Raw genomic sequence first — 144,179 nt, forward strand, 5'->3', positions numbered from 1 at the left:
CCTTACAGATCCAAGTAGGGGCATCACCATTAATGCTCCTACGCAAATCTAACCCTCTGGGCCCTTTCTTTCAATCTTCATGCTAAAGTATCAATTACAGGCCCAGTTGCAGCATATTACAAGCAGTATCTCCACAGAGATGAGTAACATTGTTTAGGAGCTAAGAGAAGAGATTGCTTTACTGGAGGAATGAATTGACCATCTTGACACTAAATTTGATGATCTAATTCAATATGGTCATGTTCTTTATATGAAACATAATGTCTTGCAAATACAACTTCAACAGGAAGATTTGGAAAAGAAGGAAAGGTGTCAGAATTTTCACCCCAGGGTTGTCCCTGAAAGTGTTGGAAAATGCAAACATATCTGTTGAACCTATTTACTACACTAGCCCCATCCATACCATAGACTGGCATATGGATTGTGCTCATTGGTCCCTGGACCCTAAATCCCCTGCGGGCGTACGTCCTTTATACATTATTGTCCGGTTGAACTACTATGACAACAAGGAAACCTTACTTGTGAATACCCAAAATAAATCGACCTCTGATTATCTTTGCAAAAAAAATCTGATCTTCAGCGATCCTTCTCCTATACTATTGCGTGCAGTTTTCCTTTCAGATTGATTGTCACCAAGGAGGGCTCCTGATCTAGCATCAGAGAGCTCCAAGGTGAAGATGTTCTAAAAAGTCTCAGAATGCCACCTCTCCTGGAAGAGGCCTTCACCATTCATCTTGCTAGACCCCATCCATCCACAACACCAGGCAAGAGCTGGTAAAAAACAGAAGACCAAGACCTCTCCCAATATGAACAGTCTTGGTGAGACATGAGCTTGATACATCTTTATGTAAGTTATAACTATTCTGCATATATCTCTTCATTCCTCTATGGGTACCCATGCATCTCCATAGGGACTAATGTGGTTTAATTTCTATTGTACTTTTTTTCCCCAAGATATGTTTATTATTTTTTTTGGAGGCTTTACATGCAGAACAGCACAGATCCAAAAATCATAGAAAAATCTTGCACAGTAAAAGGGAAATACATAGAATCCATCTCATAGAGGTCTACAGGAAGCAGAAAACACACAAAAAAGGGGGGGGGGCATCCTTGATAGTGGACAAGTGTGCAGCTTTTCAATCCAATCTGAAAGGGGGGAGGTTTCTCACATGTGGACAACCCAAAGGCCTGGTATGGATTCTGGGGGGAAGCAGTTTTTTCAGACTTTTCTATTGCTGGCTAGGGATGAGCGGAACACCCCCCGGTTTTGTTCGCACCAGAACATGCAAACAGGCAAAAAATGTGTTCGAACACGCGAACACCATTAAAGTCTATGGGACACGAACATGAATTTTTTTTAAAAACTGCTGTTTTCTCGGGAGCAGTGATTTTAATAATGCTTAAAGTGAAACAATGAAAGTGAAATATTCCTTTACATTTCGTACCTGGGGGGGGGTGCCTATAGTATGCCTGTAAAGTAGCACATGTTTCCCGTGTTTAGAACAGCCTCTGCACAAAAAGGAATTTCTAAAGGAAAAAAAGTAATTTAAAACTCGCGGCTATTCATGAATTGTCGGGTCCCAGCAATACAGATCAAAGTGATTGAAAAAACGGAACCTCGAACCAAAAAAAAAAGAGTGGGGGTCCCCCCAAATTCCATATCAGGCCCTTCAGGTCTGGTATGGATATTAAGGGGAACCCTGTGCCATTTAAAAAAAATGGCATGGGGTTCCCCCGAAAAATCCATACCAGACCCTTATCCGAGCATGCAACCTGGCAGGCCGCAGAAAAAGAGGGGGGATGAGAGAACGCCCCCCTCCTGAACCGTACCAGGCCACATTCCCTTAACATGGGGAGGATGTCCCCATGTTGATGGGGACAAGGGCGTCATCCCCACAACCTTTGCCCGGTGGTTGTGGGGATCAGAATCTGGAAGCCCTAGAAACAAAGGGGACCCCCAGATGCCGGCCCCCCCTATGTGATTTGGTAACGGGTACTTGTACCACTACCATTTCACCCAAAAAAGTGACAAAAAAGGTAAAAAAACAAACACACACACCGCTTGGGACAATTATTTTAATAAAAAAAAATATCCAGCACCGTAAATCCTTCTATGAGCCGGACCCACCGCTACGAACGATACAGCCTCCTCTGAGGCTGCCGGACAAATAACGTGCTACCCGTTTGACATTTCTTATATAACCGAAGGCTGGGCCACCCGTGACGTGGAAGGGTGACCCCGCCCCCCTGTAACGCAATGGTGGTTTCCCGCGGTGTCACCGGTGACCACGCCCCCTCTAACGCGTCACAGGGGATTCTTGTGGGGGAATAACTGTTGGTGGTAAGCTGCCTAGATCCAATTTGTCACAGATCGATGAGAACAAAAAATATGACAGCTGTCATACCTGACCTTTAATGATGCAGACTCCAGGACTGACATCTTGATCCTCACTTCAGTACATAGTAAGAAACTAGCATCCAGCCAGTGAATTCTCAACTCTTGTGCCACTTAATCATTAGGTAATGAGTCATGGATCAGAATGACAAGCCTAAACACTGCACTTTTAAAAAGCATGTTAGCAGTGGTAGCTTTCATTGAAAAAGAAAAAGTAACCTCTGAATACGTGCCGCTCTGGGATTGATCCTTTGCAAAGGAATTTTCACTTTGAAAGATAATTTATCCTTAGCTCAGTGATTGAGGTGAAGCTCTGCTAACTTTCACCATCAAATCATGCACACGCAAACATACGGGGGTTGATTTACTAAAACTGGAGAATGCAAAATCTGATGTAGCTGTGCATGGCAGCCAATATGCTTCTAACTTCAGTTTGTTTAATGAGGCTTTGACAATAAAACCTGGAAGCTGATTGGTGTCTATGCAGAGCTGCACCAGATTTTGCACTCTCCAATTTTAGTGAATCAGCCCCACCGTTTGGCTATTATGTTCAATGTAAATTTTCACTGTATTTTTCAAGCTAAGGGGAAATTCCCTTACAAAGTAAAGCATATGCTGTTAGTAAATCAACCCCTATATCTTTGTTAAAGGGGTTGTAAAGGTTCGTCTTTTATTTTCTAAATAGGTTCCTTTAAGCTAGTGCATTGTTGGTTCACTTACCTTTTCCTTCGATTTCCCTTCTAAATGTTTTTTTTCTTTGTTTGAATTTCTCACTTTCTGTTTCTCTTCAGTAAGCTTTCCACCATCATCCGAGCGGTGGAAAGTCATTTAGAACAGCTTACTGAACACCTTACTGAGGAGGAACAGGAAGTGAGAAATTCAGACAAAGAAAACAAAGAAAAAAAAAACATTTAGAAGGGAAAATCGAAGGAAAAGGTAAGTGAACCAACAATGCACTAGCTTAAAAAAAATTATTTAGAAAATAAAAAATGAACCTTTACAACCCCTTTGTTACAAGAAGGTCATGCAAAGTTAACAGAATGTTTTCCTTTAGTAAATCAATCACACTGTCTTCAAGCACTTTAAGCCTCTGTCAGAATATTCATATCTAACATGCTACATGGTATGATGAGTGCCTGATTTTCTGATGCACTAAATGGTTCTTCCTGCCAGCACTTATGTCACTACTGTGTCCTGCAGTGCAGTATGAGTGGCAGACCAAACTACAACTGCACGGCAGGGTACACTGACAGAAGTGACTTAGTAGCTTTACACAGCTGTCAGTCTCACTTTCAGTAATTTGTCAAGGTTCTGCTTTACACTAAACAAAGTATCTTGTTATACACTCTTTTAAAAGGTGCATCTGTTTTTTAAGTGAGTGCATACATTCATACTGAAAGCCTTTGCATACTTTGCACACATAAATAAGGTCCATTGCATTGTTGTAATTTCCTTTCTACACGTTAACCCTTACAATAACACAGCAAATTCCAAATAATTCTAACCAGCTTTCCAGTGCAAAAATGAACTCCCAGTCACAAAAAGTCTTGTCACAGGCACACTGCCTCATTTCTCTGCAGTCTGCAGCACACAAATCAAGGAGCACAGTGGACTGGCAGCAGTTTTGGGAACTGGAACAGGGTAGTTGTTTTAGAGCTGGAACTGGGAAAAAAATAACCCTTTCAAACAGACTGAGTGAAACAGGTATTAGAAATTAGTTACTGATAAGCTAATATGGATGAAAATGAATTGCACAATGATTGCAGTTGAACTGAGCTGCTAGCATGAATTACTGTCTACCATTCATAGAGAGAATCAACGATCTTTCCTGTGTAGCACACAACAGGCAGCCAAGCTCTAAACCGTAAGGATGGAGGGGGAGGAACTGCAGAGGGAGTGAGCACTTCTACACAGGACCCAGTGACATGGATTCAAACACTGAGATTGAAGCACGCTATTCTACTCTCCCTCTATGCTTATTCTGTTTTATTCAAGCCAAAGGGATAAAAATGTTAAGTAACGTAATGACATCTGTAAAGGAAAACTACAGGAAAAGAGTTGTGTGCCTTTAACTTTGAGTACAATCCTACTTCTGCAGCATTTTGTTTTGGCATGGATTCTGATATCCATAAAAGGATGCTTTTGTGTGCACCTATATAAGTTGATTAGTCTACCGGAATTTATACCTCTTTATGCGTTATATCGGAAGCAATCACGAGCTGGAAGAATGCCAGGAACTAAAGTTGATGATTACCTGTATAGGAATAGGTCTGCACTGGAAACAAATGTGACACAGGAACCACTTCTGAACCCATCTTCTGATTATGATGATGAGTTTCTACGCTTTCTTTGGAGGGAATATCTACACCCAAAGGAATATGAATGGGTTCTCATTGCTGGATATATTGCAGTATTTATTATTGCTCTCATTGGAAATATCTTAGGTAAGTAAATGGTATTTGTATTATTTCTGTTGCTTCTAATGATGCATTTTCAGAATTATTAATTAGGCAACACAGAGCTTTGTAGAGTGCAGTAACTTATAACAATCAATCACAATTCACCTTTTTTTTTTATTGGGTGTGCATTGTATGTCCTTGGTGTGAGAATTATTTTGATAAAATAGTTAATTCTGTCATAAGACAGCTTATACATACTTTTGAACTTCATTGGAAAATATCTGATCCATTACAGGCTACAATTTAGTTGATCTAGAGTGGCTCTGTCCACAGCACAGTGGTGCTGAAATCCACCAGACCTCTACTACTCATGCTTTTAATGCACTCATGATTATCCAGGTGCATGCTGATGTCATCTTTAAATCTAAACTTGTATAATAATTTCCCACTGAACTGCTCCTTAGGCTCTTGAAGTGAATAATTGCTTCGGCTGGAAATCTAAAACATGAATTTGTTAAGTTACTAGTGGATTTCGACATTAAGTATTAGAGATACCTGTAAAGTGCTTTCATTGTTTCCTAGCAGGAGATTCATTTTGGTTCATACAGCAATTCCATAAGTGCATTTTAGAGTCTGTACTATATTTTTCCTAGCCTTTGCTGACAACTTAAGCAGCCCTCTTTTCAGAAAATAGTACTGATGGTTATGGTTTGTAATTAAAATGATTGACTTCTCTAGCTGTTTGAACGATTTGCTGAATATGTTAGTCACCTTCTGTCAAGGTGAAATGGAGGTATAACCTCCATTCTGGATAACTGTTGCTAAAATATTTTACCTGTGCTTATTCTTAGACTGCAGGAAGACACACATTTACCAACATTTACCAATCAAGTCACAGATGCATGTGAGCTGGAAAGCTTCAAAGTATTATGAGAACAATATTCTTCTTTAGCATTTCCTTGCTGAACATAAATGTGCTAAAGTGTCTGCCAGGAGAAAACTCTTTAAGAAGCAGGGGCGGACTGACAACTCATGGGGCCCCCGGGCAATAGGAGATTATGGGGCCCCCGGGCAATAGAAGATTATGGGACCCTCGGGCAATAGAAGATTATGGGACTCCTAGGCAATAGGAGATTATGGGGCCCCTAGGCAATAGATTATGGGGTCACACAGTATACACACACACACACACATACAGTATACATACACAGTATACACACACAGACACACAATATAAACACACAGTATACATACACATAGACTACACATTCACACACTGAAAAGGTACTGGAGATTCTTGAAATAATAAAAAAAAAAAAAACACACACATTTTTACATACTGTGCCTGGTTTTACTGAGGCTGGCAACCCTGATGGGGCCCCCTAGTGGCATGGGGGCAGTGCCCGAGTGCCTGGATGGTCAGTCCACCCCTGTTAAGAAGGACACTATTTCTGCACACAAATATGCTTCCTAAGTGTAATATACTAAATAACAGTCAGGTCATGCCTGCCAATAACTGCTATAAATATTACTCTTAGGAGGAAACTAATAATGGAATATTACAAACTTTGGTCTAAAATAGTTACAATATGATTAGATTAGTTGCCTAAGGCACCAAGATGTAAAATTGCATTTTTTTCAGTAATATTCTAAACTAAACAAATATGAGTCTAAATATTACCCTCTGTAAATGCAACCTTTTAAAATAAATGATGAATAAATATACTACAAAACCTGTAAGCTAACTATAGGAACACAGCACGATCTGTTATTGATCAAATAATTAGAAAATATCTGCAAATATTGGATTTGACATTAGCTGATCCATAAGACTCAATCCAATGAACACCTTACTATTCACATAATGGTAAAGCTTAAAAGGAAAATATGCATAGAATTCCCACAATTTTATGTTTTCATTGCTTCACATGAGTTTCTCTTATAGTTAAAAATAATAAAAAACAACTAGAGTTAAACGTGGGGAAGCAAAGCTACAGCAATACCAGTAGTGAACTTCGTTTTCTTTTTCAGAGTTGGGGACAATTCGTTTTTTTCCACACTTGTATAAGGAAATCCGTTAATTTGTTAAAATGAAGTATATGGAATAATACTGGCATTAAAAAAAAAAAAATCAATACAGTAAGAAAAACACAAGCAGACTGCCAAGCAAAATCACAAAAATGGATCAGACAAAGCACTTACCATGTGGATTTTTCATAATAATTTGTCTCTAACAAGTAGGCTGAACTGCAGCATTTCCTTTTTGATTCAATAGTGGTCACACAGAGCCATCTAGTGTTGTGGACATATTATTATCCTTCGTTCTCTGTATGAGCACCAAGGGTGCATTTACTGCAAACTGTCAATATGTATTTGTGTAGTTAATCATATTGCTGCAACATTCCACTGCAAAAATCCATATGAATGGAAGGTACAATTATTGCCAATAAGCTTAGATACCGGTCTGTATTTTATGAAAGACCTTGTTTTATGTTAGAATGGAATAGAACACAGGTATAAAATAAGGTTTGCAGAATTTCACAGACCTGCAGAGTTGCATATTTCCTTTTTTTTTTGTCCATTTGTTGTACTTAAGATTTGATTTAAATAAGCAACCCTTCCAATCTACAAAATGATTAAATTAATAAATCCTGACAGATGCCTCCACTGTATTCAACACATGTAGGTGATTCCTTTAGATTTAAAGAGTAATAACAATTACAAATGAATGACCAGGTCATCCTTTTATTTTTCTTTATCAATGGTATAATACAGTCATATCCCAGACATTCTGCACACATCACATTGTGAATCGCTGGTCAGGTCATTGATGATCATCGCTGGTCAGATTCACTACTTAAACAACAACGTCTATTTTTTATTGAGAGATGCTTTCTGTAACATTTAGCCCTGGTTCACATCAGTGAGGCTTTGAAATCACACTACTTCAGTGCAACTTCAAGGCTGACAATCAGTGCGATCTCATGTGCAGCTTGCTGACATCTGTGCGACTTCATTTACACAGATGTTAATGCAAGTCGCACATGAAATCGCACATAAATGGTGCAGGAACCTTTTTCAAAGTCACTGCAACTTGAGTCGCAGTGATTTTAATAGTTCCATTTCCGAAAATGGGTTGCGACTTGTCGTGTAATTTTAAACTGGCAAGTTGCATGACAAGTCGCACTGGTGTGAACCCCATCATCACTGGCTTTGATTGACAGCATTGGGAGCCAATTGCTTTTGGTGCCCCAGCAAAGCCAGCAAGACTCGGAAATGAGGGGAGTAAAGATCTGCAGACGTGCACAGTGCTGAATCGAAAGGGGTCTCAGGTAAGAAAAGGGGGGCTGAGGGGCCGATGCTGACACCTAAACATTTTTTACCTTACATACATAGTACAGTTTTTTTTTTTTCATTCAGCCAGCTTAGATACCAGTCTGACCTGACCTTATTTCCCCATCCATACATTCATTTTTGAAGGCGGGAATCCTCCCCAATGTGTCATTGTTTTCTAACAACGTGACTTCCCCACCATTAGAATACACTGATAAGCACTGCAGATCATTGGCTGCATGCGCTGATCAATTAAAAATTTACCAGCAGGACTTTACATTGAAAGTAGATCCATTGATCAAACAGAAACAGTCATACATGGATCGAATGTCGGCCAGTTGTATGTATGGCCAGCTTTAGATCACTGCTGTTTTAAAGCAGTTCATACAAGAGCAATTGATAGCAATTTGACCCCTTATCCAACCTCAGGCCTAACCCATTCTGCCGTTTGATTCAAATTATAAGGTGAAATATATAGATCAGACAAATAATCTACATCTCTCTCACCTTTCAGCTCAGCCCAACAGGATGTGGCTGGCCCTGCCCAGCTTTTTTATTGGCAAAATGACATCACAAAACATATGCATTCAATTGGTTTGCTTACACATTTCACTCCCAGTTACCCACCCCTCACCCTCCCCCTCGCCCACCCCTTTACACGCCCTCATGTGAGCACATGTAAGTCAGTAGCACATGGCAGACATTCCAAAGTTCTTGGGGGCCATCTTATTCACTTGATGGTGGGGGCTATGGGAGGAGCTGGTTAGGAGCAATGGGGTGGAAGTCCATATTTGGAAGTTCTCTGGTCAGGGACATAAATTCCTCCAGTGAGATGAAGACAGGAAGAGGGGAAGGGTTGAACACGTTTGAAACATAATGGAGAAGAAATGGCATCTGCTCTCATCTTCAGTCCTTTGTCCTTCATATTTTCAATGCTGAGTTCATAACTTTTCCTTGTCAAAATTATCTTTATTTGGTGATTGTAAAGTTACATTGTACATGTAGCAAACTTTTGGTATAGTGAACAAAAGGTTGGCATTCCATATTCTCAACAAATTATATCATCTTTAGAGTTAAATGCAAAATAAAACAAAGAAGAGTATAACCAAATACTTCTGGCGACAACTGGAGAAGCTTGAGTATTTAGATGTGGAATGCATACAGTCTGTCCAAGTTGCCTCGTTTCCAGATTAGCCGTACATTAATGGCTACAAGTTTCTGTTTAACACAACCTTAAACATATTAATTATAAGTTACAAAAGTATGCTACCATCTCTGCGTCGATTGTAAAAAATAAGAGGATATAGTCACATACAATAACTAACCGGGGGAAGGGAAAAAGGGAAAAAGGGGATAAAATAATAGGGTCGGCAGGGATGGGCTTGGCTCTGTCGTCAATATATACCTTATATAACAAATGTGTTTATTGAGCAAGCTACCATGGCATCATTACTCCTTCGTTAAAGTTTCCTGGTGCTGTGTATTGCGTCCACGGGTACCATATATTTTCAAACCTGGCGATCGTGTCCGTGTCCAATGCCTCCATTTTGGCATGTGACATCGCAGTATTCATTCTATTTTTTGTTTCCTTCACTGAAAGATTTGGGGTTTTCCAGGCTTTAGCAATGGTCTGCTTGGCCGCAGTAAAGAGTTGTGTTAGTAGTTTAAATTGTGCGCGTAATAAGTTACTGGGCTTTAAATTCAAAAGGGCTCATTTAGGGTCTGGAGGAATTTTCAATTTGGTCAGGATGTTTGCTATCTCGAAAATCTTTTTCCAGAACTTCTGTGCTTTAGGACACGTCCACCATGTATGAAAATATGTACCCGCGGTTGTACAACCCCTAAAGCATTGTCCAGAGTAACTCGGTACATATTTGGCTATTCTATCAGGCACCAGGTACCTGGTTAACACCTTATAATTCGTTTCCAATGCTAATATGTTGGAGGAGGCAGATTTAGTGTTTTGCCATATCTGGTTCCAGTCAGAGGTATTGAGTACAATATTTAGGTCATCTTCCCATTTCTGTACATATGGGAGTTTTGCCATACTAGTTTGAGTCGTTGCCTGGAGATATAGGGTCGATATTGTACCTCTTGCGTGTGGATTTTCCTTGCAAACTCTTTCAAATGGAGACATCAGGTTTTTCGGTGTCACAGGGATCATGAGTGACTCTACAATTTTTTTTATAAAATTCATAACTTTTAAAACTTAATTTCATATATGACAAATCTAATCAAGGAAAATAAACACTATTGTGGTACATATTTTCACACATGCATATATAAAAAGAAATATAAAAACAAATCAAAAGAATATAAGCAGAGAAAACATTTTAGTGGTTCTAATAAAAGAATTAGCCTAACTTAAAAATAGTAATTTTAGAATAATCTATCACAGAATGACAATAAAGGGCCCGAGGCCAGAAGGGGCCCAGACCCAGCCCCATGAGAGGCCACTTGAAACGGGCAGCTGTAAAAATATACTGCTAACGGGGCACTGCTCCCTGCCGGCCCCTCCTTCCCTCCCGTCTGTCCCAGGTGTTTGTACTGTATGCATCGTGACATCACCTGGGACGGACAAGAAGAGAGGAGGGGCCGGCGGGGAGCAGCGTGCCATTAGCGGTATTATTACAGGCATCGGGGGAGTGAAGCTCAGTAAGTATACAGACACCAGGGTCGTCATCAGAGGGAGGGGGGGCGAGTAGAGATGTATGGGGCCCTGGCCCCAACAGGACCACAGCAAGGGCCATGATACTCTCCCCCAACAGTGTAGTGTCCCCCATTGTGCTTTCCCTCCCCCAGTGTCCCCCTGTGTGCTTCCCCCCCAGTGTCCTCCTATGTGCTCTCCCCCAGTGTCCCCCTGTGTGATCTCCCCCAGTGTCCCCCTGTGTTCTCCCCCCTCCAGTGTCCCCATTGTGCTCTCCCCCCAGTGTCCCCATTTGCTCTCCCGACACAGTGTCCCCCTGTTTGCTCTCTACTCCACACTGTCCCCCTGTGTGCTCAGTGTCCCTCTGTATGCTCCCCCCTGTGTGCTCTCCCTCTTCAGTGTCCCTCTGTGTGCTCCCCCCCCCCCCCAGTGTCCCCCTATGTGCTCTTCCCCCAGTGTCCCCATACAAAAAATTGGGTAGTGGCGCTGAAAAAACAATAGAAAAAAAGTAGCTAAAAATTCACAATCGTTGTACAAAGAAAGGAACCTCATGAAGATAAGATGAACAAATAAATATGAAACAATAATAAATTGATAAAACCTTGGAATTGGACTGGAACATGAATAAAATAAGAAAGATGCAGTCCTATGCAAAAGCAGATGGCGTCAGTCTGTAATCCGGGGCAAAGCCTTCACAAGTTGGGGAGATGAGAGCAAAACTCCAATATGTAAAAGAGAAAGAGAAAGAGAGGGCGCCTCCAGATTAGTAAACATAAAAGCTTTATTCATACAAAGGTGCAGCATCCACTTACAGTAAAGTAGTAGGAAAACGGCATGTTTTTGGAGTCCCTTAGGTGATGTCTTTCCGCGCTCGATGGTGGAGATTGCCTGTGTCTCTGTCCATTGTCCGATCTATCGATCCTGCAGTGAAATCCAGCTGGATGGGATTAGGAGAAAACGTAGGCCGCGGTGACGTCACTGCGGCCTACGTTTTCTCCTAATCCCATCCACAACGCTGCAGTATACCAGCTGGATTTCACTGCAGGATCGATCTATCGGACAACGGACAGAGACACAGGAAATCTCCACCATCAAGCGCGGAAAGACATCACCTAAGGGACTCCAAAAACATGCCGTTTTCCTACTACTTTACTGTAAGTGGATGCTGCACCTTTGTATGAATAAAGCTTTTATGTTTACTAATCTGGAGGTGCCTTCTCTTTCTCTCCCCCAGTGTCCCCATGTGTGCTTTTCCCCCAGTGTCCCCCTGTGTGCTCTCCCCCAGTGTTCCCCTGCATGCTCTTCCCCCAGTGTCCCCCTGTGTACTCTCCCCCAGTGTCCCCCTGCGTGCTCTCCCCCAGTGTCCCCCTGCGTGCTCTCCCCCAGTGTCCCCCTGTGTGCTCTCCCCCAGGGTTCCCCTGTGTGCTCTCCCCCAGTGTCCCCCTGCATGCTCTCCCCCAGTGTCCCCCGGTGTGCTCTCCCCCAGGGTTCCCCTGTGTGCTCTCCCCCCAGTGTCCCCCTGTGCGCTCTCCCCCATCCATACATTCATTTTTGAAGGCGGGAATCCTCCCCAATGTGTCATTGTTTTCTAACAGCGTGACCTCCCCACCATTAGAATACACTGATAAGCACTGCAGCTCATTGGCTGCATGCGCTGATCAATTAAAAATTTACCAGCAGGACTTTACATTGAAAGTAGATCCATTGATCAAACAGAAACAGCCATACATGAATTGAATGTCGGCCAGTTGTATGTATGGCCAGCTTTAGATCACTGCTGTTTTAAAGCAGTTCATACAAGAGCAATTGATAGCGATTCGACCCCTGATCCAACCTCAGGGCTAACCTATTCTGCCATTTGATTCAAATTATAAGGTGAAATATATAGATCAGACAAATAATGTACATCTCTCTCACCTTTCAGCTCAGCCCAACAGGATGCGGCTGGCCCTGCCCAGCTCTTTTATTGGCAAAATGACATCACAAAACATATGCATTCAATTGGTTTGCTTACACATTTCACTCCCAGTTACCCAACCCTCCCCCTCACCCACCCCTTTACATGCCCTCCTGTCATCTGCTCCCATCTTCAGTCCTTTGTCCTTCATATTTTCAATGCTGAGTTCATAACTTTTAAAACTTAATTTCATAAATGACAAATCTTATCAAGGAAAATAAACACTATTGTGGTACATATTTTTCACACATGCATATATAAAAAGAAATATAAAAACAAATCAAAAGAATATAAGCAGAGAAAACATTTTAGTGGTTCTAATAAAAGAATTAGCCTAACTTAAAAATAGTAATTTTAGAATAATCTATCACAGAATGACAATAAAGTCATATTGATAGTGGCTTAATTTTGTAGTAAGCCATTATCCAGCATGCAGCCATTGAAATCTTAAAAATCGAAACTTATCTCCTGCACAGGGGCGGACTGACCCATCGGGCACTTGGGCACTGCCCGAGGGCCTGAGGCCAGAAGGGGCCCAGACCCAGCCCCATGAGAGGCCACTTGAAACGGGCAGCTGTAAAAATATACTGCTAACGGGGCACTGCTCCCTGCCGGCCCCTCCTTCCCTCCCATCTGTCCCAGGTGTTTGTACTGTATGCATCGTGACATCACCTGGGACGGACAAGAAGAGAGGAGGGGCCGGCGGGGAGCAGCGTGCCGTTAGCGGTATTATTACAGGCATCAGGGGAGTGAAGCTCAGTAAGTATACAGACACCAGGGTCGTCATCAGAGGGAGGGGGGCGAGTAGAGATGTATGGGGCCATGGCCCCAACAGGACCACAGCAAGGGCCATGATACTCTCCCCCAACAGTGTAGTGTCACCAATTGTGCTTTCACTCCCCCAGTGTCCCCCTGTGTGCTTCCCCCCCAGTGTCCCCCTATGTGCTCTTCCCCAGTGTTCCCCTGTGTGCTCTCCCCCAGTGTTCCCCTGTGTTCTCTGCCAGTGTCCCCCTGTTTTCTCCCCCCTCCAGTGTCCCCATTGTGCTCTCCCCACAGTGTCCCCTTTCTCCCCCCCCTTATCAGTGTCCCCCTGTTTGCTCTCTACTCCACAGTGTCCCCCTGTGTGCTCAGTGTCCCCCTGTATGCTCCCCCCTGTGTGCTCTCCCTCTTCAGTGTCCCTCTGTGTGCTCCCCCCCCAGTGTCCCCCTATGTGCTCTTCCCCCAGTGTCCCCCTGTGTGCTCTTGCCCCAGTGTCCCCCTGCATGCTCTTCCCCCAGTGTCCCCCTGTGTGCTCTCCCCCAGTGTCCCCCTGCGTGCTCTCCCCTAGTGTCCCCCTGTGTGCTCTCCCCCCAGTGTCCCCCTGTGTGCTCTCCCCCAGTGTCCCACTACATGCTCTTCCCCCAGTGTCCCCCTATGTGCTCTCCCCCAGTGTCCCCCTGCATGCTCTTCCCCCAGTGTCCCCCTGTGTGCTCTCCCCCCAGTGTCCCCCTGTGTGCTCTCCCCCAGTGGCCCCCTGCATGCTCTCCCCCCAGTGTCCACATGTGTGCTATTCCCCAGTGTTCCCCTGTGTGCTCTTCCTCCAGTGTCCCCCTGTGTGCTCTTGCCCAGTATCCCCCTGTGTGCTCTCCCCCAGTGTCCCCCTGTGTTCTCCCCCCTCCAGTGTCCCCCATTGTGCTATCCCCCTTCCAGTGTCCCCATTTGCTCTCCCCCCACAGTGTCCCCCTGTTGCTCTCCCCCACAGTGTTCCCCCTGTGTGCTCAGTTTGCCCCTGTGTGCTCCCCCTGTCTCCATGTGCAGGTGTGGCTTGAGTGTGGGCGGGGACACAGGGGACCCCATGATCTTCTATTGCCCGGGGGCCCAATGAGTTTTCAGTCTGCCCCTACTCCTACATGCGGGTTTCAAATCAAGGGCTCCATTGGAAATATAGGATCAGGATTCCAGCCCAGGAGCTTGCATGGCTACAAATAAGTTAGTGCTAATTATGCCGGCTACCTCTAACAATTAAAAAAAGGATAAAGAATAAGTAGATTGTCCTACTTTTTTTTCCATCGCATGCCTGCCATCCATTGCAGCCTTCTGGTCTTCATCTTACCTGGTTAATGTCTGAAGCACACATCCTGAAAGGGCAGACATACATCTTTATTCATTACAGATGATTACTTTTGGGAATAAGCTGCCCCTCGCACTGAACACATTGCATGTTTGCAGGGCCGGTGCAAGGATTTTTGCCAACTAAGGCGAAGGTGCATATAGAGGGACTACAAATCCCAGCAATACATTATATAAAATGCAGTGCAGAATACCAGCAGTTACAGAGGACTACAAATCCCAGCAATAATACATTATACAGGCTGCTTTTTTTTAAAACAGGAAACTTTAAAACAGGTTCCCCTTACCTGTTTCTGAAGCCTTGTAAGTCGTGGCGGCGGCTCTGCGTGCGTGTGTACGGCCTTTGTGGTGACTCGTCCTTCAGATGCCGACCGCAGCAGCAGCCCACACACACTGCTCCCCCCAGGACAAACCACTCCCCCTCCATTAGTACAGACCCCCTACCCCCCTCCATTAGTACAGACCCCACCCCCATAAGTACAGACCCCCACAGAACAAACTACCCCCCCACAGGACAAACTACCCCCCTCCATTAGTAGAGACCCCTCTTTAATTTGTACAGACCCCCCCACAAACCACCCCCATTAGTACAGACTCCCCCACAAGCCACCCCCCCACAATTAGTACAGACCCCCCCCACAAACCACCCCCCATTAGTACAGACCCCCCTACAAACCTACACCTTTCATTAAAGCGGGAGTTCACCCCCAAATCAACTTTCTGACATTAGTTCCAGCATACTGCTAACATCTGCAGTATGCTGTTTTTTTTTTTCTGCTACTTATCGTTTTGTGAGCCCTTGTTATCCGGCTCCGAGCGGGGAATCCTGCGAGGAGTAGGCATTCCTAAGCGAAGAGGAGTTGATTGACGGGCTGCTAAAGCGCGTCACGGCTTCCGAAAATACCCGAAGTGACACTAGAGTGTTTACGGCGCCTGCGCCTGCCATGTAGAGCTGACTGCGCAGGCGCCGTAAACACCCGAGTGTCACCCGAGTGTATTTTCGGAAGTCGTGGCGCGCTTTAGCCGGCCGTCAATCAACTCCTCTTTGCTTAGGAACGCTTATACCCGGAAGCAATCCCCGCTCGGAGCCGGATAACAAGGGCTCATAAAACGATAAGTAGCGAAAAAAACAGCATACTGCAGATGTTAGCAGTATGCTGGAACTAATTTCAGAAAGTTGATTTGGGGGTGAAGTCCCGCTTTAATATAATAATGGGTGATCCTGAAATGGCTAGAGTGGTCCTGCCATCAGACCCCCCCCCCAGGACAAACCCCACCCGGGCGGCAGCTGGAGAACAGAGGATGTGAAGTGTATTTTCACTGGAGTGGAGCAGTCACCGTCTGTCACCCTTCTACACAGTGTGCGCAGCCCTCAGAGCCATGGGGTATTCACTTACATGGCGCAGCACGGCTGTGTCAATTATTGTAACAACCTGGCTGCCATGGAGACGGCCGAGTACACAGTAACCGGACTGCTCACCGCTGGTACTATAAAAGAGTGCAGAGCTGCGCCGCCAGGGTGGAGAAGATGAGGACTCATGAGAGGACAGCACAAATGACGGGGACGGGTGCCTCGCCATGGACACAGAAAAATAGAGGAGGAGGGAGAGAAGCACATATGTCTGTGCAACTGCCACAGCAGTTATAAGAAGACTCCACTCTCACTGTTGTATGTTCAGTTTGTTATATACATTGCATATTGTGACAAATGGAATGAGAATATCTAAAATTCCACATTGGCAGGGCCGGACTTACCATTGGGCTTGACTGGGCTCAAGCCCATGGGCTTCAATAATATGCCAGTCATTTAAAGTGGTTGTAATGTAAACCCTCGGACACAACATTGTCTTAAAAAATAGCCCATAACACAGGCAGCTGATCATTTGCATGACCTCACCGCGCTTCCGCACATTAGCCCCTCTAAACCGGTATTTAAAGCTTGCCTGAATGCAGTCTGTGAGAACTTCCCCTCTGTCCGGCACAGAGAAGAAGTCTTGTGGTGTTTAGCTCCTTCCACTCTTCCTGATACTCTCCCATGTGACTAAAGAAGACATCACAAAAGGGGAGTGAAAGAAAACAGCTGCCACAGACACAGCAACCAATGGTTACGGCGCAACGGCGCATGCGAGAGATTACCGACAGGGACACAGTATGTATTGCATTGCGATGAGCTGTTATAACATAATAATTGAAAAACTGCAAAAATCGGCCGGGGTTTACTTCAGAATCGTGATCTCTATTTTAATTCTCAGTTTATCCAGCATTGTGTAGCTCTATTACATAGCTTGTGTATGTATCATTTTGTTCTATTTAAAGTAATGTATAGAAGGTATGGCCCGAAAGTGACTCAAGCCCAGGGGCCCCCACCACCCTAAGTCCTGCCCTGCACATTGGGTGTCGTTGTAGACAGTAGTTATGGCTGAGCCCCCTGGCTACTGGACTCACCAAAAAAATACAAGTAGCCAGTATGTAACACAGCTCACCAAACTGTCCTTCAAACAGCAATATCAATTTAATTGAATTATCCTAAAACTAGAAAGTTCTAAATCTCAATTCACTGCCAATGCACACATGACCACCTAGTATTGGTGCCCCACAACTTGTTTAACTGCTCTTCATTGGAGATTTTTTTGAGAAATCTGAAGCAAATTTTATTTTAGTAAGAGTGTAATTGTGCATAAGCAGTTAAAAAATTCTAGCTCCACCAAATCATCAATTAGGCCAAGAACCATCATTTAAAAGTGTAATGTGCACAATTAATACAGTAACTTCCTCTGTATGAATGCACTTAAGAATGTATGGGAATGCCAAGCAAGTAATCACATTGGCAAGAGAGGTCAGTTTTCCTGAAACTGATTGGCGATTTCCAGAAAACTCCAGTGCCTGTGATGTAGAGAACAACACCCTAAAGTAAAGACTTTTTTGAAAAAGATTATTCTTTACCCATATTTAATTGCATATACAGTAGTTTGCTGAAAAGAATTGGTGTCCTTCTTTAAGATGCTATGCCACTAATATTTCTAGTATATTCCCCTAGGAGATTTATTGATTAAGGTTTACAGGAAGACAGGAATCAGCATATTAAAGAGATCCATTGAGAGCTAATTTGAATCAGCAATTTATCATTTTGTAAAAATGTATTACGTTTTTGCAGTTTATAAATGTGCCTCAAAGAGTATCCCCTAACCTGCTTTTAAGTTATTTTCTGATTAGTAAACAAAGCAACCTTTAGATGAAAGCCATAGGGAAATATCCTGCCCTAAATGTAAGCCTCTTCTTATATGTCATGACACTAATTCTTCTGTCCATGAAAGTATAGTTTATGTAAAAGTTTATGTTGAACAGTAAAGCCCTGTACACACGATCGGATATCTAATGGAATCTAATCGGATGAATTTTTTCATCAGATATCCGATGAAGCTGACTTTCATCAGTCTTGCCTGCACACCATCAGTCAAAATCCGACCGTGTCCAACACGGTGACGTAAAACACTACGAGGTGCTGAGAAAAATGAAGTTCAATGCTTCCGAGCATGCGTCGACTTGATTCTGACCATGCATGGATTTTTGACCGATGGACTTCCACACAGACCATTGTTTTTTTCAATCGTTTTTTTATCCATAGGAACATTTTAAAACATGTACTATTTTTTTCACCGATGGAAAAAAACGATGGGGCCCACACGCGATCGGTTTGTCCGATGAAAACGGTCCATCGGTCTGTTTTCATCAGACAAACCGATCGTGTGTACAGGGCTTAAGAGTAACTGATCATATTACAACCAGTCTGTTTCAAGAGTAAGAAATCGTCTTAAATATTACAATGTAACAGGACCATGAAACAATCAAACAGTGCCTATCCACACACAGTATTTGGCTTAAACATACGCCCTACATCTGACTAAACGCATTAAAGGGAGTTCTCCATTGGGTATCAGACCAAGTTGAAACAATGTTTAACGAAGTAAGGTTTACCTACATTCTGATACAGTGTGTGGATATGCACTGCTTTGTTGCAGCATTGAATTTGCTTGTCGAGCCAGTATTCAACGTGACCAGCACCTGCTAACAGTAAGGCGAGTCAGCTGGGATGACAGATTAAGACATCTGAGTGGTATCACGTTATTTTTTTCCTATTTATTGCTTTTAACATAACAAGTATACACAAGGCCCAATGGGCCACACACAAAAATAAACTTTTTACATTTCTTCAGCATTGGCTCACTCCTCCTCCATCCAGACCCCCACTCAGTGATAAGATCAAGATATTAATAAGGCCACATTTTTTTAGTAACAGTCAATGGTACATTTAGATATGTCAAACAGTTACATACATGTTAAATCCTACTGAAGGTGCATTCTATTAGGTGCCACTCAATCCGCCACCGTAGTTTCACTATTCATCCAACTGCACCACACCTTATCAATTTTTTGTAGTATGCCCCTGCTAATGTATGTATAAAGGTGCAGCCCTATTAACCACTAGGGATGAGCTTCGAGTTCGAGTCAAACTCATGTTCGACTCGAACATTGCCTGTTCGCCTGTTCGGCGAACAACACACAATTTGAGGCGTTCGTGGCAAATTCGAAAAGCCGCGGAACACCCTGTTAAAGTCTATGGGAGAAATCTAAAGTACTGATTTTAAAGGCTAATATGCAAGTTATTGTCCTAAAAAGTGTTTGGGGACCTGGGTCCTGCCCCAGGGGACATGTATCAATGCAAAAAAAAGTTTTAAAAACTGCCGTTTTTTCGGGAGCAGTGAATTTAATAAGGCTTAGAGTGAAACAATAAAAGTGAAATATTCCTTTAAATTTCGCACCTGGGGGGGTGTAAAGTTAGCATGTGAAAAAGCGCATGTTTCCAGTACTTAGAACTGTCACTGCACAAAGTGTAATTTTTTAAAGAAAAAAGTCATTTAAAAACGCTATTTTTTTTTTTTTTATGAATGAATCCTCTCTGAATTTCCGGGAGCTGACAATTCATTATAGCCGCAAGTCAGTTTTAAATTACTTTTTTTCTTTCAGAAATGACACTTTGTGCAGTGACAGTTCTAAGTACTGGAAACATGCGCTATTTCACATGATAATTTTACACTCCCTCTAGGTACGAAATTTAAAGGAATATTTCACTTTTATTGTTTCACTTTTAGCATTATTAAATTCACTGCTCCCGAAAAAACGGCCATTTTTAAAACTTTTTTTGCATTGATACATGTCCCCTGGGGCAGGACCCAGGTCCCCAAACACTTTTTAGGACAATAACTTGCATATTAGCCTTTAAAATTAGCACTTTATATTTCAAACGTTCGAGTCCCATAGACTTTAACGGGGTTCTAAAGTTCACACGAACGTTTGGTGTGTTCGCAAATTCTGGTGCAAACCGAACAGGGGGGTGTTCGGCTCATTCCTATTAACCACACCCTTCCACGCTGATACAGATGGAGGATTGGGCTTTTTCCATGATAACACTATAGTTTTCCTAGCGTAATAGATTAGTATCGTCAGCAAAGTACGAGTTACTCTTTTTAGAGCTAGATTGTCTACCAGTCCCAAAAGGCAAACCTCTATCGTGGGCTGTATATAAATGGCGGTTACGTTGGCTATAAATTCTGTGACCCCCTTCCAAAATACTTGGATGGATGAGCAATTCCAAAAGATAAGCATGAAATGGACAGCGAGGGAACTGCACCACCAGCAACTAGGTGACTGAGAAGGGAACATCTTAGCCAATCTAGATGGAGTAAGATATATAAAATGCAGGAAGTTACATTGAATGAGTTGGTCCCTAGCCGAGACCAATCTAGTAAAATTAATGTCCCATACATCATCCCCGTCCATCTGGGGGAACACCTCACCCCACACCGCCCTACACTTTGCGAGGAGATCTCCTCCCTCTCTGAACAGTTGTTTATATATTGTAGACAAGGCCTTGTCCAAAGTGTCCTCCCTCAGTAAAGACTCTAAATCACTCATTTTCAGGGTAATACCAATATCTCCAAATTGGGCATTGTATGCAAGTCTGAGCTGAATATAACAAAACAAGTGAGTGTTGGGAAGATTAAACTTGGCTTTCAGGGCGTCAGACTGTAGAATTTTCTTACCACCCACTATGTCTTTCAGAGTCTTAACCACTTAACAACCGCCCACTGTATATATACTTCCTGTTTTTAAAGATGGATATCTCGGTAACGGCAGCAGCTGCTGCCACAACCGAGATATACATTTTTAGTGTGAGCGGTCCTGTAAACGATAATGGCGGTCACCGCAAGATCGCCGTTATCGGTGGAGGCGATCGGGTCCTGCTGCCTGCTGTGTGGGGATGCGAGTGAGGGCAAGATGGCCCCCACCCATCCCCATAGCATTGCTGGGCGAAAGTAACGTCAAAACGTCAGTCCCGCCCATGCGTCTTAACCACTTAACGACCGCCGCACGCCTATATACGTCCGCACAATGGCACGGACAGGCAGAAGGGCGTATATATACGCCCTTGCCTTCTAGCGGGTGGGGGGTCCGATCGGGACCCCCTCCGCTGCGTGCGGCAGTCGGGTCCCCTCGGGGAGCGATCCGGGATGACGGCGCGGCTATTCTTTTATAGCCGCTCCGTCGCGATCGCTCCCCGGAGCTGAAGAACGGGGAGAGCCGTATGTAAACACAGCTTCCCCGTGCTTCACTGTGGCGGCGCATCGATCGAGTGATCCCTTATATAGGGAGACTCGATCGATGACGTCAGTCCTACAGCCACACCCCCCTACAGTTGTAAACACACACACAGTGATCCTTAACTCCTACAGCGCCCCCTGTGGTTAACTCCCAAACTGCAACTGTCATTTTCACAACAAACAATGCAATTTAAATGCATTTTTTGCTGTGAAAATGACAATGGTCCCAAAAATGTGTCAAAATTGTCCGAAGTGTCCGCCATAATGTCGCAGTCACGAAAAAAATCACTGATCGCCGCCAATAGTAGTAAAAAAAAAATAATTAATAAAAACTATCCCCTATTTTGTAAACACTATAAATCTTGCGCAAACCAATCGATAAGCGCTTATTGCGATTTTTTTTACCAAAAATAGGTAGAAGAATACGTATCGGCCTAAACTGAGGAAAAAAAAAATGTTATATATGTTTTTGGGGGATTTTTATTATAGCAAAAAGTAAAAAATATTGTATTTTTTTCAAAATTGTCGCTCTATTTTTGTTTATAGCGCAAAAAATAAAAACCGCAGAGGTGATCAAATACCACCAAAAGAAAGCTCTATTTGTGGGGAAAAAAGGACGCCAATTTTGTTTGGGAGCCACGTCGCACGACCGCGCAATTGTCTGTTAAAGCGACGCAGTCCCAAATCGCAAAACCTGGCCTGGGCATTTAGCTGCAAAATGGTCCGGGGCTTAAGCGGTTAAAGACACATTTTTTGTTGTCATTTTTTTAAATTACAAAATTTCCATTTTTTTTTATATTTAAGTCTAAATATGAGATCTGAGGTCTTTTTGACCCCAGATCTCATATTTAAGAGGACCTGTCATGCTTTTTTCTATTACAAGGGATGTTTACATTCCTTGTAATAGGAATAAAAGTGATAATTTTTTTTTTATTTCAGTGTAAAAAATTATAAAATAAATAAAAATAAATAAGAAAACAAAAACATTTTTTTTTAAAGCGCCCCGTCCCGACGAGCTCGCGCGCAGAAGCGAACGCATACGCGAGTAGCGCCTGCATATGAAAACGGTGTTCAAACCACACAAGTGAGGTATCGCCACGATCGTTAGAGCGAGTGCAATAATTCTAGCCCTAATCCTCCTCTGTAGCTCAAAAAATGCAACCTATAGAATTTTTTAAACGTCGCCTATCGAGATTTTTAAGGGTAAAAGTTTGATGCCATGCCACGAGCGGGCGCAATTTTTAAGCGTGACATGTTGGGTATCATTTTACTCGGCGTAACATTATCTTTCACAATATAAAAAAAAATTGGGCCAAATTTATTGTTGTCTTATTTTTTAATTAAAAAAAGTGATTTTTTTTCCCAAAAAGACCGCTGCGCAAATAAGGTGTGAAATACGGTGTGACAAAAAGTATTGCAATGACCGCCATTTTATTTTCTAGGGTGTTAGAAAATATATATATATAATGTTTGGGGGTTTTAAGTAATTTTCTAGCAAAAAAAACTGTTTTAGTCTTGTAAATACCAAATCTGAAAAACACCTTCAGTCCTTAAGTGGTTAATATTACATTTAGTCCAGATGATTGGATCAGGGTACTCACAAAAGTGTGTTAATTTGGGATTTTTCCAAAGTGGTGTGTAAGGAGAAATCTCAGACGTGCTACCCATCCTGGTCACTGCTACCAATGCCCTACTGGTGTCAAGCATGGATATTCTGAGCCTATACAGAGCCCTGATACCCCGATGAGGGAGATGCGTCAGTGCCTCATAAGAACCAACAATAGCCACCCCTAGTGTATTGGCAGTGTCATCCTCAGGTAGAGTAAACCACCTGTGAACGAATACTAGCTGGCCCGCTAAGAAATACCTGTGGAAGTCCGGGATTGCCAGTCCCCCTTGCTTCCACATCAGTTGTAACACCCATAGTTTAATTTGGGGGTGTCGCCCCTGCCACAGGAAAGTGGTGATGAGTTGATCTATTTTTTTGAATATATATCTCGATATCCAAACAAGGGAATTCTGAACTATATATAAAAATAGAGGTAAAAATTTCATTTTTTACTAAATTCACCCTACCTATGAGTGTCAAAGGTAGATTCTGCCATGCCTGTAGCCTGGATTTTAGTTTAATCAAAAGTGGATCGACATTCAAGGCAAAAAAATCTGATACAGAATTGGAGATACTTAACCCCAGATATTTGATCACTTCTACCCGCTGCAAAGGACCATCTGCGGGTATCTCACATCTGGGGGATGGCGTCCTGAGTGCGAGAATCTGGGATTTTCCCCAGTTCACTTTTAGACCCAAAAAATGTGCAAAGGAATACAGGATGTCTAAAGCTGCCTGATTTCTTGGAGTCTCGCAAAAAAAGAACCATATCGTCCACATACAGTGCCGTTTTTTCGGTCAAACTCCCCACCATTATCCCCTCTACCTCCTCAGAGGCTCGCAAGGCTGTAGCCAAGGGTTCAATAATGATAGAGAAAAGACCCAGGGATAAAGGTCATCCTTGGCGAGTGCTCCTATACACTCAAAAAAATTCCCATAGCATAGTTAGCTTTATGGCCGCTGTGGGGGAATGATATAGAATGTCGATTCTGGAAATGAGGACCGAAACCGAATACCTCCAGTACCACCCTCATGTAATTCCAGTTCCACGGAATCAAAGGCCTTTTCCAGATCCAAAAAGACCAGTATCCCACCACTGGAAATATCTGGGCCCAACTGGGTGTGGGTGAAAACCCTGCGCAGATTAGTATCCGTGGCCTTTTTGGGCATAAAACCTGTCTGGTCAGGGGAAATAACATGCTGCAGGACCGACATAAGTCTTGTAGCTAACAGTTTAGTCAGTATTTTGAAGTTCATATTTAATAAAGAGATTGACCTATATGAAGAACATTGCAGGGGGTGCTTATCTGGCTTGGCTCATAAAAGGAGAGGGGGAGGCTTCCCTTCCAAAAACAGTCTTCATATAATTGCAGTAGTCTGGGTGTCAGGGTCTCTGAGTGGTGGTGGTACCTCATAATTGGTAGACCGTCAGGGCCAGGAGCCTTATGTTCGACTCGAACATCGTATGTTTGATTGTTCGTCGAATTACGAACGCTTTGGGCCTTTTTGCGCCAAATTCGAGTTACGTTTCACAGCCCATAATTCACTGTGGCATCGCAGTGCATTGCTGGCTGATAATTGGCCAAGCATGCGGGTCATAGTGCATGCTTGGCCAATCACAGCTTACAAAAAACTGAGAGCCATAATTGGCCAAAGCCAGGGTGGCTTTGGCCAATTATGGCTCAGGGGGTTTGCCTGCAGGTCGGCCTTGTGTAGTGTGTTACGGTGGTTAAGAGAGAACAGAGAGACAGCATTTTTGCAGGTAGATAGAGCAGGCAGGCAGGCTAGTCAGTTAAAGTACAGTGTGTAGAGGATATATATGCATCCCAGGTGTTGTATATATATTTATACACTGTATAGTTTAGCTAGATCAGCTCTTCCTAATTTACTGGCAGGCAGGTGATTGTGCTAGCTGCAGTATTCTTACGTGGTGTATTGCTTTTGTCCTCTGCAGTTTTCACCTAAAGCTACCTAGTGTGTGTACTGCCTTTGTCCTCTGCAGTTTGCACCTAAAGCTACTTGGTGTGTACTGCCTGTGTCCTCTGCAGTGTGCACCTAAAGCTACGTGGTGTGTGTACTGTCTGTGTCTGTGCTATTTTTTTCAATGATTTTTATCTATATTGCAGGGACCAGACATTACAGGGGTGTGTCTGTTTTGTTGCATAAGCCCTTACCTTTCTCCATAGAAACGGTAATTACAGATCCTGGGGGAAGATACTTGGTGGTAATAATTGAAGTTTACTCATGCAAACTTCAATTATTACCACTAAGTATCTTCCCCCAGGATCTGTAATCACCGTTTCTATGGAGCAAGGTAAGGGCTTATGCAACAAAATAGACACACCCCTAGCATAGGACGAAAAAGTGGCGCGTATGGCTCTGTGCATCCAGGGAGGTTTTTATGGCCAGAATTTTTATTGGCCCAGATTCACAAAAGAGATACAACGGCGTATCTCCTGATACGCCTTCGTATCTCTGTTTTAGGGTCTTCCTAACTATGCGACTGATTTAAAGAATCAGTTACGCATAGTTAGCCCTAAGATCCAACAGGTGTAATTGAATTACACTGTCGGATCTTAGGATGCAATACCTCGGCCGCCGCTGGGGGGAGTTTACGTCGTAAACCAGCGTCGGGTATGCAAATTAGTAGTTACGGCGATCCATGACGGTTTTTCGCGTTCGCTACGTCGCTGCTAGTCTAGTTTCCCGTCGAAAAGTTAGTCATCGTTTTAGCTGCCCTAACTTTACACAGCTCACGTATGTGCTGTATAAAGTATGGCCGTCGTTCCCGCGTCGAAATGTAAAATTTTTTTGTTCTTGCGTAAGACGTCCGGGAATACGAAAGTACGCTATGCACGTCGCCGTTCGAAAAAATGCCGTCACTTCGCGCAAAGCACGGCGGAAATTTCAAAACGGAGCATGCGTAGTAGATCCGGCGCGGGAGCGCGCCTAATTTAAATGGCACACGCCCCTTTGAATTACACGGGCTTACACCGGAGGCCGCCGGCGTAAGTTTTCATGCAAGTGTTTTGTGAATCAGGCACTTGTGATGAAAACTTGCGGCGGTGTAATGTATCTACGATACGTTACGCCGCCGCGATTCTACGTGAATCTGGCCCATTATGTGGGGATGTTGGGCATGCAAAAATGTCAGCACCAGAGCTCCCTTGTATTTGGAATTCAAACCCCTGACATTCCAGGAGCTGATTCTAATATTGCAATTCAGAAATGTGCCACAAGATGGAGACCTAGGAGCACAGGTGAGTTCCAGAGTAACACAGAGACATACAGCTTGCTTAACCACTTACCCCCCGGACCATATTGCTGCCCAAAGACCAGAGTACTTTTTGCGATTCGGGACTGCGTCGCTTTAACAGACAATTGCGCGGTCGTGCGACGTGGCTCCCAAACAAAATTGGCGTCCTTTTTTTCCCACAAATAGAGCTTTCTTTTGGTGGTATTTGATCACCTCTGCGGTTTTTATTTTTTGCGCTATAAACAAAAATAGAACGACAATTTTGAAAAAAATGAATATTTTTTACTTTTTGCTGTAATAAATATCCCCCAAAAATATATAAAAAAACATTTTTTTTCCTCAGTTTAGGCCGATACGTATTCTTCTACATATTTTTCGTAAAAAAAAATCGCAATAAGCGTTTATTGATTGGTTTGCGCAAAAGTTATAGCGTTTACAAAATAGGGGGTATTTTTATGGCATTTTTATTAATATTTTTTTTACTAGTAATGGCGGCGATCAGCGATTTTTTTTTTTGGTATTGCGACATTATGGCGGACACTTCGGACATTTTTGACACATTTTTGGGACCATTGGCATTTTTATAGCGATCAGTGCTATAAAAATGCATTAGATTACTATAAAAATGCCACTGGCAGTGAAGGGGTTAACACTAGGGGGCGGGGAAGGGGTTAAGTATGCCTGGGTGTGTTCTTACTGTGGGGGGGGGGGTGGCCTCACTAGGGGAAACACTGATCCTCGGTTCATACAGTGTATGAACCGAAGAAAAGCATTTCCCCTGCTGACAGGAACGAGAGCTGTGTGTTTACACACACAGCTCCCGTTCCCCGCTCTGTACCGAGCGATCGCGTGTGCCCGGCGGCGATCGCGCCCGCCGGGCACACGCACGGGAGTCGGGGGCGAGCGGGGGGCGCGTGCGCGCGCCTCCGGCGGCGCGCGTGCGCCCCTAGTGGCGGCTAAAGGGTAGGACGTCATAATACGTGATCTCGCCTAGGAGAGCCACCTTGTGGACGTATTATGACGGTGCGGCGACGGCAAGTAGTTAAAGGGGTTGTAAAGGCAAAAGTTTTTTTACCTTAATGCATCCTATGCATTAAGGTAAAAAAATCTGACAGCATCGCCCCCCCCCCCAGCCCCCGTTTTACTTACCTCACCCCTCAAAAGTCCTGTGCGTGTTCTCGTCCTCCTGTTCGGTTCCCTTAACCTCTTAACCGCTTTCTGCCCTCCACACGCAGATATACGTCTGCAGCATGGCACAGGCAGGCAAAGGACGTATATATGCGTATCCTTTAAGATAGCAGCATTGTGGACACACAAGCTCCATGACTCCGACCGCTGGCATACCTGTGATTGTGTCACGGTGAGGAAGAACAGGGAAAGGCTTATGTAAACTAGCATTTCCCCAGTCTTCCTAGTGACTGGACAGTGTTTACAGCTTCCTGTAATTGGAAGCTGTGATCACTGTCCTGTCACACACAGCCCATCCCCCTTACAGTTAGAAGCACTCCCTAGGGAACACTTGACCCCTTTAGCGCCACCTAGTGGTTAACCCCTTTACTGCCAGTGGCATTTTTTACAGTAGCAGTGCATTTTTATAGCACCGATCGCTGTAAAAATTACAATGGTCCCAAAAATGTGTAAAAAATGTCTGAAGTGTCCGCCAGAATGTTGCAGTCATGATAAAAATCAAAGATCGCTGCCACTACTAGTAAAAAATTATAATAAAAATGGCATAATTCTATCCCCTATTTTGTAGACGCTATAACTTTTGCGCAAACCAATCAATATACACTTATTGCGATTTTTTTTTTACCAAAAATATGTAGAAGAATACGTATCGGCCTAAACTGTTTGAAAAAAAAATGTTTTATTTATTTTTAGGGGATATTTATTATAGCAAAAAGTAAAAAAAATATAGATTTTTTTTCAAAATTGTCGCTCTATTTTTTATTTATGGGGAAAAAAGGACGTCAATTTTGTTTGGGAGCCACATTGCGCGACCACGCAATTGTCAGTTAAAGCGACACAGTGCCGAATCGCAAAAAGTGGCCTGGTCTTTGGCCAGCAAAGTGGTTCGGGGCTTAAGTGGTTAAACAGTCACATTGTAGCAAACCCCTGTCTTTCCAGCAAAAAAGAAAACAGAAAAAAAAAAAAACACACTAGCCAGCAGACTTGATACCCCCCCCCCTCCCAAATTAAGAAAAATTGAATGTTGTCTTGTATAGTTATTCCATACGTCCCTTAAGAGGGAACTAAAGTGTCAAACAGCGTGAGCCCTGGCACTACGCTCCTTCTGTGAATACTCAGTTTAGCAGAGAGAGCATCCATCTCCATGTATATTGTAGACATGAAGCACCAAGCAGCCATACATATGCTGCAACATGTGAAGAGAATGTTTTGCGCAATAAAAGCAAGGTCTGAACATATGCATCCCCTAGCAAGGCACACCGCTATTAAACCTACTGGGAAGGGTAACATGGGACAGGATTATAGTCAAAGCATATGTGCCCGCCAGTGTGCAATCAGCCTTCACTGCACCGGATTGTGGTACATAAAAAAAAAAGCCATACCTGTCTCCAGCAAAAGGAGAAAAGAGGGTGAAAAAACAGAATATAACAAAAATTAAATGATGATGTACTACAATCCAGGGTATGCAGCCAATCTGAGACATCCGAGGGGACCTCAAAGAATTTCACAGAGCCCTGGTGTTCAACACAGAGCTTACTGGCGTACAGCATACTATACGTGAGTACCTTTTCCCGAAACCTCTTTCGAACCTAGTATTCTCAAACCAGAGCAGTGTTTTTTTCCGGGCTTCAGCAAGGATGAGATCTCTATCTAATTTAGAAACCGCACAAGGAATGGTCTGGGGACCCTATGAGCGCGCTCCACAAAGTATGCTGAGGAGACTTGCTGTAATGTGAGGATTTCTTTAAAGAAGTTTTCAGCAAAGCTGGCTGGATGTGAAGACCCACCATGTGCACATTATTGCGGCGCAGTCTGTTTTTGGCATCTTCGGACCGTTCCATTATAGGGTTTTAACCGTGCGTTGTAAGTCAGCGATATTCTGGGAGGTGGTAGCTGCAGTATCCTCAATATCCAAGAAACGATTCTCAGCATCAGTGACACGGCCTCTAAACTTGTCCATGTCTTGTCTTATAAGGCCACATTCCATGGCCAGTGTATCTATCTTCCCCATGACCATGGTTTTACTCTCCTCAATGGCCGCCAGAATGGCTGCAGTGGAGGCAGTAGCTGCTGATTGCTCCATACTTGAGGGCTGCTGTGGGTCTCCTTCATCCTGCTCCATGTCCCTTAGAAGCTGCAGAGCTGTCTGTATGGCCGCGGCTCACTCCGCTCCGGGGGAAAGATGGCCACCACCGGTGAGCTCTGTGGCGATCAGCTGTTTCTTTGCTGATCGCCTTCTGGATGGCATTGATGAAATCAAGACGTCACCCCAATCACAATGCAGCTGTCGGCCGGCTAGAATGCCACTTGGTGCAGGAGATATGACCAGGATTCTATACACAGGAGCCGGAGCTCTTTCCCGCACATCTTCTCTCCCTCACATCCAGACACCCCCCCTGTTATCATGTTATTTGATGTTTTGTCTACTCAGGACCATGAAACCATGCTAATGCTCAGTATGCAGGACAAATAACACCAAATATCACCAAATCCTGGGCTGTTCCTGAAGCCCGTACCACTCTCCCAGCCTATTCGCAGTTGCCCAACAGGGCTGTCCCTGGAGCCTGTGGAAGCCCAGCTAGGCTGTTTCTGGAGCCCGCAGACCCCCACTCAGCCTCTTCACAGCCGCCAATTCAGTTCATGGGTGGGGGGGCAGAGACTAGAGGTCAGCTGACTGGCGAGAAATGTGAAGTGGGAGGGGCTGGAGGAGACCCCCATCTCCTGATTTCAGCATAGGTGTCACTGCTGCGAGATACCACAGAGCTGGAGATACAGTGAAGCCGGAGACACAGTGAGTAACAGCACTGCCACTCATCCCAACTCCCCGCCAGCACTGCCACTCACCCCCCCCCCCCAACCAAGAAGCAAGAGAAGGAATAAAATAGAGAATACATAGAAGGGAGAGGAAAAGAGGTAGGGAGGGGGACAAAGAAAAAGGGAGTGAAAGAATAAGAGAAAGAGCTAGAAAGTCGGCTAGAGAGAGGGATAGGGAAAAAAAACAATAAATTTGGATAGAGAGGGATAAAGGGAAAGAAAGGAGAACAAAGAGAGAGAGAGAGTAGTACATCCTAAAATGTACCAACAGGGGTTTTAATACTGTATGAGTGGAAAGGACTCAGGGAGCACTAAATGTCCGTAGGTTAGGGGCGCAAATTACATGTCTTGCCTTGGGTGCTGACAACCCACGCTACGAAAATAATTTTACTTTTAGGGGGTCTCCACAACTTGGGAAATGTTATTAAGGGGTCGCGGCACTAGGGGGTTGAGAACCACTGCTCTAGATGGTCATGGCTGTGTCTGAAGTAAACTGAATGACAATACAGCTTAGTGATGAACTAATTATTCTTATCTCATAATTGTATTTAAAATAGGTTGTTAGAAAATAAATGAAAATATTCACAGCTTTTTCATAGCTTCATTTTCCAGGCCTGAATGAGGCCCAATCCTATAAATCATTTCTGTAGGGCCCTCCTGTGTATAGTTTAGGATGCAGTTTTATCATGTGCCATTTGTCCTGATACCACCTTATTGGACGCTATTTAAATAATATCAAACATATATTTTCTGTGGGGTTTTCCTCAAGAAATGTTCTATTGATCTATATATACATTATTATACTGTCAGGTTATTTCTAAACTATATCTGCTATTTAACGGTGTGCCATAATCTTGCCATTGTTGACTCTATCTATGCTCTATTCAGCTCTGTCCTATGTTCTTTGTCTGCCCAACTAACTGTCAATTATTCTCTCTATTAAGAATAATAAATACAAAAAGCTAAGGTTCTATTGTACCTCTTTAAGCAGTATCGAGTTGGCCTTTAGCTAACCGATTTGTTGAAGTCAGCTATCTACAAAAAGCTTTTGGAAAAGTCTTTATAATGATTTACCCATTACAATGTTTTCTTATTATTAGTTTATTTTTACAAATGTGATATTATCTTATTGTGTGCTTTGGTGGTCACTGACTGTATGTGCGGGCTTTTGAGATTATTCGATCTTGTTCCAGATTGCCACCTGGGCAGGTCTCGTCTATATGTGTGGCTCGTTTTGTTTGTCCCTTTTTGCATAGTGTGGCCGCATTGGATAACGCCGTGCTATCCATTCACACGACGTTATCATTAGTGACCACTGGGTGGAGACATCATCCCCCATGTGATCACTTCCTCCTGTACACAGCGCCGCTCTCATTCCACCACACGGCGCTTGTGTATGTGAGAGAGCTAATGCGGCCAGCTCTTATGACGTCACTCGGTCTATTTAAGCTCCGTTCGGACAGGTGCTAAGTGCTGCAGCCTCCCGGGAGACTTGTGGATCACCCACGCCATTGTTACCTCCGCTTCAGGTAAGCCTTATACCCTATTGCTTACCCCTCTGGCTGCCATTTTTTTAGAAACTTGAATATTGATGGGTTATTATCAATATCATTGTTTCTTTCTCTTTTACTTTTGCAGCGTTTAACCTGGCTATCTCAGGATAGCTGTACTACTACTTGAGATCCACAATCTAGTGTGACTCTATGTGAGCTGTGCGGAGGGACAAATCTATTATTTATTTCCCTTGGCGTGTTTGGGATTATTTGTATCTATGCTGGGTAAGCTGTGGCCTTACTATATTACCCGTTATTTCTGAATCCTTTTATGCTAGCTACCTGTACCTTAGTCCCCCTTTTTTTAGATCTTCCTAGCTCCAATTCCGCTCTAGGTATTCTGATTATCCAACTATAGTATTTATTTCAATGTCTGTGGGTTGGTAAACTCCCTGTGAATACCCATAACTAGACATCTCTATCTAATTGCTGTTTTGTATTTGAGTGAGTATGCTTGCTCTGGGTTAATTATATTTTCTGATGATTTTCTGTACTTATTATTCATAACTCTCTTAATAGTATATATCCCTGTCCCCGCTATGCATTTATCAGGGCAATTTGTAGCCGCCATGTACCTTGGTTTGCCCTTCACTTTGGTGTCTCTCTGGACCTCCCTCTTTTGGTCGGCCTCTGGTCTCGCATGTTCTGTTTGTGCCCACCAAAATACACGCTATATTCTTTTTGCTATAAATATAAATAATGAATGTATTTTTTGTATGTTACTTATGCACTGTTCTTTGTTATTTTAGCAAACTTTATTAAAGGCTTTTTGAAGAAGCGCTCTAACATGGCGCGAAACATGTCAAAGACATATCTGTATATATAACATCTCACAGACATCAAGTTTACGGTTCCTCGTTCCCCTCCAGGATATATTACATTTGCTAAATGGGTGGAGGTTCATACCTCCGGAAGTGTTTTCTAATGGTTTTCAATACTATTATTACTGTATATACCTACCTCTGGGTCTTGAGGGACTGTTATGATGTTGTAAAGTTTGCCTCTATACAGTTCTATAAGAACTGAGTTTTTATATTTGTATAACTAATCTATGTAATAAATTTCTTTTATTGAAAAATTCTATTTCTCTTTTGACTATATCTCGATCAGAGTACAGTGCCCTAAAAGTCCATGACTTGCCCATTTTTTTTTTTGTTTTTCTGAAATTATTTAGGACGTGGCACACTGAACATTTATATGTATCCGCATGAGAACTACATGCGATGATACATTTGAATCCCCCCTTTTCTGAACCTTTTTCATAGCTTTATCTTGCTCAATTTTTACAGCTAACCGCTGTCAGTCACAGTAGCATACCACCCACATGTCTGTTTTTCTAAGTAATGATTTACCTGTCGAGCACAGGCAAGAGATGGGAACATCTCCTAGGAATTCTGCTAATAGAAGACCAACAGGATAGCAACAAGTCATTTTATAGAAACCTGCTTTTCAAATAATGGAACTTTTGATGCACAAAAATAAGTATATGTTTTTTTAGATGTCAGAAATAAACATTTAAAACATAATGCATGAAAGAGAGTTGGCAAAAGTGTGCAATCATTTTGAACTCCATGCAGATGTAAAAGATTACAAATAATTCTGCTAGGTATACTATAATGCACATTAATAAATGATTGCCTCCAGCATTGGTGTCAGTTATCGCAATATTAATCCCCAGCATTGGTGCTAGTTTATGAAAAAATAACCCCCAGCATTGGTGCCAGTGGGCTAGATTCACATAGATTAGCGGATCTTTAGATCCGCGTAATCTATGTGATTTATGATCCGCCGGTGCAATTTTGCGAGGCTAGTGCAGTATTCACAAAGCACTTACCTCCAAACTTGTGCCGGCGGATCGTAACTCCCCCGGCGGAATTCAAATTCCGCGGCTAGGGGAGTGTACAATTTAAATCAGGTGCGTCCCCGCGCCGATTTAACTGCGCATGCGCCGCCGGCGAAATTTCCCAGTGCGCATGCTCCAAATGACGTCGCTAGGACGTCATTGTTTTCAGTGTTAACATAAATTACGGCCATCCGTATTCGCGACCGACTTACGCAAACAACGTTAAAATTCAAAACTCGGTGCGGGAACGACAGCCATACTTAACATTAGCTACCCCTCAAATAGCAGGGGTAACTATCCGCCGGAAAAAGCCGAACGCAAACGACGTAAAAAAAAAGCGACGGGCGGGCGTTCGTTTCTGAATCGGCGTATCTCCCCATTTGCATATTCGTCGCAAGTAAAACACGAAACGCCACCTAGCGGACAGAGGAAGATTGCAGCCTAAGATCCGACGGTGTAAGTCACTTACACCTGTCGTATCTAAGGGAGATCTATGCGTAACTGATTCTTATGAATCAGTCGCATAGATCCGACCGTCAGATCTCAGAGATACGACGGCGTATCAGGAGATACGCCGTCGTATCTCTTTGTGAATCTGGCCCAGTGACTGCAATTATAACATCTACATTGGTGGTGGTAAGTGGTGTTATGCCATTTAATCCCCCCTTCATTGGTAGCTTCTTATGCCTCGTACACACAACCATTTTTCCCATCGGGAAAACTGCTGTGACAGCTTTTGGCCGGGAAAACTGTCCGTGTGTATGCTCCATGGCAGTTTTCCCGACATGTTTTCTTTTTTCCTACCACGATTCCCCGCGGTCCAATGGGAAACACTGCGGTGGAGCATACACACGGCTGGGTTTCCTGGCCAAAGCTCTCATGGCAGTTTTTCTGCCAGGAAAACCGGCGGTGTGTAGGGGAAAAAGCTGCTGAGCCGGTTCTCGACTTTCCCGGCGGGAAACTGATTGTGTGTAAGAGGCATTACATTTCCTACATTGATGGCATTTAAATTAAATTAGGTTCAAATCAGTTAAAACAAAATTCACTCATTTTAACAGTGGAATCTTGACAGGCTGCCATTCCTTCAATGTAAACATTCTAAACAGTTAAAAACTGAAACCCACAGTGACACACACTACTGCAGTTCTATATTCATTCATATCTCATAGAATTTATTTTTTAAATGCAACAGTGTACCTGAATTCAAACTTTGTCCCCCCACCCCCCGCTTCTTCCTATTATAACTGGATGTGATTGACAGAAACAGCTGTTGTCTCTAAGCCTATGAGAAGGGATAGAGCAGAGAGTAGCTAGTCTCATGCCCACAGCAGGATTAAGATTGGGCTCAGGTAATTATAAGGGGGGCCTGGGGGAGGGTGTCAAACTGCACTCAGAAGGTTTCTTACCTTAAAAAAGACAATCCATTAAGGTAAACAAACTTCAGTCTTTGGAACCACTTTAATGTATATAGTCTGGGTACAGGTGAACTTTAAAGCTAGATATGTAATGTTTTTTAATAGTGGATAGAGCAATAAAAAAAAATTTCCACCTGTGTCACATTGGTCAGGGTGGGAGTTGCTCAACTGGGGCCACTAAGTGGTGTGGCTGCATTCTGGACAGGATTGTCACATGGTCTGCCATTTAGGGATGTCTGGTTTAGGGGATAAGTTAAGTTCTAGAACTCAGTAAGGAGAAGGTTATATAGGGTTAGCCTAAGATGTAGGTTAAAGGTTTGGGATCAGGGTGTGGGGGTGCCATTTTGCAAAGGATTCCAGTGCTATAATCCCTGCACCAAAATAACATGTTCTTGCCAGGTTATTAAAGGCTATTAAAACCAATCTACAAATAATACATACAATGTATGTATAGTATTTTTATAAAATAGATGCTAACAGTAACTCAGTAATAGTATACTTCCTCATTTGATAACAGGTGTTTAATTGGTTTATCTCATGTATTACCTGTGTGCTGTAAATGATTCCTAAAAATTAAGATGATAATTATTTAACAGTGGTTGTGGTGTATTTGAAAGAAAGTAAGACTCTCTAGAAATAAATAACTTTTGGGTAAATGGAATTTTAACATGACAGGCTCAACAAAAACTAACAGGCCTTTTGGGCATGGTTTAAGGAAATTACAATTTCAGCCTATTGGACCTCTATTGTGCATGTTGTAATTCCCATTTCACAGTGGTTACTGCTGTTCTAATACAATTGTCAGTAGAAAAACTGCAAGTGAAAGGATACCTACTACAGAAAAAATCAAATGTGACTCTTGTATATTTACAATTCATCTGCTACCATTTACCTGGTTTGACAGTGCTGCACCTTGCCACATAGCAGACAGTCTATATGTCAGAATTATCAAAAGTGCAGGCTGAGGGGCTCCAGGATGACCATTCTGAGTTGAGAAAAGGGGTAATCCCTGGATTGGGTTCTGGAGTCCAGGGGCTTTAAAGAATCTTGGGAGGGATGAAGCCTCTAGCTGTCCACATCTTAGTGGAGATCATCAGCCTGATTGGGCAGGTGAGCATGTCTATAGTTTAGAGCTTCTTTCCCCTGGAGACAAGATGATGAAGGAGGAGCGTATGTGTGTGGATAGATGGGGTCTATGTGGCATTGAAATCACTCTTCTGTGATGTTATCATTCTTCAATAACGATTTGGACATATTGTGGTGTGCTGGCAAATATGTGCATTTGATCTGTGTGTTACTAGAAACCCTAGGAAAGTGTCTACCCTGGCATCACGTAAAGGAGGCCAGATTTCAGCAGGCCCTCAACTGAGGGATATTAAGAGATAGTGTAGCATTAGGCTGGAGCCTGTGCAGCCCGGGTAGGTATTTCTTTTGTCAGAAAGCTGATTGAAACAATGTGGTGAGTCTGTCCAGAGACAGGCTTAGGGGCCACAAAGTCTGGATAGCCAGTAGGCTGGAAAATGTATGTTCTATCATGGTGATGTGAAGGGTCAAATTCAAGTAGTGATATTGAGCTTATGAATGCAGACTTTTAAAGTAAACTTTTTGATGAGCTATGTACATTTAAATGTTTACAGTACAGTATATGTTCTTAACAAAGGGTTATCAAGTTTTAAAATATGTTCTCACTGGCCTACAGTATGTATTTCCAGGTTCCTCAAATATAGAAGAAGCACTAAAGTCTTTAGGGTTGATTTACTAAAGTCAAATATTGACTTCAGTAAATCAACCACAAAGACTTTAGTGCTTCTTCTTGGCCTTTGACTTTGCAAGGACATTGCACATTGAAATATGATTTTCCCCTGAACTTATTGAATGAGGTGAAGCTCTACTAACATCCATCATCTGATCAAGTGCAAACAAAAATGCATTTTTTATATTTTCCTTGCATGTGATTGGCTGTTATGAAAATCACTAAGCTCTGGGGGCAAATTATTTTGCAAATAGAATAGCCTCAAGTCAGTTGTTAAAGACACAAATGCAGCTCTGTAATACAACCAGAATAAATACTGTCTTTTTTAATCTACTATACAGTCTGTACAGCAGAGCTGTGTGTGTGTGTGTACGTCTGCGTTTGTATGTGTGTGTGGGGGGGGGGGGGACTGATTGATCAGAAATACAGTTCATATCCTTTGACAGGTAAAACGGCCCTCATATAGATATTTCATCTGTATGTTTAACTGTTTACCTGGATTGCAGCATTAAGCATTGATCTTGTTTTGTGATTTTTAAACACCCCATTGAATTCTTGCTTTTTTCATTATTAGTCATCTTTTTCTACGTAATCTACAACACTGTATATTGTTTTTAAAAACAGAACTGTTAAAATAGTTTGGGTTTATACTTTATAAGATGACTTTACATCTCCTTCTGTTCTGTAGTGCTATTTAATTTTTCAGTACACATATGTTAACCATTTCAAGACCGGACTGTTTTACCCCCTTCCTGAATAGCCAATTTTTCAGATTTCAGCGCTTTCACAATTCAAATTACAATTACCCAGTCATGCAACACTGTACCCAAATAAATTGTATGTTTTTTATTTTGAGACAGATAAAGCTTTATTTTGGTGGTATTAAATCTTTTTTTTTTTGCTATATAAAGGAAAAACCACCAACATTAAAAAAAAAGATCTCAGTTTTATAAATGTTTTCAAATAAATAATCTTTCTTCATTAATTTTACTAAACTGTTTCTTCTACATTTCTTTGGTAAAAACAATCCAGTGTATAGAGTCTACAAACTATGATATATATATATATATATATATATATATATATATATATATATATATATATATATATATATATATATATTTGAAAATGGGTTAGTTCTGATTTAGTGGCTGTGGAAGGAGGGAGACACTGTGACCACTTTGGTGTAGTAAGTTCCAAGAAAGTTTATTTACAAAGAAAAGTTAAAAATGAATTTAGAATGTCTTCCTATTCCTAAACCGTATCTAGAGATGCATACACTGTGAGATATAACAACTAATGTCATCTCAGGTTCAATCTGTTTTATAAACCTGCTTTGGGTATGTGCAAGAAAATTTTTCTACTTTGTTTTCTGTGAAAGTATTGTATAAATGTAATACTTCAAAATATGCATTGTTTATTGTACTGTTAAAAGTTGTTAATATACTTTATTCTGAATAAAAATAATAATAATACTCATACAAGTATAAAAACCACACATGTATATATATAGATTTACTGAATGTCTTTCTCATTTCTTGAGGCCCTAACATGCCAGGACAGTGAAATACCCCACAAAATTACACCCTTTTGGAAAGTAAACAGTCCATGTCATTTAGCAGTAGTCATGGTGGATTTTTGGAAGTTGTAATTTTTTGCCAATACATTTTGGAAAATGAAGAAATTATATAAAGTTCTTTTTTTTTACACAGTTGCCATTTTAACAAGCAATTTTGCACACACGGCATAAGAATACTTATAACTATACCCCAGAAAACATTCTGTTACTCATTATTCATATGGGAATACCACATGTGTGAGACTTTTTCACAGCCTAACCACATACAGGGGTTTTAAAATCGAAGGAGCACCATGGGCTTTCTACGGGTATAAACTATGCAATTCCTGACTTCCTATCACATATTTAGAGACCCTGAAGCACCATGGCAGTCAAAACACCCACTAATGACCACATTTTGGAAAGCAAACACCACAATGTATTTTCTAAGAGGCATATTGGCTTTTTTGAAAATGTAGTATTTCACACATTTTTGGAAAATGAGGAAAGAAAATGAAAATGTATTTTTTTACACATAGTTATAAATTAGTAAGATATTTATAAAACACAGCATAGGCATTCTTAGAATTACACCCCGAAACACATTATACTAATCTAATCTAAGGAGCACCTTCAGGTATTCTAGGGGCATAAATTATGCATGTAATTACGGCCTATCACATTTTTTGGAGGCCCTGGAGCACCAGGACAGTAGAAACTCCCACAAAGTAACCACATTTTGGAGAGAAAATACCCCAAGGTTTTTTTTTAAGAGGCATGGTGAGTCTTTTGAAGACTTTTTTCTCCACAAGTTTTGGAAAATACAAAAAGAAAATTAAAAGTTGGAGAATCTCAATCCAAAAACACATTTTGCAACTGCTTTTGAGTATGCAAATACAAAATATGTCAGACTTTTTCAATGTTTGGACTGATTATGTACCAGACATTGCATCTCGTAAGTCAACCAAAACTGCATAGAAAACAATGTACTGTAATGGTAATGGTCACCTCTGTACAAGTGGTCAGGGAATATAGCTTAGCATTGCATCACCTATAGCAGTCCCAATTTCTATAAGCTAAATAAGCCTAGCCTCCTGGAACGTGTCTGCACTGGTCTGGTGACAGGAACACTGTTGCTGGCTTCACTGGTCTACTGGTGCTCTGACTAGTGTAATGGTGATCAAGGAAACTGTGACTGGCTTTGCACCTATTCCTGCATGGATGTAAAATTGGCAGCAGCAGCTGTGTGCATCCCCATGCAGGTAGACATAGCCCTCACAAACAGTACACATTGATGCACCCCATGTGAACAAGGCCTTATGGTGGCACTGGGATTGGCATGGCACTGTGACTGGCTGTACTACTGGGTCTCATTCACATGTGAATCTGATATCCATACAGTTGAGTGTCCAGAAACTCACACTGTCTGTGTTGAGGCCTTGCACCCAGCAAGGTGCAAGATTGGTATTGGGAGCAGCAGCTGTGTCCATGCAGCCAATGTGTCCTAATAAACATGAATTGGACTACCTTCACGGGGAGGCACAGGACACCTGTGCATTCACATGTGGGTAAACATGGCCCTTAGGGTACAGGGTACATTGATACACTCTGTGTGAATGAGGCCTTATAATGACACTGGGAGTATTGTGGTGGCATTCAGTAATACTGGGTGATGATTTACTAAAACTGCAGAGTGAAATATATTGTGCAGCTGTGCATGGTAGCCAACCGTCTTCTAACTTCAGCTTGTTCAATTAAGCTTTGACAAAGAAAAAAACCTCTGAGCTGATTGGTTTCTGTGAAGAGCTGAACCAGATTTTTCACTCTCCAGTTTTAGTAAATCAACCCCTGTGTGGCCGGTGTAGTGAGCACATAAGGTCTTGATTATACTTGTGGTTGGGGATGCTAAAGCCCCACAGTTGAGCTATATTTTTACTCAACCTCTCCCCCTTTTGCTGGTAAGGTAGCGGGCAGAGGTGTACAAAGCAAAAATTATACCTCCTGTCATGCTTGGCAGGCACTACTGCACATTGAGTGCAACCCATTCAAATGAATAGGGCTGCACTGTAACTGCCCTGCAACTGTGCACAACACACATGGTTATGGTGCAGTAGTCCACAATTTAGGGGGTTAAAACAGTTCCTGAATAGCAGTCTGAATGCGGATTGTACTTCAGAGCTCTTATTTTTTTTAATAATGTTTGACTTTTTTATTGTTTTATTATTAGTTTATTTTTATTTTTTTACATTAAAAAAAGTAAAATAAATCACTGTCAACAGAGCAGTGCACAATGAAGCTCCCATCCAGCCATTTATATATAGTGGCCAGGCAGGAAGTGGTAATTTAAAATAAAAAAAAATTGATGTTTGCACATCAAGTAAATATTATAGAAAAAAAAATATTTAGCATTTAAGTGGTTCTAAAGTCTTAAGTTTTTTTTTTTTACCTTAATGAATTCTATGGGGAGGATCCCCCAAACCCTTCCCCCCTTATACTTACCAAAGCCTATTTTTGATCCAGTGCTGTGCACAAGAGCAGCAGCTCTCTCTGCTCTCTCCCACCTCTTTAGGCAGATTGATATATGATAGATGTGTAGCGCAACCCCTGCAAGGGCCGTAAAACCATTGCACAGAGCAGATAAGTATGACATTTAATATTTTCATTTTTTTTTTAATTAGAAGATTTGAAAACTTGTTAAGAATACAAAGACAATCTTTATAAATGATATGCTGTGTTTTAATTAACATTTTCTATTTTGTTACATTGTGGATGTTTATATGTTTTTATTTGGTTTGTACTTTGTACAGTTCCTTGAAAATTAACATTACTTTCATGTTCCTATTAAATTTTAACACACATCTACAATGTTAGTTTGTGTTGCAGTGTGGAAGAATCATCACATGAGGACAGTCACCAACTATTTCATAGTCAACTTGTCTCTTGCAGACATTCTTGTCACTATCACTTGTCTTCCAGCAACCTTGGTAGTTGACATAACCGAAACTTGGTTTTTTGGAAAACCTCTCTGCAAAGTAATTCCTTATTTACAGGTATAGTTCATTCTTTTTGTGATGACAATATTTATAGTATTTACATTTTATTAGGGAGAATCTTAGGAAAAATATGTATTCTTTGCTCTAATTAATTCATTTATTCATTGTATTGGCTCATCCATTTTATTCCCGAAGGTGGCTTTCATCAGTCTTGCATACACACTATGGCCCGGATTCACAAAGCACTTGCGCCGATGTATCTTGAGATACGCCGCGTAAGTACAAATATGCGCCGTCGTATCAATGCGCCGGACTCAGAAACTAAGATACGCCTGAAAATAGGCTTCATCCGACCGACGTAACTTGCCTACACCGGCGTAGAGTGGGCGCATATTTACGCTGGACGTATTTGGCGCTCCCATTGATTTTCTATTGACATATGCAAATGAGGGAGATACGCCGATTCACGAACGTACGTCCGTCTGACGCAGTGCGCGTAAAGTCATACCCCTGGCGTAAAGTTATGCCCCATAAAGGAGGTGTAACTCAGCAGCATCCATGCAAAGGGCTGCACCAGGGAACACAAGCCGACGTATTTTACGACTTTTACGTAGGACGTGAATATGACTAGGCGTAGGTTACGTTCACGCCGTAGGCAGTGATCCGACGTATCTTAGGCAGTTGTTCCGACGTGATTGTGAGCATGCGCACTGAGTTGCGCCCACGGGACGGTGCATGCGCAGTTGGCGATACGTATCTGTCTGGCGCTCGGCCCATCATTTGCATGGGGTCATGCCTCATTAGCATGGCTCACGCCCACTTCCACTTACGCCGACTTAAGCCTTGGAGACCAAGTGCAGATTTGGAAGCACTGGCTTTGTGAATTCAGTGCTTGCCTCTCTGCACTGTGTTGGCGTAGCGTAAAGGAGATACGCTACAGCGGCATAAATATGCGCCAGTGTCTGTGAATCCGGGCCTATGAGACTAAATTACGACCGTGCCAAAACGCGGTGACATAAAACACTACGACGAGCCGAAAAAAATGAAGTTCAATGCTTCCGAACATGCGTCAACTTCATTCTGAGCATGGGTGTATTTTTCTCCGATGGATTTACACACAGACGGTCGGAAATTTACTATAATTTTTTTTTCATCTGAAAATCTTAACATTTTAAAACATCTTCTATTTTTTTACACCGATGGAAAAAAGTCCGATGGGGCCCACATACGATCGGTTTCTCCGATGAAAAAAATCCATCTGACTTTTTTCATCAGAAAAAACGATCGTGTGTACACGGCATAAGAGTTCATCCATCTAAATAGCAAATTAATTTGATACTGCTGCAAGAACATCCAATTCTGTTGAAAAGAAGATTGACAAATATAATTGTTTAAGCAGAAAAAACATTCAATGTATTTATACCCCTTTCTACATACCTCAGGTCAGGGGGTCACCTGGTGTCACAAACTATAGTGAACGGAAGTGAACCACAACTGCTGGCTAGCAAGGATTTTAATGCACGGCTCTATGTGAGATTTCAGTATTGGATCCCAGGAGTCACTCCAATCAGAACACAGGAGTTTTGGGTTCTCTACATCATCTCTCTCTCACATAAAGGAATGCGTTGAGCTACTAAGTGTGGACGCATTACAACATGCATCCAACGCCTAGCGTTAAAAGATTATAATGCACGTGAAGATTCCGATACACTTCTGTATGCAAGTGATTATCAGTACTGCACCCCAGGCGTCACTCCAATCAAAGAACAGGAGTTTGGGGTTCTCTACATCATATCACTTTAACATAAAGAAATGTATTAGGCCACCAAGGGAGGAGCTATGAAATACCTTAAACCCCTTGCATAGAAAAGTTAAGGCGAACATGTTCAGTAAATTAGGGCATGGGCCCATAAATAAGTAACAACTTATGTCAAGCACGTAGAAATTAAGCAAGGTGCAGGCAATTGGTAGTTGTGTAAGAGAGGCAAATATAGCTCAGGTAATTTGAGCGTGTATGTCCCTTTAAGATACTGCAGAGGAAGTAGCCGAGAACCGAACAGACAATCTCAAGCAGTATGTTAGTACTTCAGTACTGTAACATCATTCCACTCAGTCTCAATGGCCCACCTCTGAAATCCTGCTATGAAGTCCTCAACAGGTCCTGTACCTTGTTTGAGATTCCTAAGAGCATTTTCCGCAGTGAGTTGCTTGTTAAAGTCATCATAAAGCAAGGACATAGTTGCCAAAAATTGTGGACATGAATTTAGGATTGGATCGTCTTTTTCGAGGTAGGTATTTGCCCAAGCACGTGGTTTTCCACGTGAATAGGATATGAAGGTAAGCACCTTAATCCTGTCATTGGGGAAGGTGCGAGGGCGTAATTCAAACATTAATTTACATGCATTAATGAATTCTCTGTAGGTCTTTCGATCACCAGTAAAAGGTTCAGATGGATTGACCTTAGGTTCAGGGGGAAAACGAGGTACATTTGGATTTTGCGCAACTAATTATTGCAATGTTTGGTAAACCAACTGCAGAGTTTGTACAGTTTGAGCAAGTGCGTCTACCCTTTGAGAAAGGGTGACCACATGGTTTGCAAGTTCCGCTGGGTTAATTTTAAGGTTCTATTATTCTGCACAAACTATGGTGAACAGAAGTGAACCACAACTGCGGCTAGCAAGGATTTCAATGCACTTGAGAACACAGGAGTTTGGGGGTTCTCTACATCATCTCTCTCTCACATAAAGGAATGCGTTGAACAACTAAGTGTGGACACATTACAACATGCGTCCAACGCCTAGCGTTAAAAGATTATAATGCACGTGAAGATTCCAATACACTTCTGTATGCAAGTGATTATCAGTACTGAACCCCAGGCATCACTCCAATCAAAGAACAGGAGTTTGGGGGTTCTCTACATCATATCACTTTAACATAAAGAAATGTATTAGGCCACTAAGGGAGGAGGTATGAAATACCTTCAACCCCTAGCATAGAAAAGTTAAGGCGAATATGTTCAGTAACTTAGGGCATGGGCCCATAAATAAGTAACAACTTATGTCAAGCACGTAGTAATTAAGCAAGGTGTAGGCAACTGGTAGTTGCGTAAGAGAGGCAAATATAGCTCAGGTAATTTGAGAGTGTATGTCCCTTTAACCACTTAAGGACTGCCTCCTGCAGATATACGTTGGCAGAATGGCACGGCTGGGCACAAGCACATACCTGTACGTCCTCTTTAAGTGCCCAGCCGTGGGTCGCGCGCGTTTGTCCGCGACCCGGTCCGAAGCTCCGTGATTTTAGTTCCTAGAGCTTAGAGAGTGTATGTAAAAAATTTTTACATTTTGGATAGCATGGGGAAGAGTACTCTTTGTTAAAGAGGATGTATCACCAGAGGGAAACAATGTTAAATCTCCAAGTAGTTTGTGTGCATATAACACTTGTCCCCATTAAAACCAGAGCAGTTATATTTTTTCATTGTAGCTCCACTCCTCCTGAAGCATATAAATGTGTTACAGCCTTCACTGAGCCCCACTCCTCTCCAATCTCCAGTTGCTGTCTCCTCTACAGTTAATGCAAAATATGAAATAATCAGTCCCAAAATCTTCATAAAATGAGTGTGCATTAACCATTTAAACATGATCTTGAAAGTTGCAAAAGCACATTATGTACTATTTTTGGGTCCGCTCACTTTGGATTTGATCTCTAATGTGAATAGAGGTCAGAATAGGCAGTTTCTGATGCGGAAGGGGGATGCTCTTTTAGGACTATACTTCTAACAAGTTTTCTGAATGTCAATCAAATGTTAATTGCATGTTTTATATTTTAAATTTTAGGGTTGCACTATTTCTATAGTATATCTTATTGCATGTAAACACTCCCATAGTGGTCATCTTCTGCATACACTATACTGAAGTTAGATCCCTTTCACACTGAGGCAGTTTTCAGGCGTTTCTAGTGCAACAAAAATAGTGCCTGTAAAGCACCTGAAAACTGCTTCTCATGCCTCCCCAGTGTGAAAGCCTGAGTGCTGTCACACTGGGCCGGTGTGCTTGCGGGATGGGAAAAAATCTCCTGCAAGCAGCATCTTTGGAGTGGTTTGGGAGCGCTGTATAATGCGATCCCAAACTGCCCCTACCCATTAGAATGAATAAAAGCGCTTCAGAAGCACCACAACACAGAAAGTTTTAACCGAAAAACGAGCTACGCTTTACCGCCGACGTGGCCGTGGCATGCTGTGTGAAAAAAGCCTTACAGAACAGAGCTAAAAAATTTGCATGGCTGTATGCTTTATTATGTGCACATTTTAATACCATATTAACCCTTTACTGACCGACTGCCAATACAAAAACCCATAATATGTTAAAAAAATATATAAAAATTCCAATATATTGCTAAATACCTTACAATGCATTATTAAATTATAGTAGAGCATAAATGCACAATAAAATGAATATTAAATAAGTCAAAAATAAGTATAAAATGCTGCCAATGGTCCCCAAAAAATCCTTGTTTAAATCCAGGGTACAACAACACAAACTTATACTAAATATAAACATAAAACACACTAGGCTTTAGCATTACTGTTTAAACAATTTATCAAATTCAATGTTCAGACTTTTGCATGCAGAACCTGGGTCATAAATCTACCAGGACTTGGCTAATGGTCCACATGTCCTCTCTCTCATGTTAAGGAACTTTCTCTACCTCCAAAACTTTAATGCACTGGGTTTTTGGCAATGGTGGGTTCTAAAATGATTGGAAACTCTGTATTTCTTATATGCAGTTTTAATATTATATATATGTTCTCTTTTTTGCTTGCTTACATTCCTAGAGGTTTGCCCTATATATTGGAGCCCACAAGGGCACTCCAATATAAAAACGACCCCTTCTGAGATGCATGAAATAAAATCTCAGAAAACATGTGCTGAAGAAATCTGTCTGTCCCTGGAGATTGGCTCTTGGTCTTACACACATAACATTTTCCACACGAATAAAAAACTTTTTGATCAAAAAATGTATATGTGCTTCTTATTGGGGGATCAATTACACTTTTCACCAATTTGCCTTTAATGTGGGAGCTTTCCTATAAATAAACCCTGAAACATCTGGAAGACAAGGGCCAAAAAATTATCTCTTTTCAAGATTGACCAGTGATATCTAAAAAATATTTCCCACTCAATGTTGTGAATTAAAATCCATAAGGACCACAATCCCTGTCTTGTAACAGGTTATTCCTGTCCATAGCCATGACTTTCTGTATTCTCTATTGACCAAATTCATATTAAATACTTTCCTAACAACCATTTCTCCAATTCTCCTTGTCTGTGCAATTTCTTCACAATCTCATCCCTACCAGGGAGACATTTTCTAATATTATAACACAAGCTGACGGATCCAACATTCTCTGTGCTCTAAATAGCAGACTGCAGCACCAGACTCTGTGTAAGCACACATCATTTATCCCTTATATTTTTTGTTGTTTTTGCAGAGGGTGCAAGCTTGCTATTTTGTGTTTAATTTGTTGTGTAGACACATTTATACATTTTTTTATTTATTATGAATAATTGTAGCTTTTGAAGACTACGTTCATTCATGAAAACTGAACTGAGACAGCCCATTGTAATACCTGACTAGTGCTATTGTCAGCTTGATGTTATATGAGTAAAATGCTTTTTTCTCCAGCTGAAATCATTCACAGCACAAGCTTACAATTTCTACTCTCTCCCTGCCCCTGAATAGCAGGCTGACACTCATGACTCAGTGTAAACCAAACAGGAGACATAAGAAAATGGCACAGTGATGATTTGTCCGGCAAGTTGAGTGGCTGTGCAGACTCTGTGTGTACTGCCTGACAAACCCCCACTCCTTTTGACCCGTCACTAAGAAATATGTCTCTGTTGATCTTTTTAATGTATAGTTAAGTGAATGGGTGGGGCTAGCTATCTGACTCAGCTTGATCCTGCATGGGTTTAGATGGGGACAAGTGCTTTGTGCACAGGATCCCCTGATTTAGGTTTTTATTGCTTTCTCTGACTCCACTGGGGAGTTTCACCACTCTATTTTTCCTGGTGACTGTTGTCCCTGAGACAGAAAGTGAGGTAACACTGTCTCCAACACAAAAAGTGAAGGGAAATTTCTCAAGATGGACACAGACAACAAAAATAATTAGATGGAGGTGTTTTTTTTATTATTCTTTATGTATTTTTACATAATAAGTATAATTACATAATCCAGTTTATACTAAAATGTGCATAGATTGACTATTCAGAGTGGTGGAAACCAGGTGTGGAAGTTGTTTATTAAATTTTTTTTCACCACTGTATGGCATATTATTTTAAAGATTATTAAGGAAGAAGGTAAGTGCTGAGATAAAAATAAGAAATTCATAGAGAAAAAAACATGGGAGTCCAAGGCTCGGGGGGGGGGGGGGCATCCCTCCTTCATCTCAACCCCTCTCATTGTCATACTTCCTGTAACAGGGGATATTTTGCAGTCATTCCTGGCAGTTGGTGTGTGTGAGGGCTTCATATTCTGGTGTATGCTGGTCTTTATTTTGTCCATATCCTTTGATAAGTAAAAGCAGATATTATTTGAGCAGTTTTATTTTACAGATCTGAAAACTAGCTTGGGAATGCCATATTCCAAAGCAATTTTATTGATCAATATATTGCATTTTATGAATTACAAAGTAAATCAGTGCATTTTATACAATAAATACCACAGAATCTATTTTTAGTAACCAGAGTGTACAACTGAATCTCAGTATAATTTTTCTGTGACACAAAGCTAAAATCTGACTGGTTGTCAGCAGGTTCCATTTAGAATAGGTTACAAACAATATTTTCCGGACTTTGAATTATGATTGATTTATTTGGGTTTAAAATAAGGTACATATTTTAAAAGTGCCAAAAACAGGCAGTTTTTTTTACATATTTTAAATGCAAATAATCATAATATGTATCAAATTATAGTAGAGAACTTATCATAGGAAAAAATATATAAAGGTGTTTTATTATACAGGTAATTACATTCAGTGTTGATTGGGGAAACTATCATAAAAATTATATAACATCAATAAAACAATAAAAGGGGTTGTATATGTACAGTAAACAGTTGCTGATGGTTCCCTGCTTTGGTATACAAGAAGACTCACAAACCCATTGTTCCTTCCAATCTAGCTAAATGCTGCAGTATAAATACAGTACAGTATCCTCCAGTAGTGTAGAGCTCAAAGGACCTATGTAGTTTCTCCCTTCTCACTTTCTCTACACATAAAGTGTGATCATAAATTTGGTGAAGACCAAAGTCTCACTCCTTATCCACAGAATTAAGTACTAAAGTAAAGTGTCAAGTGCTGTAGGTAATGACTTTACTATTATTATTATTATTATTATTATTAAGGTACTTATATAGCGCCGTAAATTTACGCAGCGCTTTAGAAAAACAATGTACTTTCACATCAGTCCCTACCCTTAAAGAGCTTACAATCTAAGTTCCCTAACTCGCATTCATACACTAGGGCTAATTTAAGCAGAAGCCAATTAACCTACCAGCATGTCTTTTTGTATGTTAGCTGACGCATAGCTTAGCTTATGGTTATACAGACAAAAAGCATAGAATTTCTGTAGTAGTTACCTTAACTGTAATCAGGAAGAAGCTTTGTCAGGGTTTTTTTTCTTTATTTATTTTATCTGTAGGGTGTAGGCTATTCCCAAAGACAGAAGATGAGGAGCAAGGCCTTTGATGGCATCAATGGAACATGAAACAGGTAGGAAACTATTATATTTTTCTTTCACAGAAATAAAAAGTGACATTCTATTCAGCTGAATGAGTAGTCAATTTGCATAGCAGGATGGTGTTTCATGTTCAGTGTAACCAGTTAGCAATACAACCCTTAGCAGACTAATGACTTAGTCCAGCAGGCTGTACTCATTGGTTAGATACTTTTTTATAGGAGGAGCAGTGTTGCATGTTTACTGCAAGTGATTAACATTAGGTTAGAACTTGCAATGTTTTAAATAGAAATACACTTTAACCAATTAAAAAAAATTGAATACTGAAACATTTATTTCAGTAGACCTTTTGGGGTTGAATAACTAAATAATAATAACAATGAATGTACAATTAGCAAAGTGAAGATATGTGCACTTGAAAACCTATTAGTGTGCAGGGAATTTTATAAAAATAAAATATTGCCTTGCACATGATTAATTAAAGTGAAAGCAGCTTTAGTCAATTTGAACATTCTATACCCAGTTAGCATATTGATGATAGTAAATACTTGTAACAATGATTCACAGAACAGTTTGTGTTACTTGGCTACATTGGTTAAAATTTTAAATAACCACTTACTAACCACCCCATAGCAGATTTACTGATACAGGGTGACCCTCCTGTGCAGAATCACATATATTTATGTGATTCTCCACTTCTGCCTACAGAGGGTATGTGCCCGCCGCCAGCGGGCCGTGTCTGCTGTAATTATTCACAGCATAAGCCGATCTGTGGGTGTCAGGCACTGGATGTCTGCCGGCACCCGCCGATTGTCAGGCAGAGACACAGAATGGAGCTCTACCTATGTAAACAAGGCAGATCTCCATTCTGACAGGTGGGAAGGGATGGAGTTTGTTTCTCTGCAAAGCAGGGAATAAAATCCATCACATCTCTTGAAAGCAGCACACAGTTTACACAAAAACACAGGCACACAGTTAACGCTTTGATCGCCCTAGATGTTTAACCCCTTCCCAGCCAGTGTCATTAGTACAGTGATAGTGCATATTTTTAGCACTGATCACTATATTAGTGCCACTGTTCACCACAAAGGTCCAGCTAGTGTCAGATTGTCCACCGCAATATCGCAGTCCCACTAAAAGTCTCTGATCGCCATCATTACTATTGTAAAAATAAATAAAAATTCCAGTATTCAGCGGATAAAATAAGTATTAAACACGTCACTATTTTTCTATATTTCTGAAGGTGCTGTTGACATGAAATGTTCACCATATGTCGGTAACAACCCATTCAATCCATGTATTCAAAGAAACCAAAATAAATGAGTTCAGAAATTAAGTTATGTGTAATAAAATGTAATGACACAGGGAAAAATATTGAACACATGAAGAATGGGAGGTGCAAAAATTCAAGAAAAGCCAAGACACCAGCTGAAATCTCTCAGTAATTAGAAAGCAATCCTACTCCTTGACAGTGCAAATTAACATCAGCTGGTTCAGTCTCAATTGATGGCAGATAAAAAATGTGTCTAAGGTGTCACACAAGTAACATCTCACAATTGGTAAAAGCAAAGAGCTCTCTCAAAACCTTTGTAACCTTATTGTTGGACTGATGTAATTGGTTACAGAAAGATTTATAAACTTCTAAAGGTTCCAGTGAGCACTGTTGGGGCCCATAATCCAGAAGTGGAAAGAACATAATTTCACCATAAACTGGCCAAGACTAGGTGCTCCTCACAAGATTTTTGACAGAGGAGTGAGAAGAATTATCAGAAGAGTTGTCCAAGAGCCAAGGACCACTTGTGGAGAGCTTCAGAAACACCTGGAATTAGCATGTGCAATTGTTTCAAATAAAACAATAAGCAATGCACTCAACCGCCATGGCCTGTATGAACACTCACGACACAAGACGCCATTGCTGAAAAAAAGCATGTTGAAGCTTGTTTAGGCATGTTGAAGCTTGCACAACATTTAGGCAAGCCTGTGAAATACTGGGGGACTATAGTCTGGTCAGATGAGACCAAATTGAACTCTTTCGATGCCATAATACACCATATTTGGAGTTCAAATGGTACTGAACAATACCCCAAAAACACCCCATACCAACAGTGAAGTTTGGAGTAGGGAACATCATGGTGTGGGGCTGTTTTTCAGCATAGGGGACTGGCAAACTTCATGTCATTGAATGGAAAAATGTACCAAGACATTCTTAATAAAAAAAACTGCTGGCATCTACCAGGATGATGAAGATAAAACAAGGGTGGACATTTCAGCAAGACAATGATCTCAAACACAAGGCCAATTAAACTCTCAATTGGTTTCAAAGAAATAAAATAAAGCTGCTAGAATGCCCCAGCCAATCAATTGACTTGAATCCAATATAAAATCTATGGAAAGAACTAAAGATCATAGTTCATAGAAGAGGCCCACAGAGCAAAATTTGAAGACTGTTGGGTGTAAGTATGGGCCAAAATCACACATGCATCAATGAATGCAACTAGTTTCTCTATACAGGAGACATCTTGAAGCTGTCATTACCAACAAAGGATTTTGTATGAAGTATTAAATACATCTCAGTTCAGAAATTTTCACTTAAATATAATTGCTGCTTGTAAAAGAACAATATGTTAAATATGGACACAATATTAGACTCGCACCATTCGGTGTACAGGCTGGGTTACCAACATTTATGCTATATATATAAAAATGTTATATACTTTTAATGATAGTTTCCCTGTGAAATGAATGTATTGCCTTGTTTTATATATATATATATATATATATATATATATATATATATATATATATATATACTTTTTTTATGTACCAAGCTTGCAAATTAGCATAATAATGTCCTGCGTGAGAGGTGAGTTTTTAATTGCAATCAGACCAGAGTAAATTTGGGCACTTGTCAGAGTTAGCCTGCAGATGCAGATTAAATGTTATTCAACAAGATCATTTGGATGAAAACAACATATTTGAAGAGCCTATAAAAAAGACATATGATGAACTGATGAGTTTTACCACTTGTCTACCTAGATATGTTCCTAAATGTCATGAAAGACAAGTGGTAAATGAAGCTGTAACAGCTTTGAGCTTGATACTGGCTTTCTGATAAAAGTGACTGGGTGGTTCTAGAGCTGTCTTATCACTTTTATGTGGCGCCGGTGGCACTCACACTGGCTATGGAACTATAAAAAAACTGCTTCCGTAGAATAAGCAGAAGGAACTTCTGGAACATCTGTTCCCCAGTGCCTTCTGTAACTCATAACCCTAGAAGAGATGTGTTTTAATTGACTTCCTGGGTCACAGCTATCATTCCTTGGCTAGTAAAGATGAGAATGCAGCTATTCCAGCATGATCTAATAGACCCTAATATGGAAACCTGTCCATGCAATCACATAGGGAGTTAAGCCCCTGTGTGATAACAAGAAAGTAACAAAAACCTAAAAAAAAAATAGAATTGTATACAATAAATAATAAATAATATACTAAATGAAAAAACAACCCTCCCCACACACATCCCATAAAAAAAGCATAGCATAGGATGATAGGAGGAGCACATGTATGTAACATCAATTGCGCAAACACATGTGAGGTATCATTGCAAACGTTGGAGTGAGAGTGATAATTTTGGGGCCATAGTACACAGTTATCGCTAAACTGGTGGCCCATAAAGACTTTTAAAATGTCACTTATGGGGAATTTTGGGTATTGTAGTTTGCTGCAATTCCACAGGCATTCACAATCATTAGACTTGACATGTTTGGTATCTATTTACTTAATGCAGCCTTGTCTTTTATATTGTTCTCCAAAATTGGGTATAATATTGTGTTTGCTCTAAAGTTATTTTTTTTTCTTTGCATTTGATAAATAAATGTGCAAATATCATGCAACATAAAAAATTGCAACCACCTCCAGTTTTTTCTCCAGGGCCTCTGCTTTCAGAAAATATATGTTTCACTGGTTTACAGTAATTTCTAGCAAATAATACAGATTTTAATATGTATGCAAAAAAATAAATAAATAATTACCCCAGTAGACAAGTAGTTAAAGGACATGATAATATTATAGGGACCTGTGTTGCATTAAGCAAAATTAATGCTTTAACCTTTCAGCAAAATTAATGCTGAAAGGTTAAAGACCACTTTTGGACAGACCTTAATCATCAGCATGTCACTGGGATAAAAGCAATCACTTAATTCTGTGTCAACTGCTTTGCACGTTATCAGAATTAATATACATTTTGAAACATATACTGTACCAACAAACAGATGATTAAAATCCTTTCAAACAAAAGACAATACAATATCTCCCCTCTCTTATATTTGCAATATATACTTGAATAATTAAGTGATATGGTAAATCCTGTACATTCCCCAGAGATGATCTTGGATTTTAGTAGCATATAAGTACATTAATATATACAAAGAACTCAAATTTATATTTATTTTCATACACCTTAATATTTAATAAAAACTCTGACAGTGTGAATCTGTCTATGTATGTTTGGTATATTGTTCCTCCAGCCACACCTCATAAATAACTAAAATGAATTCCAATTTATTGTAAAGCACACTATGTAAAGAGAAAAGTTCTATATACCCCTATAAGAAAATGAAATCATTAGCACTGTGCATGTATAGTGTTCACTGTGAAAGAAATGAACCTTAAACCAAAGAATGTTTGGTAAAATTGTGTTAATCCTGCTAATTTTCAAATCAGTTAGCTCACAACATTGTACATCCAAGTACAATGGAATGAGAGAATGTATAATGAAAAATATAAAATAAATGTGTAAAAACAATCAGTGATATTTCTTGGAACAATAGCACATATTTCTCATTTTCACTAATAAATAATTGTTTCAAAATAAACCTGGCTGTAGGCCAGGAAAAGAATTATGTAAAATATGGTGTAAAGTAACCTATGCATTTTACTTACTTTTACATCATGTTGCACCCTTCAAAATAACAACTATTTCATGTTATATTGGCTCGAGATGTGGCCATATTATGTTTGGAAAATGGCTTGTTATTTCTCCAAGCAAAAGAATTAGACAATAAAATGAAATAGTAAGCAACCCCGTTTTGTTAGTGTTACTTTATTTAACAGACATTTTTCCCTCATTATCTGAACATTTTATGCCAAAAACCTTAGCCAATATCTTTTGAAATAAGGATTGTTCAGTCGGAATGTTTTTTTCGAAAAGGTGAAACATGATAGAAAAGTCAGTAGAATACATAATTCAGTTTACACCTAACTTTACATCAGTGGCAGCTGGTGGTATATTTTTTTTTGGGGGGGGCAATCGATCTGCTGCCAACCCCCCCTGCCAGTCGGTTGGTCGGATCTCCTACATCCCCCCCGGTCGGTTGATTGATCCCCGCACTTACACCATCTAGGTCGTGGTCTTCCTCTGGGTGTTGCCAACCTAACAGATTGAAACTTACTGACACAACACCCAAAAGTTTTACTGGCATTTCCAAAAGTTACAAAATTACAGTTTTAAGTGCAAATTTTAGTATTTAGGCTACAAACAAATGGCATATGCAATTAGCAATAGATAATAGCAGAAGATAATAAGGCAAAACACATATTTCTTATTTTATTTTTGATTTAGTAAGTAGCACAGGGACAGGACTTAGGAGGGCAAGAAAGTAGAATGCACACACACATAAAATTGACTCACAGTGACAATGACAGCAGTGTGCAGCAACATAGATGATGATGACATCTCACTGACACAACATGTCCCCTCCTGAGTCGCAGTGACAGTCTCTCTTCAAGCCCAGCAGTCCCTTCAGTCTACTCCATTCTAAATAGCACTGATGGTCCCGGTCCCAGCCTGCCTTGCTCCCATAACACAGACTCACACACGAGGCTCTGGCCACTCTGCTTGGCTCCATTGCACCATGACTTCACACGACATGTTCGGGCACCGCCTCTGCCAGAGCCTCCCGATTATACTGTAGCAGGCACTCAAATGGTCTCAGCCAGCTCCAGACCAAGCTGAGCGTCACAGCAATATTTTTTACTGGCAACCTTTTACTGGCATTTACTGGCAGGAGAAAATTGCCCTTTTTTTTACTGGCTGCCTGTAAAAATACTGACGGTTGGCAACACTGGCGGCGGGCCTCTGCGTCTCCTTCTTCTTTGGCTTCACAGTGGTGCAGCTTCTCTTGCATCCCCTCTCTCCTCCTCCTCCTCCTCAGCGACCAATAGGATTGCTTCTCCTCTCGGCCAATTGAGTCTCAGGACCTGCTTCCTGAGCCAGGATTGGCCAAGAGGCTGGTATTTATGTAATTTCTATTTATATCTTTTTCTACCTATAAATTTCCATTTTTCATGCAGTGTGGTCCACCTGTGGTTTCTTTATCCGGGGGGGGGGGTCTCTTTATATTTTCCCCGGTGGGTTTGTTTTGGCTGAGAGGAGAAGCAGGAAGACAATAGCGAATATTATTTTTCTATTGTCACACAAGTGGGTGGGCTCTTTTTTAAGCCAATTAGAGCCTAAGGCTCTATTCAATTGCTTCTCAAAAAAATGTTAGTCCTCCCATTGGAGTCCATGTGTCTGGCACCTGCATGTAAATTAGGGGATGGGTGCATGGATTGAAGGGTGGTGCCCCTGCGCCCCGTATGTGTCTCTGCTTTCCATAATTCTTCTCGTGACCTACAGTGCTTACAGTTGTTTTGTATGTGCCCATTTAATTCGAGATTTTCCTAGCTTGTGACGGAAAATATTAATTATATGAAGACAGGAGGCGAGTATCTTATGCATTATCTTTCTTTAATAATGCCCATAGCAGAAATACAGTAAACATTTATTGTAACTTAAAAAATTCAAAGAACTACCCTTCCCAGCAGTCCCTGGGCCAGTGTAGCCCCTCCCAGACCGTAGCCTATATAAGGGACTGTCTGAGGTAACCTATTCCTCTTTCTTCATGCGAATTAGTGTAAACAGGAACCGAAAGTCCAATTAGACATCTCCGCGGCTGCCGGGAACCTTCCGACCGGAACACAACATCCGAATCTGGAGGAAACGAAGGACAAGGCCAACACGGACCAACTTCATCCGGACCAGCTTCATCCCAACGGGGACTATAGGAAACCCAAACCATTCGGAGCCGACCGGTCAGTTGTCCTCCGGAACATGGACCAACGGATTCAGTCAACGGCATCCCGACTCCGGATCTGGAACGCAGTAGGAACCTCCATCTGCGGTGAACTAAACCCATGGATCGAAACGGACAGCAATCCCAACAGGGATAGTGAAAACGAACTCCCGGGGCGTACCAGCCTCAGACTTGCAGGGTGCGTGGTTCATCAGTCTAGAACGAGAGAGAGACAACCTCGTGACAGGGTTGGGTTGGGAGGGAAGATACTCGCCTCCTGTCTTCATATAATTAATATTTTCCGTCACAAGCTAGGAAAATCTCGAATTATACATCAGACAGGAGGCTCATATCTTATGCAAGTTCAAAGCTATAACAATGCATATGACCAATAACAATCAAAATAATCCACAACACTGACATAGATATGTGTACCTCCTGTTCAAAGCGGGATTGGCGGAAAAGCGGTCGCTGACAACAGTCCGCCGCTATAGTAAGTCACAGGCCCCATACTCACGACCAAACATGTTTGCTGAAACTGGCCCGCGGACCAGTTTCAGCATACATGTTTGGTCGTGTGTAGTTACGAGCGTACAGAATTTCACCGTACATTTGCCCGCCGGGCCGTTTTCCAGCAGACATTTATTTCCAAACTTGTTTTAAAACCGTCCGCTCAAATCCTGTCCGAACGTACATGTTTGGTGGTGAGTACACAAAACCAACGTACAAAAACCCCGCGCATGCTCAGACTAAATGAGGCCACGGGAGCGCTCGTTCAGGTAAAACTCACGTTTCTTTGGGATATGGCACATTCGTCAATAGAAAGATTAATTCTAGCAATAGAACACTGAAGCAAAACACACAATAACCAATGCTTGATGCCGTCGTTTTATTCATTCTTCTCTTGCTATAACTAATCAGTTATTTAGCTCATGTTATTTCAACTGAGTTGTTCCATACTGAAAAGTGACATTTGTTAGCTGTGATGTAGTAAGATTTTTGCAAACTTTTATTGGCCCGACGTATCATATTTTTAGTGGTCCTCCACATTTCAAATTTTTTGCTTTTAATGTTTAATGGTTATCTTTCCCACTTTCTTTAGGTGTTTATAGTTATGTCACCATTTAGAATATTTTAATAGGAAATATTTTTGATTTAGCTTTTGTTTGTATATTTAACATGATTTTGTTGAAGGTTGTTTAAATTGTCTACCATGTTGGCACACCAAATGACCCCCCCCCCCCCCCCACATGAGTTAGTGAATATTTTAGATTAATCATTTTATTTGTTTGTAATGTTTGATGCCTAAAATAATACCCACAGTATTACAAACAATAGGCAAGTTTTTCAAATCAACAAAAAGGCTTTTATTTGAGCAAATTATAAAAAGGATCAAAAACAGAATGGCAGCACTTGAACAGCTAGCAACATACATGCAAACTTGCATTTGAAACATGGTGAAGGATAAACTAGCCAACCTCAGGAAGCACACTAAATAAAATCTGAAGCAGCAGCACATAACCAAAGGAACCCAAGCTGTGGTAGTCCAAACAAGATGCCATTTGTGGGGGATCAAATGGAAGGCAGGGCATCAACGTCTCCTCTTCCTTGAAACCTTCCTTCCAGGCTGCCTTCCAGCGGGTCTTCCCTGGGCCCTTGCAGGTGGGGATGATGTGGCAGCAGGAGAATGGTGTTCAGCAAGCCGGGCCGGGTCACATAGCCCAGTGTCTGGGGTCAGCAGCTCCCTCTGCATCCACCAAAGGGCCTGGTTGATCACGCCCTTTGCCAGTTGCCTCTGCTCCTCCGTGCCTTGATTCAGGTCATGTGCCACGGAGGCACTGTAGGCCTCAGTGGGGTTGAGGGGGGCCCTCATGATGGCACTCGCCTCCCTAATCATTTGGAGGCTGGCTTCCTCCACTGCCCCCAATTTCTTCTTACGGCCTGGTGGCCTAATATAAAGGGGAGGAGCCTGGCTGGTGGTGCTTGTCCTGGGGAGCTGCTGAACGCCACTGGGCCCGGCCTCCTCCTGGCTGCCACTGACCCCTTCGGCCTGGCTGTCAGTGAGGAGAGGATCTGCCACCTCCTGGCTGGTCTCTTCTTCCTGTGTAAAAAAAAGGGACATGTTGTAATATATTTAGGAATATACTCACTCACATTTTCATGCTTGAATCTTATTTTTTGCCTTGAATTTAAACTTGAAAACAGACTCACCCTCTGACCCCTGCAGTTGTCATCCCTGACACCTATTTGTTTGCCCACGATTTTAGATTTTTACTTCCCAGCTTGTATTTTATTAACCAATATCAAGTCAAGAATCAAACAATAATTAATATTATTACATAAATAGTTATGAAACTACTATACCTCATCATCGTAGAGGCGCAGATCTGCCTCTCTGTCAGCCAGGCCCTCTTCATCTGACTCTGCAGGGCTGTGGTGATCTTGGGAAGTCCCGCTGGGAGGTAGCGTGGAGGAAAGGTTGGGATTCAGACTCGACATTGATGGCCTGCCTTCCAGTTGATCCCGCAAAAATGACATCTGGTTGTAATACCACAGCTTGGGTTCCTTTGGTGGTCTTGCTGCTGCTCCAGATCTTAGCTGTTTTTGGTGAGCTTTGTACGCTCTCCTATATGTGCCCCTGAGGTTGGCAAGTTTATCCTTCACCATGTTGGCACTGCATTCTGGCACCCATGTCCTCATGTATGCTGCTAGCTGTTCAAGTGCTGCCGCTCGTACGTCCTTATTGTGGTAATGGTCCTGCTTTGAATCCCACAGGATGGGCATTTCCCGAAATTTATCCAGCAAATGCTGGATAATGTCTTGGCTCTGCAGGAGATCCATTGTGAAATAAATTTTTTTTTTTTTTTATTCTAGATTGAAAAAATGAAAAGAAACCAAAAACACAATTAAAAAAAGCCTCAGCATTTACATTGATAGAATATGTTGTTAAAAAAGTAGTACCTATATAGAAATACAAACACAGTGTCTCTTGTTTAGAAAATGCTGGCCAGCTCTGCCCCATTGGTTGGTTTTAGCTAACATTTTTTTTTAACATGCCGCCCCTTTGGTTACATTGCAGGAAATAATATAAATCTACAACCATACACAATTATTACAAATGACAGCATTCATCAAGGCACTATTGCATGTGTAGATATCCTGCCCCTCAGCATTGATTACATGAAAGAAACTTCCTAATGACCTCTGTCCAACCAACACAGAACAATACTTGGCCTGATCTGAATACACCCTACATAATTACTAATGAGTCACAGCATTTTTGATCTCTCTATTTTGTGATGTCTACAAAAGCATTTGGGTACGAAAATCACATTCTGGTATCCAAGAGACATAATAGCTTAATAAAACTGTGCAACCAACAGACCAAACCCCCATCCCATTGCTCTACATTTTAGAGCCCGCTGCTGATCCCATGTTTAAATTTCTTACCTGCCTCTCTCACAATCCTCGTTTCTTCCGCTCGCTGAATTAACACGTAACCTACGTAATCACGTCAAGCGCCTTTTATACACTCCGCGTATGTATGAAACGCCGCCCTCGTCACCTTTGCCATGCCCCTAATCAATTGAAAAAGTAAATATGGCGTTAACTGTGTAGGTTCTGGAATCGCGCGAATATTCTCCGCGTAACCTACGTCAATACGTTGTTGGCATTCGCGACACTCCGCATATGCAATAATCCCCGCCCTCATCTCCGCCCCTGACGGGACATTTCCTCGTTTCCACGCCCCTAATCTCTGTGGGAAGGAAAGATGGCGATGTCACACGAGCGGGCACGGAGCTCTCATGGCGCAAGTGAAGGGACAGAGGCTGGACCGTCCCGATCCAGGCCTAAAAGATATAAAGCCACTAATATGGCGTTCGAAGAAATGGTGGAGTTGGTTTACATCATGAGGAGGAAGGATTATGATGGTGAATGTGGGCCCTACAAAACACCGAACCGTAGGAAGTCACACATAATGGACAAGGTGGCAAGGAGAATGAGGAGAATGTTTGGTGTCACCAGGTCAAAGGAGCAACTACGGAAGCGTTGGTCCGATTTAAAATTGAGGGAGCCACATCACATGAAGAAGATCCTCAAAATTCTGCGTAAAAGTAAGTCCATATTATTTAAGGGGGGGGGGAATGTCTGCAATAATGTGTTGACATGTATTTTTTCACATCTGCCTCCTTGGCCTGCTTTTACTTTTGAACATGTGTAGATACTGTATTGTGTTTATGTCAAATAACAACCTTAAACAAATTTGGTGAAATAGTAAACACGCGTAATATGACATTGTTTCGCAAAAATGTGACGTTACTCCAGGAACAACACACCTGGACATGGCTGACTGGCCCCAAACTTGGTTTTCCAACATTGTTGACTAGCAAAATCACAGAAATTAAATTGAGTGAATGTGACAGGCAAACAAGATTCATTCTCCAAAATGCAAATAAAGCTGATGTTTTAACATCTTGAAATGCAAAGCACCTGTGTCTCAAAAATCAAAGTATATTTATTTGGAGGGTCGACGAGAATTAATGTTTTGGGGGGACATCCATTTGTGTCACTTCTTTGCAAAAAAGGGGCAGCATCAGAGCTTGGCCTAGAACTACGCCAAAAATGGAGGATTGCTGAAAGAAAAAACAACCAAAAATCATCATAAATGTATCGTCTATGCAATGTGTGCGATTTATGATATCCAATATCTGTGTGCTGATGAGTATCCCTTTTGTTTTTTATTATTTCTTATAGGGGAAAGAAGACGCCAGCAATTGGAGGAGGCAGAGAGGGCCAGACACCCGGAAAATCAAACACCTCCACATGTTGAGCAGGAGGAGGCTGGGGAAGGAAGAGAGGAGGATGTGGAAGGAGAAGAGGATGTGGAAGGAGAAGAGGATGTGGAAGGAGAAGAGGATGTGGAAGGAGAAGAGGAAGGAAGAAAGGAGGAAGGAAGAGAGGAGGAAGAAGTTATTTTGGACTTAGAATTTATATCAGATGAAGGGCAAGTGGCGGAAGAACAATTTGGCGAATTGCAAGAAGGTGGATTGATGGATGAAGGAGGAGTCGAAGATGATGGGGAGGTGGTGGAAGAAGGAGGAGTGATAGAAGATGATGGGGAGGTGGTGGAAGAAGGAGGAGTGATAGAAGATGAAGAAATTGGGGATGTGGAAATTATCAGGCCATCAGGTCAGTGTCACCCCTATATTAATAGGGCCAAACATATGCAGATAGGCTGGAAATTATTTACATATTTTGAATGCCAATTTGTTTCTTTTTAGGGGATCAAGATGGAGTAGCACATTTTTCACGTGCAAGTGCTTCTATCATTGTACAGCAACTAATGGAGTGCAGCACGGAAATGGACATTATGCAGGAAAGGATGCTAGTCATGGAGCAGAATGTGCGAAATGTCATTTCAGAGTGTAGCACGGAAATGGAGAACATGCGACAAAGGATGCTAGTCATCAACCAAAATTACAAAAATATCATGGACATGATGGGCCGTGTCAAAGACTGAACCACAGAAGCCCATCCCCCGCCCATCCCCCGCCCACAAAACCCTTTTTAATTTTTGTACTTTATAATACGCCAAAATTTCTAAATGCACACACAGTGTGCCAATATGTGCTATCTGCCATCACAGACTATCTATTGTCTGTGCTTTGTGGGTACAAACCCCTCCTCGATCCTCAAGTAGTTGAGAGGAAGGGTTTGCTCCCACAAAACACAGACATTGATCACCCATGATGTCAGATAGCACATGTGGCCATTTGTCTGTTTAACCAATGACATTTGGCGAGTTTTCACTGAATGTGTGCATTTAGAAATTTTGGCGTGTTCCAGTGTGAAAGCACACCATCCATATGACTGACTGCTGTTCTTTTTTTCAATTTTTGTTTGGTGTTGATCTTTTTTGGTTTGTAAATGTTTCCAGTTTCAGATCACAAAACGAACAATAAATCTCACCTAAAGAAAGAAGTTAACTAATTTTAGAAAAAAACAAAAAAATTTTTGTGTTGTGTTAAAATCTTGTTTAAAAAATTAGACACAAACAAATGACAAGCCCAAAAATTCTTGCGTATAGTTTCAGTGAAATTATTGTTACATTGTGTTTCGATCATTATTATTGATAATCACTGTCAATAAAGACCAAAAAATAAATAATTAAAAGCCAATATTTTGTCTCCAGAATTTGCAGGAAATGTGTTCTGCCTAAAAATACACATTTCTTGTTAAAAAATGACTAAAATAAAAAAAATAAATGAGACATCAAAAGCAGAAAAAAGAGTGGCTTCTTATTTATAGACTGAATACCCAGTTTGTAGATGAGTGAATAATGTGCAAATGTGGTTAGTTAATACATCTGAGTAAGTAAATCTGGCACTAGAAGTGCACTATTTTTGGAGATAACCTGGAAGACAGAAAAATAGAGAAAAAGCAGTAATGACAAACAACTGTATAAAGTCCAATGGTCTAATTATTTATTAGTTGTGAGAATATTCCTTTCTTTTGGGGGCCGAATTAGAAAGAAATATGATCTGGCATAGCAATGGCCCCCCGACCCATGAAGTACTCAACATATTTGTCGCGTACCTCACGAGCAGATTGGGGGGCCAAGCCAGCGCGACCAGTGTCCAGGCCAGGAATGTTCTCTGAGGGTAGTCCTGCCTCAGAGCCCATGGGGGCTAGGTACGTCTGGGAGTGCCTGCGTAGAAAATTGTGCAAAATGCAGCAGGCAAATATAACGGTGTTCAATTTATATTCCGCCAAATGTATCGATGTCAGGAACAGGCGGAACCGGTTGCTGAGGATCCCAAAGGCATTCTCGACTACCCTCCGAGCCCTGGACAACCGAAAATTAAACACACTCCTCTCTGAGGTGAGGGTCCTCTGGGGAAAAGGCCGCATTAGGTGAGGTCCAAGGCCAAAAGCCTCGTCCGCTAGGAACACAAACGGAAGTCCTTCCACATTATCTTCATCTGGTGGCAATGCCAGACCACCAGTTTGGAGACGATCATAGAAATCAGTCCGTGCGAACACTCCCCCATCTGACATCCGGCCGTTCTTCCCCACGTCCACATAGAGAAACTCATACTGTGCCGACACCACCGCCATCAACACTATACTATGATAACCCTTGTAATTATAATAGTAGGACCCCGAGTGGGGTGGGGGCACAATGCGGACGTGTTTCCCATCTATTGCTCCACCGCAGTTAGGAAAATCCCACCGCTCGGCAAATTGGGAAGCCACAGACTGCCATTCCTGTGGTGTGGAGGGTAGCTGTGGGGACAAACAAAAAAAGAGATTTAGTACTTTGGCACATAAACATTGCAAACATAATCCTACAAGCATCCTTGTGCAACTTTACAATTTTTAAATAGCATTTGCAAATTTTGAAGGGAGAATTTCGGGGCACAAATATATAGGGCCACTTAATTAATAACAGACTCCACAGCCCTCTGATGGGGACAAAAACACTTTGAAGGGGGGGTGGGGGGTGTTTAAACTGTTTTTAGAAAACCAAAAAAATTAAAATAAAGTGGCATGGTGGGGGTTGGCCCGAAGATAGCATGCTGGACAGGTTAATATTGGGTAAGATCAAAATATGCAGGTAGGCCAAAATAAAAAGAACATGTAAAAGCTGATATCAACATGCATAGTGAGAAAAGGGAACGTTAGTTAAACACACAGCATATCTGGGAAATAAAATAAAAAGTTAGTTTGCCACATTATTAAAGACACATTGTGAGGTTAAAATGAGGAAACTTACCTTCATATACTCCTCGTGCATAACTTTAATGATGGCAGCACACGTGTCCGGTATGATGACCCCAAGCGCCTGCGGAGAGATGCCTGTCGAGAACTTGAGGTCCTGCAGGCTCCTCCCAGTCGCCAGGTACCGCAACGTGGCAATAAGCCTCTGCTCGGCCGTGATGGCTTGGCGCATCACAGTGTCCTGCCTCGTGATATAGGGGGACAGAAGATCCAGCAGACTGTTGAATACGGGGTCCGTCATGCGGAGAAAATTCCTATAGTCATTAGGATTATTCTCCTGGATTTCCCTAAGCAGAGGCATATGTGAGAACTGGTCACGCTGGCGCAACCAATTCTTGGTCCAGAAACGCCTCCGCCCCCTGTTTCTGGCCAAAGTACTGGAATAATGAACATATCCAGCAGCCATCCCATAAACAGCACCAACTCGCGAAAATTGACGCTGCTGCTCCATCATGGCTTCAAACCGGCCGGCTGGTCAGTCAAGAACACACTCCAACAGAAAGCACAATCAAATCCAGCGGTACCTGCAAAGAACGCACGACACACAGATACGAACGCACAGTACGAATCTGCTAAGCAGAACGAACTGCACGCCTGTACCCGAATGCCAACTACGTACCCACAAGCACACGCACTGAACGAGAAAATACTACCTGCTAAAGCCTGGAGACCGAGAAGCGCGAATCAGCTCTAACCAAACCTTCACTAACACGAGCAAAGCCGTAACTAGCAAAAGCGGAACAGAGGGCGTCGCCATTGACTTTGGCCTTTCCCTTTATAGTGACGTCAAACGTGGATTACGTGCACGCGTTCAGGTCCGCAGGGAAATATCGTCCGCTGGTGTGTACAAGCCAGCGGGCCAAATGAAAAAACAGCCTTGTACGCCGGAAACAGCCCGTCGGACATTTCGAACGGACATGTTTGCTCGTGAGTACTCGGCCACAGAGGAAACCGGGAAGAGAGGATTAACGTAGGAAACGAGGATTTGAAAGACTTGCGAAGATCGCAGCGAGGCTGTCAAGGACATATAAGTCTGTAGACAGCGGACCACATACAGTTGTGGATGTGCGGGGAAGAACGGGTAGAAAACCGATCGAAGTACCGTCTGGTCCAACGCACGACGGAAAAAGACTTGAGTCTCTGAGGCGAGGAATGACGCCTGGATATGTCCAAAGCCTTGACGTCTGACCCACGATGATGGAAATCAGACACAAGAAGACAGTAAGCTCGAAAGACAGTAACCTCAAAACAGAGTGTCAACGTCCCCCAGCCCGAGAACATGATCATGACCATGGAAAAATCCCAAGTGTGCTGGTACATTGGGCGATTTAAACTTAACGCCTTCAAAATTGACACACCAACGGATCCAAAGAGTCCGCCCGATAATTGGCTATTACAGACCCTGGCGCTTGAACGGGGTCGACCCGTCGTTGATCACACCAAGTAACCCAGAGTCCCCAGGTAGATCGAGATGCCGATCTAGTCCCGGGGCCCAGTCCAAGGCAGGGAATCCCTAGCTGTTCCCGAAAGGTCGTAGTCTGCGACCGGAACCCCGATACTAACCATGTGAGGAGAGGTAGGATGTGCTTCGTGAGTAGAGGGTGCAGATCCCCGTTCGGACCAGCGAGGAGGTGGGGGGAATGAGGAAACAACCTGGGGAGTTCCACCGTCATCCTCAGAAGGAGGGGAAACCATGGCTGTGTCGGCCACCACGGAGTGAACCGCACGACTGATGCCCTCCGGCTTGCTAAGTGAAGGAGGACCCTGAGGGTCACCGGGAACAGGGGAACGCGTAATGTGTCCCCTGTGACCACGTTTGGTGGAGGGCGTCCACATGGTGCGCCTCCGGATCCGGCCTCCGGTTGTAAGAGCGCGGAAACTGGTGGTTGATACGGGGAACGAACAGGTCCATAGAGAAGGATCCGCGAAGTGAGCGAGGATCAGGAACCCTGACCGGAGCGATCGCCAATCGTTGGAATCGGTCAGGTAACGAGAATCCAATCTGCCACCCTATAGGGATAGTCTGTGGCATATCCCGCAATCGGGACGATGTTGCATTCCAGGCAGAAGTGCCCGAAGTCTTACTAGATCCGCTAGGATTCTGGATCAGGGGCCCACCAAGCGATCGACGTACCGGACTGCGGGTACGTTCTCCGAACGCAATAGCACACAGCAGATGGACGTGCGTGGCAACAGACTTCCGATGGCAAAAAAGGCCGTCAGGGGTGCACGTGTTGATGTGCAGCCGAGGGTTCTCTGCGGACCACGTCCTACCGGAGGACGAGGGACTGCACCGAGCACCCCAGCCGAGGCGGCTGGTATCCGACCCTATGACGAAATCCGGTGAGGAGTTGAAAATGTCTCGCCGTTCCGTTTGACGGCATGACGTAACCACTACCGTAGGTCCCCCATGGCTTCACTTAGTTTGTATAGCGAAGCCCCTAGCGAAGATGTAGAGTCTCGAGTCTCTGGAGGGTTCGACAGTGAAGAGGGGCTGGAGAGTGGCCTGGATTGACACCGGGAACAGGCCGACTAAGCGAGTCAGTCCGCGTAAGGACACCCGCTGCTGCCCAGCATGATACTGATGTCTTTGCGGATGGCGGCTAATTGGGTATGGGTAGCCGAAGGGTCGCTCGGTTGGTGTCCACCAAGAACCCCAAAAACTCTATCTCCTGAAATTGGGAGATAATAGGTGTTCGTGATCTATGAGGAGTCCCAGATCGCGTAGCGATCCGACCATCCAGGAGGCGTGTTTGCTCGCTAGGCGAGGGGAACCAGCCATTAGAAGTAGGTCGTTCAAGTAGATGTTCAACCTCACCCTTGTTCCACAGGGCAGTAAGTTGGTGAGATTTCTCAAGCTCCCACCGGACGAAAAACCGCCTTTCTTCTTCCTGATCGGGAAGATGTTGTTGAGGAAGTTCAAAGAGAGCGGGTCCATCTCTATTATCGGCTGTTTGGTCCAAGGTCTAGCAACCTGTTGTCCATTAGGACGGTGTTTAGGTTTGAAAAACCGAATGGGATGGTGAACCAGGTATACGCCTGGTAATATAACTCCATTTGTCCTACCGTCTTAAAGATATCATCAATTAGCGTGATCCCATTGTGCTAGGTCAACCGGCTTACAGAGGCGGTAGCCTGCTCACTAAGGCGTAGGGTTAGGTGATAGGTCCAGAGATCTAAGACCCAGTACTGTGAGATCCCAAAGGCCCTCTCTATTCCCTTCCTGGAATACTGAATGATTATGGGATCCACCTCTGGAGTGAGCACCACCGTATTTGGTAATGGAAGGGTGAGTATTCCACCCTCAACTTGTCCGGTTAGCGTACCGATCGATCTCCGGGTCCAGCATTCGATCTATTGGAACACCTCAGGTAGAGGTGCCCAGTCACCGGAGTGTGGGTGGCCAATCACCTCCTGATCGAAAATGGTACTCCACAAGAGTCCAATAAGGTTTTACACTGGGACCTAGGGTTGGCGCCGTCATGGAGCGCCATGTGCCCACTGCTCACATAATCATCATCATTATCATCATCATTTTCATCCTCAGACTCAAAGGTGTTAGCCGCCTCGTACTCCGCGGACGACTCTGGAAGAGTCCACGAGGAGTCTGGCTCAGTCCGTCTAGCGGATCGCTGCCTCTGCATGTGCATCTCCCCGAGGCTCGGGGGTCGATTGGAGTCTGGGAAGGCAGTGGGTCGGCAGGCCCAGGAGGGTACTGCCTGGGGCATGTTATTTACTTCCCCTGCCGGGGAGTCCGTGGGTCGGCAGTCCTGGGAAGGTACTGCCTGGGGCATGTTATGTACTTCCCCTGCCGGGGAGTCAGAGGGTCGGCAGTCCTGGGAGGGTACTGCCTGGGGTATGTTATTTACTTCCCCAGTCGGGGAGTCAATGGGTCGGCAGTCCTGGGAGGGTACTGCCTGGGGCATGTTAATTACTTCCCCTGCCGGGGAGACGGAGGCCACATTAATGTGATGGCACATACGGGACGCCATGCCCTACTCAGGGGCGTTATATCCTTGCCGGGAGATCCGGACATAGGGGTGCATGTGGGTTGGAACAACCGATGCCCTGGTAGTCTGGACGGACCTACCGACCAGTTCAGGAACCAGTGCAGCACTGAGGTAGGTAGGGCCTTCCAGGGCTGCGTCCACCACTTCAGTGGCACCAGTAGGGAGTAAAGGACCTGTCGCCAGCCACAGGAGAAGAGTCAGCTGTCTGCGGACAGCACAGGAAGATACGGAAGTTATGTACTATAACTTGTATAGTAATTTCTATAATTCATTCAATTATTGTTATAATTTGTTTATTTATTTATATATATATGTATTTAATTATTCAATTATATATAAAGTATAGTTTAATAGTTTATATTTTAAATTTGTTTATTATATATATATTTATATATTTATTTATTTATTCAATCATATAGATTGTATAAATTATTTATTTATAGACATTTATGTCCATTGATTTATTTATATTTATTTAATAAGTCAATAATTTATTCATTCGTATAATTATTTAAATTTATTATTTATTTACATGTATTAATATATTCATTATATGTAGAATAGACTACAGGGGAATAAATTCCCAGAACAAGAACTGATGTTAATGTAACTGAAGGTGAAGGAGTGACAGAAGCAGGGGAGGGGAGGAATTCCCCACCAGCTAGGTGTGAGTGACAGAAGTTAGATGAGGGTAGATATTCCCCACCACAAGGGGAGCTAGACGTGAGGCTCGGGGCCTAACGTGATTCGCATAGATCAGTGAGATCTACACAGAGTTCCAACCATACAGCCGCCCGCACCCTGGCGTGGCGGCGATGGGGAGAGACGGCCTAGCACACGGAGGATGGGGTCCCCAGGACAGGTCCGCAGCAATGGCGCCGTCGATTCGCGACAATAGCGCGATTGGTGCAGGGAGATCCTCACCGCCACGCCCCCCTCAGAGATGAGACGCTCTGAGGAGAAGGAGAAGAAGGGAGGTAGGAAAAAAGGCGCCGAGATGTTAAAATGGCGCCGTCCTACCTCCAGTCAGAAAACGAGCAGTGTGCAGAGCGCACCGGGGGGAAACAAAAGAAGCAAAGCAGCGGTATATTGTAAAATAAACAAATAAAGAAGCCCAATGACTGTAAGATGTACACATCAGAGGAAACCGCGTTCTCTACAAAACGGGTGGCACAGATAGCAAAGTGGGAAAAGCATACAGCAAAAACTAAACGTTTATCATTTTTAGAAATATCAGTTGTGCTTCATAAGACAGAAGGTTGATAGAACAACACACAGATGAAGGTCTGAGGGGATCAGAGGGTATATACAGATACAGGTGGAAGTTGAAGGGAATAGCGGAGGAGGGAAAAACCTCCGTAGCTGTAATAAAAGCCGGGGTGGGAGGGGGGGGGGGATCCCCAGCACCCTGTGGAAAGACGATGTGACATTAGGATCTACACAAATTAAAAAGGCTGCTGATAACCAAATAACAAGCAAGCCTACATAAAAATTATAAACATAGAGTAATGTACTTATCTGAGTTCTGGCTATGAGCAGAAAGAAAGAGGAATAGGTTACCTCAGACAGTCCCTTATATAGGATACGGTCTGGGAGGGGCTACACTGGCCCAGGGACTGCTGGGAAGGGTAGTTCTTTGAATTTTTTAAGTTACAATAAATGTTTACTGTATTTCTGCTATGGGCATTATTAAAGAAAGATAATGCATAAGATATGAGCCTCCTGTCTGATGTATAATTACCATTTAGTCCATCTATGAAAGAAGCTGCATCCTGCAGATTAAAATAAACACTGTATCCCTTTACAGCTGGCAGGAGATGACCCTTTAAACGTTAATAATGCAGGAGGTATTACTTGGTTTTCCTGGTCTCCTGATCCTAAAAAGCTACTGGGAGCTTTCAATGAAAGTGCAGTCACTGTACTGGGAGCACTAAACATGCACATTCCCAGAGAACAAATGGATTCTGGCTGTATGTACATATATGGCAGCCCAAAGCTAAGGCCCACCAAGTGTAAAGGGGTTAATGTTAGACATTTCTGGTAGTCAGAGTCATAAGCATCACTTTAATAATTTTCTGAAAATGTGTTTTTATTATCATCCATAATAATTATAGTTCATTAATGCATCAGACATACATCAGAGATACACCCCTTCATATGACTGGCTATCATTACTCAGAAGTAATACCCATTACTTTTCACACCAAAATAGCTTTCTAGTCATGTAGTGGACAGAGGGAGGGGAGGGGTGGAGTTGAGGGTTAAAGTTTTGGAGGGTGAAGATCTGCTTTAAGAAGGTGGACATCACCAACAGGTAAATATAGCTATCTATGTAAGTAACCAGGTGGACCTCAAACTTTCCACCAAGCTAATCAACATATAATACAAAGGTGTTACAACACAGTAAGTATACATGTATAGCCAGTAATATAGCAACTTTAGACAACCCTTCCCTTCACAGTTACCAACCTGGACTATGCATTAGAAATGGAGATATTAATGCTTAGGTCAAAATAGCTTCATATTTACAACATATGAGAAACTGTGGAGGTGTTGCCACATGTTAAGGGCTGATTCACAGAGGAAAGGCCAGAGTGCTTTACCTGTCCAACAGCTGTCCATTCCCGACTGTGGCAGCAAAGCAGTGTGGTGTGGGATTCACATGGCTCAATAAAGGGCAGGGATGCTTAAGTTGCTTATTTAGAAATAACTGTAAGTCTAGAATGATTATCTAAAATCCATTTGTATTATTAAGTCTTTTTCATTATAGTTTTAATTTCTGTTTATAGATAGGCAGCATTGATTTTTTTTTATATGAAGGATTCTTAAATGGTTTATTAAGAAGTTTTCTTTTTTTTTGTTTTTTTTTTAGACTGTGTCAGTTTCTGTTTCTGTGTTAACACTCAGTTGCATCGCCTTGGATAGATGGTATGCAATTTGCCATCCGTTAATGTTTAAAAGTACTGCCAAGAGAGCAAGAAACAGCATTATAATTATTTGGATTGTGTCCTGTGCTATAATGATTCCTCAGGCCATTGTTATGGAGTGTAACAGTGTTATTCCAGATTTAGCCAACAAAACTATTTTATTCACTGTCTGTGATGAGCGCTGGGAAGGTGAGTGGTTAATTACTTAGTTATTATAAGCATTGTAAGTACTTTTATTTTAATATTTTATCAATCTAATATTCTGAGTTATAAAATGGTGCAGTGAGTAGCACTTTCGCCTGGCAGCAAAAGGTTCGCTGGTTCGAATCCCAACCACACCATCTGCCTGAAGTTTGCATGTTCTCCCTGTGTCTGCGTGGGTTTCCTCCGGGTACTCCGGTTTCCTCCCACACTCCAAAGACATGCTGGTAGGTAAATTGGATCTCGTCCAAAATTGGCCCAGTATATATGTGTGTATGACTGTGTGTCCCTAGTGTGTCATGATACTACGGGGTAAAAATGACCGCACCAGCCATGCAGATACTGGCTGGAAAAAGCGCCCAGAGGCGATTCAGTTTGCATGTGTTGCGCTATACAAGTCATTCATTCAAAGTGAAAAGTTAAAGGAATAAGATATAAACAATATATATATATATATATATATATATATATATATATATATTAACAAAAAGGCTTTCAGATTTAAGTTAATAGTAGACAGCATTTGATCTATGTTTAGAGTAGCAGAGGGTTGGAGAAAAAAATGCATAGGTAGATAGTTCTGTTGTCCTGCAACAGTTATGCGGGTACTTCGCATCAGCATGTTAAAAATGTTGCACACGTTGGACTGAGAACAATAACTCTAGGGCCATAGTTATCTCTAAACTGATGACCTTTAAAGACTTTTAAAGTGTTGCCTATGGGGAATTTGGGGTATCATATTTTTTTTTTTTTTTTTGCAATTCCACCAATTTTTAGACTTGGCATGTGTGGTATCTCACTACTTGAGACCTCTTATTTTATTTTTCCAAAAACTGGGTATAATATTGTGTTTATTTTCTCTAACGTATTCGCCGCAAGCTCATCGTTATCAGCGCCGGGAGAGGGGCCACCGCTCTCCTGCATCCTCCGATGCTTACCGGAGCTTTTTTTTTAATTGCATTTTAGTCTACATATGATATCAGCGGTCTTTTTGACCCCAGATCTCATATTTAAAAGGACCTGACATTCCTTTTTCTACTACAATGGATGTTTACATTCCTTGTAATAGGAATTAAAGTGACCCAAATGTTTTTTTTTGAAAAAGCAGTGTAAAAATAAATAAAATCAAGTAAAATAAACAAGATTTTTTTTTTTAAAGGGCTCAGTCCCAACGAGCTTGTGCACAGAAGGGAACGCATATGTGAGTAGGGAAAAAGGGTATGAAAACGGTGTTCAAACCACACATGTGAGGTATCGCCGCAATCGTTAGAGCGATAGCAATAATTATAGCCCCATTTTTTATACGTTGCCTATAGAGATTTTTAAGGGTAAAAGTTTGACTCCATTCCACGAGCGGGCGGAATTTTGAAGCGTGACATGTTGGGTATCAATTTACTCAGCGTAACATTATCTTTCACAATATAAAAAATTGGGCAAACTTTACTGTTGTCTTATTTTGTCTTATTTTTTAATTCAAAAAAGTGATTTTTTTTCCCAAAAAAGTGTGCTTGTAAGACCGCTCTGACAAAAAGTATTGCAATGACCACCATTTTATTCTCTAGGGTGTTAGAAAAAATGTATAATGTTTGGGGGTTCTAAGTAATTTTCTAGCAAAAAAATAGTTTTTAACGTGTTAACACAGAGTCTGTAAAACAGGCTCGGTCCTTAAGTGGTTAAACAATAAGAGGTATTTTTAAAAAAATTCCCTTCGGATTCATACAACGTTCACCTAAGATTCACAAATATTTCTAATTGAATTCAATAGGCAAAGAGTTTATATCAAAGGTGAACGTTTTGTGAATCTTGGGTGAAAACATTTCTGAATACATTGTTATATGTTTTCTCTTCTAAACATATGTATATTTCACATTTTTTTCAGGTGAAGTTTACTCCAAGGTTTATCACATATGTTTTTTCTTCATAACATATATGGTTCCATTATGTCTGATGATTTTAGCCTATTTGCAAATTTTCCGGAAATTGTGGTGTCGACAGGTGAGATTTAGTTATTTTCAAATGTGTGCTACTGGCTGAAGATGTAATGCTTTTTGTTTAATACAGTTTCTATTAAGTTTACAAAACAATGTACCCAACAAGCAAGTGAGCACCAAAAATATAGCAAAGATAACGTTTACAACAAAATCGGAGAAGGTGAACAAAAGTTCATCCTTGAAGGATGTTAGTCATTAAAGTGGTAGTAAAGTCTTTACTACCACTTTTACCTACTGGTAAGCCTATAATAAGGCTTACCTGTAGGTATAAAGAATATCTCCTAAACCTGTAAGGTTTAGGAGATATTCCCCTCGCAATGCGTCGCTAATTGCAGCGGCGCATGCACAGCAAGGATCCTCGGCTAAAGGCCCGGCAGCCGCCGGACCTTGCCCGATTGAAGTCTCTCGCGCGCATGAGCGGGTGTGACGACATCGTCGCTCCAGCCAATCACAGCGCTGGAGCAGCGATACCCGGAAGACACGCCGAGGCAAGATTACATCTCGCTCGGCGTGGACCAGGTAAGTTCCAAGGTAAGTATTTCATAATGAGCTAGTATGCTAGCTAATAAAAAAAATTATTGCGGGTATACAACCACTTTAAGAGAGAGAAAAGGGGGTGATTATAAGCATAATAGGGAGAGTATAAAGAAACAAAAAGAATGAACAAAGAGAGTGAGAGAAAGAAGGAACAAAGCAAAGAGAGGTGGTGGTCTTGGTAGAGATATTCAGAAAGGTACTGATAATTAAGATTAAGAATAATTTATATTATTAATACATCTAAAGTGAAAAAAGACAGCAGCCTTAATTCTGTTAATAATATCCAGGTAGGTAGAGGAGTATGCTAAACAGGCCCATATTTTGTGGGAATTGGCATCCAAGTTACAGTATATATTTGTAAGATCTTCCATATGATATATGTGGTTTACAACTTGAACCATTGTTTCATGGTGGCAGTGGCAGATTGCTTCCAGTAGAGCGGGATAAAAGATTTTTCTGCATTTAAAAGATTGAAAGTGATAGATCGCCTCTGTTGGCCTGTTGATTCACTTGCAAAATGAATGAATACAATTCAGTGGTCATTAGGTACTGCAGACATGTGTATGATTTTGATCCAATGCAGGATTTCAGGGCAAAACTGTATTATACATGGAAATTCTCACCATATATGAGCCTGTGTGGCTTTTTTTTTACTATAATTGGCCATTTTTTATTTGATAATAAAAATATTGTTGGATATGTACATTTACCACCAAATAAAAGCCAAATTTGTCCTGACAAAACTAGGTACAATTCACCTAATAACACTAATTAGTTCTGATGACATGTACAGTTTTACTAACTCATGCCAAAGTTTCAAAACTGGTTTAAGGGATTAGGATTTGTTTTACCTTCATAAAGAAGGAATTAAAGTTCAACTCTGTTTTACTGTGTAGCACCCTCATTGCTAGGCTGTTAGGTAAATTAATGGCCTACACAAACTCCCCGAAGATTGTCCGGGTTTTTTTTTTTTTGCAGGCTAGTCACATATTGAAAATAGAGAGGTTATTAAAGTTATGAAAATTCTCATATTGTATTTTTGGATGACAACTGTACTGATTAAATGAAAATCATATGATCTGGTATCATACGAGAAAAAGTTTTGTGTTTGTCCAATCGAATAATATTGGATAAACTGTCAAGATCAGCTCTCAAAAGCTCTGTACTAACGATCCGATTATCATACAATCTCTACGAAAGCAGTATTTTTCATCCGATTTTCGGATCGTGTGTACAGGCCATTAGTGTTGGTTTCTGCTGTACTCAGAGAAGCAGTAATTGTTTAGTATGGTCTGTTTAGGGTTTCACAGGCTGCTTCTAGAAAAAAAATCTTGAAATTAGGGCAGGAGGATTTAAATTCCTGGCCTGAATTTTTAGTAAGGCTTAGCCAATCCCTGGAGAGGTGTGCACAGAAAGTGGTTGGGTTACTGTTAAAGTGGTTGTAAACTCTGTTATAGACCGGTTGCATACATGCAGCAGATGACATCATCTGCACATTTCCTCTTAAGGTCCGGCTTACAGTACGGGACCTTCAGAGCCCAAGCTGGAAATGGCGAATCATGTGCCAGATTTTTTATAGTGTGTGCCCACAGCGTTTGAATATATATGGAGCAGTTGCCTGAAGCTTCTGTCTGCACTGAGTAACATTGGTGAAAATTAAATGTGTTAGAAGAGGGGAAGGAAAAAACCCACAAATCTCTGTCTTTAACTACTGACAGAACCGTTGGATCCTGAACATGCTCTGCACAAAGAGAAACACGCAAAAGGGTTTTGCTGCTCCTGAGAAGGAGTGGACTTGGTTTTGAACAAACACAGTATAGATCATTGCTCAATTCTCTGCTATAGCCCTTCCCAGGCCCAAAAGACATACCATTACTAAATCTTTGATTTCCTTGTCTTCTGTCATATGCTGGTGATGCTGAGAAGGTCTTCTATCACCAGGATATATTCCCAACTCACCCTATTACTCCAACTTATTACTGAATGGGGGAAAAATGAAATTCTGTAACAGTTTGACCTAAAAGCAATGTCTGCAGTCCATAGCTTAAGCAATATGCCTCCTCTGGCCATAACAGACCAGAACATGACTCTAGAATAACAGCATATTGCATCTATAGCAGCCTCTTCAATGGAGTCACCTGCCATCTTAATTTGACCTAGTGACCGAAGAACTATAGAGAAAAAGGTCAGTTTCTACCTTTTCCACACAAACACAATTTTCCGTGGCTATTGAAATTAGTGATAATACTCACCTAGAAGCAATACCCAAGGCATTGCTAATGAATATTATATCATCCATTGGTGGGATTTCATGTCTGGCTAGTCTGATGACTGCTACCCCAACTGGCCAAAACAAAGGAACACATTTTATATTCTTTGAATGGATACATGTTACCAAATCTACTTTGACAGAGGTCAGTTCTTTAATTTCTTCCATTAGAGCAAATGGTAGAAAGGCTTTCTTTATATACAGATAATACCTTCTTAACTTTGAAGGTTATTCCACTGACTCCTGCAGTTAATGGCCTCTTTTTGGCTACCTTGCCTCTGGGCTAAAATAAGGCTTTGAAATAAGTACAGCTGCTTGATAAGGTCCAGCATCCAAGAACTCAAAGATAGAATCCTTGACAGTTTACTTAAAGCGGGGGTTCACCCTTAGAGGGCACTTTTCCCCCTTAGATTCCTGCTCGTTATTACTAGGGGAATCGGCTATTTATTTTAAAATATGAGCAGTACTTACCCGTTTACGAGACGCATCCTCTCCGTCGCTTCCGGGTATGGGCTTCGGGAATGGGCGTTCCTTCTTGATTGACAGGTTTCCGAGAGGCTTCCGACGGTCGTATCCATCGCGTCACGATTTTCCGAAAGAAGCCGAACGTCGGTGCGCAGGCGCAGTATAGAGCCGCACCGACGTTCGGCTTCTTTCGGCTACGAGTGACGCGATGGATGCGACCGTCGGAAGCCTCTCGGAAGAATGTCAATCAAGAAGGAACGCCCGCTCCCGAAGACCCATACCCGGAAGCGACGGAAGAAGATGCAGCTCGAAAACGGGTAAGTACTGCACATATTTTAATATAAATAGCCGATTCCCCTAGACCGAACGAGCAGGAAGCTAAGGGGAGATTTTTTTTTTTTTTTTAAATGGGTGAACTCCCGCTTTAATAAAAGACAAATCTGCCTTTTTTTGTCTCCTTATTTGCCATTGCCTCCAACAGGCAAGGTTGGCACAGAATTTTTCCTGGCAAAGCAGACTGACCACAAGCCCAGCACTGAACAAAGGTTGATGGATCCTTGTTTCATGAGACTTATTCCAGCTCTTCTGACAGGGTTGGCACGTTTTGGAGAGCGCTTGCACCGAAGGATGAAAAGATGTACGAAAAAATTAGTCTCGTAATATTCACACTTTTTTTTAAGACAATACACATCTACCTGTCAACCCCCAGTTTATTGAACATGGTTGGTCTCTAGGGCAGCTCAAGGCTGCTGGCTTACAGCCAACCTGATCAACTGTAGGTATAATAATAAATACATTTAAGTACCAGCATTAGCAGTTGTGCAGCACAAATGGCAATCCACACACTCGCCTACAAGATACTGAAGGGTTATGGCACAATAGTTAAAGCAGAGTATGCACATGCCTGGCCTTTGTAACATAATAGGCACAGGCCTGACCTCTGTAACAACAGGCATCTTTAAATGTCAGTCCATGCAATAGGAGCACTATAGACACTGGCCACTAGATATTACCAGCAGGGCATTGAAGCCTCGTACACACGGCTGGTTTTCCAGATGGGAAAACTGCAAGGAGAGCTTTTGGCCGGGAATCCCGGCCATGTGTATGCTCCTGCCCAAAAAGCGCCGGACAAAAAAAGAGAACCAGCGGTTTTTGGCAGTTTTCCTATGGGAAAAACTACGATGGAGCATACACATGGCCAGCATTCCCGACCAAAGCTCCATCGCAGTCTGGAAAACTGGCCGCGTGTAGGGGGAAAGACTGACCGAGCAGGCTCTCGGCTTTCCCCTCGGGATTTCCTACAGGAACTTTTCCCGTCGGAAATCCGGCACGTGTGTATGGGGCATGACAGTATTACTATACAGACTGGAAATGTGGACAGCACAACAGAAATTCAAAAGGATTACAATCTGTGATGCCTACTCTGGGCAAAAAGAACACTCCATAGCAGAGAATGCTGCCAGGATTACATTGCTAGGCAACCAAGATTTAAAAGTATTAATAAAGTCCATAGCTGAGATAAACAGATTGGCCCAGATTCACAAAGGACTTACGATGGCGTATCTCCACGTACGCCGTCGTAAGTCCGAATGTGCGCCGTCGTATCTTTGCGACTGATTCATAGAATCAAATACGCCTCACTGTTGCCAAGATACGAGCGGCGTAAGTCTCCTACGCCGTTGTATCTTGCATATTTCCGCTGGCCGCTAGGGGCGCTTCCGTATACTTCCGCGTCAAATATGCAAATGAGCTAGATATGCCGATTCACGAACGTACTTGCGCCCGGCGTATTAAAATACGCTGTTTACGTAAGGCGTACGACCGGCGTAACTTTACCCCTCATAAAGCAGGGGTAAGTCATGTTAAGGTATGGACGTCGGAAACGTCGGAACAGCGTCGTATTTTACGTCGTTTGCATAAGTCGTATGTGAATGGGGATGGGGATGGGTGTAGGTTAGGTACACGTCGACTAAGCATTGAGCCGGCGTAATTTACGGAGAAAATTCAACATGATACTGAGCATGCGCGCGCATGCGCCGTTCGTTAGGTGCGTCATTTACGTGGGGGTCACGATTCATTTCCATACAACACGCCCCCTAGCCCCCAGCCTACTTTGAATTATGCGGGCTTACGCCGACCCATTTACGCTACGCCGCCGCAACTTACGGAGCAAGTGCTTTGTGAATACTGCACTTGCCTGTCTAAGTTGCGGCGGTGTATCGTAAATAGGATACGCTACGCCCAACTAAAGATACACCATTGTATCTGAATCTGGCCCATTGTCCCTTGTGTTGGGCATAAATTGATAATCTGTGTTATGACAATTCCACCATTGCTTCATCCAACCTTCACCTTATGTACACCAATCCATCACACGTGTGCTTTCACCTTCTTTATATGACCTGCATGTTATAGAGGTGTTAAGATGCCTTTTACCTCTACTGGGGACAATTAGCACCATCCACTTTAATGGTCTCCCTATTTCCTCATTAGTGATGAGCCGAACACCCCCCTGTTCGGTTCGCACCAGAACTTGCGAACACACCAAATGTTCGTGTGAACTTTAGAACCCTATTAAAGTCTATGGAACTCGAACGTTTGAAATATAAAGTGCTAATTTTAAAGGCTAATATGCAAGTTATTGTTCTAAAAAGTTTTTGGGGACCTGGGTCCTGTCCCAGGGGACATGTATCAATGCAAAAAAAGTTTTCAAAATTGCTGTTTTTTCGGGAGCAGTGAATTTAATAATTCTAAAAGTGAAACAATAAAAGTGAAATATTCCTTTAAATTTCGTACCTAGGAGGGGTGTAAAGTTAGCATGTGAAATAGCGCATGTTTCCCGTACTTAGAACTGTCTCTGCACAAAGTGTAATTTCTGAAAGAAAAAAATACATTTAAAACTGACTTGCAGCTATAATGAATTGTCGGCTCTGGCAATTCAGAGCGAATACATTCATAAAAAATAAATAAATAAAAGAGCGTGGGGGTCCCCCCAAATTCAATTACCAGGCCCTTCAGGTCTGGAATGGATATTAAGGGGATCCCCGCCGTCAATTTTAAAAAAAAATGACCCTTCAGGTCTGGTGTGGATTTTAAGGGGAACTCCACCCCAAATTAAAAAAAAAAATGGTGTGGAGTTCCCCCAAAAATCCACACCAGACCCCTTATCCGAGCACGTTAACCTGGCCGGCCGCAGAAAAGAGGGGGGGACAGAGTGCGGCCCCCCTCTCCTGAACCGTACCAGGCCACATGCCCTCAACATGGGGAGGATGTCCCCATGTTGATGGGGACAAGGGCCTCATCCCCACAACCCTTGCCCGGTGGTTTTGGGGGTCTGCGAGTGGGGGACTTATCAGAATCTGGAAGACCCCTTTAACAAAGGGAATTCCCAGATCCTGCCCCCCCCTATGTGAATTGGTAATGGGGTACATTGTACCCCTACCATTTCACGAAGGAAGTGTAAATGGTTAAAAAAAAACACACACACCATAGAAAAAAGTCCTTTATTAATAAAAAATAAATTAAAAAAATCTAGCGGTGGTAATCCACTCGTCCCAGCTTCCTCCTCCAACGTTGTCTGTATCCAGCGACGGGTGATCTCCGGTCCAGCGATGAGAAGATCCATCCATCCAGAGCGCAGCATCGCCGACCTCCTCTCTCCACTGGACACAGCCCAGCGGAATGACAAGGGTGAAGCTTTGACATTTCTTATATAGGGGAGGCGGGGCCACCCATCACGTGACCCCGCACCCTCTGACGCACCCTCTGCTACGTCACTGGGGAAGCCCAGGTCTTCCACCTTGCGTCAGAGGGGGCGCGGTCACGTGACAGGTGGCCCGCCTCCCCTATATAAGAAATGTCACAGCTTCACCCGCGTCATTCCGCTGGGCTGTGTCCGGCGGAGAGAGGCGGCCTCCGATGCTGTGCTCTGGAGCTCTGGATGCCGGAAGATCTTCTCATCGCTGGACTGGAGAGGAGATCACCTCTCACTGGATACAGACAACGTTGGAGCAGGAAGCCGGACCGAGAGTGGATTACCACGGCTGGATTTTTTTAATTTATTTTTTTTATTAATAAAGGACTTTTTTCTACGGTGTGTGTGTGTGTTTTTTCCAACTATTTACACTTCCTTCATGAAATGGTAGGGGTACAATGTACCCCATTACCAATTCACATAGGGGGGCCAGGATCTGGGGGTCCCCTTTGCTAAAGGGGTCTTCCAGATTCTGATAAGCCCCACGCCCGCAGACCCCCACAACCACCGGGCAATGGTTGTGGGGATGAGGCCCTTGTCCCCATCAACATGGGGACATCCACCCCATGTTGAGGGCATGTGGCCTGGTACGGTTCTGGAGAGGGGGGTCGCACTCTACCCCCCCTCTTTTCTGCGGCCGGCCAGGTTAACGTGCTCGGATAAGGGGTCTGGTGTGGATTTTTGGGGGAACTCCACTCCATTTTATTTTTAAATTTGGGGTGGAGTTCCCCTTAAAATCCACACCAGACCTGAAGGGTTTGGAATGGATATCTGGGGGAAACCCCACGTCATTTTTTTTAAATTGATGGTGGGGTTCCCCTTAATATCCATTCCAGACCTGAAGGGCCTGGTAATTGAATTTGGGGGGACCCCCACGCTATTTATTTATTTTTTTATGAATGAATTTGCTCTCAATTGCCAGAGCCGACAATTCATTATAGTCAGTTTTAAATGTCTTTTTTTCTTTCAGAAATTACACTTTGTGCAGGGACAGTTCTATGTATGGGAAACATGCGATATTTCACATGCTAACTTTACACCCCCCCTAGGTATGAAATTTAAAGGAATATTTCACTTTTATTGTTTCACTTTTAGCATTATTAAAATCACTGCTCCCGAAAAAACAGCCGTTTTTAAAACTTTTTTTTGCATTGATACATGTCCCCTGGGACAGGACCCAGGTCCCCAAACACTTTTTAGGACAATAACTTGCATATTAGCCTTTAAAATTAGCACTTTAGATTTCTCCCATAGACTTTAACAGGGTGTTCCGCGGCTTTTCGAATTTGCCGCGAACACCCCAAATTGTTCGCTGTTCGCCGAACAGGCAAACAGGCAATGTTCGAGTCGAATACGGGTTAGACTCAAACTCGAAGCTCATCCCTATTCCTCATAAGTAATAGCATTTTTTACACATTCTGTATACTCAGGTGCATGCTGTCATGCTTTTGTCTGGAAAAAACTAGCTAGGTATCTGAACTTCAAGTAAACACAGTTTTCAATTCTAAACAGAATAGATTATATGAGCCTGGGTGAGCAAAATGTTTATCTCATTTGTAGTATTTATTGAAGCGCAGACATCCAAAGCAAATAATGCAAATCACATACTATGTTCACATTTTTTCTTCCATTACTAACAATTCAGCATACTCTATAGAAAACACCACAGGGGTCCCACAATTCTGTTCATTATGATTTTTGATAATATGTATTGAAATGAAAACCTGATATTATAACTAGAACCCATCATCAATGTTTTTCTGTTAAAGCTGACACATTATTGTGTGATACATGTGGACTAATAATTAAAACTCGCATTGAATCCATCTGTAGAGAATAGGTCACCTTCCATTTTAAAATATTATTTCATGAAACACCAAATATAGTTTTTTACAATATGCTAATACAAAACAATCAAACAATAGTCTTTATACTCTTTGGAATTCTAGAATATCTGAAATAAATACCCAGCCATAGAAAGATTATATTTTCTTTGCTTTAGGAAAAATAAAAAGCAAACTGTATTGCAGTACAATAATAGCAAGGTAATGTCTGGAAATTTTCAAAGTAAAACATTATAGATTCTTTCAAAAGCAGATACATGGCTAAAGGGCATATTGTCAAACACAGTTTGAAAATAACCATAGATGGGCAGAAGCAGTAAAAAAATTAAGAGTTGTTCATTTTTAACATAGGAAGAATAGTATTACCTTAAATAGGAAATAAAACCCTCATGGGTTTTACTTCCACTTTTTTACCCTGCAAAGTAAAAAGCATAATGGGTTAGTATGCATCGCATGCTAGTCCATTATGTGCCACTTACCTGCAAACGAAGCCCGCGCTGTCCCTACTGGTGGCCGCATCCATCTTCACCCCTCTTCCTTCCAGGGCCGTGGACTCTGGCTCTGTGAGTGGCTGGAGTCACATGATGGCACTCCCACGCATGCGTGTGGGAGCCGTCAGTCACGGCGTGAGGCCCTTAGAAGTGACATAATCTTGCCCTTTCTTCAGTGCGCATGAACCGATGACATTGGCACAAGTGTATATGGTAAATATCTCCTAGACCGTGCAGGTTTAGGAGAAATTTCCAGTACCTACAGGTAAGCCTTATTATAGGTTTACCTGTAGGTAAAAGGGGTGTAACTAGGTTTATAACCACTTTAAGCTCTGGTTCACATTGATGTGATGCAGGAATGTGCAAGATTCATTGTGTTTCCCCAGATCACATCGTACTGCGTAGCAATAAAATAGCGTCCATGCGATCTGCTGTGGGTGTCAATGTTGGGTTAACAACACCTCAAAACAGATTGCAAAATCCAGTGCAATTGGCAGGTGTTGAAATAAAAGAGTCATGCACCATTTTGATGCTGATGCAATGCAATTTGAGCCATACAAAATGTATGGCTCAAAACGCATTGCATTGCACAGACATCACAATGTGATGTGCACAGGAATGCAGTGCGATTCCTGTGTGAATCACATGTGGTGTCCTGCACTGCACAAGTGTGAACCCAGGCTTAATGATTCATTTTAAGGCATTTAAAATCATCACATGAAGCTCTTAATAAATTACAAAAGAACACACTTATTGGCAATGTGAAGTGGTTTTGCATGCAACCTTTTTTTATTCATTTCAATATGGGCCTGAAATATTGTACATTAATATTTAGCAATTTTGATCCAGAAGGTAGAGCTTAAGGTTGAGGTTCATATATGTTTCAAAATGCTGTTTACAGACTGGGCAACTCATGTTGCAAATAATACACAGAGGTGAAAACTCATCACCAGTTACGCATCCCTTATGCTATCAGAAAGCCTTAGGTGTCCTTTTATGAAAGTGCGGTAAAATACCGCTATTCAGTTCTCAGGCATTCTCAGAGGAGATCGCTCTCCTCTGAGTGCCTCTTTATGAAGCTCTGTAGATCGGTTCTCATGATGAGATGAGGAGCGATCTACAAACGGCTGGAAACTCCTGAGAACTGCTTCTCTCACTATAATCTCACGTGATGTAACGGGATTACAGTACGAGGAAGTGAAAAATACAAAAGTTGAACACGAATCAGCACACATTATACACCACATATTAATAAAATAATAAAGTTACACTCCCACCAAACAATATACATTAACCTAATTATTAAAAAACATTGTTTTTATTAATATTTAAAGCTCATACATGTGCCTATTTAAATGTGAATGGAGTAAATGAATGGAATCCCACATATAAATACATTTATAATCATTAAAAAATCTTTTTTAATAAAGTATACAAATATAAACCCTGTATATATATGTGTGTGTGTGTATGTATATATATATATATATATATATATATATATATATATATATATATATATATATATATATATATATATATATCTATATCTATCTATCTATCTATCTATCTATCTATCTATCTATCTATCTATCTATATATATATCTATATATATATATATATATATATATATATATAGCTATCTATGTAACTATATATACATTCTACATTTCCTTACCTGCTCATTTTGGGGTGTGTAATGGTGGGGGAGATGTGATCTGACTGTATGGCTGCTTGTGTGTGAAGCATGGAAGCCAAAAGACTTCCTTCTTCCTCCACAATACTCAGCCAGCTTTTGCTTCTCTCTCTGATTCTCCACCTCTGAGATGGTGAATCAGAAAGTGAGAATTCTGTCACAGATCGCCAGTGAGGTGCTGAGATCGCACCTTCATAAACTGTACGTTTCTGTGACAGTCAGATACAGATTCTCACTGTGCTGAGATAATCAGTGGAGAACATGTTCTCCGCTTATTACCTCAGTTTCATAAATTGTTTATGACCTGAGATCAGCGGAGAGACTCGGGATCGCCGCTGATCTCACTTTCATAAAAGGACACCTTAATCTTATCTTCAGAGAGACAAATAGAGCTGTAAGGCAGACAAGCGCCATGTTAGATAACCCATGGTGCTTTGAAAGTCCTTTGGTAATCATTTAAATGTTTTATTTTGAAAATTAAAACTAAAATGGCTTTTCTAACCAGTCATGATGTATTAAAATAAAAAAAGTCACTGAACTTTCATCCTCTATTTTAAATCTGTCTTCTGTAGAAGAGTCAATTGACAGAGGCTAGGCGGCTTTCATTACAAAGGTTGAGAGAATTCTAGAAACAGAGTATTTTTGACTAAGAGACTTATTATTTTGGAGGGTTTGTACTACTACTACTAATAATAATAATATTAATAACGGTAATTATTACGTGTTTTCCCCATTATGAGTTGCAGGAAAAAAATTGTTTTTAATGTGGTATTGAACACAAAACCAAATATGTAATATATTGAACCTCCAATCTATAGATGTGGTGGTGGCATAATTTTTCTTTTGTTAATCTTTTTTTCCCTGGCCAGATCACTTGGTGATTTGGCCAGTAACACACCTCCTGTATTAGAGTGTTCCCACTCTCGGCAAAAGCACCAATAGACAACAGCATTGTCAGTCTAGGGGGAGGATAGTGTCAGGTGAACTAGCAGATTTAAATACACTAAACAAGTTGAAGCCCAACTCCAGCTCACAATTTATAAACAGTTATAGCAACATTTGTTTTCATTTTAGAATATTTTTTGTACATAAATAAATAATTTCATTGCACGCACCCTTGTCAGTGGAAAATGGTTTGTCTCTTCCCTGTAACTGATACATTCTGGAGAGCTTGTTCCTTTTGAAAAACAACAGATTTACTGGCTGAATCACCAGATGAAAATATTAGAAAGAAAATAAATGCAGCCATCACATATAAGATGTGTTAAGCTGTAATACAAGAAATGTTTGCTTGTGGGTTTAATACCACTTTATGACTAGTGTTAGAAATCAAATAGAACAAATTATGTTATTTCAGAATAAGTAAAACTTTGATGAGAACAAGAGTATCCAAGAGAAACTAAGGGGAATTAATTATGAAGAACCAGCCTGATACCTCTTACTTACTGTGTATTTGATCTGAATATGGTCTAGTAGTATTCCCACCACTAAACATCCATTTTGAAAGGAGAAGTACAAGTTGAAAGCCATTGATATCAACACACATTATTAAAAGTTTCTAGAATTATATTACTTTGAAAGAAGTATAGTTTAAAGACAAAATAGCTATTGTTAAATCTACTTTTTCATAAATATAATTTATAAAGTTATCTTAAATTAACAGCAGGGCTAATCCCAATAAACTTTTATCCAGATTGATTTTATTTACAATGCACTATTTGCCTATCTTTAATGTATTGCTGTATCATTTATGAGGGGGAACTAAAAGGATGCTCTGCTCCAGTCTCCATTATATTGACACCACAGGTAGGATGGCCTAGAGAAGGGTACCCTTTAATTTCCTCCAGAATAAGAAGCTAGCATGAGAGCATTACAAAAAGTTGGAAAAATGTAACTGAAAATCATTTATTAAATAAAAAGGCTACAAAGGTGTAGAGTTAAATGTCGAAAAAACATATAGTTATGGGTTATTACCAAGAGCCCACAATTCTTGATACAATTTCGGATTGCTTACCACTTGGCCCATATTGCAAAATGGGCAAATCTAAAATAAGTCATGTGCAAAAGTAAATGTACTGTACAATTATTTCTAATTACCTGGATGCTGCTATCTAATGCCTATAAGAAAATATTGCTGATGGTTTGCAGCTGTCAGTTTGTCAGTATGTGTAGCTAGATGCAGCGCTGCATATTTATTTTACCATAGCACAAAAGAAAGGGAAGCAGCTGAAGCTGTCAAAAATTCTCATTTGTATTAATTATTATATGCTCTGTTTCCTCCTTTTATCTCTTACCTGCTTTTAGCGTGAGCGATACGTAGTGTGAACTGCATTGGGAACTATTTAAAAGAATGTTTACTTTCCGCTAGTTGCTTTCATAAAATACAGTACATGGAATGACTATGATGGCCATAATAAAAATAAGCTCTTCACACCAATTGAGTCTTTTATTTTTTTCATTGGATAATCTATTTTAATATTATCTTAACAATATATTTGTGTGCCTTATATAACAGATTCCTGGAACTTCATCTATCGTTCAGAGGAAGTGGAAGCCCTTGCAATGTCCAATGCAATCTAGAGGTCAAGGACAACCAACAATTAAACCAAGAATTAATGCCGAGATAAAACAGATTCGGGCCAGAAGAAAAACTGCTCGAATGCTGATGGTTGTTCTTCTTGTGTTTGCAATTTGTTACTTGCCAATCAGTATTTTAAATATTATGAAAAGGTAAAGTGTATCTTGGGTAAATATGCATTTACTAACTGATAAAACACATTGATCAATTGCAGTGATTGGGGTGCATATAAAACACAATGGAGACTGAAAACAGCATATCTTAAAGTGGTTCTAAAGGCAGAATATTTCTTACCTTAATGCATTCTATACATTAAAGCAAAAAAAGAAAACTTTCTGCAAGCAGCCCCCCCCCATGCTTCCAGACCCCCTAAATACTTACCTGAGCCTGATCTCGATCCAGCGATATACATGAGAGCAGAGGCTCTCTCAGAGCTGGTAAATATAACATGCTTGTTATTTTTACAAATTCAAAACTGTGGCTTTACAATCACTTTAATTAGGGTGTATAATGGAATCTGGAAAAATAGATTGTATGCCTCATTTCTGGGGCATGGGGAACTTTAACATCAGTTCCGAAAGTTCATACATGAAGTAAAGGGGTGGGAAAAATTACACAGATGCATTACATCTTCTAAACCTTGACTATTTCTCACAACATTGAGAACTTCCAGATGGCACATTTAGCTAATTGTCATAACTTACCTCCTGCAGTGGGACTGGTCTCACTAGTTGACTTGGGATACCTCGTACATCCTACTCTTGGAGACCACTTCATGCTGACTCTTCATTCACAGGGCATCAGGCCTATATGGCTACTGTATATTTCATTCTCCAACCAACACTCGGTTCATTTTTCACAGCACAACTTATTTGATAGCAGTGCTGGAAATAACACACACACTTAACCTAATGCGGAAGAAGGTTTGGGAACTTTTTAACATTGGAATATAACATCCTCTTGATGTGTTATTCACATTATGCAGTGTTATTCAACTTCAATTGATGTAGACACTTTAAAGGAGTCCTCCACCACAAGATTCTCTTAAAACACAACATAAAATCTTAGCTTTTTCCCCTATCCAACAATTTTCACTGGTCATCTCTGCTCCGAGCTGAAGAGTCTTTCTACCAAAAATGGCTAGTTCTCACTGCACACAATCTTTATTCCAAAAATGGCATTTCATATGGTGCATGCACAACATGGCCCTATTCATTACTATAGGAAAAACATACTCCAACAGGTTAAGGCTGCCATAAGTATGGTTTTACCCATAGGAATAAGTGATGCTGCCTTGCACAGTGGGAATCACCATATTTTTGAAAAAGACTGTGTGAATCCCAGCGGCGCAGCACAATAATGTTCACTGAATCAGGTCTGAACATTTCTTATATTTCTTGGAAGCACTAGAGACATGAATTTCCCAGTTGCTTTATGAATTTCTTGAAATTCATGATTTCTGAAGTGTTATCATGCTATTTTATTTCAAAAGTGAAGCACAGCAAGACACTTTTAGAACAGACTTATGCTTGTTGTACCACTTGTGCCTGTGGTATTAACCAGAAACTGTACTTGTTGTCTCATGGTAGTAACTTTTTTGGCAATGTCAATAGTAGAAGGAATGGAAAGAGTCATGCTTTGGATAGAAAATGTCCACAACTAGTGATAGGAGAATCTTCTGGGGTTTGAGTCTAAAGAGATTTGTCAAATCTTGCTTGAAATCCAATTGAAGATTATAGGAAGAAATCTTGAAAATCAATTATGACCAGTTTCAAAGCTTTTAGGCATGCTACTACCAGAAAAAGGTTTTGGGGACTGGGCACTGCCAGGAGTACTTCAAATAAGCAAGACATGTTTTCTTAGAGAATAAAGTACATTAAGGAGAGGGTCTGTTTAAAGTGGCTGTGAAACCTTACATATAACCAATGAAGTGACTGTTCTCAGGTGATACACACAGATAATACAAATCCTCCTACATAAGTTGTATCTATCTGTAGTCTTCTCTTTTGTACACCTGTTCAAATTCCAGAATTTATACAGCTCATCTAAACTGTCAGAAAAAAAGGGGAGAGGGCTGAAATTACACTCTGTAGAGCTCAGTGATGAGAGGGCTGGGAGCTGGTTTGAGGGAAGGGACACACTCCCCTCCACAGTCCATACAGAACACAGAAACAGAGCTGAATCTGTCAATCAGCTAGAGATCCCTCCTTTGTCACCATTTATATCTTGGTGTAAGGAAAACTTGTCAGAAGTGATTCATGCTTATAGCAGACACAAAATATTTTTTTTGCAATTTAGACAAGTACGCACTATAGAATAATACCTGGTATATGGATGAGTTGAAATGCCCTGTATTTTATTTTAAAAGGGTACGGCAAAGAGTTTGGCTGCCAAACCCAAACCTCATTAAAGTCTATGGGAGCCCAAATTGTCAAATCAAAGGGACCTATTTTCTGGGCTTATAGGAAAAAGGTTGCCTAAGGGTGGACATTGCCCTGGGGAAAAGGTTTCAATGCAAAAAAAGTTTAAAAAAAAGTTATTTGGGTGGTAGTGACTTTTTTAAAGAACATTTACAGGAAGAAAAACGTGTAAATAACATTTCCCCCCTGGCTTTTTTTTTTTTAAGAAAAAGTGGCACACAGACACCAAAGATCCTTAAAAATACATACGACATATGTTATATATTGTGGGTAACCTTTGGGTTTGTGTGCTGTTTTTCCTTTAGTAAAGGAATGTAATTTAACCTCCCTGTCGGTAATCCAGAGTGTGGCTCGGGGTGAATTTCAATTACCAAAAGTGGTAACCCCGATCCACACTCAGGATTGCATCGCAGGATCCAGGCAAAGGAACTTACCTTGTCCCCAGGATCCTGTGATGTCTCCCCGCTGTGTCCATAGGCTGTGTACTCCTCCCAAAGTATTACTGTGCCGGGCTCCGTTTACTGCGAACGTCGCGTCGCACGGAGACGGAGCCCGGCACCAAATTCAAAAACACATAATACATACCAGTACACTGTAATCTTACAAATGATTTCACATCCATTTTGTCCCTAATGTTTTGTCCAGTGCCCTGCATGTAGTTTTATATTATATATACTCTTCTTTCTGCCTGGAAACTTGAGAATGTCCATGGCAACCAAAAAGTATCCCTATATGTCAAAAGCGGTTTAGACCAACTAGAAAACAGCGATAATAAATTAGAATCACTTGCAGAATTGAGCGATAGTGATTTGTGGGAAAAGTCGTCATCAAACACTGAAGGTAATGACAGAGACAATTCCGCAAATTTCTGTGTTTTTGAGTTGATTACATTATTGAATAGTTATTTGGTATATTATAACTTATGATTTTGTTTTTCAAATTTTATCATACCCGGGATGTCTACTAGACTCTTGTTTTGACAGATTTAAGTGTGTTATTCCTAAGAATTGCAGGCCTACAATATAAAAAGCCAAATTTCCATGCAAAACAATGTACCACTTTGAGCATCAAAAATCTGACATAATCATACCCGCCAGGGAGGTTAAATTGTAAAAAATGTTTGTAAATGAAGGTGCAAGTTAAACAGGAACTAGCTGAAGACCAATATCCAGCTTAAACAGAGCTTAAACAGGGCTTTTGGCCCCAGTGCCGTACATGTGTGCATGCATATATGCACATTCGTTCTTGTGCACACGCTATTTAGTTTGTGCTTGTGTGCCAATTCCCATTCTGTACTGAGCTTCTCTTACAGCTGCGGTGCTGGTGGTGTGGATGAGAAAGAAATTAGGCAAGCTTCAAGGGGGCACAAAATTCTGCACTTTGAGGCTTAGGCATGAAGGGGTTATTGTGGGCTGGTATCAACATAGCAAAAATACATATAATACCTTCTTGCCTTTGTGTCCCTAGACGGTATGCCTGGCTTTCCAGGGTTATAGTATTTGAAAAAGGGATATCATTTTTTTTTTTAAATGTTAAAAGGTATAATCAGGGCTTTTTTTCAGGGGGAACTTGGCGGAACTCAGTTCCACCACCTCTGGCTCTGACTCTTTGGTGCCTGCTCACTACAATCACTTCTAAACACAGATGTCTGGTTTCTGTGTTTATAAGTGACAGCTCTGCACTCTGTGTGTAACCACCCTGAACTGTGCACTCTGTATGTAATGCAATCCTGGTATTTAATGCCCCTTTAAGACCCTTCTACTGTTTGTGAAATATGAACAGGGTCGTGGTTGAGTTCCTGCACCTATTTTCTGAGAAAAAAAGCTCTGGGTATAATCATCCAAGTACTGAATCTAGTTTGAAAATGGTTGAAAATTTGATAGGAAATGCAAAACATCTCAGCCTGGCAAAGAGTAAATTAAAAAGTGCACAACAAATATTTGGCAAATGTGCATGTGTGATAATCCCCCACTATTTTATGCTACTGTAACTGAATAATTTAACAAATAACATTGATGCAATTTTTTAATCTGCAGAGTATTTGGAATGTTCGACTACACAAATAACAGAGAGACAGTATATGCGTGGTTTACATTTTCTCATTGGCTGGTGTATGCAAATAGTGCTGCCAATCCCATAATTTACAATTTCCTAAGTGGTAAGACTTTTTTCCTCTCTATTCATTTTTATTTAAGTGTAAAAATGTAATACAGATAGATATTGTCATAATGGAGAAGATAGAGAATGGGTAATCAGAAGATAAAACAATGGATGACACATTTACATATCAATGTCAAGTTTATTTAACCATTTCAATACAGGGCATTTTCACCCCCTTCCTGCCCAGAACAATTTTTAGTTTTCAGCGCTGTCACAGTTTGAATGACAAGTGCGCGGTCATGCAACATGGTACTCAAATTAAATCTTTATGGTTTTTCCCCCCACAAATAGAGCTTTCGTTTGGTGGTATTTGATCACCTATGCGGTTTTTATTTTTGCGCTATTTTTTACTTTTTAATTTATTAAATATCACAATAAAAAAAAATAGTAATGTTTCCTCAGTTTAGGCCAATATGTATTCATCTACATATTTTTGGTAAAAAAAATCGCAATAAGCATATATTGATTGGTTTGCGCAAAAGTTATAGCGTCTACAAAATATGGGATATCTTTATGGTGTTTTTTTTTTCTAGTAATGGAGGCGATCTGCGATTTTTATTGTGACTGTGACATTACGACGGACATATCGGACACTTCTGACACATTTTTGGGACCATTCACATTTATACAGAGATCAGTGCACTGATTACTGTGTAAATATGATGGGAAGGGAAGGGGTTAACACTAGGGGGCGATCAATGGGGTTAAATATGTTCCCTAGAGAGTGATTCTAACTGTAGGGGGTGGGGACTCACAAGGGGAGGAGACCGATCAGTCTCCTCTCCTCTGACAGGACGTGGATCTGTGTGTTTACCCCATCAGCGGTGTCCCCATCAGCAGTGACCCCATGTCCCCATCAGTGGTGTCCCCATCAGCGGTGTCCCCATTAGCGGTGTTCCCATCAGCAGTGACCCTATGTCCCCATCAGTGGGGTCCCCATCAGCAGTGACCCCATGTCCCCATCAGCGGTGTCCCCATCAGCGGCGTCCCCATCATTACTGATGGGGACACTGCTAATGGGGACACCGCTGATGAGCACACCAATGATGGGGACGCTGCTGATGGGGACACCGCTGATGGGGACACTGCTGATGGGGACATCATGCTGATGGGGAAATCATGGTGTCCCCATCAGTGGTGACCCCATGTCCCCATCAGCGGTGTCCCCATCAGTGGTGTCCCCATCAGCAGTGACCCCATGTCCCCATCAGCGGTGTCCCCTTTAGCGGTGTCCCCATCATTGCTGATGGGGACACCGCTGATGGGGACACCGGTGATGTGGACACCAATGATGGGGACGCCGCTGATGAGGACACTGCTGATGGGGACACCGGTGTCTCCATCAGCGCTGTCCCCATTAGTGGTGTCCCCGACAGAGGTGTTCCCATCAGCAGTGTCCCCAGCAATGTTCCCATCAGCACAGCAATGTAGCAATCTCCCCAGTAGTGTGCTTGTAATCTGAGTCCTCCCGACCCTACCTAACCAATGAACCAAGGCCTGAGGTGTGCCTTGGCCTGCCGTACAGTATACCTGAAGAGGGCATACCCTGAGTGCAAATAATGAAATCAAATGATGCCAAAAAGGAGGGCCGGGAGGGTGGGAACCAAAAACCCAGCCGACGCTGGAGAAGAGGAGGAGGCGGGCTATAAAGCGGCCAGCCTTCTTACTTGTAATCGGAGTCCTCCCGACCCTACCTAACCAATGAACCAAGGCCTGAGGTGTGCCTTGGCCTGCCGTACAGTATACCTGAAGAGGGCAAAAAAGACACATGAGTAGGTGTGAACCGAAAGTTTTAATGAAGATGAACACAACTTAATCAAGCAAAGAGGAAAATGCCCTAACGACCTCCGCATGCGGCTCAGGGATGTATCTGGTAAAACATGAGGACCTCCAACGCCCCATGTGCTTAATGATGAATGGAGGAACCCCCTGCTTAGACGCAGCTGACGCCGCCCCAATCCTAAATGAGTGCCTGGTGAAAAACTTGGGGTTGAAACCCAACCTACCCACCAGAATCCTAACATGAGCCAGGAACTGCTTTGTAGTTAACGGGGCAGAAGGGAATGACAACAAAGGGCTGCTCGGTGAAGCTGTGGCCAGAAAAACCGACAGAGCCTCTAGCACAGCCAAAGGACAACAAACCTGCGAAGTGCCGTAAAACTTGACAACATGACCCCGACCCACCTGTCTAGTTTTATTGTTGTTGAGCTGCAAGGCAAAGTGATCACTGCCCCGGCTGAGACGGCTCCTGGGCAGAAAGGGGGCCAGAGAACTGACACGGGTAACCTCCCCGGGTCTGAAAAAACCAAAGAAACTAAGATGAATAGCAGCCTTGATGACCAGACTGCGACCCACCCCGAACGGGGATGCGGATAGCAGGACCGACATGTCCCGGATCATCTGACCGGTAATAGGCAGTCTTGACACCTGCGACAAACCCAGACACTTCGTAATGCCCCTTAATAATGCCTTGAGAGGGTGAGCACCAAAAATGGACGGACAGGAGGGTTCAAGCAAGGACCTGAAATGCTGCACCCCGGCTAGATAAGCTTTGATAGTGCTGGCGGATAGTGACAAAACGCTGTGACAGTAAGCCGCAAACGCCATGATGGCTTTGATATCCCACGGGCAACTGGATGGATACATGCTGGAAAATCTGTGAAATTGCCTCCACCCCATCATGTACGCCTTACGCGTGTTACTGGCCAAAGAAGCGTTCGCCAACTCAACGGCCTGCAACCAGAACCCAGTCAATCCATGGTGAGAAGGGAAAACTGCGGGATAGGCTTGCTCGATCCGCCTCCGGGTGCTGCAAGAAAAATTGATTGAACTTAAACCGGGACAAAGCATTCCGCCGCCCCATTGAAGACCCCACTGATGAATTCCCCCTGAAAGTGGAACCTGTACTGTAAGCTCAACCAGACCAACCTGCGCATGAAGGCCATGATGACCAGTGAAGAGGACCTGCCTTTATTGACAATATGAGCGGTGGCGAGATTGTCCGTAAAAAATACAACTGACCTCCCCTCCCACTCAGGCCCCCAAGTGACTGCAGCCGCCACAATGGGGTAAACTTCGAATAAGGCTGACGTCTGTGCAAATTTGGGCAGATGAAAAACCTCCTGGGTCCAGGTACCCGCCAGCCATTCCGGCCCGCAAATGGCCGCAAACCCCGCAGAAGCTGCCGCGTCCATGAACACCTTGGGGGACAAAATAGTGGGCTGAGGAATGAGTAAAGAAATACCATTCCAGTCGCGCAGAAACTGATCCCACATCACCAGGTCAGCACGAGCATTCGCCTGCAAGCTGACCCGAGCATCGCTGTCCTGACATAGTGGCAACAAAGCCAACAACCTGGACACGAACGCCCTACCCTGCGGGATGATTCGCATAGCATGGTTGAGCATGCCCAAGAGAGACTGTAAATCCTTCCTGCTACAGACTGAAGAGCGAGCAACCGAATGCACCGCCGGACGAATTCTCTCAAGTTTCACCTCGGGCAAGCTAGCCACCATGCGACCCGAATCTAGAGTGATACCCAGAAAATTGATGACCGAAGCCGGACCTTCCACTTTGTGAAGTGCCAACGGTACATTCAATTCAGCAAACAACTGCCTGAGCCCCTGCAAATCCTTGGGTGCCCGGCCGGAGTGCTCCACCAGTAGGAAATCGTCCTGATAGTGCACTACCCCGAGACAGCCCTTGGAGTGCTCCAGGATCCAATGAAGTGCCTGTGCAAATATGTCAAACAAGCAGGGACTGCTGCGGGACCCAAAAGCCAATTTGGTGGCAAAGTAGTACAGGCCGCGCCACTTGATGCCGTACCACTGCCAGAGTGCCGGCCTGATAGGTAGTAATTTGAATGCATCAGCGACATCCGCTTTGGATAACCAAGCCCCCCTCCCCAACTGTAAGATGAGCTGAATGGCCACGGACGAATATTTCAATGAAAACTCCTCAGCAGGAATCAGCGCATTCAGACTGGGAATATGTGAACAATGAGGCGCGGACAAATCATAGATCAGACGGTATTTATTGGAGAATTTGCCACAAACAACCCCAATCGGGCTGACCCTCCAAATGCCAAAAGGTGCCACGCTGAACGGCCCAATGGCAAAGCCCTTATCCACTTCCACCCCCAACAATTCATCCACTAGGGGATCATGAAGTGCTGCTGACAAAAGATCGTCGCATTCCCAAGTGACAGTGGGAAGCGCGATCAGACCCGTGTGAAAGCCAGAGGAGAAACCCTCCAAAAAGAACTGCCTGATACACGATGACGGATGACCCTCCAGATATGCACCTAGTGCCTCCACATTGACCCGACTTAGTCATGAGGAGGAAAAAGGTTTGACTCCACAGGAAGACTTAGGATGCGCCCTAAAACAATTTGAACAAACATGGAGGAGCCTGCATAAATTGTAGTTGCACCCCATGTTGTTGTAATTATTGCAGACCTGCGACTTACCCAGGAAACAGACCGGTCTACCTAACTTGTCCACCTTTCCGGAAGCCGAGGAGGCCGCACCGGACATGCCTCTGCCCACCCCTGAGGAACCCGGGACCTCCACCATAGGACACCACGCAGATGTGTGCATGGTGGACTGGCACATGCTGCAAACCGGGGACTTCTGGTTAGCAAAATGTCTGCAAAAAAACTCCATATCGATGTTGCTCCAGCACATGACCACCTGAAACTGAGCCCAAGTGGCTGCTGCTTTAGCCGAGAACGACCGATGATAATCATAAAAGCTGCAGCCACCGTATTTGTGTGCCAAATCCACCACCTTATGCATATACAGATCTAATTCCACCCTCCGATCAGGACTAACCGTACATAAGATATCCCGGAAAATGCCAAATGCCAAGACAAACTCCGCCACATTGAGCTTCCGGTTCAGTTTGGGGTCCTTGGTTTTAAGGACCACTGAGACCTCGCCACAAGCGTAGGATTTATTTTCCATGATATCCTGGGATGCAATCAATAGGGACGCTAAATTGACATCTTTCCCCTCCAGTATGTCCTTCCTAAGATTGGCGGGAATGAAGTGAGCTGGTGACACAGACAGAAAGGCCGCCAACGGGGATGGTGCTGCCACGGGTAAGGGGATAGCAGAATTACCTACGGGGGCGCAAGGAATCACAGGCCCTGGAACTGAAGGTGCCGGAGCCACCTGAGCGCCAGCCGCATGCGCTTCCACCGCATCCATCCTGTCCTGTATCTGAGACATGGATGATGACAAGGTATTTAACAAGGCGTGGATCTGCGTAAGAGAGTTCTGCACGGACCCCTGACTTGGATCATCATCGGGGAGAGACCTTGGCGGGCTAGGGAACAGCAATTTAAACAGTTCAGCTTTCCGGGCGGAGGCAGGAAACACGACGCCCTTACGACGCAGCTCCGCCGTGAGCCTGGGTACCGCCCAACTCCTCAGCGACGGGATGCTGCCGTGTTCCGAACCCCTGGAGCGTGACGGCGGGACCACGGAGGAACCCTCGCTCTCAGAAACATGTGACATACTGCACCTAAGTAATAAATAATACATATTGAAAATGCCATGCCGCCCCACGTGACCCTACACCCCCCCCCCCCACACCGCCTATCCTGAAGGTGCAGATAAGTGTCACAAGCGCGTGAATTAACCTGATGCACAACCACCGTGACTGAATGAAACGCACCAGCCCGAGTCACCTGTCGTGCCAAGACAAGTAATTAAATAACGAAAACACTCAGGGCTGAGATACCCACAGAACGTGGTGGGTATGCAATATAAGAGTAAGACGTGAAGTGCAACGTATGATGAATGTCGGCCGAGAACCTGTATGACACGTACAATAAAATTCTGGCCCGAAAAACCTAACGCCCTTGACCCTGCGCATGGCCCAAGCTACCCGTGAAAGAAACATGAAAAAACGCACCTGCCGCTCTACGATACAGAGCAGAATGACACAGTCACGCCCACCTATAACACTAAATAAGGACAGAGAAACTGCACTTAAACCCTCAGTATCAGCCAGCACGGCCCCCCCCCCGGACCCCTGAGACAAGGCTCACCCTCCCCCCATGCCAACCCGTCCGAACCCGCACGCACCTGTCGTTACAGGGAAACAAGCGAGGCTCGTTACAACAACAACCGTACTGAAACACCTGAAAAATAAAATGACAGAAATAACATGCAATGACCCACGTACCTCAGCGTACCCCCCCCCCCTCAGGCAACATGCAGACTGCACACACACCTGACGTTACAGAGCAAATGAGAGGCTTGTTACAACAACAACCGTGCTGAAGCAAAACCTGAAAAATAAAATGACAGAAATAACATGCAGTAATCAACATACCTCAGCATAAACCCCCCCCCCCCTCAGGTAACATGCACGCACTGCACACACCTGACGCTTCAGGGCAAATGCAAGGTTTGTTAAAATAAGAACCGTAGTGTAGCAATACTTGAAAAATAAAATGACAGAAATAACATGTAATAACCAAGATAGCTACGCGTAACAGCCCCCCAACCCCCCTTAGGTAACATGCAAGAACTGCACACCCCTGAAGATACAGGGAAAATGTGAGGTTTGTTACCATACAACCGTACTGAAGGAACACCTGAAAATAAAATGACAGAAATAACATATGATACCAACGTACCTCAGCATAACCCCCCCCCCTCCCTCCTCAGGTAACAAGCAAGCACTGCACACACCTGACGTTTACAGGAAAATAATGAGGCTTGTTACACTAACAACCGTACTGCAGCAACACCTGAAAAATAAAAGACAGGGAAAAAAAAACATGCGGTAACCAACGTCCTCAGCGTACCCCCCCCCCCCAGGTAACATGCAAGAAACTGCACGCACCTGATGTACACAGGGATGCACTCCTGCCAAACTGACACCAAAAGGAAGCAACCTGCAATAATGACAGCCAAGAGATGACACCTGCAATATACCCCAAACGAGAAATATAACCATGCGTCCCCATGCAAAAACCAAATGACTATTGCCATAAAATATTTGACCCAGCGCCCCCCCCCCAAACTTGAACTATCCATACACTCCCCCGCCATGATAACCCCCGTCATTGCTGCACCGCCCCCCCCCCAGGCATCACCTGACCCATGACACCCGGAAGGTACCTCATCCCCTACACCCATGTGTCACATGTATCCCGGGCATGCGCCGCCATGCCGATCCGTACACACATTCCCCCTGAATTTCCGTAGCCCCCCGTGCGCCTCCGATCCCCCCAAGATCGTGCACCCCTACCTGAGACCTGCCACCACGAGGTGCCGAGATACCCCAGAGGTGCCGAGATATTCCGCGAACGGAAGTGACGTGCACGCGCCGTCCTAGCAACCAAAAACCCAGCCGACGCTGGAGAAGAGGAGGAGGAGGGCTATAAAGCCCCGGACTCCTCCCACAAATACAGGCTGGCCTATGGCCAGCCTTCTTACTTATCAGCCTTGTGTAACACAATAACATGATCAGCCTCTTACCTCCGTACTTATTGACTTCAGCTCCTCTGCAGCTTTTCTGCAGCTCCCTTCCCTGAGGTGCAGCACCTCCCCTCTTCCCGCTCGCTGTTTGAAGTTACGAGCCTCCCCTCTTCCCGCCCGCTGTTTGAATTAATGATCCTTCCACAAGTGTAGCAGCGGGCGGGAAGAGGGGAGGTGCCGCGCCTGTGATGTCACTCGTGGAAGGATCGTAACTTCAAACAGCAGGCGGAAAGAGGGGAGGTGCCGCGCCTCGGCGGTCCCAGGGAGCAGCCGTGTAAAAAAAACGGCGCTGCTTCTCTTTTAAAAAAAAAACTGCGTGGCAGCATGGGCGGCTTGGTTTACACTGCGGGCCGGAAAAAACACACAAGCGGGCCGGATGTGGCCAGCGGGCCGGGGTTTGGAGACCCCTGGTCTAGGGTATCAGATGAGAGTTGAGAAAAACTTTAATGTCCACACTTTAGGCTTCTTTTTCTTTGCTTTATTTACCCAACGTGGTAAAAGAAATAAAAGTAGTAGTTGAAGAGGTGGAAGGGTAATAGGTAACAGGTTCAGGTGTATAACTTTTGTTCGGAAACACTCCTGCTTCCAGCAATATAGCTTTCGTCGCCACTCTAGCCAGAGTAAGTACTGTGCACCTGGATAGGCCTCTCTCACTAACCTAGCAGCCAGGATGTCACATGGAAACTTGGTGAAGTCTCTGCCGCAGACCTTCCCAAAGATGGAGATATGTTCGGTCCAGAATCCTCTCAGCACAGGATTAAGCACCCAGATCTCTCTTGAATTGATTCTTGTGAACTCAGAACTGACAGGCGACCATCACTCAGCCTTTCAGTAATAGTGGATCCTTCTAAGAAGTTTAAGGCCTCTCCTGACATACCAGCCTCTTGCTCGGTGCTCTCCATGACAGGTTCGTCATCGGGTGGCTTCCTCCCTCAGGACGGACAGCACAGGACCACTCTGCAAACGTTGACCCAGTCTGACTAACAGGCCTACTTAGTAGATCACAACCCCGGACCAACATGGTCCCGGAGCCAGGAACATTTGAACACAACCCCGGCCAGGGGGGTTACACACGGGGGGTGGTGGGACGACAGACCAGGATCGGCGACGACCCCGAACTAATGACTTCTGTCCCATAAGTACTCCTCCCCAGCATGCACAGCAGGACAGTCAACTCCCTCTGATTGGCTGCTGAGGGGGAACACCCAAAACACCTTGACCTGACTGCTGCCACCCTCGGACTGGAGTGATAACGACACCCCAGACAACAATAGTGGTCACTCACAGTACAGCCATGGCTGGAACAGAGGCCCTAACTCTCAGACTACCCTCTAAATTTAAAGCAGCGCCAGCTAGAAAGTAGCAGGCCGCTACATATATAAATGAATATATATATATGTAGGAGTAATAGAATCATAATTGGGCAATTATTAAAAACTAACCATGGCAGGGAAGTTGTGTGAACACTCCCACCCCCCCCTCCAAAAAAAAGGGGGATCAAAATTGTGTAATTCATTATGTTCATAGATATGCATACCCCAGTAGTCACAAAATTAAAACCTCTCCTCCATATTGATCTTCAAGATTACATAATCATATGTAACTGAGTGGAAAAATGGAGAAGAAACTGCGCTAAAAACATATTTGCTAATTAAATCACAAAATGAATAGTGAAGAAATATAGTAATGGTAGTGAGAAAGCTGCAAACCTGCTGATATACAAAACAGTGAACAAAATTGGAAAAAAATATATAGGTTGTGCTAATCTGTAAATGGTCAGCACAAAATTTGACAGTAACAATAATGTCAAAAAGTGCACACAAATGTGTGAAAACACAAAGCAAATATGGTGATCAAGATGGCAGTGAAAAAGAAGATTCCACATAAAAAGCAAACATAATCTGGTTGGTATGGATACCAAATACAGTCAAAAGCACAAATGAAATAGAGTCTGTTATACTGATGAATTAAACTTTAAACACCTGTGCAGAAATGGTTTCTAATTAATTTCTCCATATACCAAAGTTCTTTTCATAGTAGAGGCAGTTTAGTGAGGTCCACCACCAGTGTAATAAAAATGCCTGCTTACCAGATCTCAATGACCCCCCATTACAGAGGATCAAAAGGAAGCCTTGAATTAGACAGCCCGGTCTACTCCAGCCAGATCAAAAACAGGGTAATTCACGTCAGCACACTTCAAACTCAATAGATCCCAATAGCAGATAGCATGCCAAAAGAAACATATAGAGCTCCCATAGTGTAAAACAGTATTACATTTATTGAGGAAAAAAAATTAAAACACACTTACATCAAAGCAATAAAAGGACAGCCTTAAACCTGTGGTGCCGGCCAGACACACGCAGGAAAACCCGTTCCTGTCGGTAGGTGAGTGAAAAGAGGAGTGACGTCACAGCGCCGTTCTGCCCTATGCCGTTTAACAATAAAATTGCGTCTTCCAGGGGCATGGGTGGAACATCACGTTACACTCTATATATATAGTATAATTTTCCTGATCAAAACTGATGGCTCCCACACTGGTCAACTATAGTTTACATACTACACAGTTGGCTGAACTTTCCTGTGCATCTAGTTTCCAACAAAGAGAGGGTATAAGGTTCCACGCTACAAGCTATATGAAGGCTTTATGTGATTATATGGGCACCTCTCACTGGGAGTTTTCCAGTTTTGCTTGATGATTTATATATGTGCCATAATTCACTCTGACTCCACAATGCTTATATGGGGGCTGGTCTCAAAAAACATTTCATAAAATTACACCCTCACAAACTTCAAATGCTATTCAGCCATTCCAGCCACATGTTGGTCCCAGAACACATCCTACCAGAGGATCTTAACAGGAATTCTGAATAACATTCAAGTTACATAAAATAATTTAATCTTGACCCTGGCTTTAATTTTGTGACTTTGTTTAGGTAGACTGTGCACCCTACTGGGGTATTCATACTTATGAACATTTTGAATTGGGGGGTGTTCATACAATTTCTCTGCAGCTGCCAAGGATGGAATTTTAAAGTAGAAGTACAGCCAAAGCTTGTTTGGCTGTACCTTTCCTGTGGATCACAGGAGTACAGCTGACAATGGACTGAAGCCTGCTGTTGGCTGCATTACAGAGCCAGTCCAGGCTCAGGCAAGATCGCAACAATAAAGTCAGGATCTGCCTGGACTGGCACCCGATGAGAGCCTGAGCTGGCCCTTCCCAGCTTGGGGCAGAGCAGAGAGCTGGTGACTGACAGTCTTGCTTGGTTCTCACAGCTCCCTGAGCAGAGAGCTGGTGACTGGCACTTTGCGGTGTTTGATCGATTGGTTCTCAGTGTTAGAGCCAGTGAGGGAATGATACAGCCTCAGTAATGTATAAATCTTCCAAAAAAAGTCCATACTCTTTTAATAATTGGCCAATTAAATTTGTATTAGTTAGTGGGCTTTTGTATGTTCTAGGTTATATGTGTTCAATAAAGTTATTTTCCTTAATTGTTACATGTGTCAGGCTATTTTCTGAGTCTCTGACATATACTATATATATCCATTAAGGTTGAGCTCAGTATGGTTTTTATGATTATTTTCTTCTTCCTTCATGTATGTATGCACTGACAGTTCCCTCATAATTTAATAGAATATTGTTTTGTTTTGTTTTTGTCTTGAGGACACATTTTATTTGCTCCTTTTTGATATGGACATTTACCAAATAAAAAATTACCTGAAGCTGAACCTTATTCCTCCTAGTCACCAGTATTGTCTGTAGGCTCCCTGCTTTCAGGTGCCTGACAATTTGGATATCTATTTATTTAGAACAACCTCATCAATCAATTATTTTCACATGGCATAACAAATTGCAAATACCATTTTCTTTGGCAGGATGTCTGCTTTCAGAAAATACCAAAACCTTCAGTGCAAGAAACTATGAAGGACCCCCCCTGACCCCCAGCTGAGTTTCCCCTCCCCCTTTTCGCAGAATGCCAGGGCCTGGTCGCAAGTGCAACAGTTGCGACCCTGGTATTTCCTCCATTGATGTCAGCATTTTTTTTCCCCTTTTATTCAATTTTTTTTATTTATTTTAAAAACATTTTTATTTATTTATTCTTTTTGCATTTTTTTTATCAACCCCTGTTGGGGGGCTTTGGTGAAATTTCAGGGTTCTAAACCGACTTACAAATGGAAGCATAGTAAACACAGTTTATTATTCTTAAGTTATGAATGAACAGAGTCAGGGATCCGTACGGATCATAGACTCTATTCATTAAGAAAAGGAAGGGGCCCCTTCCCTGCTCTCCATCCTGATAGATCCCCAGCACTGCAGGGGATGGGCGGGAGTACACAAGAGCTTGGGGCACTAGGAAGTGGATAGGAGCAACTGTGGGGTGGCATGTAGAGGAACCGATCCCTTCCATTTTCTTCCTGCAGCCACTAAAAGGCTGCAGGAGGTAAATGGAGGGGATTTTTTCCTCTATATGTCGCTCCTCCTATCCAGGTGTGTAGAGGGCTGAACGGGCCCTCTGGAGCATAGGAACATGTTAAAATTGCAACCCCTGTACATACTCCCCTGCTGGAGGGGGCCGGGTGAATGGCAGTGCTGGGGGGATGGGATGAATGTCAATGCTGGGAAGAGGGATGGGATGAGTGGCAGCAATGCTGGGGGGGATGAGTGGCAGTAATGGGGGATATGATGAGTGGCAGCGCTGGTGGAGGGATGTGATAAGTAGCAGTGCTGGGGGGATGGAATGAATGGCAGTGCTTAGGGGGATGGAATCAGCGGTGGTGGTGGAGATTGGGTTCAGTGGCAGTGTTGGGTGCCGGGATCAGAGATACTTACTTGCTTTCAGTGTCCACTCAGTTTCCCCTGCAATGCTCTTTGTTTATCACTGCTCTCCCTGCTCCATGTGTCTCTACTGACATAGATGGGGTCTCATAGCACAGTGGCAGCGACCTCCCCCAGCCCCCCCACCCACCTTCACTGTACTAGATAAGCTGACTCTCTTCTAGATTCTTATCTCTGCAGCAGACAGCTGCACATTGCATGGGTGGACCCAATGCAGATACTGTGTGGGCAGTCTACTGTACCTGTTTCTACCTGGGGCATAACTAGTGAAAAAGTAAGTGCCACCCACACAGTAGCAGAACACCAAAGCCTCAAGTGTGACCTTTGCAACCACGGTTGTTCAGCCACTGCCCTTTGGAATTATAACTAATCTTCAGACCTAAAATTATAATTTTAATATATGCAAAAATGCAAAAATGGGAGTGAAAAGGTAAATTAGCAATAGCAGACACCTAGTCATGTGCAGATGCATGTAACTAAACATCCCATGCCAGTCCCTAAATGCCTGTAAACACAGGTTCACTACAGGAACTGAAATAAGCTCCTTAGGTTAATCATAACTACCCATTTATGGGACCTGAATTGCTCAGTAATAAAACTATTTAAGATTTTGTTTTCCTTTACAGGTAAATTTAGGGAGGAATTCAAAGCAGCTTTTTCTTGCTGTTGCCTTGGTGTCCAAAAACCTCAAGATGATCACCTCATTCGAGGAAGAGCCAGCACTGAAAGCAGAAAATCACTGACTACACAGATCAGCAACTTTGATAATGTTTCAAGAATCTCAGAAAATGTTGTTCTAACTAATCTGAGCACTATGAACCCAAATGGTTCCGGAGCAGTTAACAACTGGTAAAGAAACTGCAAGAAAGACAAATATACATACAATTCAGCTGTGTAACAAAGTACATTTTTTATATTACATTACTGCTCAGCACTTTGTTTTTTGCTTATTTATATGTTCTGGTTTACCCAAGGCAGAGCCATGATCAGGCTTATTGCCAAAGCAAATGCTTTATCATTGCAATTTAACAATGTTATGACAAGCCATACTTTTGGAGCACAAAGGTGGTGTGGTGGATGAAAGCTTTCTAAAAAAAAAAAAAAAACTTTCAAGTATTTAGGTATTTTGTAAAAGTGAAGGAAAATAAAAACATGATGTTTTGTCCAGAAACAACAAGACTCCATAGCAACATAACTACAATAGAAACTGGCAGCTACTTTTTGATGACTTGTTGTGATTTCACTTTTCTTTCCAACAATTTATTTGCATACCTCAACGTCTTTATTTTTATATACATTCTCTAAATTATGTTGATTAGCGTTCATTTTTGTTTCATTTTTTTTTTTTTACGAGATGCAACCAGTTTGGTGAACAGTATAGATAAAGTGATCATCAGTACTAAGATACTGAAAAAGGTTTTAGTGATCCTTTTTTTTCTTCTTGCGTATACTGCCTGCTCAAAATATGCAGCTGTGTGTAAGGATTAAAGGATATCTCTACTTTGTGCTGCATTTTGAGTTGGAATATGCACTTTAATAATTGCATATACACTATACTGTCAAAAGTATTGGGATACCTGTCTTTACACGCACATGAAATTTAATGGCATCCCGGTCTTATGCCTGGTACACACGATTGATTGATTGATTGATTTTTGAGCTTAATTAGGCGCCAAATGCCCACTGTGAAGTGAGCGTCTAAGCGCCGCTGGTGAGATGTAACTTTGAATCAATCTGTGGTGAAGAAGAGAGAGAAAAGAGAAGAGAGGGCGGTGAAAGGAAAGGGTATCCAGCCCTTAGGGGAGCAAGAGGAAAGAGCCGTGAAGTGTATGAGAAAAAATATAAAAGAAAAAAGGAACAGTGGGGATAATAGAGGAGGGGTAGAAGACATCATAGTTATTAGAGAGGCAAGTGGCCCCTTCAATGAGGGGGCGGACTGTGAGAGGGAAAAGAATATAAATGTATCCATAGGCCTGGACGAACAGCTCCTTCTTTAGTTTTTTTCTGAAGAGGAGCAGGTTGGGAAAACTGCCATGAGAGCTTTTGGCCGGGAAACCCGGCCGTTTTCTATGCTCCATCACAGTTTTCCCGACAGGAAAACTGCCGAGAAAAAAGAGAACCAGCTCTTTTTTTTCCCACCGGGATTCCCGGCGGTCTTTTTCCTAGCAGTTTTCCTATGTGAAAAACTGCAATGGAGTATACACACAGCCGGGATTCCCGACCAAAGCTTCATCGCAGTTTTCCTGACATGAAAACCTTTTTTGTGTGTAGGAGGGAAAACTTGCCGAGCAGGTTCTCGGTTTTCCCCTCTGGATTCCCAGCGGACTGTTTACCGCCGGGAATCCTGTACGTGTGTACTAGGCATAAGTTTGTAGGGTTCAATATTGAGTTGGCCCACCCTTTGCAGCTATAACAGCTTCAACTCTTCTGGAAAGGCTGTCCACAAGGTTTAGGGGTGTGTCTATGGAAATGTGTGACCATTCTTCCAGAAGGGCATTTGTGAGGTCAAGCACTGATATGGACGAAATAAGAACAGAGGGGCAAACTGATGTGGACAAGAAGGCCTGGCTTGCAGTCTGCGCTGTAATTCATTCCAAAGGTTTTCTATCAGGTTGAGGTGCAGGCCAATCAAGTTCCTCCACCCCAAAACTGTATGGACTTTGCTTTGTGCACTGGTTCAAATCATTTGGTGAAGGGGCGATTATGGCATGTTTTTTTTAGGGGTTGGGCTTTGCACCTTAGTTCCAGTGAGGGGAACTCCTAAGGAAGCAACATACCAAGACATTTTAGACAATTGCAAGCTCCCAATTTTGTGGAAACAGTTTAGGAATGGCCCCTTCAATATTGAACCCTACAGACTTAGACTGGGATGCCATTAAAGTCCATGTGCGTGTAAAGGCAGGTGTCTCAATACTTTTGACAATATAATGTATATCTAGAAAAAATGAATACTATAGAGGTTTTATTGCTAGTATTTACAAATATATTTATTAAAGAATGTATAGCTCATCTGTTAAAGCTGCTAGAGCTCAATGCTCCCGAAGGTCTTCTTGCCACCAGCATCCCGGCTCAGTAAGATTGGAAGAGTGGGATCCAGTAACAAGGAGTCAAATAGAATGTGCTGCAGGACACTTGCACTGGCAGTGAATGAGCCAACAATGGTCCTGCATTATCCAGCCAACAATCTGGGATGTCATTTGATCCAGTGTTTATGAACAAACTGTAAATGTTGGAAATCAAACTGTTTTGTCTGACAGTGGTGCTTGAATCACAAAACTGGCTTTACAGAATTAAAGCCCAAGAAAATTATCTCTTGCAGTAGGGTTGTGCTTTCACTGCAAGGGTTATTTGCTTGTTTAGTGTAGTGGAGAGTAAGGCTGGGTTCACACTAGTGTGACTTGGATGTGGATTTTCCTGCATCCAATTCACATAACAGGAGAGTGTGCCCAACTCTCAATGAAGCTGGTTCACACACCACCATGGTGGCCGCAGAGTGGATTGCACAAGACCACTGTGTGTCTTTGGCTCTGTTTTAGATCTGAATTCAGGCAAAAATTTGGGCCTGATTAATCCCTGAAGCAGTGAACAGGGACGCACTGGACCCCTGCTGCTGTGAGTCGTGTTTGCACTAAGTGTGAACCCAGCCTGAAAGCGCATTTACTTACCTGATCCTTTGTACCCCCCAGTAGGCTGTACCCACATTCTAGCAGTAGACTGACCCATGGTGTCATCACTTCCAATGCAGGTCTTGGTAGAATAAGGACCTTTGACTGCTGGGACATGGGGGAGAATACATTGCAGGGACTGGTCTATCAAAATGGAGGAGCAGTGGCTCAGGCAAGAAAGTCTACTTTAACAAGACCCCTAGACCTGATTGAACAATCCCCCCTGCCATGCAGGCACAGCCCCAGTGAGATCATTTTCAAGTTTTCCAGGCTTCAAAATCATTTGACAGACAAAACAGCTCCCATATATGTATTTCAACTATGTATTTAGCTACTTTTTTGGAATTTAGCTTTAATTGTATGAACACTTATCTGCATTATCATCACATGGTGGCAGTTAATTTAAATGAGCTGTAAATGCTTCACAATAGACCACAGAGATAAAAAGTAAATGCTGTAATCTAGTTCATACGGATTCATACTATGAGACAATTTTATTACAGGATACCCTCAACAAAAATGTTTCTTTAGATCTCAAAAGTTAAAGCGGTGGTTCCCCCTAAAACTAATTTCTAACAATAGATTCGTAAGACCCGTTACACTGCGGGTAGGCTGGCTTTTTTTTTTTTTTTGTACATAACGAGATCTCCCCGTCTCGTCCCTAGGCGGTGGGCGGAACTAGTTGATTGACGTTCCTCGGACGGGCGCGTACGTGACGTCACGACTTTCCGAAAGAAGCCGAACGTCGCTGCGCATGCGCCGTATAGAGTCGGCTCTATACGGCGCATGCGCAGCGACGTTCGGCTTCTTTCGGAAAGTCGTGACGTCACGTACGCGCCCGTCCGAGGAACGTCAATCAACTAGGAACGCCCACAGACAAGGAACGAGACGGGGAGATATCGGTATGTACTAAAAAAAATAAAAAATAAAAAGCCAGCCTACCCGCAGTGTAACGGGTCTTACGAATCTATTGTTAGCAATGTGTTTTAGGGGAAACCACCCCTTTAATAGAAGTTTTGCATGCCAGAGTACAATGTACACCTACTGGTAAATTGCCTTCTAGGTGTTTGGGTTATCAAAACAAGCTTATGCAATCAATTGCCATTGGGAACTTTTTCCTAAAGGGGTTATATGAACAAAATGTGAAAACACTACAGTGGCTAGCTAACCGATACAATTTTGCCTAAGGCTTTTCTTTTGTATATTATTGTAGTTTGTTTTAACACTGTTTGCTTAACTTTGCACACCTGCCAGTGACTGGGTTCACATTTACTGCTTTTATGACAGGTAGTTTATTAACTCATGGCTGCAGTAAGCAGTGCATGTAACTTTTTTTTATATATATTGTATTTTAATTTGCCAACAGAGCCCCCCCCCCCCCCCCCCGTCTACTGTCCAGCATAAAGTGTTGATACAAGTTTGAGGAGCAACGGTTTGTGTGCATGTACTTTATGTTATTATGATTGCACTATTTCTGTTATTTATTTTGAAAGCAGCTTATTGATTTTTTTTTAAATAATTGTTTCTCTTTTCTTTTTTAAACAATGGAATGATGCAATGCAAGTCAATGCAGTGTTGCGCTGTGAACAGAATACATAGAAAACAATTCTTTTCTATGTGTCCATGCGTTGAACTGTGTTTGCAGTAGTGTCATGCCACGTACACATGATCAGTCCATCCGAAGACACACCATCGGTTAAAAAAACGATCGTGTCAGAACACGGTGACGTAAAACACAACGTCGTGCTGAAAAAAACTAAGTTCAATGCTCCTAAGCATGCGTCGACTTGATTATGAGCATACGTGGATTTTTAACCGATGGTTGTGCCTACTAAAGTTTTTTTCCCATCGTTAGGAATCCATTGGTTAAATTTAAAGCAAGTTGGCTTTTTTTTTAACTGATGGTTAAATGACCTATGAGGCCCACACACAATCGGTTTTGACAGATGAAAACGGTCCATCAGACCGTTGTCCTCTGTTTAACCTATCGTGTGTACTTAGTTGGCCCTTACTACAGAGATTGGGTCAGAGTTCTCATAGCATACTTTTTTTTTAATTGACAATCATTGCATTATTTTAATATTTTAAAGTGTAAACCACTTGATTGCCTGGCACTTGAACATATGAATGTATTACAAGTATCTTAATCCTCTTTCAAAAACAGGGAAACTATATTGCATCATCCAAGCACCTCACTGCATCCACCCCCTGGAAAATGTGTGGGTGGAGTTCCTCTAAAATTTCTAAGAAGACCCTTATTTAGGCATGCAGTCTGGGAGTGCAGCAAGCATACAGCCCCTCTTCCTGTAGAAGACCAGGCTACATGCCTTTAAACACTGAAGGGGTACCCTGCAAGCAAAGAGTGGTAACACCTCTCTTGAAAAGCACTCTTGTGTTCAGGGACAAGGTTTTGTTTCCCACCTCTGATGCCCCAAGAAGAAAGGGGTGGGGGTGATTTGGAGGACCCTAAAATCTGGAAACTCCTTTTATAAAAAGAGGGAACCCAGATAGCCACCCCCTCCAAGGAGAATGAGTACAGTGGTACAATAGTACCCATTATATATTCCTGCAAGAAGATAAAAGCAAAAAAAAAAAACACACCTTAAAAACATCCTTTTAAATGAAATAAAACTCAAAACAGGTTACACTAATGCTCTCTGAAGTAAATACACACTAATCACATCATCCACTTCAGTCATGATGGCTCATCACCCGACAATATTTACAGAATGTAGTGCCATCACTAAATGAAATATCCTGGGTACTGTGGTATTGTAAACACAACACCCGGAATTTGGGTGTTGTGAAAAATATACTACAGCGCTAATTAAATAATCAATTCCACGTGCACCTAAATAAAAAACCAAATAATATAACTGCTATCTTTATTGATACCAAATCCAAACAGTGAAACATATAAAATATAGATGCGCTAATATTAACTTAAAAGGTGATAAAACGTACAAAGAAAACTAATCAGGGAGAACACTCCATAAACTGTGAATTACTATTATGTCCTTAATTAGTGCACAGTGATTAGCAGGATTCCATGCAGGAATTTGGGTGATGTCATTGACCAAGTGCTGTATGGTCATGACAAAATTTGACCAATGTCACCTGGGATTCCTGACAAGAAGGTGATATGTATACATCAGGGGGTGTGTGGAAGTGATCATCTGACTGCACTGCCAGGAGTATGTGCATAACCCTGCAGCTGCAGGCATTTTCCTGCTATCAAAATTTTCAGCCAGTGATTTTCTCTCTTGTAGAAGTGAACCAAGTTTTCTACACAGCCACTCAATCGCTTCTACAGGGCACAGAAGGGGGTCCCCCCTCGCACTGCCTTTCTCCATCTTTACTGGACCTTCCTGAGTGTTCAGGGAGCTTGGTACCACCACCACTCAGTGTCCATGTACTCTGAGACTGGAGAAAGGTACATCCATATCTGCATCCCCTCTGTGTTGTAAGAAACCAAAAGGGACAAGGATTTTGTCACTTCTGTTTGATGTTTACATACTGTTATATAATGTATCTGCTCAAAACAAATATTGTGCAGTATAAAAAGTTGCAACAACCGACATTTAATTCTCCAGGGTCTCTGCTTTCAAAGATATATCATGTTTGGGGGTTCTACGTAATTTTCTAGCAAAAAAATGCTGATTTATACATGTACAACAAAAATGTAAGAATTGGCCTTAATAAATAAGGTCAATAAATATCTGTTTAGATATTTTCCTGAAACATATTTATAAATGTCAAAAGTTTTCTATTTATAATCCACACTTGCTGGTTAGAAAAAAGCAAAAGGGCCATATAATCACATTTAGGATTGTATTTTAGAGATGACAGGAAAAATACTGAAGCCATTTTAGAAAAATAGTGAGCAAGAAAATATTCTATGTTGTGTGTTTTATCAGCAAATAATAGCAAATAATAGCAAATAAAAACACAGAGATATGAATGTTTAGAATTATGACTTAGATACTGAATGTAAGCCTGCAAAACTTGATATACAAGTTTTTTTTAAACAAGTTTTATTTTATTTTACCTTTGACAATAATGTGCTTGGGTTGAGACTTCAATTTTCACAAATTTTAAAAGCTAAACACACATTTATTATGTATTAGTATACAACCTGGAGAAAATATAGTTCATAAACTATAGTAAGGAAAGGTTATCCATAGTGACAAATCAGATTTTGTTTTCATTTTTTTTGAGAATTGAAAATTAAACTTGGTTAGGTCCAGTTTTTCTTATACAAAGAAATCAGATGCTTGGATGCTAAAAAATCCATCATGTTATTGTTTTCTTTACTCAGTTTGTATTTATTTACTATTTGTTATCTATTGGAATATTATCTGTCCTTAGTATTTTATTGGAGGTAGTTCCTAGATTTTAATGGCTGTAAAAAGAAATGAACATGGACAAGCCATTGCAATGCCTCTCCAGAAAGTTAAAGTGGTAGTAAAACCATTGAGCATAAATACTGGAATCCCCTCTGTTATAGCAAGCTGTATTGTACAGTTTATGTGTTTTTTTTTAAATTATGCAGCTAAATACCTTATTTCACAGCGCCACTATGCAGTCACGTGACCTCCTGTCACTCTCCTTCCCTGATCTAAGGACTACAGTGGGAGGGGCTGAGACTCCCCTCTGACATCAGCCAGGAGGACACATTACAGCGGCCCTGAAATAAGGTATTTAGCTTCATAATTTAAAAAAAACATACACAAACACTGTACAATATAGCTTGCTGTAAAAGAGGGGTTTCCAGTAATTATTCTCAGTGACTTTACAACCACATGGAAAAGCGACAAAAGGGGAGGGGCAGGGAGCAGATCAGCTCTCACAGCACAGACTATTGAGCTGACAGGCAGGGAGGGAGGAGAAAAGGGTGAGACTGACTACAGTATCATGGATTAGCAGTCATGATCACAGTGGTCAGTACACCTAGGAACTATTAATCATGAGATGTTTGTAAGTACATGTCTTATGCATTTTTATTAAATATTTTGTACGGTATCACGCTATGGTCCGTTTTTATTTATATATCGAGGATATGTTCAATCATCGATGTGGTGCAATTTGAGATCTGCTCCCTGGATCCCTCCCCAGTCTGATGCTAATCTGATGTGGAGCCCATTGAATAGAATCTGTCTACATGCCTAATGTTTGGGTGGTTCTGGTAAGCGGCTTTCAGTTTGGTGGTGGTGTGTTCACACTGAAGTTTTGCTGACACATGGTGGTGCTGCTACAAACTTTTTATTGGACTGAATGTGCTTTTATTCATATTATCTATTATCATTGCTTTTTACCAGCCTGATATCTGGTTTCCTACTTGGCGCAGTTTACTTTTATATTGGACTGTATATTGTGCTTTAAAGGAATATGATTTTTTTAAGGTTACAACCGCTTTAATTAAGCCTTCTATTAAAGCGGTTGTAAACCCATAAATAAAAAAAAAACCTGCAAGACAAAAGCATAATGAGCTAGTATGCATAGCATACTAGCTCATTATGTATTACTTAGATCGAAGCAACCCGCAGCCATCCTCGACCCCCCTCCGGCCACGGACATCTCTCCTGGAGCTTGCTTCCGGGTATCGCGGCTCCGGCGCTGTGATTGGCTGTAGCCGAGATGATGTCACTCCAGCGCATGCACACTGGAGCCGCCGGTTACGGCACAGCTAACTGAAGCAAAGGCATGATGTGCCATTGCTTTAGTGCGCATGTGCCGATCACTTCGGGAAACATGCAGACACAGGGGGATATCTTCTAAACCATGCAGGTTTAGAAGATATCCAGGCTAGCTACAGGTAAGCCTTATTATAGGCCTTAATATAGGTTTACCTGTAGCAAAAAAATAAAAAGGGTTTACAACCACTTTAAGGTGGTGATGGCAGATAACTGTAATCTATGTTTAGCTATTGCTGAAGTGGAGACGGGTATTTCGTAGAGTTTTCCTATGAGTCATACAGAATAAGAACCCCAACAAATGACACATATTGCTTACAGGAGCCAACCACAAATGTTTAGTCATTTTACAACTACAGATTACAATTAAAGCTGATTAGCTAATATCTGTGTTTTCCTCTGTGCTACAATTTCATAAAAGAGAAATGTATCCAAAGTTTTTTGATCATACTTCTCTTTTGGATCACAGGAGTGCACTTACTTTTGTATGCCTGTGATAATCCTGTGATCCAGAATCAGCTGTCAGCTGGCTAAAGTCCCATAGAGCTGCTCCAGGCTCTGAAACTAACGACAATAACGTTGGGATCCACCAAGTTGCCTTATCGGCAGTTGGCTCAGCCTTTCAGCATACCACTGAAAGCCACAGCCAGCCTCTCCCGCCTCCTACTCAGTTCAGTGCTCCAGTGAGAGCTGGAGGGGCAGAGCAGAGAGTGGACTGGACAGATTCCAGAGTGGACTGAGAACTGAGCGATTAGCTGTCATCTGATTGCCTAGTCCTTGGTCCTAGAGCCTGCAGGTGAGTATTATATATTTTTTTATTTTTTTTATTTTCACACTTCTCTTTTACCTTTGATTTGTCAGTCACCTTTTAGTGTACTTTTTCATTAAAAAATGTATTCCCCGTCCCTATGTTATTGAGTAGCTAATGAATGCAACACAACAGATATTAAACTATAGTGATGACTACAGACTGAGTATGATAAACATCTACAATAGCTGAATGCCTGGTCAGTATATTGTATATGTATAAATTCCCATTAAAACAACTGTGCATATCTATCAACACTGTTTAGATGCTATTAGTTTTTATCCACACTCATATCAGAACAATTCTATATGTTTACCATCTTAGGCTACGATTTAACTTGAAAGTGAAAATCTTTCATTGTATAACTGTGTTCTAAGAATTAGTAGCATAAGTGATTTTCTGGCATGGTTTTGAACTCAGGTATTTTGCTTGTTCCAGTCTGAACTGAATCCTGCTGTATTGAGTTCTATTAAATATCGGTCCTGGTTCACAATGTACAGAAAATTAAATCAAATATTTTTCCAGATACTTAATAGACACATATTGAATACATCTCCAGTTTTGATATCAAGGTTATTTACTATCTCTCTAAAAGATACCGTAATCAACTTTTAAAAGAGTCTTGCTAGCAAAACACATTTAATATTTTCTGATGCTAAGTAATGTCATGACTGGATCAAAATGTGTGAAAGCAGTGATGTGAACCTTATTTGTTTTAGATGCTATGCTTTACAGCTTTCCTTAAAACTTTCACCTCTGTGCAGATATGGTTTTAGTTTCCTTGACTGCAATTCATTTATGATATGTAATTGTTGCACTTAAGAAGATCCAATGTTATTTTTGTCTTTGCAAGTGTTTCAGTTATTTATTTTAAGAACTTCTTTGCTATTAGCTTTATATGACCCATTTAATGAACACTCATGTCTAAACTCTTATGTATGTATAATTCACCTCATTGAACCTACTACAATTATCTTCACAATTCAGCTGTTGTGACACATATGTACCATGATTAACCAGTTCTTTCAATTCTCTACTTGAAAAGAGAGGGATCAGGTTCTTATCATATTTTACTTGATTTAGCTAGCTCATCATCTGATTTTTAGAATTATCCTACACAGCCTGATGCTCACCCAGTCTTGTCAGGCTGTCAAGAAATTACAACCCTAGAACAAACATGGCAGTAGTAAAACAGGCATGACGGTTTCTATTCTACAAATAACTTTTCATTTTTTTGTTATTTGTTAGGTAATGACATCCAGCTGGCCAGAGATACCCTTCCAATGATTTGGGTACTAGGACAAGAGCTTAAACAACCAACAGATTTTACATGGTAGACCAAAATGTCTCTAAAAGGAACCCAACATCAACTTGTGCTAGTGTTCTGTAATAAAAGTACATTATTCAGGGTTTAAAGATACTTATACCCACTTTAATATTGTTTATATATATCACGTGTAGGATCTACTGCAGAAAATATTACATTAAGAAAGAAACAAAATTATTGCCGCTAAGCGATATTACCCTACCAATTTCGTTCTGCTTTTAACAAACACTATAGGGCCCTTTTCAAAATCGGTACCAGACCCTTATATACCTTAAAAAAGTGTGGGGTGCCTTGGCAAGACACCCTCCTAATTTTGAGGGCACAGGCCCTTGTATGGTTAAGAAAGGTGAGGCCACAGATTAGCAGCCCCCTTACTTTATTTGCCAGCCAGCATGCCTGCATGCTTGAATGCATGGGAAAAAAAACAGCATTGGCTCCTCCCCAAAATCCATACAAGAACTTTATCCTTATTGGGGACTGGTATGAATTTTGAGAGGGGACAAAATGCAATAAACATAAAAAAATGGGATCTCCTTAAAAACCCATATCAGACTCTTATACATATACACAGCTTATCTAGCCACGAAATGGACCATTAATGTGCAGCCCCTCCCTTATTCTTGACCACGTGTCCTTAACTTTGCGAGGGCACCTTACCAGCCCTCCCTCCTCCCTGGCAAAACACATAGGAGTGGATTTATTAAAGGCAAATAGACTGTGCACTTTGCAAAGTGCAGTTGCACTCCGCAAGAGAAGTTGCTTCAGAGCCTAGTAAATTAGTAGAAACTCTGTTGATATCCATCATGCAATCATGTGAAAGCAAAAATATATTTTTTTTTTGCTCGTGATTGGGTATTCTTTGCAAAGCTAAGCCTTACCTCATTTACTTAGCTCTGAGCAGCTGCACTTTCAGAGTACAATTGCACTTTGCAAAGTGCTCAGTCTTTTTGCCTTTAGTAAATAAACCCCATAGTCCCTGGCAAGAGACCTTCCCTTGTTGAATGCATATGTCCTGGTATGGTTCAGAAGAGAGGCCACATGCTTGCTGCCCCCTTTATTTGCCAGCCAGACTCCATTGTATGGATCTGGTATGGGTTTTGAAGAGGACAATAGTCTTTTTTTATGCTTATTGCATAGAATCTACAATCATCTTCTTTCACTATTGTCAAATGACAGCTCCCTGTCTGGATGCTAAATTTCAACAAACCAGCCAGGTATGCTGGCTAACTCACTGGGGTTTATTTTGTAAACACAGATGTTCACTTTGTGTGCAAAAATACATTTTATATTTTTGTACTGTGCATAGTGCAACTTCACTTGCAGGGTTAAATTAAATCTACCCCATTGACAAAATATGGCCATATCAAACATATTTGGTAAATTACATCACCCAGGATGCCCACAAGCCTGTTTACAATTTTAAACAAGCCAGCAGATGGAGAGAAGCTGTCATTTAGCAGCTGTATTAAAAACCAACACAAACTGAATGACTTCCAACTACATCAGCCGGAGGTTTGGAGGGGGGGGGGGGCAAGTTTAGACATTTAGTTCACCCATTCTGCAAACTGAAAACAGCTTTGGCTTGGGTTAAACTCATGGTTGACTTGAAGCTAAAGCTCATTCCATTCCGTGAATGCCCTCAACCAACAAAAACAAGTTTTTTAGGACATTATTAAAGTGCATTACAACAGTAACAATAACTAACAATTTAATCATTGTAAGCTCCTGATAAGAATTACAAAATGATCACACAACAGGATAAGCTAAAGCCATTATAGCCAATTCCCCTGCTGCCCTTCTTTGTCCAGTTTTAATAAATGACCTTAAATGCCTTTTATTTTTCATTCTCTTTTTTTTAAATCAGGAATGCAAAAAAGCTTCTATTGAAATTCTAAAAACACTTATTTTCTAAAAGAAACATGTTAGATACATTTGATATGTGTTATAAAGTACATAAAAATGTATATACAGAAATACAAGATTTGTGATCAGATGAAGTGTGTGTGTAAATATAATGCAGATTTAAAAATTTAATTTATTTGCCTGACATTCACATTAAAGCCTCATACAGCATTGTAATCTAAATGTATGACAATTACTTCAGCATGCACATTTATTTATTTTCCAATGCAAAAAAAAAAAAACATGTACATGCCTGCTTTAAATATGCAAATTGTTTTAAATAAATTTATGTTTTTTCATTTAATTTTGTTTTGAAATGTGTCAGTTCTGAATTAATTGTAGGGAAGAACACAAGGCAAGCTACACAATTTGCAGTCCCTGGTAATTCCAAAAAATAATATATATATATATATATATATATATATATATATATATATATATATATATATATATATATATATATTTCTTCCACACCACTGACTTCTAGTAAAACACACCTTTTTATAAACAAAAATAACCATTGATTCCGATTCTTCCTATTTTTTCATCTATGCAGTGTGGGATAGAAAAGATGGTGAAAAATTCAGGTAAGTAACAATGGAGTTTAGAAAAACTAAAATAAATAGAAGATTAGCTAGGTGCAGGGGTGGGTGGAAATTTGATTTGTTTTGCCTGTAAATGGGCATTATGGTGTAAATTAAACCCTTTAAATATTAAGACTGTTTCAGAGAATTAAAGGGATTCTAAAGCTAAAAGATTTTTACTTAATGCCTTCCTTACATTAAGGTAAAAAAGGTTTTACAACTTGCTGTGATCCCCCACCTCCTTAAATAGTTACCTGAATCCTTAATCAATCCAGCACTGTGCATGGCTGCATCTTTTCTCTCCTCTTTCCCCATACTCACAGGCACAGGGGCAGCATCAGGAGCCATTGTCTCCTGCTGCTGTCAATCAAATGTTGTGAGGAGGGATTGGGAGACAAGGGCCGAGCCATGCTGTGTGTGTCAATGGATGCATATAGCCTGGCTGAGAATAGAGGCTATACATCTGTCCGCATAGCAAGTGGTTTTCTATGGGGACCGATGGAGAAAAGGAGGGGCTGACAGCATCGGCGGGAGACCATAAGAGGAGGTTCGGGCCACCATTGCACAGAGCAGGTAAGTATAGCATGTTTATTATTTTAATTAAAAAAAATAACTTATGAAATATGTATTCACTGTGCATAATTTGAAACTAGTGGGATACGTTCATCAGAAGTTGAAACTACTGCTTCTTCACTGACATAAATGGGGTCTATTAACCACTTGAGACCCGCGCTATTGACAAAAGAGGTCAACAGCGCGCCTCTCAGGTGCCAACTGGACGTCTTCGGACGTCATTTGAAGTGTATTACCCGCGCGCGCCTCTGGGGGGCGCGCAGCGGGTAAATACTGTCCCGGCGCATCGCTGGGAAGCCGATGCGTGTACCTGGTGGCTGCGATGTCCGCTGGGTACACGCGATCGTCGGGAACACAGCAGGGACGTGGAGCTCTATGTGTAAACACAGAGCTCCACGTGCTGTCAGAGGAGAGGAGACCGATCTGTGTCCCTTGTACATAGGGACACAGCATCGGTTACCTCCCCCAGTCACCCCCCTCCCCCCACACAGTTAGAACACACCTAGGATACACATTTAACCCCTTCCTCACCCCTTAGTGTTAACCCCTTCACTGCCAGTCACATTTATACAGTAATTAGTGCATTTTTATAGCACTGATCGCTGTATAAATGTGAATGGTCCCAAATTTGTGTCAAAAGTGTCCGATACGTCCGTCGCAATATCGCAGTCCCAATAAAAATCGCAGATCGCCGCCATTACTAGTAGGCGCTATAACTTTTGCGCAAACCAGTCGCTTATTGCGTTTTTTTTTTTTTTTACAAAAATACGTCGAAAAATACGTATCGGCCTTAACTGAGAAAAAAAATAGTTTTAAAAAAAAAAAAAATTGGGATATTTATTATAGCAACAAGTAAAAAAAATATATATTTTTTTTAAATTGTCGCTCTTTTTTTGTTTATAGCGCAAAAAATAAAAACCGCAGAGGTGATCAAATACCACCAAAATAAAGCTCTATTTGTGGGGAAAAAAGGATGTCAATTTTGTTTGGGAGCCACGTCGCACGACCGTGCAAATGTCAGTTAAAACGACGCAGTGCCGGAAGCTGAAATTTCGCCTGGACACGAAGGGGGTTTATGTGCCCAGTAAGCAAGTGGTTAACTACAAAAAATCACTGCAATGACACAGCCAAACATGCTATAATATGAACACTTATATTGTTTCTGATTTCCTACATTTGAGCTCACACTGTCAGTTTGGGTAATCAGTGTTAATTCATCCTCCACAGCAAAATGTTGCTCAATTACTCCTAAACAATTTTCATGAGTCAACACAACCATACCTGGCATAGAACAGCTGATCGGTATGGACCTAGAGGGCATTTGGTCACAAGAACCAAGCTGAAGGAACGTGTGCTACTAATATTTAGTAGTGTTGAGCAGAATATGCCATATTCGATTTCGCGATATATCTCGAATATATATTCGAATATTCGAGATATATTCGCTAAATTCGAATATTCGTGATATTTTATCGAAATTAATTGATTGCGATTTTTCGCTATTGCGAATGCGAAAATAATTGCGATTTTTTTAATAACTGCGGTAGGAGCGCTCTGATTGGCTTAGAATATTCGTGATATTTTATCGAAATATCGCAACATGCGAATGCGATATTAATTGCGGAATTTCGAGATATGCTGGAGGAGCGCTCTGATTGGCTCAGAATATTCGTGATATTTTATCGAAATATCGCAACATGCGAATGCGATATTTATTGCGGAATTTCGAGATATGCTGGAGGAGCGCTCTGATTGGCTCAGAATATTCGTGATATTTTATCGAAATATCGCAACATGCGAATGCGATATTTATTGCGGAATTTCGAGATATGCTTGAGGAGTTCTCTGATTGGCTCAGAATATTCGTGATATTTTATCGAAATATCGCAACATGCGAATGCGATATTTATTGCGCAATTTCGAGATATGCTGGAGGAGCGCTCTGATTGGCTCAGAATATTCCTGATATTTTATCGAAATATCGCAACATGCGAATGCGAAATTGATTGCAGATATTTCGAAAACTGCTGTAGCAGCACTCTGAAATCGAATATGTATGATATTTTAACCGAAATACATATTGCGATTGCGATTTTTCGATCGCGCATGCGCAATTGCGCGAACAACACGCGACCATTTACTGGAGCCTTGCCAGTTTCCAACTTATGATCGCAGCGCAATATTACAGCAACATGGTTGGAAGCAATTTCACTAAGTCTGAGGAAAAGTTGCTGATTTGTGTAAGTATTTTGACCACTGTTATTTCATCATCTTCAACTGCATTTAAGTCTAGTTTAAAAGTTAGTATATATGATCAGATATTAGTATTTAACCAAAAATGTGTCTCCTGCTTTTACAAAACTACAAGTCCCAGCATGCCTGGACAGCTGCAGACACCCTGGTTGGCAAATGTATATTTAGGCACTTTTCCTTGTTATTTAGCATAATGAATTTAACATTTTATTGGACATAGGACGTATGCGAACGTCCTGACTTCAGTGTCCTCAAGGCCCAAGGACGTTCGAATACATATTGCCCTTTAGATGTTGCAGAACTACAACTTCCAGCATGCCTGGGAATGCTGGCACTTCTAGTATTGTAAGTTCTGCAGGCCCCCATTTTTCAGGCCTTTATGCACGGGTCTCTAAACTGTGGCACCCTAGATGCAGCAAAAGTAAAATTCTTAGCATGCACTGACAGACCGTGGCTGATGGGAGTAGTAGTTTTGCAACAGCTGGAGGTGGACTGGTCTTGAAACCCAGAGTTAGGTAACAAACCCGTAGTGTTTTGCAACCATTCTGCCTCCAGCTGGTTATTTTCTGTTGAAAAGCCTGTGGCGTGCAAAACACAACCCAAAAACTCCACCCGGTGCAAGGAAAAATTTGCACACACCTAAAGAGTGACATCACAAAAAACTGCGACGGTTGCATACGTCAGTGGTCCTCCGAAAAGGTCCCGTCTCTGACCCCCCGGGGCGTTAGGCTCCTAGGCTCCTGACAGGGAAAAGAGTTACTGTGGTCCATACAGCCGAAGCCATATGGACCCATCTCGGTCCAAGCAGCGCAATCAACACGCGAACAACACGCGACCATTTCCTGGAGCCTTGCCAGTTTCCAACTTATGATCGCAGCGCAATCACACAGCAACATGGTTGGAAGCAATTTCACTAAGTCTGAGGAAAAGTTGCTGATTTGTGTAAGTATTTTGACCACTGTTATTTCATCATCTTCAACTGCATTTAAGTCTAGTTTAAAAGTTAGTATATATGATCAGATATTAGTATTTAACCAAAAATGTGTCTCCTGCTTTTACAAAACTACAAGTCCCAGCCCAGCCCAGCATTTTAGTCTAGTTTAAAAGTTAGTATATATGATCATATATTAGTATTTCACAAAAAATGTGTCTCCTGCTTTTACAAAACTACAAGTCCCAGCATGCCTGGACAGCTGCAGACACCCTGGTTGGCAAATGTGTATTTAGGCACTTTTCCTTGTTATTTAGCATAATGAATTTAAAAAATTTTTGGACATAGGACGTATGCGAACGTCCTGACTTCAGTGTCCTCAAGGCCCAAGGACGTTCGAATACATATTGCCCTTTAGATGTTGCAGAACTACAACTTCCAGCATGCCTGGGAATGCTGGCACTTCTAGTATTGTAAGTTCTGCAGGCCCCCATTTTTCAGGCCTTTATGCACGGGTCTCTAAACTGTGGCACCCTAGATGCAGCAAAAGTAAAATTCTTAGCATGCACTGACAGACCGTGGCTGATGGGAGTAGTAGTTTTGCAACAGCTGGAGGTGGACTGGTCTTGAAACCCAGAGTTAAGTAACAAACACGTAGTGTTTTGCAACCATTCTGCCTCCAGCTGTTTTTTGAAAAGCCTGTGGCGTGCAAAACACAACCCAAAAACTCCACCCGGATGCAGTGAAAAATGTGCACACACCTAAAGAGTGACATCACAAAAAACTGCGACGGGTACATACGTCAGTGGTCCTCCGAAAAAGGTCCCGTCTCTGACCCCCCGGGGCGTTAGGCTCCTGACAGGGAAAAGAGTTAGCAACGCATATCTCCCCTATACGTGTATCCTGTGTTGTTAATAATATATTCATAATTATGCAAATGATAATGGCTGCTATATTTATGCAAAAAAGGTGGCGACCGAAATGGCAGGATATAAAATCTTTCATGTTACCCCTGTCATTGATTAATAAGGCGAGAATGCTTCCAATTGTTGAATAGCATACATTTACGTCATATATCCATAAGGCTGTCAACAGAAGTATTACAATATACTTTGTTCTTCATCTTGCAGAAGTTCCTGGAAACAGGATACGATAAGCTGCGGAGGCAGCCAGAGAAAAGGGCTGTGGTCAGCGCCCTAATCGCTGACTTTGGCGGCCAACATGACCACAAGGCAATTGTTAAGAAGTGGTCTGACCTGAAGAGGCGCCAAATGGATCAGGTCAGACGTCTTCGGGCTAAATATCATCCAGGTAAGTTATTGTTGACAGTTATGTTTTTTTTTTAAAAAGTGTATTTTGTGCGTGAACTCGAAAGAGAGAGGAGCCGGCCTGCAGGAGTTGGGAGGCCTCCCCCAGAGGCAATCTGCCACCTTTCTCCATGCCCCGGTTGGCAATGGCGGGTGTGAGGGGGTCCTCCCAACCCAACCTCGCATAGCACACCCACCAGGGGCGGGGCTGAGACCACCAAACTCAATTCACAGGTAGCCGAGAGCGGGATCCGAACCCCTAGCTGCAGAGGTGAATCACTTGTCAGTGCAGTGGCAATCGTGTGGAGCCACCGCAGCTCCTTTGGTGACAGTTATGTAAGGTCATATGTAATTCATGTAAGGTCAGATGTTGTTAACCAAGATGCCATGTTGTGCTAACATATATCACCACCAGCCAAGGTATTCATAGTACTGTTGAAAAAAGACATGGGACAGCAGACAGGAACACAGAAGTTATGTGGGAACATAATTTTCCCATTGCTTTGCATGGGACTTTAAAGAAAAACCCCGACCATGGCAAGTGGGGGTGGGTAAGGTTTAAACCACCTATCCTATGTTTGTGGCTGACATATAAGTAACCTGTGTGCCAAGTTTCATATAAATATCTTTAGCCGTTTGTACGTGATGCTGGAACATACATACATACATACATACATACATACATTTATGCACACACACACGTTGAGTTTTATATATATAGATTACCACTAAATTCCTGTGTTAGGAGTGGGGTTGTTATAGTAATCCCGTGTGCTCCATCAGGCCCTTTTTTTAACATGAGATGGTCTGAACAAAACAAAGGAGACAAAAACAGCTCATTTTAACATGGTTGCATCCCAGCTCACGCTCAGTCCCCTGTAGTGCCCACAAGACCCTTTAATATAACATTGTCCCATTGGTTAACTGTCTATATAAATCAATTTGTATTCATATACAATACAGCAGAGTACACAGAATTTGCATACGTCATTAGAAAACATTTTTATAATATATGAACATTGTGTTATTATAGGAGCTCCAATGCCAGTTATCCGCGCCAAGCGCAGAAGGCGCCAGGCCGATGAGGAGGAGGATGAGGATGCGGCAGAGGAGGATGCGGCAGAGGAGGAGATGGATGAAGAGGAGCAGCCAGGGCCCTCCCACTCCCCAACCCCAGCTCCTGCTGAGGAGCAAGCTGAGGAGCTTCCCCCCCCACCACCCCAACTTCTCAAGCAGAAGAGCAGGAGGAAGAGAGCGGTCCTGTGAGCCTCGTTCAGGAAGGTAAATATGTGCACAATGATTAATAACATTTCAACAATAAAATGTAGATATAAAAATGGACAACATATAAAGCGCACCTGTCAGATTGTAGAACCATAATATGGTATTGATGCTAGAAGTATACAGGTAGTGCATAATTATTAGGCAAGTTGTATTTTTGAGGATTCATTTTATTATTGAACAACAACCATGTTCTCAATGAACCCCAAAAACTCATTAATATCAAAGCTGAATTTTTTTGGAAGTATTTTTTAGTTTGTTTTTAGTGTTAGTTATTTTCGGGGGATATCTGTGTGTGCAGGTGACTACTATTACTGTGCAGAATTTTTAGGCAACTTAACCAAAAAATAAATATATACCCATTTCAATGATTTATTTTTAAAAGTGAAACCAATATAACATCTCAACATTCACAAATACACATTTCTGACATTTAAAAACAAAACTAAAACAAATCAGTGACCAATATAGCCACCTTTCTTTGCAAGGACACTCGAAAGCCTGACATCCATGGATTCTGTCAGTGTTTTGATCTGTTCACCATCAACATTGCGTGCAGCAGCAACCACAGCCTCCCAGACACTGTTCAGAGAGGTGTACTGTTTTCCCTCCTTGTAAATCCCACATTTGATGATGGACCACAGGTTCTCAATGGGGTTCAGATCAGGTGAACAAGGAGGCCATGTCATTACTTTTTTTTATTTAATACCCTTTCTTGCCAGCCACGCTGTGGAGTACTTTGACACGTGTGATGGAGCATTGTCCTGCATGAAAATCATGTTTTTCTTGAAGGATGGTGACTTTTTCCTGTACCACTGCTTGAAGAAGGTCTCTTCCATAATCTGGCAGTAGGACTGGGAATTGAGCTTGACTCCATCCTCAATCCGAAAAGGCCCCACAAGCTCATCTTTGATGATACCAGCCCAAACCAGTACTCCACCACCACCTTGCTGGCGTCTGAGTCGGACTGGAGCTCCCTGCACTTTACCAATCCAGCCACGGGCTCTTCCATCTGGCCCATCAAGACTCACTCTCATTTCAGCAGTCCATAAAACCTTAGAAAAATCTTTCTTGAGATATTTATTGGCACAGTCTTGACGTTGCAGCTTGTGTGTCTTGTTCAGTGGTCATCGTCTTTCAGCCTTTCTTACCTTGGCCATGTCTCTGGGTATTACACACCTTGTGCTTTTGGGCACCCCAGTGATGTTGCAGCTCTGAAATATGGCCAATCTTGTGGCAAGTGGCATCTTGGCAGCTGCACGCTTAACTTTTCTCAGTTCATGGGCAGTTATTTTGCACCTTTGTTTTTCCACACGCTTCTTTTGTTTGATGATCACGCTTCAGAAGCTTTGCAACTTTAAGAGTGCTGCATCCCTCTGCTAGATATCTCTCTATTTTGGACTTTTCAGAGTCTGTCAAATCCTTCTTTTGGCCCATTTTGACAAAGAAAAGGAAATTGACTAATAATTATGCACACCTGATATAGAGTGTTGATGTCATTAGACCACACACCTTCTCATTACAGAGTTGTACATTACCTAATATGCCTAATCTGTAGTAGGCTTTCGAGCCTATACAACTTGGAGTAAGACAACATGCATAAAGAGGATGATGTGGTCCAAATACTCATTTGCCTAATAATTCTGCACTCCCGGGATGTGTTAGACACATAACAAGTGTATACACATGATAATGATTGATTAATAAGCAAAAAAAAATTTTTATTTATTTGGTAACGTTATTTTAAATCCAAATTTTTTTTTTATTATATCCTAACAGTATCAGGAAAGATGAGGAGGCAGACCGCGCTCATAAAGACAACCCACCAGAGGATCCAGGCAAATCAGCGCCAGATCCGCTACCTTATTCAGCAAAATGTGCTGCTGGAGCAGCAGCAATTAAAAAATATAGAGAAGCTGGAGCGCCTTCAGAAGCTCAATCAGAGTTATATCTGAAATTATGTTTTTATTAATAAATATTATTTTTTGGAAATGTTTCATTTCTTTTTGAGATAGATTTGTAGGTTTTTCAACACATCTAACTTAACATCAAACAAATCAACATCAACACATTTAACTTCATAATAAGCAAAAACATTTTATACTATTATTTTATTTAACAGTAACCTAGGACAAACTAAAGCACACGACACAGACACGACGAACACAAAATAAACAGTTGAAAAATGAACATAACAAAAGCAACAATATATATATATATACAAAGAGAGAGAGAGGGAGAGCAAGAAAGAGAGAGAATGCAGATGAGCTCTTGCAGACAGCCCAATGGTTGCAGTATAAATGCCGCAAAACAGTGTTTAACATAAGGTTCATTGTTATAGTTACACTTGCTGTTTAGATCCGGTCTGGTAGCTTGTAGCGGAGGCTGTTGGTGGATCCGCTGTGCCAGAGAGGTCATGAAGCTTTACTCAGCATGGAGGCAGCAGCAGGAGTATTAAAATATAATATAACTAGACAATGCATTTCCTGAGGAAAATGCGAGTGGGAATGCTGAATAGCTTAATTGGTGAGCCCCTTGCCAAAGACATTCACCATAACCACTACACTATCTTTAGGACACACAGCTTCTTTCTCTATCTGCAAAGTATAGCGTATGCTGACTTCCTGGTCGCCCCTCCCCCCTCAATAGGTTTCCCCTCCCCCCCAGGTCAGTGAGGAGGAATATTGCACTGAGGTCAGGAAAGTGATTTATAGAAAGAAATAACATTACAAACGCTTTTAATTCACAGATCTAATACATGATTTAAGCCTCCAAACAAAGCTTAATAAATCCTCAAACGTACATGCAATTGATACAACGACTACACCGTTTGAAATACACGGCCCTTGTAAACGCATCGATATGAAATTTATGTAGATAAACTTAAAAATGTGGCCATGTCTGCGATTTAGAAAAGAGCGTCTTTGTGAGTTCTGCAGCAACATTTTTTAGATAATTTAACATGAGAGTCTATGAGACATAATTTCTGGCTGTTGCTCCAATAACTAAAACTAAAATACGTATCGCAGACTTGATCACATTGCCATAAACCAGACAAGCATAGCTACGTTTTGATATAAAAATTGTGTATGAAAAGTAGATCTTGTGGGCGTGAGACCAATTTGTTTCCCCTTTTTGTAAAGATATTTTTAATTACAAAGATCTAGAATGTTAAGGTCACATGACAGACTCTAAATCCCCTCCATAGGATTACATTATAACCTATCGCATTTTTGTGAAAAATTCGCAAAACGTAAATTGCGTTTTCACCAAAAAATTGTAAACGATAACGATCTGAAAAGTCATAGCCGGATAGCTAAATATTTTGTGACCGCTTTACAGTTTTTTCAGTGTCTGTAAGTGAAAGTATGAAGTAGCTGAAACTTTTGGCAGGGCATGTGAATTCAAAGGGGAAAAGGATGTTCTCATTGACTTCATTGTTAAAAAAACGGTCTTAAAAGCTAAAAATTTATAAAAGTGTAAAAAGTAGGAAAAAACTTGAACAAGTCCCATCATTTGCTGAAAGAGACGAACATTTTTACAGTTGAATGGTCTCAATAGCTGAAAGTATGCCGAAGTTACGCAGAACCAAAAAACGTAAGGAATAATAAGATTACTAAATTTACGGATATCAATACTGGAAATGTTTATTAAAGCATTCACACTAATTAAGATTAATACATTTACGGGTATCCATACTAGGAATGCTTATTAAAGCATTCCCACTAAGTATCACACAGGCATGATTTACAAGCAGTAGTGGTAATAGTAATACATAGCATAAAAACACTTGGGGAATACTTTACAGCATCAGTAGTGGTCATAGTAGTCAATAGTGTACCAAAAAATTGGGACACAGGTGTCTTGACTGAGCTGTAATAGTAGTAGTAGACATTGACAATACAGTGTCAAATCACTCGGGCAAGAGGTGCCATGATGAACAGCAGTCTTAATAAGAGTATATAGGGTGTGAAATAACTGCTGACATAGGTGTCTTGACTGGGCAGCAGAAGCAGCAGTAGTAGTATTAACAGTAGTAGTTGATACAGAGTCATATCACATGGGCAGGAGGTGCCATGATGAACAGCAGTAGGAATAGGAGTATATAGAGTGTCAAATAACTGCTGACATAGGTGTCTTGACTGGGCAGCAGCAGCAGAAGCAGCAGTAGTATTAACAGTAGTAGTTGATACAGAGTCATATCACATGGGCAGGAGGTGCCATGATGAACAGCAGTAGGAATAGGAGTATATAGAGTGTCAAATAACTGCTGACATAGGTGTCTTGACTGGGCAGCAGCAGCAGCAGAAGCAGCAGCAGTAGTATTAACAGTAGTAGTTGATACAGAGTCATATCACATGGGCAGGAGGTGCCATCATGAACAGCAGTAGGAATAGGAGTATATAGAGTGTCAAATAACTGCTGACATAGGTGTCTTGACTGGGCAGCAGCAGCAGAAGCAGCAGTAGTATTAACAGTAGTAGTTGATACAGAGTCATATCACATGGGCAGGAGGTGCCATGATGAACAGCAGTAGGAATAAGAGTATATAGAGTGTTAAACAACTGCTGACATAGGTGTATTGACTGGGCGGCAGCAGCAGCTGAAGCAGCAGTAGTAGTATTAACAGTAGTAGTTGATACAGAGTCATATCACATGGGCAGGAGTTGCCATGAAGTACAGCAGTCTTAATAAGAGTATATAGAGTGTTAAACAACTGCTGACATAGGTGTATTGACTGGGCGGCAGCAGCAGCTGAAGCAGCAGTAGTAGTATTAACAGTAGTAGTTGATACAGAGTCATATCACATGGGCAGGAGTTGCCATGATGTACAGCAGTCTTAATAAGAGTATATAGAGTGTGAAATAACTGCTGACATAGGTGTATTGACTGGGCGGCAGCAGCAGCAGAAGCAGCAGTAGTAGTATTAACAGTAGTAGTTGATACAGAGTCATATCACATGGGCAGGAGTTGCCATGAAGTACAGCAGTCTTAATAAGAGTATATAGAGTGTTAAACAACTGCTGACATAGGTGTATTGACTGGGCGGCAGCAGCAGCTGAAGCAGCAGTAGTAGTATTAACAGTAGTAGTTGATACAGAGTCATATCACATGGGCAGGAGTTGCCATGATGTACAGCAGTCTTAATAAGAGTATATAGAGTGTGAAATAACTGCTGACATAGGTGTATTGACTGGGCGGCAGCAGCAGCAGAAGCAGCAGTAGTAGTATTAACAGTAGTAGTTGATACAGAGTCATATCACATGGGCAGGAGTTGCCATGAAGTACAGCAGTCTTAATAAGAGTATATAGAGTGTTAAACAACTGCTGACATAGGTGTATTGACTGGGCGGCAGCAGCAGCTGAAGCAGCAGTAGTAGTATTAACAGTAGTAGTTGATACAGAGTCATATCACATGGGCAGGAGTTGCCATGATGTACAGCAGTCTTAATAAGAGTATATAGAGTGTGAAATAACTGCTGACATAGGTGTATTGACTGGGCGGCAGCAGCAGCAGCAGAAGCAGCAGTAGTAGTAGTATTAACAGTAGTAGTTGATACAGAGTCATATCACATGGGCAGGAGGTGCCATGATGAACAGCAGTAGGAATAAGAGTATATAGAGTGTTAAACAACTGCTGACATAGGTGTATTGACTGGGCGGCAGCAGCAGCTGAAGCAGCAGTAGTAGTATTAACAGTAGTAGTTGATACAGAGTCATATCACATGGGCAGGAGTTGCCATGATGTACAGCAGTCTTAATAAGAGTATATAGAGTGTGAAATAACTGCTGACATAGGTGTATTGACTGGGCGGCAGCAGCAGCAGCAGAAGCAGCAGTAGTAGTATTAACAGTAGTAGTTGATACAGAGTCATATCACATGGGCAGGAGGTGCCATGATGAACAGCAGTAGGAATAAGAGTATATAGAGTGTTAAACAACTGCTGACATAGGTGTATTGACTGGGCGGCAGCAGCAGCTGAAGCAGCAGTAGTAGTATTAACAGTAGTAGTTGATACAGAGTCATATCACATGGGCAGGAGTTGCCATGATGTACAGCAGTCTTAATAAGAGTATATAGGGTGTGAAATAACTTCTGACATAATTGTCTTGACTGATCCAAAGGAGTCATGGGAGAAAATCATGTGGTCAGATGAGACTATAATATAATTTTTTGATCATAATTTCACTAACCGTGTTCGGAGGAAGAATAATGATGAGTACCATGCCAAGAACGCCATCCCTAATGTGAAGCATGGGGGTGGTAGCATCATGCTTTGGTGGTGTTTTTCTGCACATGGGACAGGGTGACTGCACTGTATTAAGGAGAGGATGACCGGGGCCATGTATTGCAAGATTTTGGGCAACAACCTCCTTCCCTGAGTTAGAGCTTTGAAGATGGGTCGAGGCTGGGTCTTCCAACATGAGAATGACCCAAAGCACACAGCCAGGATAACCAAGGATTGGCTCTGTAAGGAGCATATCAAGGTTCTGGCGTGGCCTAGCCAGTCTCCAGACCTAAACCCAATAGAGAATCTTTGGAGGGAGCTCAAACTCTGTGTTTCTCAGCGATAGCCCAGAAACATGACTGATGTAGAGAAGATCTGTGTGGAGGAGTGGGCCAAAATCCCTCCTCCAGTGTGTGCAAAGCTGGTGTAAAACTACAAGAAATGTTTGACCGCTGTAATTGCAAAGAAAGCCTACTGTACCAAATATTAACATTGATTTTCTCTGATGTTGAAATAGTTATATTCAGCACTGTAAATACATCAGGTCCGGGGCTTCATCAGGGAATGCATGGCAAGGGACCCTTCAGCGCCCTGAACCGACGACGGGTGCCAGAAAGTCACCGCCGATCCAGGACTCATTCATCTTTATGAATGTGAGTCTGTCCACGGAGTCTGTGGACAGACGGGTCCTCTTGTCCGTGACCACCCCACCTGCCGCGCTGAATGTCCGCTCAGATAGTACGCTGGAGGGGGGGCAAGACAATAACTCCAGCGCATACTGAGCGAGCTCGCGGCAGGTGTCCAATCTGGCAACCCAGTACTCCATGGGGTCGTCGGTGCTCATACTGTCAGAAGCACCGACGGACGCCATGTAGTCTGCCACCATGTGGGCCAGCCGCTGGTGGTGACTGCTGCTGCTGCTGCTGGTGGTGGTACTGGGTCGCTCGGTTTGTAAGAACATCCTCATCTCTTCCATTAGGTCCCCTGCTCGGCTGCAGCTGGGTGCAGCCACCTGCTGGGTGAGATGAGGGGGGACAACTGGAGGCCGGGGAGTTGCCTGCTCCAACCGTCTGACAATGGCTGCCTGCAGTTCCTCCATCCGGTGCTGCCTCCGGCTGGCTGGGATGAACTGCTCCAGTTTCCCCTTGCACCTGGGATCCAAAAGGGTGGCCATCCAGAAATCATCCCTCGTCTTGATGGTCTTAACCCGGGGGTCCCTCCTGAGGCATCTCAGCATGTGGGCAGCCATGGGGAAGAGCACAGCCCGCTGTGACTCCTCAATGCTGGCCAGGTGAATGAGGTGCGACTCTTCATCCCTGAGGCGCTGCTGGTCAAACTCAGACATGCCCAACCCCCGGACTATCGGTGCCCCCAACACCGGCTCTCCCTCCTGACCAGGCCCTGACTCCGGGACGACACCAGCAACCACCTCCTCCTCCTCTTCATCATCATCCTCCTCCTCCTCCTCCTCCTCGTCCTGGCCCTGGTCTCGGTGGAGCATTGCTGACTCCTCCTGCTCCACCAAGGCACTCTCCCCAGCCTCGAGCAGGCGATCTAGTGTCCTCTCCAGCATGAACAGTATTGGCAGCACGCTATTGAGGCCAATTTGCTCACTGCTGACCATCTTGGTCGCCTGCTCGAAGGAGGACAACACTTGGCAGACCTGGTTTATCTGCCCCCACTGCGCACAGGCGATGAAAGGGAGTTGTGGTGAAGCCCTCTCAGTGCCTAGTTCCATCAGGTACTCCCTCACCGCCCTTTGCTGCTCCCACAACCTCTTCAGCATGTGGAGGGTGGAGTTCCACCGCGTCACACTGTCCACAATCAGCCTGTGAAGGGGCAGATTGTACTTCCGCTGCAATTTGGACAGGGACGCGGTAGCGGTTGGGGAGCGCCTGAAGTGGCTGGCAATCCTACGCGCCTTTGCCACAATGTCACTCAACCCTGGATAAGTGCGCAGGAACTTCTGCACCACCAGGTTGAGGACATGTGCCAGACAGGGCACGTGCGTCAGACTGCCAGCATGGAGGGCGGCGAGTAGGTTGCTGCCGTTATCGCAGACAACCATACCTGGCTGGAGCCTTCGGGGTGTCAGCCACTTCTGGACCTGAGCTTGAAGTGCTTTCAGCACTTCTTCTCCAGTGTGTCTCCGGTCCCCTAAACTAACAAGCTGGAGCACGGCCTGACAGCGCACGTGCCCCACACTTGAGTAGCTACGGGGGCGCTTGCTGGGAGGCTCAGCAGCTGCGGAGACAGTGGCTTGAGGGAGACCAGCAGTTCTCCCCTGGACACCCCGGGGCGGCACCACAAGATCGGTTGCCGACGATCCCTCACCGACGCCTCGGAGGGAAACCCAATGGGCCGTGAAGCTGATGTAGCGTCCCTGCCCATGCCTGCTGGTCCAGCCATCCATTGTCAGATGAACCCTGTCGCTGACAGCGTGATCCAGCGACAGGGTTACATTCTGCACAATGTGCTGGTGTAGGGCAGGGACACCAGTCCTGGCAAAGAAATGGCGGCTGGGGACACGCCATTGGGGTTGGGCCTGCTCCAACATCTGCCTGAAGGGGTTGCTGTCAACTATGTTGAAGGGCAGCAGATGTTGGGCAATAACCCTTGCCAGGAGCCCATTGAGGGAACGCACACGTCGGTCTCCAGGGGGGAAGGGAGTGGTGCGGTCAAAGGCGTCTGAAATCGACGCCTGGCGCCGGACGGCAGTGCGGGACACAGACGTGGAGGGTGCTGTGGAAGTAGAGGTCTGGCTGCCGGTACCAGTACCTCTACTAGAGGGAGCGGGGGGGCATGACCTGCTGGAAACAGATGAAGATGTGGCAGGGGCTGCTGTACCCTGCTCACTTGTGGCGGTGGCGCTGCTACCACCACCACGCTTCATCTCGTCATACAACGCCCAGTGGTTTATCCTCAGGTGCTGGTTCAGGGCTGTGGTACCCACCCGAGCCAAACACTTCCCTCTCTTCACCCTCACTTTACAAATCCGGCAGATGGCCACGGTAGGGTTGTCTGCCACCAGGGTAAAGAAATTCCAGACAGGTGACTTCAGCACCGCCCTCCTGTCAGATGGGGTGACGCTTACTTGCACCTGCTGGGATTCGGTGCGCACAGGTGGAGCTGCCTGCTGCTGCTGCTGCTGCTGCTGCTCCTGACACCTCCTGCTGCCATCACCAGTGGAGACCCTGACGATGGTCTCCCTGGTGGTGACCTGGCGCACCGTTTCACCAGGGTGCCTACCTTCCCCGTCGTCACTGACGTAGTGAGCCGACGCGTCAGATGGCAACCATGATGGGTCACCCTCTTCGCCCCCAGAGATGTCAGACCAAGGGCTGAGATGTGTTGGTCTGAGGGAACCACGTGACATGGAGCCTCTAGCCTGGCTCCGCTGTCCCCTCACCCACGCCTGGGTCTGACTAGGTGCTGCTGTTTCCTGCACCAAAACAGCAGCACCAGTTTGAAGGGATGTCTCTGGGATACTGCCAGCAGGTATCCCATCCTCCTCATCCATCCCTTCAAAAAGGTCCTGACCATCAGGACAGAGCTGGAGGTCTGCCTGATGCATGGCCTCCCCCAAGAGATCCCTATCACTGTCGCTGTCGAACAGTAAGATGCTGGACTCTTGGGGGCTGGGGGGGGGTAGTACAGGCAACGGTGTAATGGTGGTACTACTGTGAGTCGGGACCGACGACTCAGTGGCACTGCTGTGCCCCATGTAGTCCACCACTACTTGAGCCTGAGATGGCAATATCGGGCGGCTGCCCGATGGGAAGAACTCCCGGATCAGGCGTACTCCCCTTGCACCCGATCCTCTACCACTAGTAGGGGCACGAGAGGTACCCCGTGCTGGCAGCGATCCAGCACTGGGAGTAACTCCCCTACCCCTGCTGCCACGGCCACGGATGCCGCTCATTATTGCTGATATGTGTGTGGGGGGGGTAAACTTTATTGGGGGGGGAAAATGTGAACAAAATGTGTTTTTGTGTTTTTTTTACAAGACAGGCACGCAGACAAAGACGTACACAGACAGCTACTAAACTATAAGAAAAGTAGTACACCAGACAAGGACTACAAAATTAAAGAAAAAAAAAAAAGCACTAAACAAACACTAACTTTTTTTTTTTTTTTTTTTTTTAAACACAAAACACAGACACTAAACACACACTAAGCTAAGCTAGATGAAATAAATGTACACTAACAGTGTGTACACTTACTACACAAAATTTAACTAAACTGAACACAAAACTTAGCTTTTATAAAAGCTCTTTAGGGAAAACTAAACAAAATTTGAACTGAGATGCCTATCAAATATCACTGAACAGCGAACCTGCAAGATCTAACAGTAACACAAGATGAACAAAACTTAGCTTTTAGAAAAGCTCTTTTATAAAGCTCAGCAAAATGTGTTCTGAAATCTCTTGCAAATATAACTGAACAGGGAGGATTGCAGGATCAAACAGTAACACAAATGAAAAAAACAGCACAAAACAGCACAAAACGTAGCTTTGAAAAAAGCTCTTGGGTCTATTGCTTTGAAAAAAGCAGTTGATATACTGGAAAAGATCCACTGGAATCACTAAATAGCAATGCTGGTGATGATCTAAATCAATCAAGAACAAAGACACAGGAAACCAGGAACACAGAAACAGCCTCCACACTCTATAGCCAGCTTCTGAATCTGCAATGAAATGGTGCTGGGAGTGAGCTTATATAATGTCCATGCAGGCAGGTTCCTATTGGTTGCTAACCTGTGACGAGTGTGGAAGGAGAACTCTGATTGGCTCTGATGCAAAAGGGCGGAGCAAATAATCGCGCAATATTCCTATTGCCGAATATTCGCATTGCGAATATTCGGCAATATAAAATGATCGCTTCAGCTACTCGGCCCAATGGCTCTAATCATACCAGCAATGCTTTCAGACGTCTATGGAGATCACTAGGATGTGATCTGTTTTAAAAATGAAACTGTAAAAATCGCTCTGATGCGGAAGATCGGGGCGAGGAAAATAATCGCGCGATATTGCGTTTGCCGAATAATCGCATTGCGATCTTTCTGGAAAATTCAATGAACGCTTCAGCTACTCGGCCCAGGGTCTCTAATGATACCAGCAATGCTTTTAGACGTCGATGGAGATATCTAGGATGTGATCTGATTAAAAAAAAAAATTGTAAAAAATCGAATATTCGGAATTGCGAATATTCACCGCGAATTTCGAAATATAGCGCGATTTCTCGAATATGCTATATTCGAGTCGAATATTCGCAATGCGAATATTCGTGAGCAACACTAATATTTAGGAAGAGACAAACATTCGGTAGTTTTGCCCAAGCCTAGATCAACACCTTTAGATGAGATCCAATGAACAAAAACCTAACATTTGTTTATATTTCCTGTAGGAACCTCTAGTAGCATTTTTTGTATGTCAGTTAGGAATAATATTCTAACATTTTTAAGTTAAATAATTTATTTAAGATGTTAAAACAGGATATGCTGAAAGCAGTTGAAGGAAACATGTACCAAGAGAAATGCAAAGGCTGCAATTGCTGTCCTCTCCTAAAAGTGCTACCGTGTTTCCCCAAAAATAAGACCTACCCTGATAATAAGACCTAGCAGGATTTTCGGAGAAGGCTGCAATATAAGCCCTACCCCGAAAATAAGCCCTAGTTTAAAGTGGTTGTAAACTGCTAGAATCCTCACTAATGCGGTGTTGTATATTGTGGAAGGTGTGTGTTTGCTGTGGTCTGCTTTAATCAGGTACCTTCTTTAGTGCCGCTATATAATCTCCACCTGCTCTCCCCTTCTCTTCTTCTGGCTGTCAGTGGGGGATCTCGACCCCTCCTCTATTTGCATTGATCAGAGCGGTCCACGGAAGCGCTGCTCAGCTAATCTTCACTGCTCTCCCCTTATCTTCTCCTGGCTGCTAGCGGGGGATCTCGATCCCCCCTTCCTCTGCATTGCTCGGTGCGGGCAATGAAAGCGCCGTTCATCTGACCTCTGCTGCTCTCCCCTTCTCCTGACTGTCAGTGGGGGATCTTCACCCCCCTCCCTCTGCATTGCTTGGAGCAGGTCATGGAAAGAGCCATCTTCACTACTCTCCCCTTCTCTTCTCCTCCTATCAGCGGGGGATCTTGGCTCCCCTTCTGCAGTGCTCGGTGCAAGGAAGACAGCTCAGGCAAGTCATGGAAGCGTCGGGCAATGATATAGGAAGGTGAGACATACACCTTTTGGATTGTATATTGCTGTATTGGCGAGGATTCTGGCAGTTTACAAGCACTTTTGCTATTTTTAGCACTTGGCACATTGCATGGCAAGCCGTACCCCGAAAATAAGCCCTACTGTGTTTTTGGTGGCCAAAATTAATATAAGACCCAGGCTTATTTTCGGGGAAACACGATAGTTATCTAGCTTTTGTTCCTATCCAATGACTTTAGTGCTTTCTGTGTCACTATTATGCATACAGTATGAAAATCAAGAATTCTGATTTTACTCTGCTATTACTTCCCCATACTTGTTTTAAGTCAGCAATGCAAGAAGTGCTAAAGTGCATCTTTAGCCAAAGCATATTTTTCCTTGTCAATATATCTTTATTGAACAGTATTAAAGACAAGTGTACATTTGGGAACAGTAATAATAAAATTAAATGGTATTGAACAGAAAGTATTTCCGTATCTAGCCTGTGTACAAATAATAACGTAAGTAAATTCGATAGAGGTGGCCCTATAATTAGCCTTTCCCTCCACTTATGGCATAAGAATTAAACAAAATGATAATCAGGAGCATAGAGGTGTTAAACCTGTCTATACTAAAAACTAATAACAGTCCAGGAATTGTGGCTAAGTGCTACTGGCCCTAGGATTTATAGCATACTTTGCTTCTTCTAAGGCTTCCTGAGTAGCGCGTGACTACAAATTTACTAAGTTACTTCATGACTATCCTTATACATCTAATTAGTATGGTAAAGATGGGTGCTTAAGGAAAAAAAAGAAAGAAAATCGGTCTTGGGTGAGTAGAAGAAGATGTGAGGGAAATGGAAAAAGGAAGTAAAAAGGAAGAGAAAAAAAAAAAAAAAAAAGAAAAAGAAAAAAAAGGGGGGGGAGGAGGGAGGAAAAGAGGGGTCTGCGGGGTCAGAACAGGAGTCTACCAACCTTGTGCATATCAATGAGCCGGACACCAACTAGATGACTGGGCTACCATGGCTTGAGTACTTCTCCATTAAATGTGTTTTGTGTTACATAATCCAGCCAGGGCTTCCATACGCTTTCAAATCTGGTGATTGTGTCAGCTTCAATAGCAGACATCTTGGCATATACCATAGCAACGTTCATTCTGTTAATAACTTCATTCAAGTGTAAGTTTGGAGATTTCCAGGCTTTCGCTATAGTCTGTTTAGCTGCCGTTAGAAGCTGGTTTGTCAAAGTAAAGTGAACGTGCGGGACATTAACCGGTTTTAGGTTAAGTAAGGCCGTTTTTGGGTCCATGGGGATCGTTTTATTCGTGAGTACATTAATTATTTTAAATATCTCTGACCAGAATTTCTGAACTATCGGGCACAACCACCAGGTATGAAAGTAAGTCCCCCTATTTGCGCAATCTCTGAAGCATAATTCTGAGTAGTTACTCGAGAATTTGGCTACCCTAGAAGGGACCAAGTACCACCTGGAAAGTACCTTAAAGTTTGTTTCTGCCGCTAGAACGTTAATCGACATTGTTTTGGTATTGTTCCATATTTGACCCCATTCCTCCGAACTCAGCTCCTCTCCCAAATCTTCTTCCCATTTATGGACATATGGTATTTTGTTATTGCTAGAGTTCGAGAGCAGAAGGAGGTACAATGTGGATATAACTTTTCTAGCGTGCGGGTCATTATTGCATATGGTTTCAAAAGCAGATAGTCGGTTGTTGACTATTGTCGTACATGCTGTGGGTTGGAAGAAATTCTTTATCTGTAGATATCGAAAGATTTCCTTGGGGGGTATTACATACAATTTGTTCAAGGATGGGAAGGGGATTATTGTTGTCGAGTCGAAGAACCTATATTTCTGTGTACAATCTCGATCCACCCATTCTGTAAAGGATTTAGGGGAGACCCAGGCTGGGTAAAAAGCAGGGTTTTTGATGAAAGACAGCAGGGGGGTTAAAGGGGACATCAGGAGATGTTTATTTTTTACTTTGTCCCATAGGGATAATGTGTGTTTTGTGATGGGATTATTTATGTGTTTCCGTTGTTTTGGGGTGACCCATAACAAATTCGAGGTTGAGATGGGATCACTTTCTATTGCTTCAATTGACACCCAGATCGGTGCTTCTTGCTTGGCGTGATATTTAGTCAGAATAGCTAATTGCGCGGCTTGATAGTATTTTGCAAAATTGGGGAAACCAAGCCCCCCGGCTGTCTTTGGGAGGTGTAAGATTTGTGGTTTGATCCTAGGTTTGGAGGGCCCCCAGACAAAGGAGGAAACTCGTCTTTGGACAATCCGCAGGAAATGTGCAGGTACTGGTATAGGAAGCACTCTAAAGAGGTACAGGAGTTTGGGTAAAATGGTCATTTTTATGGCTGAGACTCTTCCAAACCAAGAAAGAGGGAGTTGTGTCCAGGATTTCATTAAGTTTGTCAGCTGCTTCAGGAGAGCTGGATAATTACAGCTATAAAGATTTGAGACGTCAGCGGTCAAGTGTACTCCCAGGTACGGGATGCTTTTGACTGGCCATTCGAATGGGAGGCCCACTTTGGCGGCCGATAGTTCTGTATGAGAAAGGGAGATGTTGAGTGCTAGGCATTTTTTGGGATTTATTGCCAAACCAGAGATTGACGCGAATTGATGTAGGATTGGGAGTAAGTTGGGCCCCGAGACTTGAGGAGAGGAAAGAAACAACAAAATATCATCAGCGTAAAGGCATAACTTATGCTTTACTCCCCCTAATTCAATACCAAGCACCTTGGGGTCAAGTCTTATCTTTTGGGCTAGGGGCTCAATCAGAAGGGCAAACAGTAACGGGGATAACGGGCAACCCTGTCTGGTCCCCCTTTGGATATCAAACATTTCCGACTTGTAGCCTGCATATTTCACATATGCTTTCGGGTTTCGATAAAGTTGCAGAACCCAGCTTATAAAGTTGGGGCCGAAGCCCCATTTTTTCAGTGCAAATTCCATATACGCCCATGAGACTGAGTCAAATGCCTGTCTGACATCCAAAGAGAGAAAACAGGCAGGGATCTTCCTTTTTTTAGCTATACATGCCAACAGGCTTGCTCTCCTGATGTTATCGCCTGCTTGCCTGCTGGGCATGAAGCCTACTTGGTCCCGGTGAATCAAGGATCCTATTGTTTTGTTTAGCCTATTGGCCAATATTTTACCGAGTAACTTCACGTCTGTGTTTAGCATGGATATCGGACGGTAGTTGTCACATAGGGTTGAGTCAGAGTGTGGCTTGGGTATCATGCAGATAGTGGCTGTGAGGGACTCCTGCCTAAAGGATTTCTGGCTCAATAAATCATTGAAGGCCACCACCATCATTGGGGAAAGTTGATTACTAAACGTTCTATAGTATCTCGCGGTGAATCCATCCGGGCCCGGACGTTTATTTAATTTTAGCTCTTTAATGGCGCACATGACATCTTCTTGCGTGATTGGTGCATCCAACAAATTTTTGTGTGATTCATTTAGTCGAGGCAATTGCAAATTGGTAAAAAAGGCATCCGCTTCCCTTTCGCTAAAAGAGTTTGATTCTGTGTACAGTTTTTTAAGATGTGTGCTAAATTTTTGCACAATTTTGACTGGGTTACTAGAGAAGTTGCCATTTGTTGTTTTAAGATGTATCGGTTTATAGTTTTTATTGATGGAATTGAGCGATCTCGCAAGAAGAGTGCCTGATTTATTGGCTTTATTATAGAAAGAGTGTTTGCGCCTAAGTATCATCTTATCAGCCGTGTCCGTAAGAAATAGGTCTAATTCCGTTCGTGCTTTGTCCAGCCGGGCTTTTGTCACGGGTGTGTGACTGTGTTGGAAGGCCATGAAGGCTGTCTCATGTTCTTTCTCTAATTTGTGGAATAATTGTTTCCGCTCCCTTTTAAGGATCCCCATTTGCCTTTGTATTTTCCCCCGTAGCACTGGTTTGTGTGCCTCCCAGAGCGTAAGCGAGGAGACATCGGGTGATGTATTAAGTGTTATATACTCGTCTAAATCTTGTTCTATTATTGTCCTATAGGAGGGATGTTTAAGAATAATGTCAGGTAAATACCATGTCGGGTCTTGTTTTTTGGGGATCATAGAGGATAGGACAGTGAGGACTGCATTATGGTCGGACCACGGAATTGGAATGATGCTTGAGTCCAGGACTTCTGGCAGCATGCCAATCGACAGAAATATATGGTCTATGCGGCTAGACGATTTATGGGGGTTCGAGTAATAGGTATAACCACGTTTGGTGGGGTTTGTTTCCCTCCATGAATCCGCTAAATTATATTTTGCCAGTAGGCTGGAAAGGTTCCATTTATTCTGGTGGGACGGGGAAAAGGGCGTTTTGTCAAGAAAAGGGAGGAGAACTTGATTAGAGTCTCCACAGATGAAGATGGACCCAAATTTATGTGCGTTTACTACTTGCAGGAGATGCGACATAAATGGTAGGGGATTTAAATTAGGTGCATAGTATGAGACTACTGTTATTGCGTTGTCCAATAAATGACCAGTTAGGATGAGATATCGGCCCTCGGGGTCTATGATTTCTGATTTAATAGTGAATGGCGTAGATCTGTGAAATGCTATAAGGGTACCTCTTTTTTTGGATTGGGCTGATGCAGTGTAAACCTGTGGGTAGGAGGCGTGGAAGAACTTAGGGGTCGTATTAGGGGTGAAATGTGTCTCCTGTAAACATAAAATGTGCGCTTTCTTGGTTTGGAAGTATCTGAAAGCTTTAACTCGTTTCTGCGGTATGTTTAAGCCCTGCACGTTCAAGGTTAATACATTTAGGGGAGCCATGGTAGCCTAACCATCATGTGCTTCTTACCTTGGTGTCCTGCGCATCGACATCCCGAACTGAGCCCCGCAGACTGGGGAGGGGGAGGAAGGGGGGGGTAACTGAGAACGATAGCCTTCAAAGAAAAAGACAAAACGTTATAAATGAACAAAACAATGCACAAATCAACAAACAATGTGCATACAAATCTGGCCCGTGATCGGGGAGGGAGAACCCGATCAGGGGAAAAGGGGGTCCACGTCTGATCCTCGCAGGTGGTTGCGGAGACCAGAGGGGAACCAATGGTGGCGCAAGTGGGTTCCGTGCCCTGGAGACCCGCTGCCTAAAACATTTTTGCAAGTATCCCGAGAGGATACTATGTATAAAGAACTATAAATATATACAAGTAGTTAGCTAGGTGAGATAACCTGTCAGGGGAAGATGTCCAGCTTTTAGGAAGGAGGGGGAGTGGATGCTGTGACATTCTTCCTTGTGGGCATTAAACGCTATGGGGATCCCTCCATTCTGCTTAATATTAAGGGTTATCGTGGGACTGTCTGATCCCAGGCAACACAGAGGGTAGTTGACTAATGGTAATAGTGGACTGGATGATAGTTGATATAGGAAGCTCTGAGGAAAATTAGATAAAGTAAGAGGAAAGTGAGAAAAGAGATATGTAAGGTGGGATTCAATCTGTATACTATGCTTACTAGCCCTCTGAAGGGGAGAAGCAGTGAGCTAGACCTACATTGAAGGGATTAGGAGCATCTATTGCTTTTGATGGCGACATGTATGGCCTTAGATCTTATGGCATATATGTGATATGTGGAAAGAGAAGAGAGAAAGAAAGGGAGAGAAAGTAAATACATTTAAATGACAGAGTCCAGAGCTGCTGCTCTATTCAAATGGTACATCTGCAGAAAGGATTCAAGTCGGTGTGCCATGAGGTAAGTAAATGCATAAGCTCTTAGGTATCAGTCCATCGTGTCTTCTTGATCCTGCTGTTGTTCCACGAATCTGCCACGCTTATGCAGCTGTTGAATACCGTTGCCCTGGTTTTGTTGCGGTGAGCTATCGCGTGGGGAGTTAGATGCCGATCTTCTTCGTGCAGCTGTCGTTGTCGGTGGGGTCTCTATTATTTTAAAGTCAATCAGTGCTTGGTGAAGCTGTTCTGGGGTCCTGCACACAATTTTCGTGCCTTGATAAGTAAAGCGCAGGGAGAAGGGGAAGCCCCATTGGTACCTAATGTGGCGTTGCTGCAATTCCTGTAATAGGGGTCTCATTGCTCTTCTCTTATTGATTGTGAGTTGCGATATGTCCGCAAAGATTTGGTAGTCGTGTCCCTGAAAAGAGAGCTTGTTTTTCTCCCTGGTGTTCTAATGGATTAGCTCTTTAGTCTTATAGAAGTGAAATTTAGCTATGATGTCCCTCGGGGGACCATCAGCTTTCCTCTGAGTTAAAGCGCGGTGGACTCTGTCCATTTCCAGCCTGTCAGCTGGTATCCCAGGCAATATTTCCTGGCACAGCGCTAACATTGTGCCATTCAGATCAATGATGGATTCAGGTATACCTCTAAATCTTAAATTAGACCTCCTGGCGCGGTTCTCAAATTCCTCCAACTTACTCTGCAGTGTTAAGTTCTCCTCCTTAAGATTTTCAATTTCAGATATGCAGTCCTGAGTAAAAATTTCTATTTCGTCCACTTTAGACTCAAGAGCATCCGTGCGATTACCAAGCTCTCTGATTTCTTTAGTGAGCTTAGTTGTAATCTGATCTGAGGTATTCTGCAGGGCCTTGTGAAGCATTTTCTCAAATTGTCTCATTATGCTGTTAGGGACCGCTGTCCCTTGAGTTATTTGTGAGGTACCATCCTGCGCTACATCCTCCTCCTCACTGTCTGTGGCGGTGCTCCTCAGGGAAGCCATCTGTTTAGATGCTTTAGCTGAGGTGGATTTAGATTTTCCTGAGGTGAGGGCATCTGAGGAGACTGGGGCCTTTTTCAGAGCAGTGCACTTAGGATGCTGAGCGCCGCTGCTGCTATGTGCTTTCCCTCTGCCTTTTGTGCCGTTTAACACCATTTTGGTGTCAAAATGTTCTCTCACCCTTCAGTTAGCCTTTCCTGTGGTTTTCCCGGCTCTCACCTGCTCCGTTCCTCCATTATTTGCGGGTCTTTTCCAGTCACGGTGCGGAGCTCTAGTCAGGCATGACTGACCCACTAGGCTCCGCCCACCTGCCACCGCATATTTTTCTAATTAGTTACAGAAAGTCAAAATAATGCTTATCAAAGGAACACAGAGAATAAAAAAGAAAACTAAAAGATACTTTACTATTTCCTACCTAATCCAGAACACATGAAAGTTGACTAGATACACATATTAAAGGCCAACTTCAGTTATCTTGGATATTCTCCCTTGCAGTGGGGCTGCACCCATACTGCAAGGGTTATCTGCTTATTTATGTCTAGGGGGCATGGAAAAGTAAATTTACTTACCCAATCTTCCATTCCTCTGTGCTGAAGGTCCTGACATCATCAAGACCAATGTAGGGTTCATAGCCTTGCAATTGATACGAGGACGCAGAGGGACAGTCCAGTAACGAAGCATAGGGGAGCACTGTCTGCCAGGGGGGAGCAAAAAATTGTGTAAAAAAATTACTTAAAGGCTTGATTCACACCTATGCATTTTTTGTGCTTTTAGCATTTTGCAGATTTGCACTACATAACGTGTTCCATAGGAAACCATGGTGAATGGATGGCATTGCAAATCTGCAAAATGCAGGTGTGAATCAGGCCTTACTCTCCCCTAAACAAAATGACCAGTTAACCATTACAATTTGGCGCAGTCTCACTGCAAGAGAGTACTCTCAAGTTTTCTGGAGTTG

The 144,179-nt window shown here is 42.4% G+C and overlaps 1 protein-coding gene across 1 annotated transcript; it reads left to right on the top strand.

Annotated features, from left to right (window-relative positions):
- The first annotated feature begins 4,012 nt into the window (after nt 1-4,012).
- Nucleotides 4,013-105,398, top strand: HCRTR2 (hypocretin receptor 2). The gene is made up of 7 exons (XM_040349847.1): nt 4,013-4,839; nt 41,360-41,538; nt 70,991-71,234; nt 73,126-73,241; nt 86,810-87,024; nt 91,329-91,450; nt 104,409-105,398. Exons 1-7 carry the CDS (start codon nt 4,623-4,625, stop codon nt 104,633-104,635), a joined length of 1,320 nt encoding a protein of 439 aa, XP_040205781.1. The 5' UTR covers nt 4,013-4,622; the 3' UTR covers nt 104,636-105,398.
- The last annotated feature ends 38,781 nt before the right edge of the window (nt 105,399-144,179 follow it).

Source organism: Rana temporaria, chromosome 4 (genome assembly GCF_905171775.1).
Source record: "Rana temporaria chromosome 4, aRanTem1.1, whole genome shotgun sequence".
Taxonomy (NCBI): Eukaryota; Metazoa; Chordata; class Amphibia; order Anura; family Ranidae; genus Rana; species Rana temporaria.

Coding starts and splice junctions, on each gene's coding strand:
- HCRTR2 (XM_040349847.1), top strand. CDS start 4,623: ATGCCAGGAACTAAAGTTGATGATTACCTGTATAGGAATAGGTCTGCA. Junction 41,539..70,990: donor AAGTAATTCCTTATTTACAG/GTATAGTTCATT, acceptor TTTTTTTTTTAG/ACTGTGTCAGTTTCTGTTTC. Junction 87,025..91,328: donor ATTTTAAATATTATGAAAAG/GTAAAGTGTATC, acceptor TTTAATCTGCAG/AGTATTTGGAATGTTCGACT.